Consider the following 121,896-nt stretch of genomic DNA (forward strand, 5'->3'; position numbering starts at 1 on the left):
CAGATCTAGCCACGTTTATATTCCCTTCCTCTCACCAGCAAAATATTGTGTTTGAGATTAGCCAGGGACATTTTGTTCCAAAAATGCTGAAATGCTGAAACAAAATGGGGCCTTTGTACCCAAGTGAGGTCCTTGGGCCTTGGAGGGTTGGTGCACTTTAGCTGAGAGCCCAGGGCTCAGGCTGCTGCAGACACTGGGTGTTTGGGCTGGGTTCTGTCCTGCCTGGCAGGTCTGGAGATCCCTCTGAGCCCCTCACACCTCTCTCCTGCAGAGCCAGGCAGGGCTATAAACCCCAGGATGGCAATCTCACCCTCCAGGGGCCACTAAATACTTCATTACTCTTCACAGAGCAGAGAAGAGGGGTGATTTTCCACCCCCTGGCTCTGCACACCCACGGCAGGACAAAGGCACTGCACAGCTCCACAGCTGTGGGAGTCCAGCCCCAAACATCTTATTCAGACCAAAAGGGCTTGTCCAGTTTCCTGTGACTATCACTGGCATTTCCACTCACTGAGAGAAAAGCCACTGCCTGTTAATAACGATACTTGAGTTGGTGGAAAACACTGGGAATTTCTCCCTCTTGAGATGAAATGGTATTTTGTTTTGATCTGAATCAAGATTTTATTTTCGTTTCAGTCTGAAAATTTTGGATTTGATGGCTCTGTTACATTCTCAACTTCTTGTCTGTTTTTCCTCTGAGCTGCCAACCCACAAGGTATCCTGGATAAGCTTCAGAAATTTGGCAATACAGGGCAGGGTTTGGATTGTCAGTTGCATTTAAATGCAACATTTTTACAAATAACCAGAATAAATGTGTGAGGATCTGCTCTGAAATAGGACACTGGGCCAAAGAGAAAAGCACAGTGTGCCCAAAGTGTTCATGATGAATAACAGTGCAGAAATGTCACTGCTCCTACACGCCAGCTCATCATTAAATACTTCCACTTTAGTGAAATGGCAAAAAACCAGTTTGAGGCTTTCAGCACAGAACATACCAAACTCTATCCACATCTGCCTTACAGTGTCAGATTCATGCAGGAAGCAGAAGTGTTGCTGTGAGATTATCATCTCTGTCTAGAACATGTTTGTGAAAGGTGAGAACACAATGCCAGCACAGTGCAAGGTTCCTGTGCATTTTAATAGTGATATCACTGTTAAAATGAGATCTAATGATCTTTACTTCACTTTTTTTTAAAAAAAAAAATGACTCAAAGGAGTTTCTGGGCACTTGGTCAGAAATTTATTCATCCTAGACCTTAAAATAACCCTCCCAAGTCAGTTCTTCCAGACCACAGAAGAGCATTGCTGTGTGATGGTTAATGTCCCTGTGGTAGGACTCCAGGGCTTTCATTCTGCCACCACTGTTTATCTAAATTCCCACAAAGAAATGGTGATTTCCAGCTCTGAGCAGTGCACAGTGTGAAAACTCAAAGAATTGAAAAGTCTGCTTATTTTTAGGAGGAGCTGATCCAAACTTCCCAAGTGCAGGGCAAGGAATCTAAGAAGAGCAGCAACAAGAAGTGCTTCTCTCACCCTGAGAGACCAGAGGGGCTGTTCTGCCTCTGCAGAACCCTAACCCTAACCTTCTCCTCTGGCTGAGGGCAGGGCCAGGCCCTCCTGGGGCCAGTGATGTCCTTTTTGAAGGGTTTAAATCAGGCTCTCTCACCTTTCTGCCATTGCATGAGGTCTTCTTCCAATCAGCTCCTGAAATAAAGGCAGAGGGAAAAGTGTTTCTTCTACATTCCAATGCCAATTCTTTACAAACAAAGCCAACAGCCTGGTGGTTGAGAGGCCTCAGGGGGACACACAGAATTTTGGATTTTGTAGAAACACTCCTTTCCAAAGAGCTGCTCCAGAGTTTTGGCCAGGTGGGTGTCCTGTGTCCCAGAGCTCAGCTCTCCCTCACTGTGGTGCTTGTGGCAATACCCCAGCCTTGAGCAGCTTTGGTGGGTTGAGTTCTACCTGCAGGGGCCAGGAAGGTGTGCTCAGGCTCAGAGAAGTTGCTGTCCCATGTCATTAATCAACAGGAGCACCCTGGGGACTGATTCCATGTCCTGCATTCCCAGGGGATTCCTTCCTGCCTCCAGCAGCACTGCAGGTGTCCTCTACCTGCCTGGCCTGTCTCTCAAACCCAATTTCAGCCTTTACAGACCCCAGGCATCAGGAGAAACCTTGGATTCGTGGTCATGAATGAATGTCCATCCATACATGAGTATAGATCCAGTGCAGGAAAAGCCAGGGGTGTCCTCCTGAGCATTCATCACCTCAAACCATTGTTCTCCTCCTTCCTAGGCTGCCTCATGGGAGGTAGGAGAGCCAAAACCCCTATAGAAGATTACTTTAGGAGCCATGGATATCTTATCTAGAGCAATCTAGTGGGTTAGGGAGGTATTTTGGTTTTGTAGGCACATTCATGGACTGGGCTGCCAGTTATGGTGCCCATGTTTCACAACAAACATGGACAAATTAGAACTTGCCTGGGATTGTTGGATTTCTTTGAAAATTTGCAGCGAAAGTATTTTTAAAATACCCTGCATTCTTTATCTAGAAGAAAATAAAATAGCGTGGGGTGGTAACCTCTGACGCCTGCTGAGTGGTAAATGACCTGACTCCTTCTTGTGGCTTTTCCCCAGATCTGCTGTGACTCAGTTGTCCCACACATGCCAGAAAGGATGGCCAGCTCTGAATTCCCTTCTGGGCTTGGCTGCCCTGCTGAGCCCAGGAAAAGGATTCACTTGGGAAGTTTCTGAGTGCTGTTCACCCAGCATCCTGCTGGTCCCTCTGCTCTCCATCCCTTGCCACAGCCCAAGATAAACGGGCTTGCATCAGCCCAGAGGAGCTGAGATGATGCAGCTTGTGGCCCCACCAGCCTGGCTGAGCAGAAACATCTGGCCACATGCAATGGTCACAGTCTGGCACAGAAATCTGCCATTTCCAAGAGCTTCACTTCCATCCATAGGCAGCTCTATATTTAGTAATTCTGTTGGTGGCAAAGGCCCAGCCTCCAGGATGTTGATTCAGACACCCAGACACTCAGCCACTTCCTGTTTGGATGCACTAAAATTATTTGCATCATTTAAAAAGTGATGTTGGTTAAGGGAAACAAAGTGTTATTGTCAGAGTAGGCTGAGCTGGGTTAAGTGCCCATGCACAATGGAAAATAAAAAAAAGCAGAACAAAACGCCTCCATCTCCCAACAGCAGCACACTCAGCGTGTCCTGGGAGCCACTTTCACCCCTTTTTTTGGCCCAAAAATGGTGCTATTGGCACACCAGTGCAGCAAAGCACTGGGATCCCCTGCCCAGCCTCCTCCCAGCGTGACCCAACATCACCTGTACCTAAATCTCAGGGGCAGGGACATACCCTGGCTGGAACAGAACCTGCTTTCCCTGCCAGCCAAGCACCCACAGCTACAGACAAGCTTTTCCACTGTCACACAGGGCATAAAGGTGGCCCCCGAGATCTTCACAGACTTCTGGTGCCTCGAGGAGCAGGGCATGGATCTGCACCCTGAGGTTTGGGTGGTGGCCGTGTCTGTCAGCTGGACCCTGTCCCCTCTGTGCTCCTTGTCTTGCTGCAGAGTGAAAGGGCAGCCAGCACTCACTTTGGGCCAGCTGCTGCTGGGTGAGGGGTGATGGGGGACCCCTGCCCAGCTCTGCCAGGGCCTGTGTTTGTCCCTTCCACAGAGCCACCTGCTGTGGTGTCACCCATTGCTCAGCCAGGACATCTCCCAGGAGCTGCAGGCACTTGGTGCCCTGCCCTCCCAGCCTCTCATCCCAGCCTGTGCCTGCAGCCACTGCAGCTTCTCCATTACCCCAGAAGAGAGGCAAGAAACAATTTGCAAAATACTTCCAGGGAACCCTTGCAAGTGATTTCTTCTCCAGTGCCTGCAGGACCTGTCTGATAACACCTAACTCCTCTGTGCTCAGCTCCTCACAATCTCCCAGACACACAACACCCCCAGACATCTACATGAAGGGAGTTGTCCTGGATGCTTCACATCCCATCTCCAAAATATGATCAATTTAGCCTTTCTCCTGTTTTTTTTAAAGCCTTACTAAGCTATTCCCAATGTCTAGGAAGGCTGATGACTCAATAGGTTTTTCCACAAAGAGTCTGGACAAGCAATCTCTTGGCAAGGGTTGTTTGTGACTTAGCTGCAGATGGATTTACCTATCCTGCCTTCTTTTTAGCACAGATGTAATTAGTCATGTGGTCTAGGAACTTTAGAATTGGGTGGGCATCTTAGTGCCTCGACTTTCACACCCACCTTAAAAACACACAGCTGGACACCTAAAGGAGAAGGTGACCCTGTTCCACTGTCCTTTCTAAAATTCTTTGTCAAAGTGCATCCTCCAAGCCCAAACTAGGTGAGTGCACAGTTTAAGCTGAGGAATAAAAGGCAAATTACAAATAACAAATCTCAAGCAGCGGGTTCTGAGTCACCCTCAGTCAATGACAGCAGCTCTGAAATCAGCATTTAGGTCATAACTGCGTTGCTATTGTATGTCCAGGAATATCATCTGGCACCCACAGCTGTAGCTGTGTTGAGTCAGCAAGGCAAACAAGAGTCAAATATAGTTAAAATCTTATTTTGGTTTCTGGATTTAGCAACTGCTTCTGACTATCTGTCACGGCAAAGCAAACCTGCAAAGTCACATCCCTGGATTTCTCAGAAGAACTTCGATTGTTGCAAAATGTTTTAAACATCAGGTCAAAAGTTCCCAGTTTGTGGCATCCCAGAGCTCTTCAGGTTTGAATTCACCTTTTGATTTCAGCATCTGATAGCAAAATGTCAGGACAGCACTGATCATACCAGAAACCAGCAGTGTGAGGAGTCGAGAGCTGGAGCAGGGCAGTGCTTGTGCTGTTTAGCAATCCTAAATCCTGCTACAAGCCAGGGGTGATGGCAGAAGCTTCCTGAGCAAACTTTCCCTGGATCTCAGCACTCAGGAGGGCTCAGAGAGGTGCAATGTCCAAACTCAGGTTCCCAGTTCCACCCTGAACTGCACGCCCTGAGTGCTGCCTGCACGTTTCCCTCTCTTTGTGCAAGGTGAGATTTTGTCTTTTCAGCTTCATTTGCTTCTCCTCCTCCCAGCACACACTGGACCTGAGAGCATGCAAGCTGACCACACTGCTCTCCAAAGATAAACCTCTGATTGCAGAGTTGAAAATAAAAACATGGGAAAATACAAATACAAGGGCATGAGGCAAGGGTAGGGCCAAGATCATTGCTGGTTACTGTCCAGACTGTTTTCTGGGGGATATCCCAGCCTGTGATCCAGCTGCCATGCACCTGGACACTCTCTGCAAGAGCAGGGTCCTATCACATCCCCCTGCTTTTCCCATCACATCTCTTTTATTCATTTCCTTTCTGTTTGGTTCATGTTGGCATTTGATGCAAGTGCACAAGGGATTTCTTCTTCTCCACTCAAGTCTCCCTGCCCTTGCAGAACTCCTGATTTCTCTGCTGAGTTCACTCCTTCAGGCTTTAAACACCTTCTTGTTGCCTGCAGGATGGTCACACTAAGGTCTCAAGGAGCCTGCATCGCCCTCAGCATCACTCTGGTTTCCTCCAGAGTTCTTATCTGTGCCCACACAGCTGCATCAGGGGCAGCCAAGAGCCTTTTGTCCATCAGCTTCCCCCTCCTTCTGCCACTTTGGGGGCTGCACTGTCACCCTGCTGGCACATTCCCTCCCCAGCAGGCTCAGGATGGAGGAGCTGGGTGAATTCCCCTGTGTTTTGAACAATTAATCCATGTTCTGGCTTTGCAGGACTCCTGGGCTCAAGGCAAGCCAGCAATAACAGCACAGAGAGGCTCCCCAGGCTCCCAGCAGGCTGAGAGGAGCTGGGGGAAGGAGCTGGGGTTGGACGGGGCTTGGGGAGGTCTGTGGATGCCACAGGCACCGGTGGAGCTGTTTGTTGAAAGAATTTGCAAATTACTGCAATTGATTAAGTAATTGTGCAATCTGCTGATTACAGAGAAAGGGGTGATTAATCCTCCAGACAGGCCTGGTAAATATTAGGGAATATCCCTGTCAAAATATTAGGGAAGATGCTGTGGAGAAGAAAAAGGTGTGTTAGTCACACCACACCTGACTGCCAGCTCTGCTGAACGAAGGATTAAACTGGTTCAGTGTCTGATTTGATCCAGACATCCCCTGGAGACCCCTGATTGGAGATTCCTCTCCCTCTCACCTGAGGGTCCTGTTACAAACCATGGTGGAGTTCAGGTCACCCTCTGAGCCTGTTAAAACCGGGCTTCAATCTGATATTTAGGCACTGCTGTGCCCCCATCCATCAGTGGAGTTTAGGGGAAGCTGGAGGTGAACTTCAGGGTGAACTGACCTGCTCTTACATCTCTGCTCTGAATTAATCAGCTGTCCCAGAGCTCCTGGCTGATGGGTGGCACTCCCCCTGAGCCCCAGCCAGCTGTGATCACAACTGGAGTCTGACCCCAGGTGATTTGGGAAAGAACCTTCCCAGCCCTTGTCTCTCCTGCCCTTTTGACTTTCCTAGACCCCAAGATACGCTGGCAGCAGAGCTCCTGTTCTCACCAGCAGGCACAAGCTGAGGGCTGGCTCAGCTTTGAGCCTCCTCTGGCTGCCTGACCCCTTTCCCCTGGCAGTGTGTCCATCCAGGAGCGGGGATGCTCAGCTAGAGCCCCCCACACCCCAGACTCCCTGCCTGCACTCAGGGCATCACCCCTCTGCCAGAGTCTGTACCCAAGGCTCACAGGGACCAGGTGGCACCTGAAGACCAAAAGGACAACCCAGACCCACCCTGGGGACATCCCGAGTGCCCGAGGCACCCCCAAATCTTGGCATTAACAAGCCCAGGGGCGTTATCCTCCCCTGAGCAGAGCAGGGACAGATAAAGTGCCGCAGCCTGCCCGGTTAATCTGTGCTCAGTTCCTTGATCCTGTCTGCCCAGATTTAACCTCCCTCGCATCCTCCTGCACCCACATGCCAGGGGTGAGGGGGAACTGCAGGGAGCAGCTCCAGGCTGCTTTGGGGGGCACTGCCTGCTCTGGGGGGCAGATTTGGCATTTGGGGCAGTCTCAGAGCAGGATGGAGGTGGAAGGAGAGATGCAGAGCACAGGGGAACGGGGTAAAAAATGAACTCGTGGGGAAAAAAAGAAAAAAGGGGTTAAAAAAAAGCACTTGTAGGGGTAAAAAATCCATACAAATGGGAGATTTGTCTTCCCACAGAGAAGCTGGGAGTGCCAGTTTGGATAGGGGAAAGTGATGGAATCTGTGTCGTTATTGTCTTGGTAGGACATTTGTGGTTGGGTTTTTTCTCTTTTGGATTGACATTGATGAAAGAGAGGTAGTTTTTTCTTGTTTGGACTTGGGTGTTTATTTTTTTTAATCTCTATTACATGTATACAAGATATATATAAGGAGTTACGTGTATTAAGATAAAAAGGTGTAAAATGGTTAATAAAGATCTTTTTCAAGGTTCTTCATATGTTTTTTTACTCAATTAACAAATTCCAAGTAAATTGTTTTTCTTAGTGTCTTAATGACTTAATACTTGTGTGTTGCACTGCAGCATTTTTTATCTAATCACTTATTACTACTCAAAAACTTTTAGAAGAAGATGAAGAAAGAAGGAAAAGAGACAACACCCTAATTCTTTTATTTTGCTTTTTATTTTTAAACTAGCTTAAATCTTAAAGTTTAACTTTCTCACTCGGTGACTTAAGAAAACTCTTTAATTTACACATTGTACTTTTAGTTTTTTTATTTAACTTTAACAGTTGTTTTCATGGTGTTATATGAAATTTAGTGTATCAGAGATAAGGGCACACTCTTTGTGTCTGCAGGGGAGGAATTGGGGTCCCACAGCAGGATATGAATCTTCCTCACGTTTGCAGGCACAGTGTCCAGTGCAAACCAGTTTAAATCCTCACCACCTGCCCACCTCCAGCCCCCACCAGAAATGAAAAGTGATTTTTTTTTTTTTATTTTTTGACTATTGAATGGTTTTGGTTTTTAGGACAATGGGTCATTTTTTTCAAAATTATTTTTATTATTATCGTTAATAAAATATATTATATGTATATTTAAATATAAATAGTTATAATATTTCTATTATGTAAAATATATAATATATTATAATATATAATATAATATATACATATATATTATATATACATATTATATTTCATATAATATACATATCTATATTATATATATAATATACAATATAGAACATATAATGTACAATATACAATAAACATAATGTATAATGTATAATGTATAATGTATAATGTATAATGTATATGATATATAATATATGATATATAATATATAATTTTATATATAATACATATAATATATAATATATAATATATAATATATAATATATAATATATTATATATTATATATTATATATTATATATTATATATTATATGTATTGTTTATTGTACATTGTATATTATATGTTCTATATTGTATATTATATATTATATATAAATAGCTATTATATATCATATATCATATATCATATATATCATATATCATATATATCATATATATAATATATTATCTATTTTCTATTATCTATTATCTATTTTCTATTATCTATTATCTATTGTCTATTATCTATTATCTATTATATATTATATATATCATATATCATATATATAATATATCATATATCATATATCATATATCATATAAAATAATAAATATAATTATAAAAATTATTTATTATTATTTATGTGTGTGTGCTTCATGGAGCTGGCTGAGAAGCAGCTGGAAGAAACCCTCAGCTCCCAGGGTGCTTCCTGTTGGAGGAGAAAGAAGAGAAATGCCAGTTCTCCACACTGTCATGATGGAATTTTAGAAAATTCCCTTTCATCCTCACAGACATGTTTCCTATTTAAATATTGATCCTTCTACTTTGAATGTGCTCTGTACTCGCTTAGCCTGCTCCTCTGATAGAGATGAGACAAAATGCTCAAGGCTGATCTCTTAATATGCTTAAAATACCCCAAAATCCGTGGTGTTCCTTGTCCTGGGTCTGTCAGGGGAAGGGAAACTGAGGCAGTTTCACCCCATCCTGCAGCCCCAGGGGAAAGGCACCTCACTGTGACCTGAGAGCTCCTGTCACAGCCTCGCAACAGCCCATGGTGGCAGCAGGGCAAGCCCCACCAAATCCTCTTTTCTTGCACCAGGATTCGTGCAGGGTTTGTGCTGCTGCTTTAAATGCATTTCCAAAATGCAGCGAGCACCAGGGGGGCTGGCTGGGCCCATTCTGACAGCCCTGTTTAAAGCAAAGGAGGTCTAAACTACAAACTACCCTCACATTATGAGCTAATTCCTCATTAGACAGAAAACCCCAAAACCAAAAAACAAGCAAAGCTCTCTGCAGGCATCTCCAGAGAGAGAGGCACTGCACGGGGAGGGATGCAGGGTGGATCAGGGGATGGACAGCAGGGTTTTTATCACAGCCACATTCCAGGAGATCATCCCAGGACTGCCTGGTGCCTGCCAGAGGGGACAAACCACACCAGGACAAAATGTCAGCGTGGCTGGGAACTGTGCAGTGCACACAGAGGGAGGCAAATCATTTCATACAGGTGAAATCTGAAAGTTGCTCTGCCCCATCAGGAAAAGGGACAGGACAGCTCCAGATACCTGCATGGGTCCAGCCTTCCCCAAATGCTGCATCAGGACATGTCCCTGTGGCACTCACACTATCACACCCTCCCCTCTTAAGGATGTCCTGGGAAAGGGGAATTTGGGGTTATTTCTGATAGCCCAGTCCTTTTTCTTGCCTTTCAAGAGGCAACCAGGCAGAGCTGGCTGTGGGCCTGTGCCATTTATGCTGTGTGACATAAATGGCTTTGCTGGCCTTAATGCTCCAGAGCTGACAGCTCCTGATCCATGGACAGCCGTTCTGCTCTGCTCACTGATGGTTAGACATGGTTAGACAGGTGTTATAAACAAGAATAGAATCTGGAAAAAAAATTATTTAAAAGGTTGTGAGCTTTAATGAAAGCTGAATACTCAGTTAAAGCCTGTGGGTTGTAATGGAAATGAAATACTTAGTTAAATTGTATATCTTGGTAAAAACTGAACTTCTGGTGTTTCTTTTGCAGATTCTGAGTTCAAGAAGCAGAGCATTCTCCCAGGTGTTTAGTAAATTTGACCCCAAAAAGAGAAACAGGAGAGGAAACCATCTGACACAGAGGGAAGCTCGAACCCCTGCAATGAGGTAGCTGGTAAGAACACCAATCCAGGGCAAGGAGAAAGGGAGGCAAGACCAGGTAGGGAACAAGAGACATGAGTTCTCTGAACAAGAGTAACAACAGGCACCTGGGGAGCTGAGAGACAAAAATGACTTTGTGGTCCTACCCTCCTGCCACCATCAGAAGAGGTCAGGGGTGTCCCAGCCCTCTCCTGAAAGCCCAGCTTCTGCTCCCTGCCTCAGTGCTCAGGGAGCAGGAAAGTCAGGCTGACCCATGAGCGAGTGCTGGGTTAAGCAAGAGGTGCTGATGGCATCTGTCCAGGAGCCAGCAGGTAAGTCAAGAATTTCCCCAGTACATGCCTCAACCTTGGAGCAGAGCGAGCCAAAGTGTTGTAACACCTCCTGCAAGCTCAGGAGACACATTAAAGGAGTTCACAGGATGGAAGCACTTCTAGGCCTGTTGCATAATCCAGATAAGTAGATAAGTCTGTAATATTTGCACAACAGCGTGTCCCTTCCTTGGCCTTGTTACTGGTCTCGTTTTGCAGGACTTAATTCAGGGGATCTGATGGATTGAGGACACCTTTCAGGTCATCGATTCCTTGGGAGGTGGCTGTGACTCAGCTCTAGCATTGTGACATTGTGAGCATTAAAGGGACAGGGACAGCTTGCTGACACCTGGGCTTTGTGCTTTGCAAATCTGTCCCAAAGGCATTTTGGAAATGGCATTATGAGGCATTGGGAAGCTTTTTGTGGAAAACCACCAGGGAAAAAGAAAGGTGTCCCACCAAAGATGAAATAACCTTTGCATGCACACACAAATACACACAACCTGAGCATATTCACAATTTAGCTCATCCAAAGAGTGCAGGATGTGGGAGTTGAATAGAGTCAGGACTCAGGTGCCTCAGAGAAAGAGGTGGGACACTGTTGAGTGCATTGACTGAGTACAGAAATGGTCCAGAGCCTGCTGGGATCTGTCTTGCTTCAGTTCCTCCCCTCTCTGGGATTTACCAGGCAGCCCGAGGCGAGGGCACGGCAGCATCTACCCAGCAAACGAATGGCATCACCTTGCACTTATCTCTGGACTGTGGGTGCAGGGAGGATGCAGCCAGCAGGCTCCAGGGACATGCCCTGAGCACAAAGGCACAGAACTGAGCAATCAGCGCTCTTATCTGGGCACTGGCACAGTCCTACAGCAAAACAAGGAACAGTGTTGTGCCAAATGCCAGTGCCAGCCTTCCTCCAGGAGCTTTCTGCGAGTCACTCCCACAGCTCACACTGGAAGGGACTGGGACTGGAAGGTTCAGGACTCACTGGGACCCTTCTCAAAGCTGCCCAAGCCCCAACATTGTCCATGAGGCTGAGCTGACAGGCTGAGGAGCAGACAGAGCTGTATGTGCAAACTCTGACCCAAGGACCCCAGCCTGCTTTCAGGTCACACCAAATGGATTTTCACCTGCCAAGCTAAAATCTTCCCCATTTCTCTGTTCAGAGCCTGGGATGCTTTGTTCTTGAGTGCAGATGATCTTCAGGATCTCTGAATTGCTGCAGCATCCCAGGAGAGACCACATTGCTCCTCACAATTCTCAGATTCCCTGTGCCTGTGCTTATCCAGTGCTGTTCTCCCTGCCTGTAAAACCACTGCTCCTTGCCCTTCCTTCCACATCCTAAACATGAAGCATCTCTTCTCCTTGCCCCTTGTTCCCCACCTCAGCCTGATCCACCTGCTGTGAGCACAGCCTGATCCTGGAGAGGAGCTCTGTCCTCTCCAGCTGCAGGAGATGGAGAAAGGAAGCAACAGAGCTGCCTCATGGTGTGGGTGCAGATAGCTCCCTATCTTCCCCAAAATCTCTTCCTGGGGCAGTGCCAAGCAGAGGCTAGACAGGAAGAAGACTAGAAAGGAAGGAGTTGGCATAAGTGATGGTAAAAGGCTTTCCACTCGTTGCTTTTCCTTCTTAGTAGGGATTGTGGTGCTATTACAAGATTGCAAAATCCATGCTTGGGATTTTTTTTTTTAAATGCTAATTCTGGATATCCAATCTTGAGCTGGGCAGGGGGCCACACTGAAATAATAAAAACCCATTTGTTCTCCTGAGGGGGAAACTAGAGGCTTGTTTGTTTTCCTTCCACATCAGAAAGTCAGATCTTGTAGGTCTAACTTTCTGAATTCTTGGATGAAAAAGAGCAGGTGGTTTTGTAGCACCAGATGCACCAAGAAAACATAGTCCTATTGCTGGAGTTGTGACAAAATGGTTAAACATGTCAGTCACTGCTGTTTGCTTCACTCAATAACTAAACAAACAGCTGGGAGGAAAGGTTAGTCCTCTGAAGTTTCAATGCTCGTAGTGAGGGTCAGATGAAGCTCATTTTCTGCATGTGGGGCTTCTAACAAGTCCTACAGGAAACCCAAAAAATGTCAGATGTGACCTTCCCGACAAATCAAATGTGAAAAACAAGGAAGCCATCCTGGGCAGGCTTTATAAGGAAGTAGAAAATGGGCACAGCCCATTTGTTTTTCCTCAGCAGATCTCTCTGAGGTCATTATACTCCTGTAAACTACATCTCTGTTTGGCTGATAAGAGAATTGAATACTCTGTGGCATTAGTCCTGTGTGGGTCTAAGTTCAGCCAGAGGAGAGCAGAGCCTTGGAGAGAGAGCCATGAACCTGTGTTGGCTGTGGTGGGGAGCATTAATCACAACCTCACGGTCCTAGCCTCATCCAAACCCAAAAGACAGAGTGTTTGGGACTGGACCCAGTTAAAAAAACCAATCCTGTGTGTTCACAGGAGCCAAACATCTTTTAGGGGTCCTCATTGTGAGGATCCAGCTTCCAACCAGGGGTGCAAAACTGGGTGTCCTGCCTAACTGCCCACGTTGTCTCCCCTTTTGGCCATGTTCCTTTTCAAAGCCTCCAACGTGTCAGGATGTTTTGTGCTAATTAAAGTTGTGGCAGTCCCATCCTGGATGAAAAAAAGCCCAGAGGGACAGTCTGAGTCACCCCTGAACCACAAAACAGCCAAGACAAGATGGGCAGGGAGGTCACGAAGTGCAGGAATCTCCAGGGCTGGTATCTCAGGTATCCTGGTATCCTGTGGGGCACGTGCACTGCTGAGCAGAGCAGGGGGTACCCAGAGGGGGAGATGGACTGTGTCCCACACTGCCTGTGTGGGGAGGCTCCCAAAACTCAAGGAGAGCCACGCTTTGGCAGATGGATCTCATGTCCTGTGTGATGTGCAGCTTTCACTGCCAGGACACAGCGTGGCTGTGCTCTGCCTTTGCCTCAGCCCTCCTTGACTCCTGCAGCTGTTGGTCTCATTTTCTCCTGTTGGTATTTAGCAAGAGCAGTTGTGAGGACCAAATGCAGGATTCCTGCAGCTGGAGAGGCTGTTGAGACAGAGAAGCAGTGGCAGAACTCCCTGACCACTGTGAGCTCAGCCCCAGGGGAGCAGAGAGCTGCAACAGGAACACCACAGGCACAATGGGAAGGTTTGGATCCCCACAGAAACAGTGTCCTGTGCTGGGATGAGCAGCTAGAACCAAGAAATGACCACAGAGAGGGAAAAGATGCAATACAAGGATAAGGCAGGAAGGATGGTGCTCTGATATTCAGTAGCCAACACTGAGGTCTGTTCTCAGACCCACAGGGAAAACTGCATCTCTTCCATTTGGGGTTGTGGCCACACAAAACAAGCCAAGACTGGAGTACAGGCACAGCTGCACCACAGAGGACACTGGAGACACTGGGAGCTGCCTGCAGAAGCCCAGCACCATCCTCCCTCCTGCCAAGTGAAGGGTTAAACTCTCACCCTCAGCACAGAGGCAGCTCCCAGTCTGCCCATCGTGGCACTGCTCCCCTTCCCATTTATTTATTTATTCCCATTTATTCCCTTTGACAAAAGCAGAGCTGCTGAGATCCTTTACCAAGGAGAAAAGTGGTTGGGGCATTCCCTGAGTGCCAGGGAGGCTGGGCTGGCTGCGAGCCAGGGAAAGCAGTCACAGGAGTGACAAGCTCAGGTTCTCCTGTGTGATGCACTTCACCATCAAAATCAAAAAGCAAAATGATGCCTGGAACAGGGAAGGCTGTCTTGGAGACAGAATGGACAGAATATCACAGAAATCCTGGAGCTGGCAGAGCCCTGCTTTAAGCTGGGATGGGTTTTGGTGCCTGTTTGTTGGATTTGGAAACACCTCAGGTCTCCAGTGGAAGTTGCATTATCTCATGCTCCTGGTGAAGTCTCCTAAAAGAATCCAACCCCCTTTTTGACATCCAAACAATAAAGTTTTGTCTCTTAGTGGGGTCCCTTTGTCTCTTGGAGGGTCCCCTCCCTGTGGGGCTGTGTCCTCACTCAGCTGGAAGTGCTGCTGGCATTACCCAGAGCTGTCCCCATGCCCTGGGCAAGCAGGAGCATTTACACACAAGGAGAATCCTCTGATTTTTTTTATTTCCTCTGAAATTTGTTGTTACAAATGAACAGAAATTGCAGTTGCTGGAGGGCAACAACCCAAGCCTCACTCAAAATAATATTTTTTTTTTTAATGACCCATTGTCCTAAGAAACTAAACCATTCAATAGTCAAAAAAATACCACTTTTCATTAAGACCTTTCTGGCAATTTATAACTTAAAAGGTTTCTTTAAAAGGCTGGAAGAGATAAAATATTTATAAATTATTAAAATGAAATGTTTATGTTAATTCAAAGCAAACCAAATCCTTCTTTAAATGGCCTCTTCAATGACATTTTCAACAATTTGCCCTAATTCAAGTAGAAAAGGGCTTCAGATACTCATGAACTATGGGATGAGAAGTGAGAGCTAGTGAAAATCAGCTGCTAATTTCTTGTCTAAATCACTTGGCAAGGCCTGGTGAAAAAACAAGTCAGCAAAAGGAATGAGGATGGGCGAGGTGAGGGGAAGGATTCAAAAGGCACACAGATGGATTCTGGCCTGCAGAGGCTTTGGTGACTCACGGGATTTCCTTGTCTCTTCTTTTTGGCTGATGCCAACACAGTTTGTGGTCTCTCCCCTGCTGGTTCTCTGCAAGCCCTGGCTCTGCAGGGCTGGTTCCTGCTCCTGCTCTCAGAGCTGGGCACAGCCCACAGGAGCTCTGAGCCGAGGTGGTTCCAATGGGGACAAGGAAAATTAAGAAAGCTGAGGCACAAGGAGGAAGCAATGAGGGAAGGGAACGCTCCTGCTGCCGTTTTCCTCCCGTGTCTCACAAAAGGAACGATGGATTTGTCTTCACAAACAAACTGTGGGTCTGCTGATAAGTAAAATTGGATACTGAGAGATGAAAGAAATGATGGGAAAATCCATAAATTCCGTGGGAATTCCACTGACTGGGAGAAGGAGAAGGAGGAGGAGGAGATGATGGAGATGGAGATGGAGATGGAGATGGAGATGGAGATGGAGATGGAGATGGAGATGGAGATGGAGATGGAGATGGAGATGGAGATGGAGATGGAGATGGAGATGGAGATGGAGATGCAGAGAGAAGGAGAAGGAGAAAGAAGGAGAAAGAAGAAGGAAGGAGAAGGAGAAGGAGAAGGAGAAGGAGAAGGAGAAGGAGAAGGAGAAGGAGAAGGAGAAGGAGAAGGAGAAGGAGAAGGAGAAGGAGAAGGAGAAGGAGAAGGAGAAGGAGAAGGAGAAGGAGGAGATATACATTAGGAGGGGGGCTGTATTAGGTGATTGGAGAAGTCTGTACCTCCCAAGTACCTCAGGCAATGAGGAAAGAAAGCAGGACATGCAGCTGGGAAATTGGGATAAAAAGGAAGCTGAGTCCTCTAATCATTTGAGAGCCCAGGGGAAATTCCCCATGGCCTCTCCCTTTATTCAAATAAAGTTAGAGGACTCCTCTGGCTCCTTTCTGGACATAAACCTCTGGTGTTTGTGGGTTAATTTTCCTGACACTGGCTGGGCAGTGCACGGTGCTGTGGGGCAGAAGGAGCACTGATGGTGCCAGGAGAGCCCTCACTGAAGGGCCATGTTGGTGGCATCCCCCACTGCCCTCATTTCCTGCTCCTCCTCCTGGCTCCACCTCATTCTCCTTGGATCCCCCTTTGTTCACCCCTTCCCATTGCACTTTCCACTTGCAGCCTACAATCATTGCTGCATTCACTTCACAGGTCAGGGGTAAAGGAAAAACAGGCCAAGATATCCAGATACCCCAGAAACCCACTTAACTTCCCTGTATCCACTGCAGAGATCCTGCAGAAATCCCCCTGGCAAGGTTACCCTCTAGTCTGAGACACGGTGACTGCTGCCTCGGTTTTGATGTCCCTTGCAGGGTAACTCTCCATCCTGGCTGCTGGGACCCCTCCAACCCTGTGCTGGCTGTGTTCTGCAACCCAGATATTCCAGCAGGAGAGCTGTCCCCAGGAGCAGTGTCTGTGCTGAGCCCTGCGCTGGGTGCCCTTGTCTGGCTTAATTCAAAACAAAGCAGAGAGGGAGCTGCAACAAGGGGGGTGTCAGGTCTTCAGCTACAGCCTGCCAGCTCCCACACTGAGCTTTCATCCCCCCCCTCCACACTGGGGTTCCACAGGGAGATTTTAAACAGTTCCAGGTCTTGACCCAGGGCAAAGGAGGCACTGAGCAGCTGGAGCTGGATAGACAAGTTCTGTGCCACGATGCTGAGCAGTCAGATCTGACACTGGCCAAGACCTTCATCCTTCAAATCCTGTCCTTCCAAGTAAAATAAACCCCAGCAAGAGCTTAAAAGGCATCACCTCCAGATAAAAAAAGCCAGACCATAGCTGGCATAGTGGCTGAGAACAACAAGTTTTGGTTAATGGCTGGATCCTAAAAGTCTTTTCCGGCCTAAGTGCTTCTGTATTGTGATTCTAAGATGTGCAGAGCCCACGGGAGCTTGTTCCTGTGCACCTCCTGGTTCCAGTATTTTTCAGTTAGTTCTGTCTGCAGAGGGTATGAAACTGCAGAGACATCTGAGCACTGTGTAAAAATGAAACTAATAAACCACATGTTTTTAATCTGAGGGTAATAGCAGCAGGTGAAAACAAAACAGTTTGCATCTCCTTTGAGTCTAAGGAACCAAACTGGCAACACCTGAGAGGCCCAGAGATGCTGGCTGGCACCCAGTGATCCCCATTCCAGGGGATGCAGACATGGACAAGCTCTTCAGGCCACAACACAGCATCCAGCAGCAAGTGATCCAGGATAGTTCCCAGCTGGTTGGGGCTCACAGAGTCCTCTGGTTTCACAGGGAGAGGCAGTGGGCCATGCCTTCCCCACCACCATCATCTCACATTGCCTGGTCCGGGGATCTGCCACTGCCTGGGGCCACCAGTGACCCTCTGGACCACTTCTGGCTGGAGATGTAGAACTTCAGACACTGAGAGCCCAAGGTCCAAAGTGTAAAATACCTGCATTTTGCATCATAAACTATCCCTGCTGATCACAGTGCCCCTCACTGCAGCTGCTGCTGCGATGGGTTTGATTTACTCCTTCCTTTCTCTCACTGGGGAGGGAATATTTGTCTTGCTCAGCTCTCCTAGGCAAGTAAATCTCAGAACTGCACAGTGAAAAGGAAAGGGGAAGACCAAGCCAGGAAGTGGCAAATTATTTTCCTGTGTCTCTGCAAGTCATCAACAGAAAAGGGGAACATCACTGGCCAGTGGCCAGCACAGGTGGAACTGTTCAGCCCATGGGCTGGAGAGCATCCACACCTCCCAGGGAGGCAGGAGTCCAACCAGGCTGCCCAGAGCAGAGCACAGGAGCTGTTCAGCATCTGACAGACCACACAAGGTCAAGCCCTGTGTCATCAGAAGATGGCTTTGCTCTCAGCAGCTTGTGGCTGTGAGTGGACCACCCATGGCACAAAGCAAAATCCAGCAGCACCCTTGGTGCACAAACACCCCTGGGAGCTGCTGGCCTGGGCACCTGGGGGTGAATGCAGTGTTGGGTGGGAGGCAGAGACCCTCTCATGTCTGAGGGGGGTTTGGACACTGGAACTATGTGACAGCAGCACTGGAAGAGCATCTGGGCAGTAGAGGGCTGTGAGGTGACACTGGGGTGAGAGGTGCTGCCTGTATGGCCCAGCTGAGTAGAAAAGGTACAGCTGTACTGGTAAGAGCATCCACAGCAAGGTACCCTGAGTGAGAAGGCAGGGCCCAGCACCTGGGGATGTTGTCCATGGGGTGGAGAAGATTCCAGCAGCCACAGAAGGACATTGATGCTGTTGGCCATGCCACGCTTTCAAAAAAAAAGAGCTGGGTTTCAAAAGCTCCAAGCACTTGTCAGGATTCATCTCCCCTCCACTGGCAGAGAGGGATTGCCTGCCTCAGTGCAATAGCACTGCTGCTGCTGCTATTGCCCTTTCCCCTACTTCAAGCCTTAGAACACAAAATATGAAATAAATACATAATAAAGAGATCGTTTTCATCACAGGAAGAGGACAGTGAGGGCACATCTGCTGCCAAATATTTTTCTGTGCCTGCTGTGTCACTCCAAGTTGGGGCAGGTGCATTTAGAAAAACAGAATCCATATTTGTGCACTCTTTAAACTGTCACAGAGCTGTGTTTAGGACCCAGCAGGAAACTGAAACTCCTTTTTGTGATGTGGAGGCTACCGATGCGTAAGTAAACCACGCATTATCTGGTTCATACCATCAGAGCCAGGGAGTCCAGACAAGTCTGGGTTAAACAGTCCAAACAGCAGCATCCACATAATTACTATAACATTTTATATATATAACTATAAAGAGAGCAAGGATGCAGGGAGGTTGCAGGTGGGTGAGGGCTTTCTCAGGGTAAAGAGGGCACAGAGGTGCAGCAGTTACCCCAGCAGAGACATCAAAGGGGTGCAGGAGGGAAGCTCCCTGCAAACCCCCAGCCTGCTGCACCCCACCAGTGAGAGCAGAGTGAGGCTGCAGGTGGATTGGCTCAGTGGAGCATCCCCAGAGCACAGAGGAGACCCCAGCCCCACGCTGGCAGAAGGGTCAGGCACACAGCCACATTCTGGCTTAGCCATGCAAATACATAGTTTTATTACAGGAAGCCCTGGCCAGCTGAAACTGGCCACAAACATTTCATCTACGTGCCCACAGGGTATCTGTTAATGCCTCTGACCAGAGAACCCATGGGAAAACACCTTCCCTGCAAAAGTCCCTTGCAACCTGCCACACTGCTGGAGGACCTGGCTGGGATTGTGGCTGCCCAGAGCCAGCCCAGCACTGCAGAGCTGACCCTGGGGACCTGTCCTGTGCACAGGTGTGAGCATTGCAAAGCCTTTGGGTTTTGCTGTACCACTACTAACCCCTGGTGCACCCCACCTGAGCCCAGGGTTATGATCCAAACCGTGTCTGCCTCCCCCAAGTCAGAGCCCAGCAGCATCCACAGGGCCAGAGCTGTCACCTGCCTCCTGCAGGAACACAAACACAAACAGCCACAATGAGAATCAGCCCTGGAAGTCACTGCAGAATGCCAAAATTGCAGCTGCAGCAGGAAACTCAACCCAGGATCACCTCAAGAGTGGATTTCATTTTTGACCAAGGTGATTCAGCTCACTGGGTCTCTCCCAGGGTTTCACCCAGCCTTCTTTCATGCTCACATACAAGAGTTGTGTGTCCAGGCAGCCTGGGCAGGTGGTGACATGGGAAAGGAGGGACACCAGCTCCCAGTTCCTCATCCACCATGCTGGATTCTGCTCAGGTGGGTGCCCTGGTTCTCAGGCACATGTTCTGTGGGAACAGACATGATTGTGGTCTTTCACCTCTTCACTCAGCCTATGAGTCATGAGGAGCATGATTTACTCAGCTGGTTGAGCTCCTTTGGGGTGTGATCTCTGTTTTAGGCTGTCCTTTGTTTTACTGCTCCTGTTGTCCTGAGAAGCTCAGGCCAATTGCTCTGTTCTCCTGACCTGCTGATCAGGCAGATCAGCACATGCCATTCCTTTAACCCTTCCCCTCGCTGTTTCTCCTGCTGCTTTCACACCCAGACATCTCCAGTCAGGGCAATTTTAAGTTTTTGTTACAAATCTCCACAGCCTGAGCTGGATTCCAAATTGCTGACACAAACATTACAGAGACTCCTGAAAGCACAGCAGGTTTGGGTCTCTCATTGCATTGTTTCACACATGGACAACTACAACACACTTCCCTCTTTCCAGCTCCTCAGAAAACCTTGTCATCACCATTAAAAGCTGAATTTAGCAATTAATTCTCTTTGCAGAATGATGGGGGGCACTGAGTGTACCACAGAACTGTATTGTTCACCAGGACATTTCCTTTGAAATCATTCCTTGCACCAGTTCAGTGAATTCCTGAAATAGCCCCACGTTTTCTTTGCTATATTTTGCTGGAGCCCTGCAGCTTTGAAACTCCATGTTCAGTTGGATACGTGCACAGACAGAGAAGATCTGGTTTGTTTAAAAAGGATGAGATCTGACACAACTCTTAGATCCAGGAAAGGTTCTGAAAGCTCATATACAGCCTGTAGATGAGGCTCTTTCTGTGTGACACCTCCTCTCCTGTCTGATATCACAGAATCAGAGAAAAACAGGTTAGAAGGACCTCAAGGATCATCTTTGATCCTTGGCAAAAATCAAGGTCTAGACAAGATGGCCCAACACCTTGTCCAGCTGAATCTTGAAAGTCTCCAGCACTGGGGAATTTACCATTTCCCTGTGGAGATTATTTTCCTTGTGAGAAATTCTCCTCATATGTCTCATCAGAGTAATTTGCACCTATTGCTCCTCATCTTTGCCATGTGGCTCCTGCTAAGAAGAGTCTCCACCTTCTTTGTAGCCACTCTTTAAACACTGTAAAATGGTGAAAAGGTCTCTCCTGAGCCTTTTTTTCCTCAAGGCTGAACAAACCCAGGTGGCTCAGCCTTTCCTCAACTTCCCAGCCCTTGGATCATCCTTGTGGTCCTTCTCTCAGTCCATCCACTTCTCTTTGTGTAGCAGAGGCCAAAACTGTGCACGTTATTCCAGGTGTGGCCAGACAGATGCAGAGTGGAATGGGACAATGACTTCTCCGTCTGTGGGTGATGCAGGCTGGATAATATATCCATGCTCAGGATTATTCCAGCCTCTCCCAACAAAGCTCTTAAGTGTTCCTACACACAAAGCCAAAAGCAGAAGACCCAGGTGGATCAAGGAGGATCAAAGCTCAGGTGATCACCCAGCCACATGGGAGAGCACTTCCAAAAATGACCAACGAAAGATGAAGCTGCAAAGAAAGGAGAGAACAGAACAGGCTGAGGGAGACCACAAATGTTTTCAAGGAAAGGAATGTTTTCACAAAGGCATCTGAAGAAAGTACCATGCTGGAGGAATGTTTTTCCTGCTGGAAAGGGGCTCCAGCATTCCAGGAGCAGAGTCACTCATATCTTACTCCTCAGCAGCACACTGCTGGGCCCTGTGCTCTGCAGGTCTCTCCTGGCCTGAACCCCACGAGGAGCCCCACAGGAAGGTTGTTCTTGGCTGGGAGGTGAAAGGAGGATGCACTGGGGACTGCACACACAGTCTGGAACACCCCTGAGCAGAAGGGAAAGGAATGAGGTGCCCCCTGAAGCCATGGAGGTGCCACATGAAGCCAAGCAGCTCTAGGGACTCTCCTGTGAGAAAGTGTAATGGTTTAGGTTTGCAAAACCAGCACAGAAGGAGAGGATTAGGAGGATACAGAAAAGGGGAGATGGCCTTAGGCTGAAGGAGGGTAAGGTTAGGTTTGATATTGGGGAGAAGTTCTTCCCTGTGAGGGTGGTGGGGCCCTGGCACAGGCTGCCCTGAGAAGGCCAATTCCATGGATCCCTGGAAGTGTCCAAGGACAGGTTGGACGGGGCTTGGAGCAGCCTGGGATTGTGGAAGGTGCCCCTGCCCATGGCAGGGGGTGGAATGAGATGAGCTTTAAGGTGCCTCCAATCCAAAGCAGCCCGTGATTCCATGGTTCTAACACCTGATAGGAGGGTGGGTTGGAATATCAGCAGAGGAAGGGTGTTCACTGGAGGAGAGGCCTGGGTGGGCTGTAAGAAAGGAGCTGTCCTACAGGATGCACCTGGAGATTGAGGCTCATGGAAGGACATCGTGGTCCTCCCCTCCAGCTTTTTAAGGACAGGAGAGCGACAGTGGCCCAACTCCAGCTGCCCCATGAGGAGAGCAGAGAGCAGCTCAGAGCTGCAGAGACTGCAGCCTCCATCCCCTGTGCCCTCAGGGCTGGCACAAAGGTCAGGGGGTCTCTTATCCTCCTTTCTGCTTGTCAGTGGAGACACGGGACTCACCCAGAGGAAGGTGGTGGATCTCCAGGGCTGGCGTCCCCAAACTAGCAAAGGAGCTCCTTAAGCCAAGCTCTCCTTTAAACCCGACCTGGCCCAGTGCTCCTGTAGCACATCTGGGGCATCTCTGCTGGTCTGAGCAGCACAGGCCCCGCCTGGGCCATCACAGGGACGTGTCTGTGCCACCAGCAGCTGCTGCTCATGGAGCCACCGAGTGCCTGAGCAGCTCCCACACCTCCAGACTGAGCCAGAGCTGCCAGAGCTGGTCCAGCAAGCCAGCCTGGGTTGCAAATCCACAGCTGACAGGACAAGCCCAGAGCAGACAGGACAGCATTCCTGGGCTGCAAGCAGAGCCTCTGGCACACTCCATGAGCTGTTCTCCAAGAGATTATGTTTGCAAATGAGCTCAGCAGGCTGGGCTCACACAACAGCCCCTGTGCAGCCAAGGGACCATTCCCTGCTCCAGTTCCAGCATTTGGAGATTTCAGAGGGGGCTGTCACAATCAGATCCCACCCTGGCCCCTGCTCCCCTGGCCCCAGCCATGTGAAGGGTCTCATCAGGACAGCTCTCCTTCCCTGCCAAAGAGCTTTGCTCTTTGCCTCATGTCAGGTGCTCACACAGCTCCTGGCAAGGACAATCACCTTGATTTTTTTTTTTTTTTTCATTAAAGATTTTCCTATTTCATCTAGAAGTTCTCCTGCTCCCGTAGAACTTAGAGAAATGGGTCTCCTTATCTGCAAGCATGAGCTGATAGCACATGAACTCTGGCAGCTCTTCCAGGAGGGTGTGTGCAAGGTGATTTCAGCCATAAACCCATTTGTGGGTGGGGTGGGATATTTTTTTTTTTTTACCCTTCTCATTCTCCAGTTAGAAAGTGGCGCTGATCTCCAGATTCTCTGTGCCCCCATGGGTTTCTGTGTGCTGAGGGACATTTGACTGTGGAAGCACCTGGTCTGCCACATGCTCAGGTGTCCCCTGCAGGGTGCATCCAGTGACTCCAGACAGGCAGCCCAGCATGGTGCTGCAGTTTTCCTCACAGTCCCCAGGCACTGAGCTGTGCTGTGATGGGGGGACAAGGAGCCCAGCATCCCAGGGGTGTGGAGAGCCCCGCTGGGGAGGCAGGCTGAGCTCCAGGTGCTGCCAGTGAGCAGAGCAGGATGCAAGGGGAGGGCAGGAAGCCCCCAAAGAGCCCTTTTGGGGTGTGAGGGGTGAGAGGACGGAGCAGCAGGAGGGGTCAGGGCTGCTTCCTGCAGGGTGGGAGCTCGGGCAGGGCCGTGGCCACCAGGACACCCCCTTTCCCCAGCAGGAGGATGCCTTTGTGCTCGGTTTATGCATAATGGATCTTCCGAGGAAAGAGATACTGTCTCCTTGCTCCAAATACAATTCCAATTAGATGAATAGCAGCGTAATCCCATAGAGGCACTCAGCTGGGAACTGACCATGTGAGAGGCAGCCAGCCCTCCCCCAGCCGAGTGGTGAAAGGGGATCCCCCCCTCAACCTGCTGGCAAAGAGGCCCCGAACCCTCCACCAGGGACCATCTGCTCCTGCTGCAGCCCCTCCTCCCGCAGCCCCCAGAAGAAAGAGCCAGGGCTGCCAGTGCCTTCTGAAACAAAGGCAGCGCTGAGGGACCGGTGCCTTCGGCCCTGGGATGGAGGAAGAGGAGGGAGAGCCCCAGCGGCTCCCTTTGGGCAGGCGGAATTGGAGGGGATGCTCCTGGAGAAATGGGGAGAAGCTGTTGTCCCCCTGCACCAGGTGATGCCAGCACAGGGGAAGGAGGACACATCACAGGGATGCTCCAAGCTCTCCTCCTTTTCTTCCTGCTCTGCTCCTGGCACATCCCAGGCCAAGGACTTGCTTCCCCTGCCATCCTGGCCAAAGGGCAGAGCTGCTCCACCATCTGCCAGCGATGAGACAGCAGCAGTGCAAGTATCGAGCTGAGCACTCTCTTTCCTCTGAATTATCTCTGGGCTCTCGGAGGGAATTTCCTCTTGCATCGAAATTTTCAGACTTGTCCCTTATTGCCAGAGAGGTAATTTGGGGAAAGTCTTGAGAAACCCACATTGTGCAACTGGGAGTTTAAAGAGATTTTCAGCCCACAAGGCAACTGACTCCACTTTTGGCAGCAACTCTTACCAAAGCCCTCTGTTACAGCAACCCCATCCCAGGCAGGAATGCACTTCACTGGCTACTCCACAGCAGATGTGCTCCTTGGGATCAAACCACCAGACCCTTGGCTTTGTGGTGTCAAAAAGTGGTGGTGATCCACACATCCCAACACCCTCCAGAACAAATCTCCCTCTCAGGGGCACCCTCCATCTCCCTGCCTCAGGACAGAGGGGAGAGCAGCTCTGCAGCACATGAAGGAGCATCACCCAGCCTGGCAAGCTCTGCAGGGCAGCAGCAAGTCATTTTCTTGCTAAAGTCAACAGCTCGGAGCCTGAATACACACAGCTGGGCACAAAGTGGCTGGAGATCACATCTGCTGAATAAGAAGTGGCCATTGTTATGCTTTGTCACCCGTTTCAGAGCAGATAGCACTTTAAAAGCCATTTGGTGTTGCACTCTGAATAGTTAAAAAGGTCAAGCTCTGAGCATGGGCAGTGGGGTGTTTTCCCAGCGCTGGAGCATGATGAGAATATTCCCAGGTGCGAATATTTGTCTGAACATCCGCTGCCTTCCCAGTCCCTCCGCTCGGGAGGGGAGGAGAGCTTTGATCTCTTCCCCAGCTGAGACCTGGAGCACGTTGTGCTTTCCCTGTCCCCACTCACCCTCTCCACAACCTGTTGCTGTGGAGCAGGACAAAACCCAGGACTAAACCCAGGACTAAACCCAGGACTAAACCCAGGACTAAATCCAGGACGAAACCCAGGACTAAACCCAGGACGAAACCCAGGACGAAACCCAGGACTAAACCCAGGACTAAATCCAGGACTAAATCCAGGACTAAACCCAGGACTAAATCCAGGACTAAACCCAGGACTAAATCCAGTGACACTGAACCACAGCTCTTCACGGGGGGACACAGGGGTTCAGCAGTGGGTTTCACCCAGCCTGACCCTGCAGTCAATGCCTTGGTGTGCTGTTGATGTGAGATACAGCAGAACATGCTCACAAAAGGCCGGGTTTTGGTTGCCAGTGGAAGGGGAGCTGTTTTATCCCGATTTTGTGTCCTGGGATGCTGCTGGAAGCACGGTGGGCACCCACAGCCAGCCAGGCGTGCGCCCCACCGCGCTGCTCCCACAGTGCAATCACAAAGCCAGACATAAATCGTGGTTAACCTTTGCTCTCTTCTCCTATGTTTGTCCAGAGGCTACAGAAATATTGCACAAGACACGTGATAGCCAGAGAAACAAAAATAACATTTATTAAACCGTCCCAGAGTGGGAGGGGTGGGGAAGATTTTAGTAAGCCAGTGCTTCTCACAGTAAGGGAATGCATTTGGGAAAATAATGCAGACCAGGTAGTCCTTAATCAGCAGGTAAAGGTATGTGTTGGGATCTCAAAAGGGACAGACACACCCCCTCGTGACTCACCTGCACTAGGGCTTTCTACTCTGACTCTGACTTTGACGTCTTTGCTAAAGCAAAACAACTTCTTTCCCATCAGCTCAGCTCCTTCCAGCTACCCTGACTTTAATTCTGACTAAAATTTAATTTTATTCCTGCTGATTCCTTGTTTTCCTCCCTTCTATCACCACTGCAAAGCAAAGTTGAACATGTCCTAATACCTTGTTATTTCTGAACAACGCAGGATTAACCAGAAGAGAACCTGATTTTGCAAAACCGACTGAGATTTCAATTGCCAGAAAAATAAACACTTTGCTTTGCCCGGTACGGAACTGGCTGCGAGATGTTTGTCTACCTGCAGAGAGAGATATCACCCATCTGTACGTGTATTTGTGATGCTAAAACCGGAGTCATACGGGCTGATAATCAGGGCAAAGAACATTCCTGTAGGCTGAAAGCCATGAAAAGGTGGCAGAAAAGCCCAGTGAATATCCAGGCTGAGTTTATAGAGAGGAATCATCTGTACCAGGGCATGCAAATACAGCCTCATGCAGCTTTTTGTATTCACTTGCCACAAACCTGCGGCTGAATGAGTTTCACCAGCACAAATGTTGGAGGAAAGTGAAGTTCAAAGCTGCATGCATGAGTAACCATGGAAACAGAATTTTAAATCTGCACATGTATTTGTATCCAAAGTACTTTGTGCGCTCGGCCAATGCGGGGAGAGGGACACCCCCATGTCACAACCGGCCAATGGCGACTCAGAAACACGGCTTGAATTTCAAATATCACCTACTTACAGCAAACCTCCCTGTCCCGAGTGGAGAAAAAAAGGAATGTGAAAAAACCTGCCTGGAATTGCCATCTGCTCGTGAATATTCCACAATTAGCAGGGACGGCGGGATTCATTGGATACATTATTCATTGTGGATTATTCGCCCAGATCTAACAGCAATAGTGGAACGGGCATTTAAATATTGTGATGAGGAGCTATTGCAGACATAGAAGGTGTATGTGACTGTCCCCATGAATGAATATGGATGTGCTCCTCTCCTGCAGGAATCTCTGGGAACAATAAATGTGTGGTAAATACCTTGTCTTCTGCACCAAGAGAAAATCTAGAACTCTGTGATAAACAGCATTTTTTTAAAAAATCCCTTTTCCTGCTCATTTGTCCTCTGCCTCAATCCTTCTTCCCTCAACTGGGCTACTCATGCCCCAAAATCAACTTCATTGCCATTTCAGCAATAAAGGCACTTGCTGTTTCCCTTGCTGTGGCTCAGGCTATGCAAGAGCTTTGGTGAGACATTTTCCCCATTTTCTCCCCAGCCTCCCAGTGTGACCCACGTTAGGGCCCTGAAAATCCTAAAAACAAAACACAACAAAACCCTCCAAGTGCAAGGCTGTATTCACACTTGTGGCTTTCCCAGGAAATCTCTGTGAGCTGCCTTGCAGCACAGATGGGTTTTTGGACCCTTTGCAGGTTCAGCTTTCACAGCACAGAACCAAATAATCCATCAGTGGCAGATTGACCCTTGCAGACCTGTGTGCCAAATCACAGTGAAACACCCCAAAAAACCCCTCAGCTGAAAGTGCTGGAGTCATACAGGCTGATAATCAGGGCAAAGAACATTCCTGCAGGCTGAAAGCCATGAAAAGGTGGCAGAAAAGCCCAGTGAATATCCAGGCTGAGTTTATAGAGAGGAATCATCTGTACCAGGGCATGCAAATACAGCAGGCACAGAAAGAATCAGCCTTGGGAAAGGGGCAGGTTTGGAGGGCTGTGTGTGAGGCTGGAGCAGCAGGGAGCTGATACCATTGGGCTGTGCCAGCTTTGCTTAAGTAGAAGCAACACAGAGAAAAAGAGGAAAAATGATAAGAAAAAGGAAAAAAAAAAATCCAAAAAACCCCACAAAACATACAAATCTAATGAAAGAGTCCAAAGTAGCACAGGATGGGGTTATGCAATGTCAATTTGTCCAGCGCTGCTCACAGACAAACACTCCCTGCAGCAGCAGGGACTTGTGCAAGTGAGGGTTGTGAAATCCCCGTGCTCTGCCAGCTGTTGCCCAACGCTGCTGGGTAGCAGGGCTGCACTCCAGGATAATCCAGGATCCTACAAACACCACAGCGAGGCTGAGCAGGGCTGGCAGCACTGCAGTCCTCTGCTGGGGTCTCCTGGGAATGGTGCCACCATCCTGCAGGAGGAGGTGGCCAAGAGCAGACAGGACAACCTTCCTGCTGTTACCTGCAGCCACTCCCAGGCTGCTCCTGAGGAAGGCTCTGATGGGCCAGGGTTCACACACAGGCACGAGGTGACTCCCCAGGTGATTATTTCCTTCCCCATCACCAAAAAAATTGTGAAATGGTAGAATGTGAGGAACTCCCATCCAAAAGGATTTGTTACATCCAGGACTGTTGGCTCAAAGCTGGCAAGGGAACCAACCTTCCTTGGGGGGCACAGGTACATTGAGGCTGATTTTTTGGTCCCCAAAGGTTTGAGACAGAGGGTAAATCTTGGGTCAGTGCACTGACATCCAGGTTTAAAACCTTGAACAGGAGGTACTGAACCCACACAGGCCAGATAAGGATCTGGAGATGCTCCTGCAAAGGCAAAAAGGTAAAAATCATCATAGCCCACTCCAGGAGTCTGGGAAATCTGTAAAGGTTTCCTCTCTCATCTGTGCTCTTGGGCTGACTTGGGTGCAAGGTGCACAGATGTGCTCCCTCACCATGCTCTGCAGGGATGAGGCAATTAAACAGTGATTTGGAAAAGAGTTTATTTGCTAACAAAATGTGATTTATTGAGGTCTAACTTGCCATGTAAATTTGGTTGAAGGTAATTTTTATTACCTGGACTTGCACTGCCTGAGGAAAGGGACAGTCCCCTTTCACACACACATTTGGGGAGCCAGCCAGCCAAGGTCAGGGGGTCTGAGCCCCATTTCACTGCTACTTTCCTTCATTCTTCAAAACCCACATGGCAGGGTTTATCCATTCCACATGAGCAAATTCAACTGGCATTGCCCTAGTGAGCTTCACATGCAGCTCTGCTGCCCATCTCTTACCCTAGGAGGAATTTCTGTTCTTGCTCAGAGCTGGATAAAGAGCTGCAGTTGTATTTCATACATTTGCAGATGTTTTCTTCATTTGTGCCAGGTCTGCAATGCTCCAGAGCCCCTTTGGAACGAGCCAGGGAGAAAGATATGATTTTAAAAAGAAAAGGAAGAGAAAGGATGGGTTTTGGAGAGATCTTATAGCACCTTAAAGACACTAAAAGAGCTTTGAGAGGGCTACAGAGAGCAATTTTGGACAAGGGCCTGGACAAGGGGGAATGGCTTCCCACTACCAGAAGACAGATATAGATCTGATATTTGGAAAAATTCTTTATCATGAGGGTGGTGAGACCCTGGAATCCATTTCCCAGAGCAGCTGTGGCTGCCCCATCCCTGGAAGTGCCTGAGGCCAGGTTGGACGTGGCTTGGAGCAGCCTGGGGTAGTGCAAGGTGTCCCTGCCATGGCAGTGTTTGGAACAAGAGGAGCTTTAAGGTCCTTTCCAACTCGAACTATTCTATGGTTCAGTGCCAGGGCAGCATCAGACCCACCTCAAAGAGCCCTAGAGCACCTCCAAGCCATGTCTTGTGCCACACAAGCCAGTGATTCTCCTGTCCTACAGCACTGAACCTCAGACCCCCAGCAGCCTGCAGAAGCAGCAGGCAAAGACAATTTGGCTCTGGGGCCAGATGAGGGGCACAGGTTGAGTCTGGAACCACAACAAAGAGCCTTGGAGAGGGGAGATGAGCACACAGCACATGGAGAGAGGCATCAGGTACCCAAAGGGATCAAAGCAGCAGCTCCACATCTCACCTGCTCCTGCTCCTTTTCCTCTCCAGTGCTGAGGTCTTCCCAGGTGCTGGTGGTACTCTTCTGCCTCTCTTTGCTCACCAGGCAGATAAAACTCCAGATGATCTAAACACAGCTGGAACATGCCCAGAGTCAAGGAGAACCTCTCCAACACAAGGGCAAAATCCACCAAACCCATCATCCCTCACCATCATCCTCCTCTGCATAAGCTGCAGCTGCAGAGCTGTAGTTCATTTGAAACTGGAGAGAGAATTACTCCATCTTTTTGTCCCCCTCTTGGACAAAATCTTTGACCAAACCCATGAAGGTAAAGGGCTTGGGAAAAAAAAAAACAAAACAGGAGGGATGATGAGAAAAGCAATACATCCCAGAGAATTTAATGGAAAAAGAGGAAAGGGTGTGAGGATGGAAGTGATGGGTTCACTGAGTGCCACCTGAACTGAAAGCACTTTCAAAGCTAGCTTAGGCCATGCCAGAGGGTGGTCAGCAGTGAGTTCCTGTCTGAGACCTGCTCATCTCAATAGGTTCCCACTAGAAATACAGTTGGGCCAAAATAGAAATTCAGTGTTGGAATGTGTCAATTTAGATCACATTTTCTACAGGAAAAAAAGTCGAAATGAATCAGTACATTTATCTCTTCTCGTTTCAGTGAGGTAGAAAGTTTCATGTGACCATGATTTATTTCATTTAAACCTTCAAAGCTAAATAACCTCTTGCAGAAGAACAACATACATGAATCAGTATTAGATATCCACCATGTAAATCTCACTACAATGAGCCACCAGTCCCAAATTACTGAGTTCTGCAGTCCCCTACACTTTGCAACTACTCTTTTCCTTGGTGAAACCTCCCAATTTGTGCACTGATGTGAACTCATGTGTATTTTCTTATGGCTGAAACAACCTTGTCTAATAGGATCTATCCTAAAACCCCACCAGAGTGCACTCGGGATTGGATCACTTGATGAGCCTTCAGAATGAGCAGCATTTGCAGGACTTACCTGTGATTCAATCACTCCCCAAAGGTAACTAGGCAAAGACCCAGCACATGAAAAGTTTTACTCTTATGAATCCATCCTGTTCCAGTGCAGACTGAACCAGACTGGTACACAAATCACAGTTAATATTCTCAGAATCCTCGTGGTATGCAAAAATCATCTATTTAAATCTGGAACTGAGATTTGACTTTGTGGAGAAAGACTTTCCAAGCCTTGGGAAGAAAAAGGTTATTGGTGTCTTGTAGGAGACTTGTAGGAAAGCTTTTCTTTGCTCTCTGATCCAGCATTTCTGGGCCAGCTCCTCTCAGGGCTGTTCCCTACAGGGAGTGCAGAGGAGTCTGCCCCAGGTTGGGTTCCTGTTGCTGTTCCCAGACCTCCACTGTCCCAGACACAACCTGACTTGTCCTCCCCCACCCACAGGAATTGCTGTGACTGTCCTGTTCCAAGCACAAGCCCTTTGGGACTAAAGCTGTCTTTTCACATGTGTCTGTACAATGACCTGGTAATTATAACAGAAGCTAAATTACTGCTAAAATTAGGTGCTTATTAACATCATCGCCTCTGGGCACCAGCACAACACTTAATAATGCTGCAGTGTAAGAGGAACCCAGGACCTATCATAATCTTCATGAAAAACTGTCCTTAGGGACAGTATTTCTGTACCAGGCCTCGGTTTTCCATTAGGTCACATTTTCCTCATGGAAAAAATATCTGTTTAACTGCCTGAGGATTTCAGTTCAGCTCAATGGTTTCAACTGCAAGGTGAAGGCATGCATATGTTGTCACCTCTAAACTTTACTTTTGTTTGTAAGCTTTGAGTCAGTTTTGGGAAGAGTTTTGGGGGTTAAGGGACTTGGACTTTGGGGGGTCATACACACACAGAACTGAAGCAGAATCAGCAGCACAGAGCCAGAGCCAAGCTGTGTTTTCTCCCCTTCTGGTTCCCACAGCCCTTTTCCTGTGACCAGGATTCCTGGTGGGGTCAGGAATTCCTAAATTCACCCAGGGTGAATTTAGGAATGGAGCAGGGCCAAACTTCACTTTGCTGCTCAAATCCAACCCGGTCAAGGGAGATGCTGAAGATGAAATGTGGTCCATGGCAAGTCCCTCAGGAAAGGCTGAGGCCAAAGCCAGCTTGCTCAGGTGCCAAGTGGTGAGGCAAGGGGCTGGGTGAGCTCAGCATGCCTCAGGCTTGGAGGACAAGGAGGAAGGGTTTGGGGGCACTTGTGGGGTCCCAGAGCTGTCACCTGCCAGGCAGCCTGGAGAGGACACAGACATCCTGTCACTGTCAGACACAAAATGATTCACACGGACACAGCTCCAAGTGTGGTGAAAAAAGAAGAGAAGTTTATTTGTTTTTTCAGTATTTATAGGTTTTTGACAATGACCAGGGATTGGATAGTCAGGTCACCACCTTCCCAACCACACTGGCCGTGAGAGACGTCCATCAAAAGGTTTATCTTCAATGGAATGTATAAACACCTAAGTTTATAGTTACTTTCTTGGGAAAATGTGTAGAAATTATGAAAACAATATTGAAAGGCCTGATTCTCAGGGTGACAGACATCCCAGTGGGGACTGCCTCCCGCTTGGGGGTGCAGAGACAGGACTAGAGCAGAGGACTGGGACAGACCTGAGCACCTCCTCTGAAGTACCAACCCCACCACCACCCCGGTCATCTCCCTCTGTCCCAGGAGAAGAAACGATTTGCACAGCCCCAGCCGAGATGGGAACATCCCTGCACACCTTCCCTGTGCTGATGAAGCAGGCTGGCAAGGAGGCTCCTCCCGGCTCTGTCCCTCACACAGCCCCCCTACAACCACTCATATTATCTGTATCAAGCACATTTTTATGTAAATGCCCCAAGCATCCCTTTCAGAGGTACAATGCCTCCCAGACTAAGCCCCTGAATGGCTCCAGCACATTTCCCGTGCCTCAGCTGCTCGCCCAGACAAACAGAAGTGTGGCTCTCCACAAAGGGCTATGGAAATGCCGAGCTGAGCAGAGCTGAGGGGAGGGGGCAAGCAGGGGCCAAAGCTATTTCAATGACAGAAGAAAAGCCCAGCTCCGGTATCTGGATGAGTCAAGGAAGGGACAGGCTCCACAGATGGATAAAGGGAGCCACACGAGGCAGACGGCCCAGCCTCCCAACAATGCCTCATCTCTGGGCCCCGGAGTGTTGGGGCTGCACTTACAACCTGGGATCTCTCCATGGAAACAGCCCACAGAGCAGGGAAGGAGGGAATGGAAAATCAGGAGACACTGAACACCGTCACATGATGTCCCCAGCCTCCACACATGCTGCAGGGAAGAGTGCAAGGGACAAGAGAAGGGGCAATATCCCACACTCCACCCTCATCGTAACTGGGGCCTTCCTTCACTCCTGCTGTGGTGAGACCCCACATCCCCCCATGGGCTGGTGGTCAGTGATGGGTGGCACATCCAGCAGTGCAAGAGTCCCCACTCAGGGCTCCTCTGCCAGGAACAGATCCACAAGAAACTCATGTTCTCATGATTCTCATGACTCTCGTGCTTCTCATGTTTTCATCAGAAAGCTTTGAAAGCGTCCACAGACACCTCTTATCCCGTGCCCAGGACGTGGTTCCCCAACACCCACCCAAGCAGAGGGACTTTCTAGCTTTTCTCTGCAGTGGTTTTGCAACAAACCAGGTGTTATAACAGTACAACCTCATAGGTTGTACTTTCCTGGCCATAGATTAGGAGCAACTTCATTAGAATCCTGCTCAAAGGGTGCACCAGAGATGCGGCTTGCCTTGGCCTTCCTGTGTGCTCCATCCTGTGCTCAGTAAAGCCTCTGTGGGGACAAGCCAGGGTCAGCAGGGGGGTCCTGATGTGCATGGGACACAGCCTCTCTCTTTTGGAGGGCCCAGAGGAAGCTGAAGCTGCTGCAGGAATGCTGCAATTACGAGGTGCAGCAAACAAAACTCTGTGGGGAATTGATTGTTTGTCTGTGGGTGAGGTGGGTGTGGGGAGGGCCGGTGGGGAACAGGACAGGTGAACAGAGTGACAGCAGGTTTGACATTTCACCACCTCACACACTGGCTGGGGCAGAGCCCTGAATACCAGGCTGTATGTATGTCTGTGCACACATGGGACGTTTTGGGGTAGCCCAGGTGTGTCACACCAGTGTCACCTGGCTCTCACAGGGTCATCTCCACACCACCAGCTTGATGGAGAGCAGAAACACCAGACCTCACCTGAAAAAGTCTTCCCCCTCTGCTGTCCTCTGCTGTCACACATCCCAGTCACTCACATCAAATGTCTCAAGAGGCTGCTGAGAAAAACCGGGCAGACTTTGGCAGGGATGAGGGCCAACACAGCACGGCTTTCCCAGCATCACTACAAGCCAGAGCACTGGCAAAGCTTGACAAGAAGGTCAGGACCCACGTGGAAAGCCCTGGGCAGTGTTTCCAGCTGCTTCTCATGCACAGAAACCCAGGCAGCACATGGCCTTACTTTTGCTGCCAGCCAAGCCGTGCTCTCAGTGTATCAGCCTCCCTCTGCAAAATCAGGCCAAGGGCACACAGCTATCCTTTCCATTGATTGTTCCACTCTGCTCTGATAATTCACCAATAAACTGGAAGGAAGTTTGCAGTGAGAGGCAGGGAGGGCCGTGGAGCTGGCTCTGGTGTGGCAGGAGGGGCTGGTGCAGCTGCAGACAGGGCCAAGGGATGGGCAGCCAGTGCCACACGCCCAGGGCTGCAGTGCCCGTGGGGACCTTGGGGACCGTGGGCACCACTCCTGCCACTGCCATGTGGCTTCCTCCTGTGTGCTGGGTGAGCTGGACCAGCCTCCCCCTCCTCCAGCTGCTCCTCCAGCATGATTTATTCCAGCCAACTTTGCAGCATCCACCTGCCCCAGCAGCAGGACAGAGCAGGAGGGACAGGGCAGCCCTGGGTGTGGGAAGGAGAGCCCAGGGATGAATCTGGAGTGGGGCTGGTGGAGAGGATGGTGGCATGAGGCTGTGGCAGCCTGGGACTCTGCTGGTGCCAGGGATAAAACAGGCTCTGTGATTTTAAGTTAACTTCCCCCTCACTCCCTCCACACATGGAGCTCTCTGGTGTTCCCCAAGTCCAGGGCTTCATCCCACCAGGCTGGGAGCTGCAAACCCCAGCAAAGAGCAGCTGAGGTTTGGGTCAGCTCAGCAGCTCTGCCCTGGAATGTGGGCTTTGCAACAAACAATTATGATAATTGCCAGTGACAAAAACAGGCAGAAAATGTTTGTGTCATGGCAACACAGGAAATAAACCCTGAGCAGAGCCTGTGTCCATCAGCCACTGCTGCCAGTGCAGCTCATGCTCACACTGGTTGATGCTGTCTTCTCTGTCCCCACTATGCACCCCCTTAGGAGCCAAACCAGGGTGGGTTCCTGAACCCACAGGTTCAGCACAGATCCCAGAACTGTCCTGACCTGAGCCAGCGGACACAGTGGGGCACTTTTCACCTGGACAGGGATCCCTGCACACCACAGAAGAACCCCAGGCAGAGTTAATCCTCCAAAACAGGGTGCACCAGGTGATTCCACAGGGAAAAGCTGCTTTGCAAGCTCCACTGGGGGGTTATTCACCACCTGATAAAACACAGACCCCTCCTTCCCTCCAGCTCTCAGCACATCTCCCAGCCTGGGTGCTGGAGGAGGGCTGTGTCCCATCCAGCTCAGGCTTTCCAAGGATCTTGATGTCCAGAAGAGAAGTCCACTCCCTGCCAGGTCTTTTGCCACGGGGAGGGTGGAAGGCCCAGCAGTGCAGGACACCAGGCATGCAACTCCCTGCAGGCCCAGCAGTGCAGGACACCAGGCATGCAACTCCCTGCAGGCCCAGCAGTGCAGGACACCAGGCATGCAACTCCCTGCAGGCCCAGCAGTGCAGGACACCAGGCATGCAACTCCCTGCAGGCCCAGCAGTGCAGGACACCAGGCATGCAACTCCCTGCAGGCCTGCCATTCCCAACCTGCTCCACCCCCCTTTCTCCTCACTCCTGCTCATCTTTTTGCGTAGTTCAGTCATGACTGATGAGAATTCCCTTCAATTTCCCATTATGAGAAAAGATAATATCTGGACTGAGGCCAGAGAAATAAAACTTCAGCTCTACAGGACAGTGATTCAGCAGAGTAAAACCAAGGTTATAATTGGAGCTGCACTTACTCATATGGTTTGTGTGCTGGCATCTGCTCATGAGCACCAAACCATGTGTGTCAAATTACAAATTACAAACCAGGGAGAGGGCAAACCTGGCTGCTCCTGCACCAAAGACCTTCACCCCTCCTGTCCTCAGATGCCAGCTGTGATGTGGCTCTGCAGGGCTCACCCCTCCAGGGAATGGACCTGGGAAAGCTTCTTCCTCCTCATAAATCATCCTCACCACGCTCCAGGTGCAGCTGTGTGGTTACCCAGTTGGATTCTTGTCACCAAGGGCGTGCTTGGAGGACAAGGAAAGGGAAAAAACAAATTTCCTTGTTTCAAAGGAACTGGATGGCATTGATGTGACCTGCAGCATTTTTTACTGCCACAATGATGCGAGGTGAGCAGACAGCACAGGTTGTTTCTAAGATCCCAGGCTGACAGGTAGAAAAGATGGTGACCCCTGCCTTGTTTGAGCTCCAGTCACAGAGTCCAGGTATTTTCATTTCTCTGTGGAATTTGTGAGAAGCTGGATAAGCAGCTCTGCAGCTGGCTGCTGTTCCCTGACTCCCACAGCCCTGGGGAGCTCCTGAATTGCAGGTGAAGGTAACAGGGGCCACATGTGGAGCAAGGGGAGGAATAGTGGCTCAAGGCACACTTGCTCATCGGTCTGCCTTTGATGCCAACCACTCTGTTAGCAATGAATTAAAATAGGACAATATAATTAGAACCAATTACATGGTTATACAGAAAGGGATTTTGTCAGATTAGCGTGGTGCTTCTTGAGGAGATTAAAAGATTGGGTGATCATTGAAAAGAGCTTTTAGGTGAATTTCTGGCAGAGGTGTCTGGGTTGGTGCCATGGAAATGCAGAAGCCTCTTTGTGCACCATGATGCCAGATCTGGGGGGCAACCATTTTTCTGTTTTCCAACCCAAGTCTCAGCTTTTCACTTCATTCATTACCTGTTCCCTGAGAAAAAGTCAAACCAGGAGTGTTTTCCAGGAGGGGTGTAGGGCTCTGTGTGAGTTCTTGGTGTCAGAGCTCCCCAGAGGTCAGGACAAAGCCCTGCACTGGCTCCTCACTCTCTCACAGCTGCAGAGCTGCGGGGAGAACAGCCACACTTTGGGCTAGCAGGAGGTGTGGAGCAGGAAATCTTTCATGGGGGTTCTCGTGGTAACTGAGAGATGACTGGTGAGTCATAAATGGGGAGAAAAATCCCAACTAGTCAGGATGAAATACTGCCTGGACCCTGGCATGTGTTAGCCTGGTACTCAAAGGTACTCAAACCTTTTTAGGGTGACAGTGGGACCTGGGACACTCACCTGGGAGTGAGTGGGGGCTGTGGGTGAACTGTTCAGAGACAGCCCAGTGCCTCTGGGATGGGCCCTGGGTGCTTCAGGGAGATCTCACCAAGGCTCAGAGACCGTCAGCAGGGATGGAGTGGGAGGCTCCAGCATCTCTCACTTTATTCACTTTAAATCCTGCACATGGTGGTTTTTCTCACTGCCCTGGGTCTCTCCAATGGTGAAGACATCTGTATTGGCAGATAGGGAAAATCTGTCTCGAGCCAGGCAGCAGCCCACCCCAGCTGAATACTCAGGACAAACCAACAGTGAGAGAGGATTGTGAAGCAGCAGAGATGTGGCACCCACAGCCTGGTGCCTCTCTGCACACACTCCACACACCCAGCAGCTTCCCCAGGGTCCAGGTTTGGTCTGTCCAGGCACTCCAGAGGTTCCTCACCCAACCTCCCATTTCAGCAGAAGTGTCAGGGGACCTCACCCACGGCTCTGAGTAGCAAAGTATTTGGAGGGCTCTGAAAATCTGCTGCAGCAAGAGTCCAGAGATAAAGTGGCAAATGGCAGGAGAGAAACCATCAGACAAATCTCCTCCAAAGATGATGATGATGAAGGGAAGAGTTTCTGGAGCAGCTCCCCCTTCACTCCTGGGCTGTGGCACCCTGTCACTGCACTGGTGACACACGTGAGGCTGGAGATGTCCTGGGCAGTAGGACAGAGCTGTGGCAGGAGCTGTGCAGTCACTTTGGGCACTCTGGAGAGCCCATGGACTGGCTCCTGGATGAAGCACACGTGGAAACCAGGGAACAGTGCTCAGCCTCAGGTATGTGCAAGGTTTTCCTGAGAGCAGGACAAAGCAGAGGGAAGTTTGGCAGAGGTGACAGGATTGCTGTCCTGGTGTTTACCTCACCATGGAGAACAGAATAAAGCCCAAAACATGAGAGGCAAGTGAGGGAAACCAGACAACACCACAGCTGGGAGTAGTCTCTGGTGGGCAGGTGCAAGGGACTCAGTCCATGGAAGGGCTTGAAGGGGAAGAAAAATAACTTTTACCTGTCAAAGCAGGTGTGAGAGTGTGGAGAAGAACGTGAGAGAGGGATTAGGCAGGAAAGCAGCTGACTTCACCCCAAAATTTTTTCACTCTAACGTCAGCTGAGCAGGAAACATTACGAAAACTCCAGGGAATCCCAAATACCTTTGGGGTTTTCCCTTAGCAGGAGTCAGAAGTGATGCCCAGGGCAGAGGCAGTGTTGCAAAGGCTGGCAGCCCAGATGCTGAGTGGGGTTTTCACTTCCTTGCTCTGTGCCACAGCCTTCAGTACTCCAGACCCTGCACAGCAGGCACTTCTTCCCAGCCAGCAAAGGCAGGAGGGCACGGATCAAGCACAGAGATTTTCTCCTATTACACCACCTTGCACTGACAGAGGGATGTCACTCTCTGTGGGACTTTCAGCAGGGCTCAGCAGCCACGTGTTGCTGCTCACAGAATGTGGTTTTACTCCTTGACGTTATGTCCATAGCCCTGCCCTGATGCAGAGGCTGAAACAATCAAATCTTGTCCAACTTGCTGTCACCAACCCCACAGCTTTTCCTCATCAAGCCCTGTGGAAGCCCAGAACCCAGCCTGAACCTCACCCTGCAGCCTCACTCACACCTCTGCCCCACACTGTCCCCACCCTGGGGGGCTGCACAGCCGGGAGCTGCTGCTCCAGGTGGGCCGTGGGGAAAGGGCAGGACAGGGCTCAGAGGGGTTCGTGAGGCAGGAAAGCTCAAGGGTTCATGCCCTGATGGCAGGAAGCACTGCCCAAGTTCTGCTGTGCCCCTGCTGTGTTCCCCCATCCCTTGGACATCACCCCATCCCTTGGAGATCACCCCATCCTGTAGAGATCAGCCCATCCTGTAGAGATCACCCCATCCCTTGGAGATCACCCCATCCCTTGGAGATCACCCCATCCCTCAGAGATCACCCCATCCTGTAGAGATCACCCCATCCTGTAGAGATCAGCCCATCCCTCAGAGATCACCCCATCCCTTGGAGATCACCCCATCCTGTAGAGATCACCCCATCCCTCAGAGATCACCCCATCCTGTAGAGATCACCCCATCCCTTGGAGATCACCCCATCCCTCAGAGCTCACCCCATCCCTCAGAGCTCACCCCATCCTGTAGAGATCACCCGATCCCTCAGAGATCACCCCATCCCTCAGAGCTCATCACATCCCTTGGAGCTCACCCCAACCCTTGGAGATCACCCCATCCCTTAGAGCTCACCCCATCCCTCAGAGCTCCCCCATCCCTCAGAGCTCACCCCAACCCTTGGAGCTCACCCCAACCCTTGGAGATCACCCCAACCCTTAGAGCTCACCCATCCCTCAGAGCTCCCCCAGAGAATCAGGAGCCAACCAGGCCCCAGCCAATGAGTGTGGCTTTGCTTGGGCAAGCTGGAGACCCACTCCTGCCAAGAGCCACCCCCTTGCCTCTCCCTTGCACCCTGTTCCTCTGCCCCACTCCCCACTCGTGGCTGAGCCCTGCAGGGGCTGTGGCTCTGGCCAGGCTGAGATGATCTCTGCCAGCTTCAGGTAGCAGTTCAAAAGGCAAGCAGCCTTGCTCCTCCTCACCCTCAGGCTCCCTCTCAGTTTCTTTTAAGCACAAAAACGGCATATATAAAAAAAAAAAAATAAAGAAAAAGGGAAGAAAAAAAAAAAAAAAAAAAGGGAAGGGAAGGGAAGGGAGGAAAGAAAAGAAAGGGGCGATTTCCAGCCAGGCAGTAAAATGCCATCTGTCTCCTGATGGCTCATGTGACATTGACAGACGTCCATTGCCAGCCAGAGCCAAAGGCTCGGCAGCCCGTGGTCCCCAGGCCCTTTTCCCCTGCACACAGCAAGGGCTGCTGAGGAGGGAGCAGAAAATGCAGCAGGCTGGTCCTTGGTGCCCTTCCCGCAGGATGGGGTGCCCAGGGCGCTGGTGGAGTGCTGGACTTTGGAGTGGGGCTGTCTGTGCCTTGTGACTTCTCAGCAGGCTGAGATCCCCTTGCATCCACCTGTTTTCCTCTCAAAAGCAGCTCCCAGAAAACAAAGGGGATGAACAGCAGGCACCCCACCACCCCCACAGCACACAACTGCTTAATTGCCTCTAGGAAAAGAGCCTGGCTGACCCTGGGACCCTCCTGGGCCGGGAGGGCAGAGAGCAGAAGGGCTGTACAGGACTGCCCGTGACCGCTGCAGGCTATCCCTGCCCACACTGCCACAAAGAGGGAAGCTGCAGCTCTCATTTCCCGGGAGCACAGATGTCTCTGGATGACACAGCCACGTCCCAGAAAGGGATATGCACCGATTCACTCTCGGGGGAGACGGTGGGGAAGTCTCTGTATGGAGGGTAGAAGAGGAAAAGCCCCAAATGTTCCTGATTTCCCTGTATTCCCAACAGCAATGGTGTCAGGAGAGTAGGAATTGGGTGTTGGAGGTGTAACCTCCTTGCCCTACATCCCAGGCATCTGTGGCTCTGCAGAGCAGCACAGCCCCTGGGAAGCTGAGCCCAGGGCACCAGCCACCCTCGTGCCAGCCAGGACAGCAGGGCTGGCACAGCAGCCAGTTGCTCCCCCTGCCCTTCACTGGAGCACCAAGGAGCATCAGGAGGCAGCAGTGCAGGCCAGCACACACCTCCTCCTGCAGGAACCTCCTGTTCAGCTCCACTGCCAGGACCTGCTGCTCCCCTGCTCCTGCTGGGCTGTGGGGAAAGGGCAGGACAGGGCTCTGAAGGGCTTGTCAGCCATGCCCACCACTGACAGAGGTGGGGGAGTGTTGAAGGGTGTTGTGGAACCTTGTGACACCATCCTGCTGGCCCCTGGCAGGCAGAGGAGGCCACCTCACATCATGCCCCCAGCTCTGTGAATCCTTACTGTAATTCTTTCAGCTCCCCAAACTTCTGATCTTTGCAGACCAGCAAAAAAAAATTGACCTATCCATAGGTTCCCACATAAGGCAAGTTTGGGTGAACCCAAGAACTGGATTTTCTTGGGTGTAAGTAGAATTGGGTTTATTCATGGGGTTTGCTTTGCATGGTTCTGGGAAAGCCAAGGCTTGACATGTCTCTCACACATGCCTCCCACTCAAGTTAATATTATTCTTCTTGTGAAGAGGAAACCACTTAAGGCTCTCACAAGTGCTTCTCATCAGCTTAAGTGAACAGAAAAGTGAATATGAACTGATCTTAGGTAAATGAAGTCCACTTCAATTGTCAGTTAAGGGTTCAAAGCCATTTCATTAATACACTTCAGCTCCACCTCTGCACACAGACCCAAAGAGACACCTCACACCCACTCTCAGTGCTGTTCAGCAACTAACACCCCAACTCAATCCACAGGAGCTTGGTGAACCTCACCTGGGTCCAGATCCAAAATCCCCCTCTGATCCAGCAGACCCAGGAGAATTTCCACTTTCCTTTCCTTTCCTTTCCTTTCCTTTCCTTTCCTTTCCTTTCCTTTCCTTTCCTTTCCTTTCCTTTCCTTTCCTTTCCTTTCCTTTCCTTTCCTTTCCTTTCCTTTCCTTTCCTTTCCTTTCCTTTCCTTTCCTTTCCTTTCCTTTCCTTTCCTTTCCTTTCCTTTCCTTCCCTTCCCTTCCCTTCCCTTCCCTTCCCTTCCCTTCCCTTCCCTTCCCTTCCCTTCCCTTCCCTTCCCTTCCCTTCCCTTCCCTTCCCTTCCCTTCCCTTCCCTTCCCTTCCCTTCCCTTCCCTTCCCTTCCCTTCCCTTCCCTTCCCTTCCCTTCCCTTCCCTTCCCTTCCCTTCCCTTCCCTTCCCTTCCCTTCCCTTCCCTTCCCTTTTTCTTTTTTTCTTTTTTCTTTTTTTCTTTTTCTTTTTTTCTCTTATTTCCTAATTTTCTTCTTACTTTCTTTCCTTCTTTTTCTTCTTTCTTACTTTATCTTTCTTTCTTCTTTCCTTCATTCTTCCTTTTCCTCTGTACCATTTGAATGACAAAGGTTTCTGATTACAGTCCTCCTGGGGAATCAAACACCAAGGCTGCTGCTCATTTACTGACTGGCAGATTAAGATGGATAAAGGGAGAGATTTGTATATTGACTCTGTGTTTATGTTACTCATGTGCAAGGCCTGGCCAGAAGCAAAGGGGGATCTGACCCACATAAATAATAACGAGCAGCATTTTAAAACTAAATCATCTGGAAAATTCACAGACGATTCCATCGGTTCCTTCTATTGTGTCACCAGAGGGTCATAAATAATTCAGCCTTGCTCAAATATTTATGGAAATCAATTTAGCCCTCAGTCCAATGCCACCTCCCTGAGAAAACAGTTTCCTTTCCTATCACAAGTGCAAACTGACTGCCCTCTGTCCCTGCAGCCTCCCCAGGGCCGAGGGCACCTGTAACCTCCCACAGCACATCCAGGCGCCGCGGGGACGGCGGGGAACATGAAGCTGCACGTGGTCTTCCAGGAGAGGAGCAGGTCCAGCACCAATCCCCCTGCTGCCATGACCACCCTAGGCTCCACCATGGACACCTGTCCTGGCCCAGGGTGGCTGTCAGCTCCAGAGCTGAGGAACAGCCTTGGGCAAAGCTGTGGGCACACAGAGAGCAGCTCCCGTGCAGGTGACAACTGATGCTCGAGTCAACAAATCCTGCACAGGAGAGAGACACCTTGGAGAGATCAAAGGTCACAAAAGAAGCTCCCACAGGAGCCAGCAGCCCAGGGGAGCTCCCTGTGCCCACTCCCAGGGCAAGGTCCATGGCTCTGCCGTCCCCACCGAGGAGCAGCTGCGCAACTTGAGCCGTGACCTGGCACTCGCTGCTCGCTTCCATCCTTCCTCTCTGGCTGCCACACGGCAAGGACTCTCTTGCCAAAAGCAGAGCGGCCACAGGGGCTGCTCTTCATGAGCAGTGAACCCACCATGCTCCTGAGCACCTTACTGATCCTTCTGGAAGCTCAGCATTTCATGGGCTGTTCCTGTTTCTTGACTGAAAACCCCACTTCCTGTGCACTGTGAATCTCTTCCAGCACATTTATTACACACAAACAGGACAAATTCCTGGGCTCAAATATGTGCACACTCCTTAGGGGTGTGACACATTCAGAGAGTGACCAGACCACCACACTGATTGAGATCAAAGCTCCTCCCAGCCCAACCACCAGCACAGGAACTGGGAGCAGCCACACACAGCCCATGACCACATCTCCTCCTGAAATTCCTGATCACCTCCTAGTAGGTCACTTATCTGGCCTCTCCCCAAGCTTCTCATTTCTCTCCCAAGGTGCTCTTTGCCTGGAACAACATGCAGAACTGGGCAAAGGCACAACACAGACCAGATCCAGGGTTCCCATGTGGCAGACACTGGGATATCTCCTCCTGGGCAGTCCCAGGCAGCAGAGCACTGAACTGTGCAGACACTAGCAGTGAATGCCACGGGGATCTGAGGAGATATGGACATGCTGCAGTGACCAGGAGCCCAGTGAAGGAGTGTTTTGGTGGTTTGGCAGGGATTATCCTCCTGTTTCCACCACAGGGGTATCTCTGCACCAAAAGCATCAGTCTACAAACTGTGGCTGTGAGCACCCAGGGCAGGAGACAAGCCTGGTGGTGAGCTCAGGGCAGATGTCCCAGGGTGTAACTGAGAGCCAAAGAGGTGAAACACGAGTGTTCCCTCCAGCCATTCACACTGCTTAAGGCTCCTCCAGCTCTTCAGGGTAAGGAAGACAGAGGAGCTGTGGGAGGTGGTGTCACTTTGGGTTAAACTCTGCACCATCCTGGAAGGAACAGCAGAGGCACAGTTTAGTATCTGAGGAAGGGTTTTGAGCTTCTTCAGTGCCACATGTCTCAGCACAGGAGACTTCCAGCCAACTCCCTTCTGCTTTCCAGACTCTTCTTTCACCCTGACTTGTCACCTTCCCTGGAGGGTTTTAAGAGCTGTGTGGATGTTGCATTTGGGGACATGGTTTAGTGGTGGCCTTGACAATGCCAGGGGAATGGTTGGACTTGATGGCCTTAAAGGTCTTTTCCAACCCAAACAATTCCATAATTCTATAAATCTACTTGACACAAATGCTGGGGCACCCCCAAGGCCCTTGCATATCCCACACCTGCACATCTGTAGCTGTCACTAGCTGAGAGCACAACTCTCTTTTTTCTCATAGAAAAGCACCAGTGGTCCACACAAGGGACACTTGCATGGGTTTACATGTGCAAAATCTTCACCTCAGGTGACTCTCCCAAAATCACCAATGGATATTACTCACATGGGAGAGCTTCACAAAGGGAAATAATTTGCCCTTGTTAGGAGAAAATACTGGGGAAAAGTTAGCTAGGATCCTTTTCTGCTTTGGGTTTGGCTTTTTTTTTTTTCTCCTTGCCTAGCAAACTCCCTCTCCTTGTCCAGCACTTGTGATTTAGGAGCTTGGAAAATGTACTTCTCCTTGTTAGACTGGTGATTCATCACAGACTGGAACAAAATGGATGTCCCTGGGCTGCAGAGCCCTGAACTGCACGACATTTGGGATGCCATCTAACGATTACCCTTATTTCATAGCCTATTGTACAAGTGCCTGCCTCTGCAGTCAGGGCAAGGACATCACCTGGTCTCTCTGCAGAGCTGCTTCCTGACAGCATGTGCATTACTTGTGTTTTATTCAGAAAGGGGTTAATTTGTGCCCTCTTATCCCCCAAGCACAGGAACAAAATCAATCTCAAAAGAGCTGCTTGGCTTTCTCCTCCCTTCTCCAGCCTCACTTCTTGGCTCTTAATAAATTATTCAGCTTTCCTAAATATGCATAGGGATCTCATTAACAACTAATTTTGCTTATTTAAACCAACTGCATAATCAAACCACTATAGTGTTTCCCCTTTCTTATAGCCATGAATTATTCATGTGCTGGGAATCTGCATACAAATTTATTGATTCTTAAAAGGGTGCCTTTTCCACAGCCTGGAAGAAAGAAACTCTGGTTATTCTGGTGTCCAACATTTTGGCCCAAACTCCCAAATCAAATGGTGGAACACACAGCAGACAAACCCACAGCATCACCAAAAGCACCTGGAATTCCTGAGTGCAAGGAAAGGGAGTTTTTCCAACGCTGCAATTAATCATGCACAGAATCTCGAATTGCAGGTCTTTCTCAGAGTGTGAAGGGCTTATTGTTGCAGCATCCATTTCACTCTGACTTCCTGGTGCCTTTGAGTTCTCCCACACGAGGCAGAAAAGACACCCAGATAAGAAATGGACACTTTGCAAAGGCCCCAGTATCCCCAGACACAATCTGGGCTTATCCCACTGCAGATAAAAGCATGAAGAAGGTCAAGAGGGGACATGGAGCAGTGTGTGCTTCCACACATTGGCCTGCTCAGCCCTGCCACGGAGGGGAGCAGGGCTCTAGGGACCCCCACCTGGCCCTGCTCATGCACAGGATTCCATACTGGCCTGTTGCATTTTGTCTCACCGTGAAGCTCTTCTGAAGACCTGTCCTCGGAGATCCCAGACCCCAGATCCTTCTGGCACAGATCCCTGAGGAGGTGATCCCATTCTGCTCTTAGGCTCACAGAATTACAGAGGAATTCAGGTCAGGAGGAACCTCTGGAGGTTTCTAGTCCAACCTCCAGCTCAATGCTCAGCTGTGAGATCAGACCAGGCTGTCACAGCTTTACCCAGTGTTGTCTAGAGAATTTCCAAGGCTGGAGACTGCAAAACCTCTGAGCAACCTATTCTAACACTTGACTGTTCTCATGGCAGAGATGTTTTTCCTCGTATCCATCCTGAAACTGCAGTTTCCAATTTTTGCCCATTGTCTCTTGTCCTTCTGCAATGCAGTATTGTGAAGACCCTGGGTCTCCCTCATCAACTCATCCTTCCCAAGGGCTTCTGGTTATCATCGCTCTCCAGCCTTCAAGGCCTGTCTAAATCTCAGGCTGAGACCTGAAGGAGCAGATAATGACAGCCACAGCACAAAAAAACCTTCTACAAACGTCTCCTCCTCAAGAAGAGCATTATTGGAGAAGGCTTTGACAGCCTCATCCCCTGAAAAGTGAATGTCAGGAACGGAGCTGTGAAGCAGTGACCTTCAACTGGTTGTAGACACATGGCCCCTTTTCACCCTAAGAGGAGAGAGAAAGGTGCCAGCATGCTGCTGGCCACCAAGGCTGAGGACAAGAAGTTAACATGCCTCCAAAAATCAACCTGCATCAATTTTATGAAGGACAGTTGGTCTCAATGTAACTCCAGAGAAAGAAGAAAAACTCCGAGGTTTTTTCCTCTTTAAGATCAGGCTTCTTGTTGTCTGTGTCTTCACAGTTTGTTTCTTTGCTCACCTGCACATTATAAGAGCTAAGTTCATCCTGTGATCCTGCTGGTAACCAGGATCCAGTGGAGGGTGGAGAAGGCACTGTCCTTGACTCCTTTATGAGCATGAACCAGTCACCTTCCTTTTGCAGGCCTCATTTTCCCAGCTGGAGATGGTTCTATTTACCCACACTTGTCAATACAGTTTTACAGCCTGGGTTAATATTGATTTCCAAGTGAATGCATTAAACTCACAGCTAATCCTCAGCACCCGTTCAGAGCTTCCCTCTTTCCCAGCACTCCACAGGTCAACTGCAAAGCAACACAGATGCATCGAGAAGCTTCTACCACAGCACAGCTCTTTGCTGCAGCTGCTCTTCAGAATGATCCCTGGGACAGAACCCTCACACAGCACCCAAGAAACAGAGAATTTGGCTTCTCTGGATTCATTTTACTCATCACAGCTGTACCTCCTGGAATTTATTCCAGATCTGCTCTTCAGAAACATGTGGCTGACCTGCTCTGGACACTTGTGTCCAAGCAGAGCACACATCCCTCATTCCCACCTACCCATGGTTTGGTAGGAGCAGATAAAATCCGAAATATTGTGAGAACAAATATACAAATGAGTTTTGTTTACATCCTTGCACATGTCTGAGCAGCTCTGTGGGTGTGTGCACGGTGCTGTCCCTTCCCAGCCCACCTGCTCTCTCACCCTCAGCCATCGCTGCCCTCTCTGCCTGCCCCATGGAAACAGGGAGTGGCAGAAGTGTCTGGATTCCATAAGAAGCTGAGATCCTCACATAGGCAGCATTAATTGCAACTTTTAACCTTTAATTATAGGCTCCCTTGGTTTCCACTGTGTATTTTCAGCTGATTGCCTCTGTGTTTCCATAGCTCAGACGTGAACTCACACTCTGCAATGGCAGAACCACTCCAAGCGACCCAGGCCAGTGTGTGACTTTAATGATCTGCCATCCATTTATGGGCACCTGGAGGGAGCCCAGGTGAGGATCCAAGTGTTCCCCAGTGATTTCATCCCCTGTTAAAGCAACATGTCCCAAAAATGGCCTCAAGCAGCGAAGGAGAACAAGAGTCTCCTTCACATCAGCAGAGCTGGGGAGTTGAGCCTTTGGGGCCAGAAATCCACAGGGAAGTTGGGACCTTCAGTCACACAAGATCCTGCTCCAGTGGAGCTCCTTCTAAATGGACTGCCAGAAAGATTTGATCATATGCAAAAATATGCAGATGGAGCTGATTGCTCTGAGTCACAGCCTGTGTGCTTCTCCCAGTGCCCACAGTTTCACAGGAATGTGTGCAGCAGGGACAGCACAGGGACTTACCTGTGAGAACTGACTCATATCATTACATGTCCCATCCATATCCCTTTGTTGCAGCTCCCTGCTCCCTTCCCAATCTCTGCTACATGGAGCTGCCCTTTTCTGGGGCTGATATAAGCTGCCAGGATGGGTTTGTACTCCCTTTGGAGCAGCATGGCTCCAGGCCTGGAGGGGAGCAATGGCAGGGCACAGCAAGAAGGGAGCATCCTTCTTTCTGCACTCTTCCAGGAAGCTGGACCTGCAGATCTGGGCATTAATTAGGACTTCAAACACCGCTCTGAGCACTGCATGTCCATTATCTTTGCTGTCAGGGAGGCAGCTGCTTCCTTCAAGCTGAATGATGGGTTGTGTGACCCAGGAGCGAGAGCCCGTGGCATATTTTGTAAGATCAACTATTTTCCCCTGAAGATCCTCCCTCAGAGCTTGCCAAAGGGACAGGAGGCACCTGGCCATTCCCAGAACCCTTCTCACCAAATCTCAACTAATTCAAAACCAGCACACCCAGGGACAGCCTGGCCAGGCCCCAACCTCTGCATGCCTTTTTCACCCTGACACTGGGCACCACAAAATCATCCTTCAGCCTCCTCTCTCTGGCTGTGCCTGGTAAAATGCACAGGTTCCAGGTGCCCCAGTGCTGTTTGCATCCCATCTCCACTGGCACACCATCCAGATGCCTCCCAGCTCCTGGGATGCAGCCCAGAGCTCCTGGCAGGGCCACATTCCCGGGGCAGGCTGCAAAGGGCCAGTGGCACAGATGGGAGACAGAACCACAGGATCATTTAGCTTGAAAAAGACCTCCAGGATCATCAAGTCCAACCTGTGACCGCTCCCCACCTTGTCACCCAGCACTGAATGCCACTTCCAGATGTTCCTTGGACACCTCCAGGGATGGAGACTCTGCCACTTTGCTGGGCAGCCCCTTCCAATGCCTGGCCACCCTTTTCATGAAGAAATTCTTCCTGCTGTTCAACCTGACCCTCCTCTGGTAAAAACTATGTCCTCTTTTCCTGTTGCCTGGAAGAAGAGGAAGACCCACACCTTGCTACAGCCTCCTGTCAGGTAGTTGTAAGAGTGATAAGGTAAATCAAACCTTGTGGGACCTGCTAGAGACTCCACTGGGTACAGCAGCTCTCCCTGCCTTACCAGAGGACTGTCCCTGGGATCGGGCTGCTGCCATCCCCACAGAAAGGCCAGCCTGAAAATTCCTCACCAGAGCTGATAACTGAGTGCATACATGGCTCCCTCCCAGAGAACCACCCCAGGGCAGCTCCACACACAGCGTGTTCCAGCAAAACATCTCGCAGGGCAGCAACAGGGCTGGGGAGGAACCAGAGGAACTGCACCAGCTGTGCCATGCCAGCTCCTTCCTGGCTGCCCCACCCCAGCCACTCATCCCAGCTGCTGCTGGCACATCCTGAATCACTGCAGGACACCACCCAGGGGGCACTTTGCAGTGGGTCTGTCCATGGGATGGATGTTTCTGCTACACCTGCCCAGATTCTCATCCAATTCCCAAAGGGCTTTCTCTTTCCTCCGCCCTGCCAGTAACTCTGGTGCTGTGCCCTGCATCCTGTGGTGCCTGGAATAACCAGGTCTCCCCCATCACAGCACCTCATCCCAGCCATCATCTCTTGTGCACAAGCTTTAAACTACTTCCCTGTGGCCCTGCCTGTTTACACTCACCGTGGCCACAGACTTCACTCAGCTCCTTAACTCACACCACGCTGGGTGGTGCTTTGTAGCCAAAATTGCAGGATGCTTTTAAGCAAGGTGTCGTCCAGCTCTCATTAGAGCCAGAACAAGAACTGCTCTGGCCTTGGGAGGATCCAGGTGAATCCTCTCTGGGTTCTCTGTTCTCACAAGCTCATTCTTTAGCTCAGCCAGTCCCAAGGGGTTTTATTCACATGTAGGGAAATCACCACTTTTGCCTGTGTCTGTTACAAACATCAGAATAAAACTCTTCAAATTCCATCTGAATGGAATCCTGCCCCTAAGGGACTAAAATCTTTTCTTCACAGCAGTCTCTGAGCACTTGGAGATCTTGCCAGTGTTTAACCTGAATTTGGGAATAGCTGCCATTCGGTTGGACTGCATGAAGTCAAAGCCCTTATCAGACAGTCCGTGGAGGCTGATCAGGGTGGGTTCTGCACCCCCACATCCCTGCAGCCACCCAGCCTGCCCAGAGAGCAGCTGGATTCTTGCTCTGTGGCCTGTTCTTGCTGGGCAAGCAGGATACCAGAGTCCCTGCAGAGAACAGGGGGCCAGAGCTTTGGCCCTACAGCTCTTAGACCTCTGTGCTGCTTTGGCTTGAACCAAACTCCAACCCATCACATTAGATAATTCAAACTCCACATGTGACTTTCCAGGGTGATAAAAGGGAAAACTATGGGCACTGGTATAATCCCAGTTGATCTGAATGTTGATAAAATAAATAGCACATGGATAATATACTCTCAGCCACAGGACAACATAATTATTGGTTGTACTAATGGGACCACTGAGGCCCAGGGCATCACATGTCTGGGATGGTGGAGGCCTCTGATTCACGTGCAGCAGCAGCCAAATACTCACAGCTTCAGCAGAAAAGCCACCCCCAGGGGTTAGAGACAGAGGATGGTTTGGGTTTGAGGGGACCTTAAAGCTCATCTCATTCCACCCCCTGCCATGGGCACCTTCCACTATCCCAGGGTGCTCCAAGCCCTGTCCAACCTGGCCATGGACAATTCCAGGGAATGGGGAGCCACAGCTGCTCTGGGAAACAGAATCACAGGCTCACAGAATTGTTAAGGGGACCTCTGGAGATCCTGCAGTCCAACATCCCCCAGGGCAGGGTCATCTAGAGCAGGCAGACAGGAACACATCCAGGAGCATTTGGAACCTCAGCAGACAGGAACACATCCAGGAGCATTTGGAATCTCCTGGTTTCCAGAGGGGGAGACCCATGACCTCCCTGGGCAGCTGTTCCAAACAGGGCCTGGCTTAGCAACAACCTCTGCCAGCTCTGCCAGCACCCATGGGTGCGTGCCAGGAGGGCCCGTGGATTTACGGGTGTCGAGTCTGCCTGGCTGATCTCTAAGCCAGCCATCCATGTCCAAGGGGAAATCTTCCTTTCTTCACCCTTCTCTAACTCCTGTGGGCCAACCTCAGCAGTAAAGACTGAGGCAAAGGAGGCATTCCAGATTTCCACCTTCTCTGTGTCTTCCCTGTTCCAGGGCCTCACCACTTTCACAGGGAAGAATTTCTTCCTGACATGTCACCTAACCCTGCCCTGTCTCTGTTTGGAAACATTCCCTGTTGTCCTGCAAAGGGCTTCAGGATCTCCTGACTGTTCAGGGCATTTCCTGGAAACCAAAAACAGAAGCAGGAGCTTGAAGGGTGTCAGACACCTCCCACCCAGGACAGGTCAGGGTGAGGCTGCCGATGACTGAGGGCTTGAAATCAATGGTTGAGGAGGGACCTGTCCCTGCCCTGGTCAGTGTTGTGCATTTCTGGAAATTTAAAGACAGAAAAACCCCCATTTCCCTGCACCTCACTGGTGCCTCTGCTTCCCCAGAAGCTCATGTCCTTTCCTAGCTCCACCTGATGAACAGCTGCCCCTTCCCGCTCTGTTTCTCAGCAGCAAAAGGACAGCAAATGATTTGTAATAAAGGAATTAAGGACAAGATTTTTAAGTGAGCCAGAGGGAATTCAATCCCCTGCAGTTCAAACCTTCTGCTTTCAGGCAGAAAAGTTCTTCCAGCAGCACCAGCACAGTGTCTGACTTTGCTCCCCAGTGATGAGAAGAAGCCCTTTGCAAATGGGGTTCGACCTGTGCCCGACTTCTGCCACTTCTGCATTCGAAACCCCCATGATAAAAGGTTTAGATGTCATTTTCTGTGCATTACGTCACATTAAGTCATGTGTTGTCACCCTACACCAAGCTCACAACAAGCTGTGTCCTGGTGACTCAGTCATTTAAGCTGAAATACAGTCCCCTCTCCCGAGGCATTCGTGTCAGGGTGACATCTGAAGAGCACATAATATTCTGTAATTCTCTGAGTAACTGTTTTCTAGCTGCAAAAATGAGATTTCTCAAAATTTACAAGAAAATTATTTATTAGCACATGGGATAACATTAATGCAGAAAATCCCCATTAGAAAAGTGGTGTCAGGGAGCGTGTCCACCACTGATCCCATCAGAGGAACAGCACCCACTCTCAGCCTCCCATACTGAAACTCTCTAAAATCTCAGGGAGACATCACATTTCAAGAATACTTTCTCAGAACTAACAGGCCTATCTGCCTCTAGAACTCTGAGAAATTTCCTTCTGCAACAGCTCTCACTCCTGACATTCACAGCTGTGTCACTCCTTATTCTCAATTAGCATGAAGCCACAGCACTGTTATTAGGAAAACTCATCTCTGGAAAGGGTCACTGCAATTTAAACCTGACTTTAGCCCTGACTTTCCCATTTGCTACAACTGAGTATAAATAACAGTGTAAATAAGTATAAATAAACAGTATAAATAACAGTAAAACAGCATAAATAAGTATAAATAAACATGGATAACAGTATAAATAAGAAGTATAAATGCTTCTGAAAGCATTTTATCATCAATTTTTGAATCTGGGCACCCCATCTAAGTAGACTGCTCCCCATCCAGAGGTCTTTACACCCCTGCTGTTTGCTCTGGTCTGTGCAGTGCTGCTTTCACAGGTGAGATTGCTCAGTGGGTAGGTGAGGGTTGCTCTCATTTTTCACATGCTGCAGCAGAGCTGCCTGAGCACAGCCAAGGACCACTGTCACTGCTGATGAGCTGGAAAGAAGTCATGAAGCTGATTATAGCCTGTCAGCCTCTCTAACCACTTCCAGCAATTAGATTTAAGGACTTTCTTACTAAATTTGCAGAAATTGCTTCCTTTCCTCCTGTTCCTCTGAGCAAAATCAGCAGAGCCTGATCCCAGATCTGCCCACTTGCACTGTCAGGACAAACAGTCCCAGTGCACCTCCAGACTGCTCAGGCAGAGCCAGCAGCGACTCCCCCAAGCCCCTGACCTTTACCAACAACCCCAGCAAGAGACAGCAAGGATATTTACCTTGTGCATGTCATCCAGCAGCTCGGTGGGTGCTGGGTTCTGGTCAGGGACTGCTTGGATTGATGCCAGCCAGCTCCAGGGATTTGTGGACTAATTTCTTCTCCTTTCTGCTCAACCCTAGTCAGTCCTCTTGCAATTTAAACCCTCTAATTCTGCCAAGGCAGGACCTGCCTTCCCAGCCCCTTCCCTTGCAGCAGGCACTGTCTGTGGCCATGCAAACAGCCATCACACAGGGCTGATTTGGCCCAACACAGAGCACATTTCAAGGTTATTTTTCCCTGAATTAGCTCAGCCAGCATGGCACAGGGGCAAGCAGGAAGACTCCACCAAGGGCAGGAGCCCTGGCAGAGTCGTGGAAGCCTCCACTCAGATTAACTCCAGACACAGAGTGAAATGGATGCATGAAAGAGAAGATTTTTCTTGTGTAGGGGACAGTTCATCCCCTCCCTGCCACACTCACTGTTCCTTCCTTTCACTCTGTCCTTGGCATAATACAATCTGTACCTTTCCACTGCAGAACACATTTTTTTTTTTCCTCTTGCAAAGAAGCAGGCAGCCCTGTTGACACCAGGCAGAAGCTGTACCAGAGTCCTTGTTTCCCAGAGGGTCCATCCCCAGGAGCCAGCCAGCTGCCACCCTGCAGAAGAGTGCAAGCCATGGTGTGCCCTTTGTACATCACACACAGAGAATGAAGAAACAGGGCTCCTAGAAACAATCCCAAATCACAGGGCTGGCAGAAATCTACCCAGAGCCTGAGTGGATTAACACAGACCTGCACAAGCAAGAGATTCAGGGACCTTTTGGGCTGGAGAGAGTGGGTGGAAACCTAAAAGTCTGTCCTTCTGCTCAGTTTTCTTCAAGTCTGACAAAGCAATCTCTCAGCCCATCCTGCTTCTTACAAGGCAAGTGGGAAGCCAGGAGTGATTTCTCATGCAGTGTTTTGCCATCAGCCACTCTGCAAAGAAGAGGCAATGGATGTCAGAGAAGTGTGGCTGCATGTGCAGAGCAAGTGCTGCTACCACATCCCAAAAGAGAGCTCTGGCTGCAGCAGTTCCCATATATAATATATAGTTCCCATTATTTGCTTTTTAGCTGTTTTACTCAGCACACATGTTCAGCTGGCAGGGAAGCTCCTCATCACAGACTAACTTCCCTCAGTGATGGGCTCAGGAAAACCTCCCATCCTCTGATCTTGACCAAACACAAGACTCAAATTGCCCTTCTGTCTCTTCAGCTTTCCCTCAAAGGGAACTGCTCTGTGGAAGAGTTCTGGATGGTTTCCTCACACCTCCCTGGCTCCAGTCCCCATCCTACACATTTTTCCCACTTCATGGGGGTACACAATCAGCCAAGACTGAAGCCCCAACCCAGAAACCTTCTCCCCATGAGGGCTATGCTGTGGAGCAGCTTTTCTCTCTGTCTGCCACATCCCCACATTCCCTTGTCTTAGGAAATGCAGTACTTACAACTTAGAAACATTCTGTCAACACATATCAATTTTGGCAGTTTTTCAATTTAAAAATCTGTCACTTCCCCACCCCCCCCCCCCCACCTCACCTGATCCCTGCTCCCATGTCAAGCTTGCTTTTTAGCTGTAAATACAAGGCTGCCACTCCCAGTCAAAGAAAAATATCCTCTGTATCCTCAAATTGGCTTAAAGGTCGTTTAGAGCATAATTGTAAAAAATTATGGGAAAATTAGCTTGGTGTACTTTGCCATCTATTCTTGAGCCTGAAAAGGTTCATTTCTGTCCAAGTGTCTCCACCCAAGACCCTTTTTCCTAGGTGACAGCTAAGGCTCAGCTTGGCATCTGCTCTGGATAGAGCTTCCTCGGAGACCAGAGCTTTCGTGAGTACAGATTTTGTTTTCAGCTTGAGCCCTGGGGCTTCCCAAATTCTAAACCTCAGGCGAGTTCCCCTCGCAGTGGCATGCAACATCAGCTGGGTTCCTTCTGACATGGGCTCTGCCTGGTGTAGGAGAAGCCAGAGCACACCCATGCAAATGTGGCAAACCTTAAACTGGAGAGCAGGAGCTGAGATGTGCCTGGCAGGCTGAGGAAAGGGATTATCTGCCCTGTTGGATTGTCTTCCATACACCTGGAATATGGGGTGCACTGGACCCCAGTTCAGGAGGGACATGAGGAAACTGGGGAGGGCCCCAAAAGTCCCTCTCCAGGAGTGCCACCTCCTGCATCATTCAAAGCAGCATCTCCTCACCCCTCAGTCAGACAAGGGCTGGGTCAACCCCTCTCCTCCTGCCTCGACTCCCAGAAAGCCCCCATGGCTCCCCCACATGCTGCTTTCTAGAAATGCTGAAACATGGCCAGTCCAGCCTGGAGCAACCACCTGGGCTGGATGGAAGCAGCCAGTCCTGCCTGGGGATGAGGAGTGTGCCCCCAGTCCCTGCCCCCCAACTCACACACTGCCTGCACCCTGAGGCTGCTGCTGCCTCCTCCCCAGCGGGGAAACAGCTTCCTCCTCACAGAGCCCACAGGAAGCACCGTGGTATTTATAGAGCCCTGAGAGCGTCGTGCACAAACTCGGGGAAAAACCTACGCTCAGTCACAAACAACCTCCTGCACCCAGAGCTGCTCTGGGAGTTGGTGCCTCGGGATGAATTCCCAACACACAGGTCCTGGAAGGAGGTTGTAGGACCTTCTCCAGCATAGAGATGGGATGTGGAGCCTTTCCAGGACTATTTCTGACCTTCTCCGCTGTCTCCTCCTCATGTGTCTCCTTCCATCTCCCACCATGCTCCTCCCTTTTCCATCTTTCTCCTCCTTTCTCCTCAAGATCTGTGTGATCCAGGCTGCTCCCACCTGGCAGCTGAGCAAGGACCCTCCAAAGCACAGAGGACTCTGCTGCACAGGACAGGAGAACAAACCCGCTGCCCTGCATGGGGGGAAGAAAAGCAGGAGAGTCAAAGCTGCTCATTGACAAGTGGCCACATGTGCTCATCTCTCTGGGACATCTCTCTGTAAGTGGCACAAAGATCCCTTCCACCAGGAGTTGCAGGATGTCAGAGTTTGGCTTTCACCTCGTTTTTTGGAAGCATCTTCCATCTCAATTTTTGGAAACAAAATTTTGCATTCGTTATTTTAGAGAATTCCAAGTTTCTGTTTCTGTTCTCAGTTTGAGAACAGAATTTTCTGCTATCATAAACGGCAGGAAAACATTGAGATTTCAAAATATCCACTTCAAAAGGAAACCTGGAAGTAATTCATTCTGAAAGAGCTCTGAAACAGGTTCAGTTACAACCCTGAACTTTTCTTTCCTGAATGAATTCTGATTCATCTGGCCCAGTTCCATGACTTCTTAGTAAGTTTGTATGAGCTGAGGCAATAGCAATTCCAGGAATTTTTTCCCAGCCACTTCTGGCCCTAACATGAGTCCACTTCCAAGCCCAGTAATGTTCATTTCCATCTGAGCTGGAGGTACCCTTGCCCTCAGCTGTGTCCTGCAGTCAGCCTTCAGGACACAGTGGGTGATGATCCTTCCACATCTCACTGCAAATGACCCCACCAGTGCTTTTGCTCCGCTTCTCTCAGTCCTACAGCTAGCCAAGCACGCCCTGCAAAGCTCTCCTGTGGCTGGGAGAGGCACACAGCCAGGATTATCCACCTTCCACTCCAGAGGGACACAGGGACACGCAGAGCCCAGGCTGGGTGTGCTCAGAGCAGCAGCTCCTTGCAGGAGCTAAACTGCTGGGTCCTTTCCTCACCAAGAAAGCTCCAAGCCAGAGGGGACCTGTGCTGAATCTGTGTCTGGAAGTGCTGCTGTTACCTGAAAATCATCAGGGAGCCAGGGCTGCCTCAGGCACAGGAAAGTAGAGGCTTTGCTACATCCCTCATCTGAGGAGACAAACAAAAATTCCTTGTTCCTCCACCATGGATGTGGAATTGGCTCTCCCAGCTGAGCTGGAAATGGCCAGCATGGGCTGGGTCCACTGGTGGGCCTTCCTGAGCTGTTCCACTGGAATCAGACCCATTTTTAGGGACAGGCAGGCTGTCATGCTTAACAAACCTGCAGAAAACAGTCCACCAGAAAAGTGCTCTGTGCTTACCCCTCCTGTGTCCCAGCTCCACAGCAGCACAGGGAGAGCAGGGAGCCCTGAGGCTTTTGCTGCTTCAGAGAAATGAGGTGGCACAAATCCATCTGCACTCTCTCCACTCATCCCATCCCATCCCATCCCATCTCACCCCATCTCACCCCATCTCACCCCATCTCACCCCATCTCACCCCATCCCATCCCATCCCACCCCATCTCACCCCATCCCATCCCATCCCATCCCATCCCATCCCATCCCATCCCATCCCAATCTGTAGTGTCAGGGGCACAAACAAGGAAACCAAGAAGGACAACACTAAATAGCATTTTACTTTAGGGGCACAATGCATGAAATATATATCAAATCTGTGCTACAGCTCCATATTCAGGACTTTTTTTTTTTGATTAGCAGGACCCACTGTCATAGCTTCAATGAGCTGTCAGTTCCAAAACACCAGTAAGGAACATGGAAACGATTTTTGATGTGACAGAACTCAAACTGGCATGGATTTTGCCATTTTGCTGAGCCCACAGGGACTGACAACAAACACAGTACAGCCTTCTTTCACCTGGTGCCCTTCTTTCTCTGAATATGTGCAAATGTGTTGTCTGAAAATTCCTGCTTGCAGCTGGGAGCTGCAGAAGATGAAGCACTGGAGAGCAGGAGCAGCTTTCCATGACCCCAGGTTGTGCTGAGATGATCCTCCTTTGCCTGTAACCTGTTCTCTCTCCATCCTCTCTGGGAGACCCAAGCTGTGGCAGCATCTTGGAGATAATTTCTAACCCAGGAATATTTGCACAGGTCTCTCACCTGGAGCCAGGCCAAGCTGCCTGTGGTTTGTGGCCAGCAATTACAAACCTTACAGCAGAAGACACTATTTGTTTAACTGCTTCTTCTGTCAATACTGCAGCTTGCAAAAGCCAGAGCTGGCAACATGCTGGAAATCATCTGTTCTTGCACCAAGAGTAGGGGCTGACTTCCTGCAAGGCCAAGCTGCACCAAGGGAAATTTAGGTTGGACATTAGGAAAAAGTTCTTCATGAAAAGAGTGATAAAATACAGGAATGGTCTGCCTGGGGAGGTGGTGGAGTCACCATCCCTGGATGTGTTTAATAAAAGCCTGGATGTGGCACTCAGTGCCATGGTTTAGTTGAGGTGTTAGGGCTGGGTTGGACTCGATGATCTTGAAGGTCTCTTCCAACCTCCTGATTCTGTGATTCTGTGATTCTGTGATTCTGTGATTCTGTGATTCTGTGATTCTGTGATTCTGTGATTCTGTGATTCTGTGATTCTGTGATTCTGTGATTCTGTGAATTCTGTGAAGGTGGGACTCTTCCAGGCTTCACTGCTCTGGAGACCAGGGGGTGAGAGAATGGGATGGGAGATGGGATGGGATGGGATGGGATGGGATGGGATGGGATCCATGGGATCCATGGGATCCATGGGATCCATGGGATGGGATGGGATGGGATGGGATGGGATGGGATGGGATGGGATCCATGGGATCCATGGGATGGGATGGGATGGGATGGGATGGGATGGGATGGGATGGGATGGGATGGGATGGGATCCATGGGATCCATGGGATCCATGGGATCCATGGGATCCATGGGATCCATGGGATGGGATGGGATGGGATGGGATGGGATGGGATGGGATGGGATGGGATGGGATGGGATGGGATGGGATGGGATGGGATGGGATGGGATGGGATGGGATGGGGTGGGATGGGGGGAACCGGGATGGGATGGGATGGGATGGGATGGGATCCATGGGATGGGATGGGGTGGGGTGGGATGGGATGGGATGGGATGGGATGGGATGGGATGGGATGGGATGGGATGGGATGGGATGGGATGGGATGGGATGGGATGGGATGGGATGGGATGGGATGGGATGGGGTGGGGTGGGATGGGATGGGAGATGGGATGGGAGATGGGATGGGAGATGGGATGGGAGATGGGATGGGACAGGAATGTACCTTCTTTCCAAAAGAGGTGGCTCTGCTTCCCTGTTACACTCTGAGCTTGGAAATTTCCAGCATAAAACTGTGGCCTGCCCTGCCTGGGTCTGACCAGGCCTTCAGCAGAAGCTTCTGCCCCTCGTGTCTTGCCCTGTGGAAACCCAGAGCTCTGGCTGTGGGACAGCCTGTGAGCCAGGCAGCTCCTATCAAGGCTCATCAGTGTGAAGCCCTGACAGCAACAACCCCCAAGATACACGACCTTCTCAAAATACAAATAATGGTCAGTCTTGGGTGGCACAGCTATCTGCACAGACTTTTTGTCTGCCCTCAAGGAAGCTGCTTCAGGATGCTCCACATGGCAGCAGGCAGCTTGGTCCTCTCTCAGCCAGAACTGTAAAACTACACACAGCGAGTTGCAAAGGGCAGAGACTCTGGACACTCAGCACACCCTGACAAGAGACCCTACAGACCACAGAACCTCATAGACGGGATGTGGCATCACCTTGAGACTAGAAGGGACTTTGGATGAAGACAGGCCTGCCCTCCAGTTTCAGGTAGATCAGCTATCCTTGTATTGTCCTATTTTAAAGTTCTTACAAGATGAAGAGTTGTCCCCAGGCAGGAAAATCTTCCTTGAGTCTCACCTGAATCCTCCTTCCTGCAGCTGAAACCTTTTAGTGATGATGTGCACCACGACCATGGCAGAAAGATCCATCCTCCACCCTCTCTGTGGATCTGAAGACTTCTCCTGCCTTCCTCTGCTGTCTGTTCTCCAAGGTAAACTTCAGCACCTCCAGCTCTCAGGGCTCTGCTGATGATTGCTCATCTCAAAACACTCTCCAGTCCATAAGATCCATATCTTTCCCAAAGAGCTGGGGCTTCAGGAATTCCCTTCCCCAGGGCTTCCCCATTCACAGCCATCCCATCAGATCTGCTCCTCTGTGCCAGGACAACACTGAGCCAAAAATCACCGCACAAGTTTGCTGGTTTCAGCACTGCAGCACAGTTTGGCCCAGTTCACACCCCAGAGCAGGGAAGGAGCAGCACCCAAAAGCCCCAGAGCAGGGCTGAGCCCTTGGCCAGAGGCACAGCGTGAGCTCTGAGAAAACCTTCAGCAGACATCCCTGCACTCATTTCAGCTCCTGGTTTCCTCAGCATCTGGCTGAGGTGGAGCACAGATCCAGATGGAGCATTATCCACTGCTATTAGTACAAAGCCTAGAGCCCTGGAATGGCCAGGCTGCAGAAGCAGAGGCCATCAGAAGCCGTGTGTTTAGCTGTGTCTGTGGGCTCTTGCCAGGGTGCAGGAAGGTTTTCTGGTGGAGCTTGGGAGTTCAAAAAGCGTTTGGACAACACTCTCAGGAACAGGGTGGGATTCTTAGGGCTGTCCTGTGCAGGGCAAGGAGCTGGACTTGATGATCCTTGTGGGTCCCTTCCAGCTCAGGAGAATCTGTAATTCTAGGAAGAGTTTAGCACAGTGAGAGAGGCAGGCAGCCCCTGGCAGCCAAGACCCTGACTCTGTACAGCACTTCCATGACCTGCTTTGCAGCCCAGATCCACTTTCCTCTTTGTGAAAGGCTTCAGGTTTCTTTCTGTGATGGCCCAAGTTTGTTGTGAACCAGAACTGAAGCGCTGAGCTGGACAAGCTGCTGGTTTCATTCCTCCTCAGAATAGCAGCTCTATTTCTTAAGCCTTATTTATAAACTGCTGCTGTTTGGGGTTTTTATGACAAAGATAGTGAGCTCAGGAAATCAGCAGTGGTTTCTGTTATCTGGAGCACAGCCACACGAAAGAGGGAAGAGAGTGTCATACTCCAGGAGCCTATTCATGGAAACTAGTATCTCACTGCTTTGCCCCTTGAGAGCCAGATATTTATAATCCTTCACACTTCCTCTTCCTGCTCCTTGCTGTCACTGGCTCCAAAACCTGCTCATACTTTTCACCCCACAAAAGGACTAGCAGGGGAAGGCCACCTCTCTTCAGTTCTTTCACTTCCATGTGTAATTCATTGCTCACACATTGCACAGAACAGCACACAACAGCTGCAGCACCTCAAGTTGTCTCTGGTGGACCTTCCCACCTACTTTGGTGATCTTTGTCCTGGCCTTGGGAGTCCCATATCAACCCAGGTATGCCTCACACTCCTGCTCAGGCACAGCTCAGGCCCACAAAACCCCTGGCACGCCCCACACTTCTCAGAGCCCAGAGCAGGAGGGTGCAGTGAGGAGCAGTGGGTGGATGGACAGCACAGGGGGCACCCAGGGCAGGCAGACCCCAGGGATGATGGTGGCTCCAGCTCCCTAATGCACATTGCGAGTGTAACAGGAGACAGCAGCAGCACAATCCTCCCAAAGGCATTCCCAAAGGTACTTGGAAGCCCAAGGAGATCTCAAGATCTCCAAGAAGCTGTGCCCAGAAACTGCTGCTGCCCAGACTGCAACACAGAAAAGGTGTGGAGTTACTGCAGCAGACAGGGCCAAAAAATGAAGGGGTTGGAGCATCTTCTTTATGAGGAGAGGCTGAGAGAGCAAGAGATGGCCATTCCCTGTGGCACAGAGCTGATGAGGACAGATGATCTCCTGGCCCAGGAGAGGAGTCCATGGAGGCAAAGGACAAGGCAGGGATGCCTCAGCAAGGTTTGTCAAGGTGGAGGACTTGAGAGCTCACAGCAGGCTGTGAGACCTGTGCTCCCAGTCCTGCCATCACAGCGAGCGTGGCAGCCCCAGTGAGCAGAGCAGACCTTTGCAGTGATCCAGACCTTGATCTGCAGGTTTGGAGCAGCTTTGTTCTAACACAATGCTCAGGCCAGACCACTCCAGGGTGCAGCCACGGACTTTACCACATCCCAGGTACAATATCTTGTGGCAGCTGCTCTGGGGACAACACCTGAGTGGGTGCCCTGAGAGAGCAGCAAGTGCATTCAGACACCAGAAACCCCCCTGTGCACAGAGCCCCTCACCTGCCTCATCCTCCCCTTCCCCCAACATCACCTGATCCAGCACACACCCAAAGCTCAGGGACCCAAATGCTGCACAGTCCAGAGCATGGGCAGCACCTGCCACATTCCTGAGCAGTGACACTGGGTCACCCAGCCACAAGCTCAAAAGCATTCCCCCGTGGCCATGGGGCAGAGACAATGAAACACACACCGAAATCTAGATGAACCCATGGAACATAAGCATCTCCCATGTTGTCTCCAGTGGATGGTGATCATTCCAGGAGTGCCTGCAAAGCCTGTGTGCTGTGTCACCTGCTCCCACACCTCAAGGAGGAATCAGAATTTCTCATACAACTTTGGGAAAGGAGATCTTAGCTGGGAATGCTGCAGAAACCTGTGCAGCTTGGATCAGCTACTCATGTGGGGAGAGCAGCAGCAGCAGCTCTCTGCTGCCTTGGGCTACTTTGCAGGGCCCACATCCATGCTGGACCTTGCCAGAGCTCTTGAGTCCAAGCCCAGTCCAAACCCTCCTACCTGACAACAACCAGCTAAAAACTCCCAGAGGAGGTCCCAGACACTGGTGAGGCTGCAGTGCCCTGGACATAACGTGGCTCCTGCTGTTGCTCCTGGTTGCTCCAGCCTCGTGCTCCTCTTTGCTCAGCTCTGGAGGAGCTCAGAGGCACAAAGCCCTTTGAACCTTCTCTTGGAGACTCTCTGAAGCTGGCAGGGGACTGCAGTACCACCGAACTGGAAGCTTGAAGCTGGTCCAGATTGCTCTCCAAGGCTGAGGGTACATGAGATAGAGTGGAGCAGATTAATGCCACATATCCATAGCAAGAAGGAGAACTTGCTTCCCAGCCCAGTGCCCTTCCTCCCTGCTTATCAAGAGCTCCAGCACCAGATGAGCTCCTGTGAGTGGTGTTGGAAGTCCCTAAAGCATCAGATAACTACAGCAGTGAGGAGGCAATTCAGCTACCTGCAAAAATGCAGCCATGGAGTACAATTCTATGAGTTGTTACCTCAGGACAAGAGTAAGAACAGCCACCTCACCCCAAGATAGGGCAATGATTTCACAGTGCTGCTGAAAAGTGCAGCACAACCAAGCCACAGCCAGGAACACAGGAAGACTTGTGGTGGCCCAAATCTCACCCAAAACCTCCAACTGAGTCCCAGGTAAGAGGCCTGTAACTCCAAGCAGAGCTGTCCCCCTGCCTTACGCTGCTGTCTCCCAGGGACTGTAGTTTTTTACTACATGGATTTTCCCATTTCAGACCCTCAACATTTCCCTAAACTCATTTCATGCCCTCAGCTGCAGAGCCCAACTCAGACCTTGCCAAGGCCAGAACTGGCAGCACTTGCCATCACTGGTGTCAGGAAATGAGATATTTAAAGGATGCCAACTTATGACTGGCACCATCTCATGTCTCTGCTGGGTGCATCAGGGAGCCCTCAGTGACAGGAGAACCTCAGAGTCTGGCCTTGGTCACTTCTTGGTCACTACTGTCATAAATTCATAATAATTGCAAAATAAATTCAGCAGCAGAGAAAGATGGATGGGGCAAGCGGAGGAGGGTGGGGGAGGAGGGTGGGATGCTGCTCCCACCCCTCCTGCACCCCCCATACCCACAGCACCAGCTGTCCCAACCCTAACCCTAACCCCAACCCCAACCCTAACCCTAACCCCAACCCCTGTCCCTAAGCCAGAACACCGAGCAGAGTGTGGAACTACAGCACCTTTCACAAGCCCACAGCAGGCCCGTGGCAGCAGGAGGAGGGTTTCTCTCCCCACCTGACTGTCATCCACTTTCACCAGCTTGTCCCTTACACAACAGATGCCTTCAGCAGTCAGTGTTCCCAAAAAGGGCAATTGAGTTTTAATCCTGACAAAGGCAGCAGCAACACGAGCTGTTTTCCTAACATCACATATGCCAACAGCTCCCATGGATTTCAGTGCATACTGGCCACTGAACGTGCATTTTTGGGTAGCACACATTTTCAGCTTACTTCCAAGAAGTGAATAATTCACTTAAGCATCCAGACGATTTTCCTCATGTAAAAAGAAGACCTGTCCACATGAGAGCCAGCCTTCCTTTGGCCACAAACCCCTTTGCTTTGGCTGATCTCCATGTGCACCAGGCCAGCAGTGCTGCTTGAGCCTCTGTCACACTGCCCTGGTGACATGACAAGATCACTAAAGCTCAGGCAGCAGCAGCAGCAGGGCTGCTCAGTGAGATAGGCACAGCTATGCTTCTCTCACCACAAGCACCAGCAGATGTTTTCTTCTGTATTTCTAAGATCACAAGCAGATCCTGCTCCCTGACAGCTTTTACCATGATAAAAAGGAGAATGGATGACGCGAGAAAAAAATTGTTTCTTTATTTCTTCAAAATAAAAAAAATATTTTCATGTGACTGGTTTGCTATTAAGCAAAAAAGTCACCTATCAGTGAAATCCCTGGTTTAGCTGGCAGGTTTCTCTGCTGAAGCTTGGCCTGAGAAGAAATGTCCAGCTCCAGAAAGATGTTGCAGATGAAGGAAACAGCAGTGTCCTGCCACAGGTACCTTCTTCCCAGAACTGTCTGCAGCCTCCCGAGGATGTTCAAGCTGTGTCAAGGGCCCCTGCATCTGCCTGTTGCCAGCTCTTTCTCCTCTCTATATAACCAGGGTGTCTCACCCAGCAGTGACTCTGTCCTGTGCTACCCCAACCCAGTGGTGACCCAGGGACCATCATCAGCCCTCAGCCTGAGCCAGGGGCCAGCAGAGCTCCCCTCTGCTGCAGGAGGGGGCCAGCTGGAGAGAAAAACCCAGGGATTTTGTCCCAAAGCCCAGTGAAGGGTCTAGACAAGAAGCAATATGAGGAGCAGCTGAGGTCACTTGACTTGTTCAGCTGGACCAGAGGAGGCTGAAGGCAGAGCACACTGAGAGCTACTCACGAGGGGCAGGGGAGGGGCAGCTCCCATCTCTGCTCTGGGACAGGGACAGCACCCAGGGAACGGCTGGAGCTGTGCCAGGCCAGGCTCAGGCTGGATTTAGGGCAAGGTTCTTCCCCCAGAGGTGCTGGCACTGCCCAGGCTCCCCAGGGAATGGGCACGGCCCCGAGGCTGCCAGAGCTGCAGGAGCCTTTGGCCAGCGCTCCAGGGGTGCCCAGGCTGGGGGTGCTGGGGGGTCTGGGCAGGGCTGGGGTTGAACTCAGAGATCCTTGGGGGTCCCTTCCAGCTCAGGAAGATTCTACAGTTCCATGAAGCCCCTGCTGCAGGCTCAGCCCAGAGCCCCCACACACAAAACACAGCACACGTGACAGTCTGTAGGCTCTGGTGCTTTGCCCTGGCTTTGGAGGAGCTGGTGGGGAGCAGGTCCCCAGTCAGCACCAGAGCTGTTCCAGGGGCTCCTCAGCTGTTCCTCAGCCCACGAGGAGCAGCCACAGGACTGGCACAGCAGAGGCAAAGCCCAGTCACTGCAGAGCTGAGATCCAGCCACCCAAACAGGCTCCCCACGCAGGACGCTCTCCACGCTCTGACGCCGATGATGCCAATCAGGTGACAACAACACAATTTGTTTTCAGGAATACTGAGCTAGTGAATAACAAAAATAGGAACCTGACAAACAGGTCCCAGCGACCTGGATCCCAGGCTGCTCTCCCAGGACAAAACTTTCAGTTGCCCTGAGTCACCCGCCCTGATCCTCCCCTGGCCACGCGAACCAGAGCTGCCGGCACCCAGCCCATTCACAAGCTTGCATCTTCCCAGGCCCTGCTCAACACCTCAGCTCATTAATGGAGTGGAAAAGTACTTGGGGATCCTAATGCAATCAGAGGGGGACAGATGTGACGTTGGATGTTATAGCCATGAGGGTCTGGAAATACCAGCAAGAGTTCTGTTGCTACATCAACCCTGGAAAAACAACCACCGACATCTCAAGAGGAGGTTGCATAACACGAAGGAAAGAGAAGGCAGATAAACAGCAACAGATATTCCTAATGATAATGAAAGAAACACCATTCTATAGCCTCCCCCAAGACTCACCACCACTGCCCCAACCTCCAAACACAAGGCAGTTGTATGAGGCAACAGCAGGCTAGAGAAACCGCCACAGCTAATCTGCCTCAGCAGCACTGCAGGTGCCTGGAGATAACGAGAAATAACCCCAAGCCTCTCTGGCTGCCTGCCCCAGAGAACAATGGGTCTCACAGGGGCAGCACTTGAGTGAGAAACCCCACTGCTGTCCATCTCCACTGACCCCACCACCACAGCAGGTCCTGGAGGAATGGGCAGAGGGACAGGGCTGGGCAGGGGGACCCAAGAAGAGGCAATCTTGACCCGTGGTGAGGCAGGACACAGCAGGCTTCTTGCCAGAGAAACCACAGCCCTGCTCTGTCCACCTCAGATCCAGCCTGAGGGAAATTGTGGTGACCAGGACATCCAGCAAGGCCATGCAGTGATGACCACAAGCCTGGACAGTGATGTGAGCCAGGCCTTGGGCCAAGCAGCTTCTTACCCCGAAGCAGATCTATGGGTCACTCACAGGAGAAGGGCTGACTCCCTGGCTTGTCTTTAGAAGGGAAAGAGCATGCTGGACAGGGCAGCTGTGGGACTGATGGGATTGTGCAGGAGCCCCATGGCTTGGCATCACAATCCCTGGGACACCAGAGCCAGCCAGTTCATGGTCTGTGGAGCACAGACTCCATACAGAAACCTGAAAAAGTCCCAGGTGGAAAGGAAGAATAGAAGTGGGAAACACCAAGAGAGCACAAGCAAGGCCTGTGCAGGCTGGTGGCTCAGCTGTGGCCAGCAGCAGGACAGGGTCAGTGCCTCAGTTTCCCTGGGTACAGCAAGGCACAGAACTGTGCTGGGGAGGGATGACAGCACGGGGAAGAGGTGAGTGGTGACACGTGCACCTCTCTGCTGAGGCAGGAGCTGGTGACACTCTGTAGCGTGTCAGAGGCTGTGCTGGCAGACTGGTCTGGCAGGCTGCCTGCTCCTGCCACGCTCCAAGCAGCACCTGGAGCACCTTTGGGCCAGGCTCAGGCTGCACATCCTGGCGCTTGGGCTGCCAGCCCTCTCCAAAGCAGCACAGATTTTCTGTTGTCAGACCCTACAGGGAGGTCCCTGAGGGCTTGAGTGGAATCTCTTAGGCAGGGTGGGGACAGGTGGCTGGGTGGGCTGGGCTCAGGTACACACCACCCGTACTGGGTTTGGCTCTGCCACAGGACAAGAACCCCTCTGGGCCTTTGAGGCTGAAGTGCAGCCCACCCCAGCCACGGTACAGACCTAACCCAGAGCAGCTGCCCTGTACAAAGTCAGGATGCAGAGCAGGGGCTCACCAAGTGCCAGCCCCACTCTGCAGGGCATCAGTGAGGAGAGCCCAGAGCCCAGTGCCCCTCCTGCTTCCTGCCAGCATCCCAGCCCCACAGGGACATCCAGGGAAGCACACGGTGGTGCTGAGCTTGCTCTGGTCGCTCTCCATGAGACCAGGAACCAGAAGCAGTGATCTGAGCAGGAAGCAGGCCCAGAGGAAAGCAAACAAGAGAAAGCAATTGAGGAAGCTCGTGTCTCATTCATGTGCGTCTCAGCCAAAGTCCAAAGCAGGAGGCTCTTGCAAAGGACACTGGAAAAATTCCAGTGATATTATCTGCCCCCACAGAGCAAGATTAGCCCAGAGGAAAAAAACAAAAATGTTGTTTACAAGCTGGGCAAGCCAGCTTGGTGGTTGGAGCACACGGGGAGCTGGGATCAGCTGTGCCTGCCGCTCCCGAGGGAGCACCAGCCCCTCCTGCCTGGCTCTGGCCCCAGCCACCTTTGCACCCATCAGTGGCCCTGGCAGGTGAGATGCTGCTGAGGAGCAAGTGGGCCCACATCAGTGCACACAGGAGGCTGTGCACCCAGCAGGAATGTGCAGGGAGCCTGCACACCCACCACCTGCACATTTGGCCGGCTCCCACAGAGCTGAGAGGAAGCACAGCCTTCCCATCCTTGGCATCCCAGCAGGGTTAATGGCTCCCCAGAGCTTGTCCCTGCACCCATGGGGCTCAACCCACCCTTTGCCCCCCTCACGGGCTGTTTGCACCCCTGGGCTCTGCCTAGCACCTCCTGCTTTTTGTGAAGTGTTTCCATCTAAATGCAGATGAGAATCACAGGCTAATGTAGCACCTGGATTCTGCTCTCCTGGAGGACCCTTTTATCAGGCAGGAATCAGGGAGAGGAGATTTGGGGTTGCTGTTGGGTGAATGTTCGTGTGGCTGTGCAGTTACTTGAGAGGAGCCACCTCTGAGCTCTTTGCTTTTCCTCCTTAATACCTGGGGTTTTTAAAAACCTTAATGAAAAGTCTTTCCTGCTGCACACCCATTGCTTTCAGAGAAACGAGAAAACCCACACTCATCCCATCTCTCTCATCTAAGAGGCATTTGCTCAAGGAAGCTCCGTGCTGGCACGAGCCTGTTCCTGCCCTACATGTGCCAAGGGATGGTACAACACCATGACTGAGCTGGGCAAAGTCCTTCCCTGTAAATCACCTGTGGGGTGACAACTCCACCGACCCATCACCAGGCAGGCAGCGTCTGGGGCACCCTCCCAGGAGATGTTGCTCTGCTCACAGCCCCCAGGCAGCTCAGATCCACCACACCTCCTTGCTGGGCCGTGCTGGCACCCGTGGAACCACAGATTCCCCACATCCTGCCCACTGAATGGTGGTTGTCACCTTAATTGTCCATGTCAGACCCATCTGGGAATAAGGTTTGGTAACAGGGTGTCTCAAAGAATTTGCTGTTGGCCAGTTCTCTTTGTCAGAGACACTTCTAAGTGTAACTCAGTGTAAAGAAGATTAATATTTAATTTAACTTCTAAATCTTGGCATGTTGACATACTTATTTAAAGCCAAACTGAAGAAATTCCATCAGAATCTGCTCCTGGTTCAGTATTTATAGCACCATAGTCTCTGCTGGACTTCTCAGCTTCAGAGTTGAGATTTGCAGACTGTGATGGTCCTTAAACAAACAAAAAATGATAGTGCATTGCACCCCCTTCTCATCTCCTGGTTGTCAATAAACAAATCTGCTGGGAAAGCATTACATGTGTGCCAGAGACTCCCTAGGATCCTTCCAGACCTGGTCTAGAGACCTTCAGCAGCCAATAGTGAATATTTGATTAAAGTTTGTCCCAAGACTGTCAAACATTATGCAGAAAAACTTTCAAGCCCTTGGCAGTGCAGGGAAAGGCAGCAGGTTTGTCCCCAGGCAGGATTTGAAGGAATCAGATTGTGACAACCCTGCCAGCAGAAAGGGCAAAGCAGGAGTGGGCAGTGTGGGCTCTGGGACCCTCCAGAAGTCCAACAGCTCTGTTCAGCCTCCTTCTGCCTGGCTCGTGGTGCATCTTTCTTCCCAGGAGCCTGAAGCACCAGCAGAGAGATGGTGAACCTTGCTGGATAGAGGAGCACAGGAAATGTGGCAAACATGGAAGCTGTGGATCTCTGGACACCTCTGCCCACTGCAATGCCCCCCATTCTCCCATCCCCTGTGCCCTTCCCTTCCTGCAGGCACTGGTTCTTCTCAAACACCCCAGATCATGCTGGGGAAGCATTTGGGGGCAATGGCTCAGAGCTGGCACACAGCTCTATTTCTGCTCAAACTATTTTCAGTCTGGATGAGTTGCTGATTGGTCTTACCCTTGCAGGAGAAGGATAGAGTGAGGATAGAGATAGAGAAGGGACCTTCCCATTTGTGTTCAGTGAGGGTGTTCTCATCTGCTGATTTGTCTCCAAAATAAAGGGCAATTTACCACCTTTGGGGTCTTCAGTAATGCAAATGCTGTGGAGAGCCCTCTCCCACCTGTTACTCCTGTCCAAGAATTCCTGCCTCTGCCCAGGTCTTGCAGGACACACCACACCTCTCCTCCAATGGAGAGATGTTTTCATGGCTGGATGCCTCTGAAAAGACACTGGCAGACACTCCCCTAGCATTTATTCCTCACCTGGGTGTGCATCTGCATGTGAACTTGTAGGCAGGCGGGTATATCTGTGTGAGCGTGTGTTTATTAGTACTAAAAAATGCATTTGTCAAAATCTCTAGAGTTAAAAAACAATCATTACATAATTATATTGAACAATTAACCAACTGATTCATCAGCTAGAGGCTCACCAACAACACCTGAAACCTATCCCAGCCACCTAACAAGGCAGAAGGTGGCACAAACAAAAGCAACTCCCAGAATGTCCTGGAGATTTATGGAGCTGTGCTCTGTCTAGGTAAGAGAAGACACTTTCCATTCCTGGCTGCATCTTGGAACTGAAGGCCCCCAGGTGTCACCTGCTCTGAGCTGCTGGTTTGGAGTGTTTTGATACAGAAATACTCCTTATAAGCAACCCTTTGGGTCAGTAGCATGGCTCAGAACCCCTCTAAGGTGCCCATGCTGCCTGAGACCTTCCCTCTGCTCACTGCGAGCACCATGAAAATGCAGAACATTTAAAATTCCACAAAAAAAACCTGCTCCAAGCCAGCAGAAAAGTTCTGTCTGTCACTACCAGTGCCACGGTCTGTAATGCTGTGGTTAAGAGCTGTCTGGGAGAGGACAGAGACAAAGAATAAAGTTGGGGAAGCAAGCTGAAATGTGTCATCCCCTGCCTTCCAAGCAGGTAACTATGCAACACTAATATCTTTTATAAAGAAGCCTTTATGTTCCTTCAAAACACAAAGCAGCCAAGGAAGATAATGCTGTTCTTTCATACACTACTGGAATGCACCACGTCCTGAAGAGAGCACCAGAGCTGCTGGAGTCTAGAGGCCCACGGTAAAATAATCTGGCTAGCAAAGCTCAGAGGGTGGGCATTGGGAGTCCCAGAGGTGAAAAAGACACTCCTGCACACAGTTATACCAGCAAACCCTGTGGGTACAATATCCTTACTACCATCTGTGTCTGGAAGGTTGGTGCCAGCAGGTGTAAGATCCAGCTGCCTTTCACCTTAGTGCAGAATTAGGCTTCTACCAAAAAAAAAAAACCAAAAAAACCAACATATATATAATATTTATATATTATATATATATAAATATATAAATATAAATATTTATGTAAATATAAATAAATATAAATATATAAATAAATATAAATATATAAATAAATATAAATAAAAATATATATATTATATATATTATATATATATATATATATAAAATTTACATCTCTATCAGGATACTGGCTATTCTAAGAAATTTTTTTTTTCTACCCTTTGCTTCTCTTTGGCCCAGATGTTTTTTTTCCTGCTGCAGAAAGAGGGAGGTATTTGCTACCTCCTACCTAGCTACAGCTAGGAAGATGCTGCCGACCGAGTAACCAACCTGGTGCCACCAACTATTCCCGGCCACTAACCTCGGCCCTGGGAGCACCTGGCAAAGGTGCATCCTCCAGCAGAAACAGGGAGCTCAGCAAAGCTCCGCAGCGGGACTTAAGGCCATCCATTGTGCCAGCGGCTACAAGGACAGTGGCACTGTGAGCAGGAAGGGAGGCGACTCCAGGGAGGTGACAGCAGTGTCAGAGGGATGCAGCGGCGGGACTGTCGAGCCGAGCGGGGCCGAGAGCCAGCCCAGCGAGCCTCCTTCCTTCCCTGCCTCCTTCCTTCCCTGCCTCCTTCCTTCCCTGCCTCCTTCCTTCCTTCCTTCCCTGCCTCCTTCCTTCCCTGCCTCCTTCCCTGCCTCCTTCCTTCCTTCCCTGCCTCCTTCCTTCCCTGCCTCCTTCCTTCCCTGCCTCCTTCCTTCCTTCCCTGCCTCCTTCCTTCCCTGCCTCTTTCCCTGCCTCCTTCCCCGCTCTCCAATGGGCTCCGGGGCCGCCCCCGCCCGCCCCGCCCGCAGCGCTATAAGTGCGGGAGCGCGGCCGCGGCTCCCGGCCAGCCGAGCCCAGCCGAGCTGAGCCGAGCCGAGCCGAGCCGAGCCGAGCTGAGCCGAGCCGCGCCGAGCTGAGCCGAGCCGCGCCGAGCCGAGCCGAGCCGAGCCGAGCGCTGCCGGGGAGGGGAGCCGCTGTCCGCCGGAGCCCCGTGAGCCCCGGAGCGGTGCGTACCGTGCCGTGCCGTGCCGTGCCGTGCCGTGCCGTGCCGTGCCGTGCCGTGCCGTGCCGTGCCGTGCCGGTACAGCCCGGCTCCCGGCGGGGCTCTGCCGAGGCTCCCCGCAGCTCCCGCGGAGGGAGCGCAGCGCTGCCTTTTCCCCCCGGGCGGAGGTGGGGGCTCGCCGGGATCCGCTGTCCGAGCCGGCTCGCCGTGCCCTCCCCGGGAGCCGGGGCCGAGGCGCTGTCACCGGCGGGGACCTGGAGCCATGGCCGAGCATATGATGATGCCGATGAGCCACGGCGGCGCCGGGCTGCAGAGCTACCGCATGGGGGTGAGCGGGCTGCAGGGACCCCCGCAGCACGGGCAGCATGTGCTGAGGACGCTGCCCGCCGCCGCTCAGATGATGCCCTACGGAGGGGCTGCCATGGACGGAGCCATGAGGCCGAGAGCCAGCCTCAGCGGACAGATGGGCCACCACCAGATGCAGAACGCCATGATGTTCAATGGCCCGGGGCAGCAGCAGCAGTACATGGGGCCGGTGGGCACCCAGCAGCTCATGGCCAGCATGCACCTACAAAAACTCAACACCCAGTACCAGGGACACCCGCTGGGCATGAGCAACGGGCCCATGGGAGCCGCTGCCCAGCAGTACAGAGTGGGGCCGGGCCAGCACCCGGGCATGCAGCACATGCCCTCACCGGCGCTGACTTTGAATGTTATGGACACTGATCTTATAGATGAGGAGGTCTTGACATCTCTTGTCCTGGAACTGGGGTTGGACCGGATTCAGGAGCTGCCAGAGTTATTCTTGGGACAGAACGAGTTCGACTTCATTTCAGACTTTGTTAGCAAACAGCAGCCCAGTGCCATCAGTTGCTGAGGGGCTTTGAGCTCCTCCTTGTGTCTTGGTGGTTTTGAGTTTGTTTCTAACTTTTCCCCACCTGCCATCCTCCCTTCCCCTGCCTTGCCCTGTCCTGGATTCCTGCCTTCCCCAAAGGGACAATCATCGGACACTGGCTTGCAATGGATTGCTTTTCTCTTCTGTGTGTTTTTTCTGTGTGGGAGTTTCTGGAGAGGGGGTTGGAGCTCCCCAAACAGAGAGCAGATCAAGAGCTCCTGCTGTAGAACTGCCTGTAAATGACATTAACAGGATTTCTGGCTTAAGTAGAAATAATGGACTTAGGACTTTCCTCAGCTAGGCTTGGAGCACAAGAAGCAATGGGCAGCTGGCAGCCCTGCTGGATTTGCTCGTGGATTCTGTGGTGCCAGCGGAGTTGAAGGATCCTGAGAGAGAATTGTCTCCCTGGTGCATGGTTTGAACCAGTTTTCCCTTGCAACCATGGGTGGGGTTAGTTATTTGTTGGGATGTTTTACTGGGACAGTAAATAGGTCTTCAGTCATGTCTGTTCAGCTCGGGAAGGGGCACTTCCCCATAGCAGGCTTTTTTTTCTAGCTCTCAAAAATAAAGTATGCCTTGGGGAAGGGTGTGCGTTTGTGCCTAAATGTTCATCTCCGTGGAACTTCAGATCTCGGACCTGTACTGCTAATCAGCTGTAAAATTTACTAAGTGTTTGAGGTTGATTCAGGCGTGAGGCTTAAAGCTGCAGTCTGGCTCCACTTTTTTCCCCCCTCTGAAACCAAATAAAGACCACGTAACTGTATATTTCAGTTCTAATCTTATTTATTTTTCTGCGATTATTTATTTGCAAGGGCTCCTTTTGTTATTTGGCTTTGGGACTGCTGGGAAAGATGCCTGGAGAGTACTGCAGCTTTAAGATGCTGGCTTTGGGAAAAGCAAACCTGGTTTAGTTTTCAAGCTGCTCTGCAGAATAGCCACTTCAACTCCAGATCGTTATGCTGAACGCGCAGGACTCTAAATCCAACACCTTTCTGAATGTGATAAAGATGACTCGATTTCCAATTACCTTGCTGAGAGAAGGTGAGATGTGAAAGCCGGCGGGGTTTGGTTTCCTCGGCTGGCTCCTGTTTCCAGGCTCCGGTGACTCCTGGTTGCTGCTGCCCCCTGGTGCTGCCGGCCCCTGGCAGTCGGGATGTACAGATGGATTTGCGAATAAAAGCTGAAATATCTCCCGTGTGCATTTGTTCAGTCTCCGGACTGCTGTGGAGCACTGGGAGAAGTGTTGCCTTTGCTCCTGCTCTAAGGGCCAGGTCACTCGAGTGGCCCACCTGATACTCGAGTTGGAAGGATTGGGTTTCTAGTTTAGTGCTTGGAACCAAGTCCTTGAAGTGTGGCTGGGAGCTGTGCTCCTTCTCTGTACTGAGCAGAAATTACAGATGTGGATGGTGCTGCAGGATGGCTGCTTTTGCTGGCTGAGCCAGGTGATAGAATCATAAAATGGTTTGGGTTGGAAAGGACTTAAAGATCACCTGGAGCTGCTCGGACAAGTGGGTGGTGACTCCTTCCAGGCTGAGTGTACATCTGACAGCTCTGTGCTGCAGTTTTCTGTACCACAAAGGCTCCAAAAATCAAGACTTCTGTTGCTCTCCTACTCTTACAGAGCTTTGATTTTTCTCTTTTTAGAGGCTTTCCAGCCAGTTCCTTTGCAGAGCTGAGAGATACACCTGAATGTTCCTTTCCTGCCCTGTATTAATGGGGCTGTGGGTGCTAGGATTGGAATGGCTGAACCTCTTTGAACTGGATGTTGGTCTTGTTCCTTGCACAACTCAAGACCAGTTGTTAAAGTCCAATCCTTTTGGTGGTTATGCCTGTACAGTCTGGAGACCTGGTCAAAAAATAACTGGTGGGGCTTTTGTTGAAGGTGGGAGAGTTTAACCTGTCAGCTCTGGGGCTGTTGGAGACCTGGAAGAAGTTTGCAGGTTGTAGGTAAGCAGTGAAGAATTGGCAACCTCAGAATAAAAGTAATTCAACCACAAAATAAGCATTTTCTAAGCTGTCAGTTCTTGTTGGGGGGGTGTGTGTAGGCTCTGTGGTACACACCACTGTAACCTACAGTGTCCCAGTACAAGTGGGGAGCTGTGTCCAGCCCACAGCTGAGGACTACCAGCAATTTCTGCTTTCCCAGGGACAGTTTGCTGTGTGAGAAGTGCTTGGCACTTGATGGCCAGAGGAACACGTCTGTACATCCTCTCCAAGGGCTGTGCAGTGCACTGGGAAAGGTGCTGGTGGTTTAAAGAGTACAGGAACTGAAAATTCCAGAGCTGTGGAGTGACTGGGGGTTCACACTCAGGATTTTCCTGGGAGTCTGTCCCAGCAGGCTCAGTTGAGATTATTTCAATGCTTCTTGAGTATTTCACCCCTTCATTTCCCCAAAAGACCCTGCTGAATGTGGTCAGTCTGTGGTTTTCTAGAAAACCCATGTAAAAAGCATTTATTTCTGCTGGAGGCTTACTGCTTCTGCCTGGGCTGGACTGGACAAGTGCTGTGATCACCTCCTTGTAATGCTTTCTTAGTCCAGGTGCAGTTTGTCCCCTGCACCTTCGTGCTGCAGGCTCTGGATGCCCTGAATCAGGCACAGGGACCTGTACAGCAGCACAAGCTGCAGCTCAGACAGCTCAGGTGTCCCTTCCCACTCAGCTGTGTGCTGCCCTGCCAGGGTGACTGGCCCCACACTGTGAACAGAGGTGCCAGGTGGCACAGTGGGACAGCCCAGCTACCTGTGTCTGCAGGAGAGTTCCTCAAAGGTCACCAAAAATATAACAAAAATATAAAATCCTGCTTTTCCCATCTAGCTGATGCTGAGCTTTCCATCCCACAGCAGGCAGGAGGACAGCAGGGTGATCCCAAAGCTCTGGTAGGGACTGACAGAGCACTGCACACTGCTGCTGAATGACAGTGCCTGTCGGTTTGGGAGCTTTGAGAGCATGTAAGTGAGCTCCTCACATGGAGAGCTGATGTTTACAGACAAGCACCTCTCCTCTGAGTACCAAGAGATCATTTTCTGTATTGTGGAAGCAGGATGGTTCTCAAACCTCACCATGTCCCCTCACCTGGATCCTCTGTAATGCTCCAAATAGGTTTTGTAGCCATTTGTGTGATGTCCAGGACTTGAGGCAGCCTCTGGGAATATGTGAGTGTGAAAGCACAGAAAGACAAGGCCTTTCTCCACATCCCTGTCTCTGACCATGTGCTCTTGGGGTGATGAAGTCTGTTGATAGCTCAGGGTGATGTAGAGTTGCAAAGGTGAACTGGTGAAGGATCTAACAGTGAGTGCCCAGACAATAAAATGAGCAATGCCTGGTAAATACAAAATGATGGCTAGAGGGTTAATCCTCTTTGACTTCACACTCTAAACTAGCTACAGCCACTCAGCAAAGATCTTCGTGTTACAATAAATGTTTCTATGAAAAATCTCAGCTTGCTGTTCAGGAGGAACCAGACAAGCAAAAGGAAGGCCAGAAAATCATTAGAAGATTAATAAAAAGTAAAATCAAATGGTGAATGCCCTACAGAACCAACAGACAATTCAGCTGCATCCTGTGCACTGCCCATGATGGTGAATTGCCAACAATTGTGGTCTGTTTAGAGAAAAATGATAATGTAAAACCAGAGGAATGATAGAGAAAGAAAAAACAACTGAGGCAGAGTAATGTCTCTCAGAAGAAGTCACAGAATAGCCTGGGACTTCTCAGTCAGGAAGAAGCTGGGCAACAGAAGTTTATAATGTAAGTGAGAAGAGAACAGGGAATTATTTTTCCCAAGTGTGATGGGAGGGAGATATCTGCTGATCTCTGCAAATTCAGCAGAGGCCAGGGTCAAACCTGAGTGAGCAGAGGTATTCCTGCAGGCAATGTGTAGCTCACTGAGGCTCTTTCTGGCAGGATGGGAGGTACATGGGCATTCAGGGATACCTGAACATTTCTGTATGACCCAAACCACCAATCTGTGGCTCAAAAGATCTCCTGAATCAAAAGTTCCTGACTCAAATAGGGTTTTTTGTTTGTTTGGGGGGGGTTTCTGAGGGTTTTCTGGTGGGGTTTTTTGTTTGGTTGGGGTTTTTTTTTTGTTTTTAATTCATAGATACATTTTAATTCAGTGATGTCTTGTGCCAGTGAAATCCACAGGGGAGAAATTAAGATCTTTGTAAGAAGCTTAAGCTCTCTAAGCTCCTCTCCATTTTAAACCTGCTGCCCCCTCACTTTGTTCAGTGTCCCCAAATTCCCAATCATTTCTTGTTCATCTTCTCCATATTAGTAATGATTTTGGAGCTCCTGAGATGTTCCCTCCGTGTCCAAGAATCACTGTGTGTTGTAGATTGTGATCACCTTTTTCTGTCCTGTTTCTGGCTTTATGGGATGGGGGAGGGAGCAGCGCTGGTTTAAGCTGTAGATAGATGTGTCATGGATTGCTCCAATGCTATAATTAGGTCTGGTTGTTCTATATTTCAAACATCCATCACAGAACCACAGAAATATTTAGACTGGATGGGACCTTTTGAGGTCACTCAGTTCAATCCCCTGCTCCAAGCAGGACTGCATTCAAAGGCAGGGCAGGCTGCCCAGGGCTTTGTGCAGGCAGATTTTGAAAACTTGAAGGGATGGGATTTGTTTGGAGCCTTGTTTTAGTGCTGTACTGCTCTTATTTCTTTCCTAATTTCTCCCTTTCCCTTGGCTCCTGGCTGGCACAGGCACTTACCTACTCCATCTGGAGACCTGTGCAGAGATTCCAGAGCTCTCTCCCAAGGGTTAATAGGGTACTGTAGCCATGTTTGCATGTATTGGCAGGCTTCTCTCTCACTCCTGGCCTAAATACAAGTGCCAGCATTGCCCAAATACCCAGTTCCTAAAAACTGTGCCCCAGTTCTACCCCTTGTGATCCTCACAAGCTCAGACAACTCCCAGGGTCATCCTCAGTGAAGACATTCTGCCTCCCACACTGCAGCTGCCAGTGTGCACAGATTAACCCTGCCATGAGCCATTCCTCCCTGTCTGCTGCTCGTGGGGTGGTACCACACATCTCCTCCTTGAGCCTCCCCTCCACCCTGGCTTCGGGAGGCAGCGCTCTTCCCATGAGATCCTGGACGCCTTCCATGGCATGACATGTACTCGAGGAACAAGCAGGCATACCTGTGACATTCAGGGTGACACACTCCTGAGCTCAAGGCTGGGTTTTGTTTTAGTTTTAGGGCTCTTTTTCTTCATTCTTTTAAACCCTATATTGCTGGGCTCGCATTTGCCTCAGAAGTTTGGAGTGAGGAGACCCAGTGCTCCTCTTCTTCATGCTGCCACCTTGGGACCTCATATTCTCTGCACTGCTGTCTCAAGCCCATAGAGAAAAGCCTGAGTTTCCCTGAGCAGGGGCAAGCTTTGCTCTGTTTCTCTGCAGCACACTTCTGGGGCTGGATTGTTCCTACACCAAACAGCCAGAGTGAGAATACAGTTTGTTCTTGTGACATCTTGACTTTGCCCGTGAATCCTCTGGAATACCAGAGGGCTGAGGAAGAAAAGGGAATTTACAATTTATCTCAACCTGAAACTCCAAAACACAGTTACTGAGAAATATTCAAATAGCTTTCATAATCTTGGCTACAACAGAAATGTCTCAGATGTGGTTTTCTCCTCTAGAAAACTAGAGATATGCTCCTGGTCAAATACTGACAACTTGTAAAAATAAAACTATGGCTATGCCTGATGTCATCCTGTGCAGTTCCCAAAACAAGTCACAGCACGTGCCTGGAACACAAGCTGGCTGCTGAGGATACCCATCACACAAACACTGCAGCAGGGTCTGGGGAATGCTCCACACATCAGCTCCAGTCCTGTCCCACAGGTAAGTCCCTCCCTGTGTCCCAGCACTTCTCCTGGGGTATATGGCAAGAGACAGAGGCAGGTGTCAGCTCCCAAGGAAAGCGTGACCCCACCACCTCCAGCTCCATCACACTCTGTATTTGGACAGCACTGAGCCCTTGACTATTGCCTGTTGGCATGGGCTCCCTGACAATCACATTGCCTCACTGCATTGCCAAGGAAAAGGAGCAATTTGGATTCAAGAAGCCAATGGCAAAGAGAAGACAGAGTCTCACAGCTGCCACAATGAGGCAGAATGCCTTCAGGTGAGGGGACCAGGCAGGGCATCCAGGTATCAGGTCCTTTGTGCACAACAAAAACCAGAATTAAGTCTGGCTGTGTGAATGCCAGAAACTTCTGTGTTGTTCCCTCGTTGTCCAGACCCTCAAGTCACAAGCATGTGCTGGTGAGGACATCTCTGAGATCCTACATGTGATTAGCATTGGTATGCCAGTGGAATAAGATGTCTGTGATTGCAGCAAAGCACGCTAGAGGTTTTCTTGGCTCCTTCTGTAAGAGCCAAATCCTTAGAATGGAAGGCTTGGGGCTTTCCAGAAAATAGCTTTTTTCAAATTAAAAAAAAAAAAACCCACAACTGCCTGGTGCAGTGGACTGTGAGGGCTGGTGTGACTTACACAGCCATGGCACTGGGTAGGAATGAGAAAGGCAGAGGCAGGCAAAGGTTGAACATACCCAAGAACATCCTCCTTCATCTGCCAATTCTCACATCCAGCAGCAGCCTGAGGCTGACAGTGGTTTTCTTCTCCTTTTCCTGCCATCAATGGAGGTGCCATGTGTTGGGAAACTCCCCATGCTCAGATGCACCTCATACACTTTGCTTACATAAATGCATTCAAAAGGCAGCCTGCTCCTTTCCTTTCCTCCTCCTGGCTTTACCCTGCAATGCCACTAGCAGGGCAAAGAATCAGGCAACAGGTTTGTCTGGGGAAAACAGTGTGAGAAATAGGTAACAATTCACCTCTTTGTTATTAACAATGCACCAGATGGAATCTGGAGTCACAACAGGGCAGATTTGGCCCTTTGCAAAACAGGGTCTCCCCAGGTAGGAACCAATAGGCAGTGAAGTGCAGTGTCCATGTGTGACACAGGGAAGAGCTCACACACAGCTCTGCCACATCAAAGTGCCCCATGATGCCCAAGACTGGGGATAAAGTGGGATGCTGCCCCTTCTCCACCATCTGCACAGAGAAGCAGTGCTGGAGGGGCAGGGGAGGCTCCACCATTCATTTACGTGTCCCCATCCAGCATCCAGAGGAGCCAGCTCAGGCCCCAGCGTATGGATACACAGAGAAGGCTCTGGCTCGTGCTTGCTGACTTGCTGTTCCATCTCTCAGGAGTCTGGATCATGGGGAAGGACATCAGGAAGAGCAATGCAAGGGGCTCTGTATCACTCCCCTGCCAGGCAGGCAGGCTGGAAGCCCTTGAAGATCTTACTGTGGAGTATTCCCAGGGAGTATTCCCACTTTGTTGAACCCAATTCCCTGGTACAGCAGGGATTCCCAGAAGCCTCCACATGTCTCTGCATGAATAGGGATTAGGGAAAGCAGCTCTTTGCCAAATCCAAGTGATATTCCAGAGACAAAGACTAAGCCCGTAGTAAAAGCTATGCAAGTGACTGCTTTCGCAAGCATCTGATCCCAGCCCAATTCCCAGATCAGCCCTGAAGAAGAGGGAAAAGAGGGATCTGCACCTCAAGCCTTTGACAACATGCTGTTGTTTAGAAGCCAGTGGTTCCACTGTGGTCCATCTCAGCAGTATTTGCATGCTGAGGGGCTCTTCTGGGGCATGTCGTTGTTCAGCACGTTACAACACTCCCGATTTTCAGATGCTGGTTACAGTCTGCCGTTAGGTTGCTTCATAATTGCTACACCAAGGTATGGACCAAGTCCTGCTTTTCCTGTTTCAACTGTAAATACAAAATTCAGTTGATTGCAAGGCACTGTAGTGAATTGAGGAAAGTTTTGACAAGTCAGCCAAGTCCCTTGTCAGTTGTATGTGTGCAGCTCGGAGGCAGTGGGACCTCTCCATGTGCAGGGGCTGTGCTGCATCCTGCAGCCTCCGGATGGATTATTATTTCCTTTCCAGATTTGCCAAAAATATCCCTGAGTTCACATTTCCAGGGAATTCTGCAAGTTCAGCCTGCTACAAACATTCATGACCTGCTCATGACCACTGAAATACTAGGGGGGTGAAGAGACCTCAATGCAACAGTTTTCTGATCTCCCACACTGCTGGCTCTGATCCATGGTCCATCCTTGCTGTTTCAGCTGCAAAAAGAAAGCAGATTTCCCCATGGAAGTCTGGCTCTCCCTGCATGGCTGAAGAGCTGTGTGTCTGCCCCATCCTCTCCCCATCCCTCTGCACACCTTTGCCTTTCTTTAACAGCACAAAACAAACTCCAGAAGGGTTTTATTTAATAATTTAATTGGACAGAGGATTTTATTTAATTCTTTAATTCCCATCCAAACCCCTATGCTGGGGGTTTTGCCAGGCACCCTGACCTTCTGTTCCAGAGCCACAACCAAAAGCCATCACATTCCCACAGGTGGAAGAACACAGGCACTGTGAGCAGTGCCAAGAGCAAACCTGGTCTGTCAAGAGGGCACAGCTAGGTAAGGGAAGGAACAGTAATTTTAATAACTAAACCTAGCTGTAGCTTCCTCAGAGATTCTGACAGTGTTCCAAAGAGGATCCCAGTGTCCCTGAAGGAAGAGGAGCTCAGCACTGCCCAGAGAACCACTGGCCTGCTGGGGCAAAAACAGGGAGGGAGGGAGGGAAGGTGGTGCCCAACATCCCAACACAAACTGGGTAAAACCCAAAGAAAGGCATCTCATGGAGATGAGATTTGAAGGTGCCTATTTCTCTCCTTCCACAGGTGTTGGGAGCAGTGGGTTAAAAGAAGAAGACTGGTGAGGAGGATTGTAAATGCTCAGTTGACCTTGCAGCTGTGAATAACCCTTGATAAAGCAGTGTAAGCAGCAGACCAGTGTTCCTCCAGCATGAACCACATTTGTGTACCTCTGCCTGGGTGTTGCTTTGGGGATCCCTGGGACAGCTCAGTAATGGGAATAAATTTACCCTTTGTGCTTGAGTCATGTGTTTGTGGCTGTCCTGACTGCCTATCTCACACAACAGAGAAGCAAATGAGCCAAGGCTCCAAGACTGTGTTTTAGACCTCTTTGAGCAGCCAAATCCCACCTCTAGTGTGTGGATGTAGAGAACACTGCACTGCTCAGCGTCTTGGGAAGATAGAGCTCCAAGTGCTCCTGATTTCTGCCCGTGCAGATCTGTCCCTTTAGACAAGCCCAGCCATGTCACACATTAAAGGCACGACTGCCACAAATGGCCAATTTCTCCTGCAAAGCCTTTGTAAGAATTCAACACCAACACCAAGAATTCAACATCAAGAATTCAACTTTGTAAGAACAACACCAACTGCACAGCCAAGGGATTCAGGGCTGAATTAGGTACTCACTGGAGTTTGACATTTCCAAAGAGTTACTACAAGCTGTTGGTACTGGAGCGTGCCTCCAGCAGATGGGTAGCAAGACCTGCTCTATTCACTCCTGTCTGAAGGATCTCTGGGTGAGCTCAAGGCAGCAAGAGAAAATCTGCAAGAGTCTCTGGCCCCGTGCAAGGGAAGGCTGTTTATAAATAGCCAGTTTCAGGAAAAGGCCCTTTCCGTTCTGGTACACTGTAAAGAATAAACAGCTTTCAGAGCTGAAAAAAGCCCTCCTTATCTTCCCATGCAAAACCTGTCCCCATGTGCTCAGCAAGCTCCAGCATTTAGGGCATAGCTGGGGTCCCCTCAGCCATCGGGGAGGCAGGCTTGAGTCACATCCTCCACAGAAAGGTTTGTGGCAGTTTTGACGTGGCCACCAGGCAGAAAGCAGGCTCGTTAACACAGGATGTGCAATCAAGGCCCTCATTTCTGGACTGCTGACCTGGGTTATGCTCAGGAGGGGTTGAGCACACTGGAGTAGTGCCCAGGGTGTGAGGGCACAGCCTCTCATTAAAGAACATTACCACACTTCCACAAATCACCTGAGCTAGATTATGGGCTAAAATATATGGTATTCCAGAAGAAAAACAGGTGAATACTCCACCAGTGTGAGACTGGCAACAGATCTACAAGCAGTAGGAGGGAGCCTGAAGCTTCTGCTTTGAGCACTGGGCAGCTCAGCCCATCAGAGCCCCATGGGAACCTCCTTATGGACTCAAAATAGCTCTCAGACCTCTCTAGTGAAGACACAGTTTCTGGAATATTGGCACTTTCTGGAAAGCACACCCTGACTTTTCCTTTTGTCTTCATCCCTGGGAACCCAGGACTATTCTGATGCCCAGTGCAAAGAGGTTAGAAGGGACAGGAGAGGATTGGCATTAGTAGGGGTGGAGGGGAAGAAAAGCCCTGTATATAGCTGGGTCCATTGCCACAGCAGCTTCTTGAAGTCAGCTCTTTGGAGTAGCTGAATCTTTTTACTCTTGTACGCTGATCTTGATCAGCCTGTCCTCCCCATCCCAGCGTGGCTGCCCCCAGATGAGGAGGGACTCTCAGGTGCTGCGGAGTGATTGCCTGGGGGCCATGGGTGGTACGGGCACCGCTAATCAGCCGTGGTGCTGGCAGAGCCCGCGTGGGCAGCAAGGGTCCCCGGGACCACCCGGGGCCACCCGGGGCCACCCGGGACCACCCGGGGCCACCCGGGGCCACCCGGGGCCACCCGGGGCCACCCGGGAACTCCCGCGGGGCGCTGCTGCCCTCTCGCGGCACGGGGAGAGAAACACCGGCCAGTCCGGCCCCAGAGCTGCGGGAGCGGGAGCGGGGAATGGAGAGCGGGATGAAGGGAGCGGGATGGGGGAGCGGGATGAAGGGAGCGGGATGCAGGGAGCGGGATGAAGGGAGCGGGAGCGGGAGCGGGGAATGGGGAGCGGGATGGGGGAGCGGGATGGGGGAGCGGGATGGGGAGCGGGATGGGGGAGCGGGATGCAGGGAGCGGGATGGGGGAGCGGGATGGGGGAGCGGGATGGGGGAGCGGGATGGGGAGAGAGGGATGAAGGGAGCGGGATGGGGGAGCGGGATGGGGGAGCGGGATGGGGGAGCGGGATGCAGGGAGCGGGATGGGGAGAGAGGGATGGGGGAGCGGGATGCAGGGAGCGGGATGGGGGAGCGGGATGAAGGGAGCGGGATGAAGGGAATGGGATGAAGGGAGCGGGATGCAGGGAGCGGGATGAAGGGAGCGGGATGAAGGGAGCGGGATGGGGGAGCGGGATGGGGGAGCGGAATGGGGGAGCGGGATGGGGGAGCGGGATGGGGGAGCGGGATGGGGGAGCGGGATGCAGGGAGCGGGATGGGGGAGCGGGATGAAGGGAGCGGGATGAAGGGAGCGGGATGCAGGGAGCGGGATGAAGGGAGCGGGATGGGGGAGCGGGATGGGGGAGCGGGATGCAGGGAGCGGGATGGGGGAGCGGGATGGGGGAGCGGGATGGGGGAGCGGGATGGGGGAGCGGGATGGGGGAGCGGGATGCAGGGAGCGGGGAATGGGGAGCGGGATGCAGGGAGCGGGATGCAGGGAGCGGGATGCAGGGAGCGGGATGCAGGGAGCGGGATGGGGGAGCGGGATGCAGGGAGCGGGATGGGGGAGCGGGATGGGGGAGCGGGAGCAGGGAGCGGGATGGGGGGAGCGGGATGCAGGGAATGGGATGAAGGGAGCGGGATGGGGGGAGCGGGATGCAGGGAATGGGATGAAGGGAGCGGGATGAAGGGAGCGGGATGCAGGGAATGGGATGCAGGGAGCGGGATGAAGGGAGCGGGATGCAGGGAGCGGGATGGGGGAGCGGGATGAAGGGAATGGGATGAAGGGAGCAGGATGCAGGGAGCGGGATGCAGGGAACGGGAGCAGGGTGCCATGTTCTAGGTACATTGTGCTGGGTAGGGAATTCAGCACTCCTGAGTGATGAGTACTGAGGGTCCTGGGGTTCACAACACTGGGGTCCCTTCTCAGAAGCAGGTGCTGCCCTCATCCTTCTCACAGCTACGCTGTTTGCTCCAGAGACACAGAGAAGTGTGGGCTGTGTGTAATGGTGCTGATACCTTCACACTGTGCGCCCTCAGCACACAGTGAGGAGCCAGAGCCCTGGGAATCCTCCTTGCTGAACTCACCATAAGCACAGCAGCACCATGGGGATTCCCTCAACAGCTACTGCTGTCACTTTAATTCCTGCAAAACTCCTTTCCTGACCCATGAGCTCCCTGTGTCCCATCTTCCACTTCCATTTATCTTGCAGGTTGGCATGAGTGACTCTCAGAGTCACACTGGACAGGCAGACAGGAAAGTTTCTAGGGCCTCACCACCCTCACAGAGAGAATTCCTTCCCAATATCTCGTCTAACCCTGCCCTCTGACAGTGAGAAGCTATTCCCCTTTGTCCTGTCCCTCCATCCCATGTCCAAAGTCCCTCCACAGCTCTCCTGAAGCCCCTTCAGGCACTGGAAGGCCACAATAAGGTCACCCTGGAGCCTTCTCTTACTGTATTACACAAGTTTCATCCATGGCCCTGCTCCATATTTAGCATCATTTTGACCTGTTTTGGAAAACTTCTGAAATTAGAAATTTTTTGTTGTACTAAGCATTTCTCAAAGAAACATTTACACTCTTACTTTATGCACACATATGCTGACTTCTTACAGGGCATGACCCCAGCTTTTTTATTCAAAAATTGGATGTACTTTCCTTAAAAATACCACAAACCCTGCAGCAGGGAGCAGAAAGGGATCTTCTCTTAAATTTCTTTGACCTTGATTTGCAAGGCCACACTTGCAAGTATTGCACTCAGTTCTGGGCCCCTCACTTCAAAAAGCACATTTAGGTGTCCAGAGAAGGGCAGCAAGGCTTGTGAAAAGCTCTAGAAAAACATGTCTCATGAAGAACTGGGTTTGTTTAGTCTCGAGGAGGCTCAGGGGGGATCACATCGCTCTCTACAACTCCCCAAGAAGAGGTTGTAGTGAGGTGGGTGCTGGTCTCTTCTGTGCCCACAGCAAGAGGGCAGGAGGAATCGGCCTTTAGCTGAGACAGTGGAGATTCAGATGAGATATTAGAAAAAATGTTCTGTCAAGGGTGTGAAAAACGAGTTTCACATATTTTTATAGAATTCTAAAGTTTAATAGAAAGACAATTAGGAGATAAAAATAAAGTATACAGATACAGCTATGTGTCTCTGCATTCAGCCAAGAGCACACCTTACTAACAAAGGATTGTCCCTTAAAAACAGAATCCTACTACATATCCATAAATTCTCATACATATTCATATATTCTTCTTAAATTTTTTGATGGTCCTTTGTTTAGTTTTCACCTTGCCCCCTTCCCAATAGATCAATCTTCTTGGTGCCACTGGGTTTTATATTCCCCGAAAAGGATGCAATAAATCCTTCTCTTGGAGGGGGGGTCTCTGACTATCTTTTCAGTCTCTGGGTTATATAAACAAAAAGCAGTTTGTGCTTTAATATCATATTATAGCCTAACATATATGCATTATACCACTATTTCTAAATTTCATCAATAACAGAAATAAAAGATATATTAGTACAACAAAATTTTCTAACCTTATACATCTAACATTCATTATAATATTTGCGAAAAGCCAATAATATAATATAATATGCACTTATAACGAGGGGCTGCCCAGGGAGGTGGTGGAGTCACCACCCCTGGAGGTGCTGGAAGAGGCGCCGGGATCTGGTGCTGGGCAATGTTTTAGTGATTTAAGGGTTCCAAAGGCAGAACTGGGTGATGTTTTAGTGATTTAGGGGTTCCAGAGGCAGAGCTGAGCGATGTTTTAGTGCTTTAGTGGTTCCAGAGGCAGAGCTGGGCGATGTTTTAGTGCTTTAGGGGTTCCAGAGGCAGCGCTGAGCGATGTTTTAGTGATTTAGGGGTTCCAGAGGCAGCGCTCAGTGATGTTTTAATGATTTAGGGGTTCCAGAGGCAGCGCTCAGTGATGTTTTAGTGCTTTAGGGGTTCCAGCGGCAGTGCTGAGCGATGTTTTAGTGATTTAGGGGTTCCAGAGGCAGAGCTGGGTGATGTTTTAGTGCTTATGGGGTTCCAGAGGCAGCGCTCAGTGATGTTTTAGTGCTTTAGGGGCTCCAGCGGCAGTGCTGGGCGGACAGTGGGGCTGGATGATGTTCCAGGTGTACTCCCACAGCAGATAACTCCGCGGTTCCTCTCCCCGCGGCTCCGTCCCCTCACAGCGGCCGCGCCTGCCCGCGCTCCCCGCCCGCCCCTCACGCAGGCGCGGCGGGCGCGCAGGCGCGGGGCGGGCGGGCGCTGTCAGCGGGGCCCGCGCTCGCTCCGGCCCGGCCATGTCGTACGGGCCGCTGGACCCGCGCGGCCCCGGGGCGCCGCCGCCGCCCCGGGACTTCGGCGGCATCATCCAGACATGCAGCGGCAACGTGCAGCGCATCGCGCAGTACAGTGAGTGCGCGGCCGGGGAGGGACGGGGCGGCCCGGCCCGGCAGCGCTCCGGGGCCGGGAGCGTGAGGGTGCGGCGGGAGCCGGGGTGGGCAGAGCGGCCCCGGAGCGGTGCCGGGCGGGGCTGTCCGGGCCCGGTGGTGCCCAGCCCGGCTGCAGGGCGGGGTGAACGCTGCGGGCGCTCTCGGTGTCTGTCCCTGTCACCGAGCTCCCCTTCCCCCGCGGCACGGGCTCCTCATCGGGTGCCCTCAGTGAGGGGCTCCGGGGGCAGCACAGCCCGCGGTGTCACCGCGCTCGGGAGCAGCTGCTGTCCCAGCGATCTCGAATGGGGATGAGAAGGTGCGGCTTTCCCCCTCGCTGGGCTGGCGGTGTCCTGCTTCCCGGCAGGATGTCCCTAAGGACACAGTGTTGCGCTTTCTTGCTTGTCGTTAGAGGAAGTTATCGGTGTTGTATGATAATCGTAAAAATCTCAGTACTGATCGCTGGAATGCTGCTCGTTAAAGCAGTCCAGGAGAGAGTCCCTGATACAATCCTTCCTAAGGATACGGCCTTTGCTAAAAAAGACATTAATTATTCAAGTGGCCATGTGAGTTTTTAAGGGCAAGATAAGTTGAACGTGTTGGTTCCTCAGAAAGCTGGTGATTTCTCCGATGATACAAAGCTATTTATGTTGCTGAAAATGCTTTGCTCAGTCATGTTCATTTCTCCTTGATGTTGGCATTGCTGAATTGCTTCAAAGTTTGCCAAATACCATGGCTTGTTGAGGTTTCTTCCCTTTTTCCCCCTTTTATTTTTTATCTTTACACTCCTTTCTTCCTTCCTTGGGATTGCTTTGAGCCTCGTGTTCTAAGCAGCTCATCTTCTCTCGCTCATAGGCTGGGCTTTTGCTGTCTCATGACCTGCAGCCATCCTATCTCTATGCTCTGCCTATCTCAAGTTAAACAAATAGCCTTTACAGTTTTAGCAAGGTGGGTGGAAACACACAGAACATCTGACTTAATGTTATACTAGCTAACATTATTACACAGTATATAAAAGCTTTCCATTCAAGCCTAAGAGAAAAAGATATATTGAAGCCTTCAGGCTGTCTTCATTTCTTTCCCTATAAGGAAAAGAGCAGCCAAACAGCTGAGTATTATTCACTTCTTTGGGGATTCTCTGTGGAGTGAGCATTTCACACAAAATGTACAGAAAACCAGTGGCCTGAGCTGGCAAAACTGTTGTTTGCTCAGGTAATGTAGCAGCAATGCTAGAGGAGAGATTGAAATGTTTCAAGAAATCTTAGCTGTCAGATCATGAATATGTGGGAGACTCTACAGCCTGAAATTAAAAGGGCTTGGAGATGAAAAGCTGTTGACTGAGGGGCTCTCTGTGTTGGTGCATACCCATTATCCAAATAATAAAGAGCTCCAGCCTCTTCCTTTCTTTTCCCACACACCTTATTTTCATTTTGTGTAGACTGTGTGTGTTGCTGTTGGCTGAGATGCACTAAGCAAAGCAAACTGCTGAACCTGGCTCAGGGCAGGACAGACATTGCCTGGTCTGGAAATGGGACTGTGCAAGAATCTCCCCATGCAGAGAGAAATAAGTCACGGAATGTCTGGACATTATGGCACAAATGCTGTTTGCCAAGTCCTCGGCATCCACACACAGAGTGCAGTCCTTGTCAGTTTGTCACCAGCTTGACTATGAGTTTTTCTGACCTTCCTGTGTCTGACAGAGCTGTGAAATATGTGCAGTCTTGCTTGCTGGAAGCCAAGCTCAGTACATGAGGAGCTGCCAAGCAACTCCTCACTGTATAACCTAATAGAAGTCTGGAATTCTAGGTGAGAGTACACTTGGTGGATGTAAAAGCTAATTACTGGCTAATTACTGATTAACTCATATTGCAGCTTTAGCTGAGCTGCCCTTATAATAAGCCATTGGACATCCCTTTAAAAGAAGTGGCCATTGTAGGGATCTGATGCTTCTCCAGCAGTACATTTAATCAACTGCAGAGGCTCCAGGCTGAAAGCAGAAGTTACACAGGAGGGTGTCTCTGAATTGGAAGAAGCTCTTGTTAAACCCTTGGGATAATTCAGCTCAATTCAGTTGTCTGTGGAACTGTATTAAGGTGATCCTCCTTGGTCTTGCCTCTCACTGCATGATGTGATAGCATAGATTTCACAATTGATTTGGAACAATAAATCTTTGTGCTGCTGTTGTAAGTGCTGAGCCCAGCACTTCAGTAATGATAAAAACTCTGCTGCTGCAGAATAAAGTGGATCAGCTTCTTGATCTCTCAGAAAAGAATTCTAAGGTAGAGGGAGTGGGGAGGGAAAATGTACTTGCTTTTCAGGTAGGTTAATGATTTGATGTGATTCATTGTGTGATTTTATGATCATGAGTGCCTACACAAAGAAAATAGGGGGAAAATATCAGAGATAAGAGAGAACAAGGTCTAAAATATCTCTCTACATTACAACATGATTTCAAATTGACAAAGGCAAACTGTGAAGTGCACGTTGCTATATGCTGTTCCTGAAAGATTCTGCCAATACTGTGAAAGGTTTGGACTGTCATGAGTAGAAAAATTCAGGTCTGGGGTCAGGGGGTTTTGAAACCCTTATAATAATTATATTATAATTAATAGCAATGCTTGGCATTTTCTTTTTATTTTTTTTTAGCAGAGCACTAATAACTTAAGTAACTTAAAAATAATGTAAAAGTGACAACAGAGCATAATGAAGTTTTTCTGCAGCAGTGGTAATCTAAAATACTGGTAAAAGCAGCTCTGTTAATTGATCTAAAAAGGCTGAGGAAAAGGAGTGCACAAGCTCTTAGCTCCACTGATTTCTTTTCAGGGTATCTATGCCTCACTATCACTTTCTTGTCTGAAAATTAGTTTATTGGCTGGATGAGGTCTAGGTGGGGATGTTCAAAATACACTTTGCATTTCACATAATCCCAGAACTGTTTGGTTTGGAAGGGACCTCTGGAGTTCATCTGGTCCAGCCCCTGCTAATCCTGAGCAGGCTGTGCAGGATGGCATCCAGGCAGGGTTTTAATATCTCCAGGGAAGGAGACTCCACAGCTTCTGTGGGCAGCCTGTTCCAGAGCTTTGTCACCCTTTCAGCAAATAAATTTTTCATCATATTTAGATGGAACTACCTGTGTTTCAATTGTGGTTGTTGTCCTGTGTTCTGTCTCTGGGCACCAGTGAGAAGAGTCTGGCCCCATCCTCATGGCATCCACCCATAAGATACTTGTATATATTTAAAACAAAGAATGGAAGTGTTGCCTTACTAAGTCAGATATTGAAATAAATTTAGCTTTTAGCTTTCTTTTGGGGAAAGCTAAAAGAATACATTCAAGAAGGAATAAAATAAGTTTGAATTTGTCTTACTGACTTGTCATCTCTTTATCTTCAGCTGCTCAAATAAAGAATTTGATGAGCCAGTTGGGAACCAAGCAGGATTCCAGCAAACTTCAGGAAAATTTGTGAGTATTAAATGAGCAAACATTGGTATAGATGTTCTTTGATTTGTGTCTGTGCTCTTAGGGATAGTGGGTTACTTGCTTTGGGGAGGTGCTTTATTAGATAAATTTAATTCAGTCCTACAAACCCAGAATGACTGGCTGCATTAAGTAGTTTACTGGATAAATTAAGGCGTTTCTGAAGGATTCTGGAGAAGCCATTCAAAACTGCTAGGTAGGAATAGTTCTTTCTATATTTTTCTTCTATATAGCTTTTCTCTAGTTCCTTTTAAAAGTAGTAGTACCACCTCAGCCATGCATTAGCATTAGCTGTCCTCTGAGGAGCAGTCATACTAGCTTCACTCATGATTCAGAAGAAATGAATGCCATACCAGGTATTTGGTGCTCACATGACCAGTAAAGAAAAACAGTCAGGGAGCCCCATAACTGGTGAAAAAGTAGCTTGTAGTACAGCTGGATATAGGCAGTAGAAAGATTAGTAATCATATATGGCAGACAAAATGTCATATGTAATTTCAGAAGAATAATGTGCCAGTGGGAATGTAGAAGACATTTAAACAAGTGTAGTTCAAACTGACCCCTGGAGAGACTCTCCAGGGGCTCTCTGTGTCTGTGCATCTTTTACAAACTCATGGAACATAAATAGCACGTGATGGAAATAATAATTTCTGAGGTTATCAAAGAAAACTTGAAATTACATTCTTGCACTCTCTCTTCTTGTCACAGTACCTCAAATCTCTGAATGCACAATTAACCTGGTTTTTATAATAGCGATTTTTGGGTAAGTTCATGACTTGTGGTGGAAGATACACATACCACAGTCGAAGGATGAGAACAGAGTCCACTTGGGAGAAAAAGGGATTTGTTTCCTTGAGCTGCTCAGTTGACTCAATCTCTATTTAATCAGTAGATTAAAGATTTAATCACTGGTGACCAAACAAATGCCTTCCCATTTAACGTCACTGCATAATCTCTTTGGGGTGAGAGTGGCAGCACCCCACAAATTGTCAGCTGCCATACCTACTTCCCAAAATGCTTGGATGCTTTGTTTAGTTTACATAGACAGCCTATACAATAATGGAGCCTTGATTTGTGTGTCCATTGGGCCAAGTAAATGACTTTCACTTAAGCATCTCATACCCACTGAACCCAAAAGAAATTGCTTCTGGTTTTAGTATTCTTTAGTATTTCTTCCTCCTGGGTTTTATATAATAGTATTAGATTTTTCACAATAATAGCTTCATATTGCAATGTTGTTGGAAAATAGAATGGCTCAAGGGAAAGCCTTGCAATTCATGAAGTAAAAGTTGGATTGTTCTTCTTTCTGACCACTGTTTTTCACAAAAATGAAGCATTTAATATCAGAGTCCCTGTACTTTTATCAAATGTACGTTTAACCAATGGAGTTAGTGGTGGTCAAGTGAAGAGTTAGTTACTAATTGGTACCATGAAGAATTCACCCTAAAAGAGGGTTAATAAGGTTGTTTCTCTCTTATCCCATTGGAGAAAAAGATATTTTTTAAGCCATTGAATTATACTAGTGAGCAGGGAGCAAAGAAATTAAATTATCTGAATCTTTTCTTTTCAATGTAGTCCAGGGTCAAGTTGATTTTAAAAAAACAAAGCACATCTCTGACCCTTTAGGTTGAAAAAAACCTATTGTAAAGCTGTGTGATCTCAGAACCTCCATTTAGTCATTATTCTGGATGCTAAAATGCTCAGTGGCTGCTTTTGAGGTACACCTTGTGTAGCTACTTTTGAATTTCTTTGTGTAACTGCTTTTGAACTTCTGTTTCAGACAACAGCTGCAGCACTCTGCAAACCGCCTTGCCAAAGAGACCAATGAATACCTAAAGGAGTTGGGGTCTCTGCCACTTCCCCTCTCTGCTTCTGAGCAGGTAGGCAGGCAGAACTTTCTGGATGTATTTCTAGATCACTCATTTCATGAAACTAGGGTACACCACAATGTCACAAAGCCTGAACTGGCACAGCTGAAGAGACAGCAGCCTTTTGCAATAAAGGATGATGGTGAACTAGAGAAACTCATTCAGCTGGCTGCATCCTGGCTGTTTATATGACACTGTCACCATGTTTCCCAGGAACAAATAGGTATAAAACTTGAAAAAATAAGAGGCCCTAAATGTCTGGGGAGAACTCAGTATGCAATTCTGGTTTTCTGAGTAAATTTCTGAAAAATGATGTTTACAAAGTGCCTGGCAGTGAAAGGTAGTGTTTTAGGATAAGAAATCACAGCAGACTGCCTATCAGTATGAAATGTGAACATGCCAGAGAGCTTTCCCTTGCATGTGATTTATTAGTGGTGGAGGGGGGGAAAAGCTGATTCACTTTGCTTATATTTGAATAAAGCAAAATACAATGAGGCAAAGATTATGATTTTCTCTTACCAAATAGTAGCTCCTGCTCCCTGTGGGAAAGGGAAGGGACAGTCCTCTGCTGCTAGTGTCAATTCACCACTGCCTGCTTTTGGGGAGCTGTTGTAGGATGATCTGGGGATGTGGGTCAGCAGATGTTGTCTTGGTCTAATTCTGTATTTAAGGTTTATATGCCAGTTAGAAGCATGGCCGTGCTTTGCTGGTTTGTTCAGTAAATATTTTTCAGTTAATCTTCTGTGGTGAACAAAATCCTGTCATGTGCATGTCACTGAATGCAGCCCAGGGAAAATTCAGTCATAATCTGCAGAAGCTGGAATCAGCATGCTGAGGATCTGCTCTGGCAGAAGGACTGTTGCTTCCAGAGGGTTCAGATGGAAGCTTCAGTGTGTTATGAGGCTGCTGTAGAGGCTTATTATAGAAAAAAAAATAATTGAAAATATTTATTTCCTTGTAACAATTGTTGAATTGGTACAAGATCATTGCAGGATTACAGTCCTGGAAATCTCACAGTTTGAGCCAGCTGTTGCAAATCTCTCTATCTGAAAACAGAACTGACCTGATGTTGTCCTTGGGACAAGCTTTTCCACAATTTCTTATTTCCCATAACTAGAATGTCACAACACTCAAAGGAGATGTCCTATGGAGGCTAAATAAATTGACACTGAAAAATGAGGATGAAAAGGATTATTGCAGCTGAAGTATTTGGAGAAAAGATAAACTGAAATGGTTATCAGGACTAAGGATGTTATCTGATCTAATAACAGGCTTGTAGTGTGGCATGGTTGGGAGAGACAGCTTAGGAGACTGGACAATGAGTGTTTTCATTAGTTCTGAAAGTGTGGGACTTCCTGTATTTGTCAGAAGGTTAAGTACTATGAGGTTGGCTAAAAGGAATGGAGGGAAAAGGCATTCTAGGTAACCAAAAGGTATGTAGTTAAATGTGCTGAATTATTGGAATGTGATTAGAATAAATGTAATGGTACACCTCTGACTTTAGAACTAGATGGAAACTGAAGAACCTTGTTGCACAAAACCATTCTGAAGTTGGCAAGGCATGGAGCATTGGTTTAAGGAATTAAAACATGGTGGGCTTTTTGCTGTAGCCAGTCCCCCTGACCACTGGCACCCAAAAGATCACTGAATGCCAGCATTCATTGTTGTTGTTATGGTGGTTTTTTTGAGTCTGACAGTCACTTTATAATTATGGGAATGCCTAAACTCTTGTTTGTGTTTCAATTCTTCAGCGCCAACAGAGGCTTCAGAAGGAACGATTAATGAATGACTTCTCCACGGCCTTAAATAACTTCCAGGCAGTACAGAGGCGAGTGTCAGAGAAGGAAAAAGAAACTGTAGCAAGGGCGAGAGCTGGCTCCCGTATCTCTGTAAGTATTTATGGGAATTTTGGAGTGATACAGTGAACTGTGAGGCTTCTGAGAGATCTTGTACTTGCCTTCCAACCTCGTACCTGTCTACTGACACCTTACTGAGTGAAGCCAAGGCCTTGGTGTTGTAGTTTTCCATTCCAGGTGTTGGAAGCAATCTCACTTCAGTGTAGAGAAGGGAAAGAGTCCTGGTAGTTGCAAATATTACAGAAGATGAGATAGGGAGTGAAAGCATAGTGAATAGCAAAGTATTGCAGGCTTTGCTCTTCATGACAGCTCTATGCTATAAAATTTAAGACTTTAGGTGGAAGTTAACCACACCTTAAATTACATCTCAGATCTCACACTGTGTTGCAGTTTGTTTTTATAATTTCTGTCCTGCTAATATCTCCAGTGTATGTTTACTGTTAAGTTTTGACAAACCGCTGTGGCTACTAAGAATTCATAATAAAATGACCAGTGAAAGTATTTCTCTTCTCTTGCCTCAGGGCTTTTTGATAGTTCTGAATTCTTAATTTCTTCATGGGACCACATTTATCCATTGAATTATGCTCTAAATTTTTTTGCTTCATGTTGGGAAAGGAGGTTACAAACATGGAAAGCTAATCCAAAAACATGGGCTGACTACTTTTGATCATTCAGTTGCCTCTGATTTGCAGAGACAATCTGAATCTAAAATTTAAATTTTAAATTCAAATAATAAAATAAAATTTAAATAATAAAAATAATTTAAAAAATTTAAATTTAATAAAGTTGAAGCTAAAACTAATTTTATATAACCTGAGTTAAATCTGAAAGCTGCAGTGACAGTGGCATTCTCCAAGAACTCTCTGGACAAGTATGTGCCTCGGTCTTCAAGATACTGCTGATGATTTTGTGCATGCTCCTGGTAGTCTGTGAGAGTAGTGACTCATTTCTCTCTTCCAGGCTGATGAGCGGTTCAGAGAAGAACAGCTTGTTTCATTTGATAGGTAATAACTTCTTGTACTCTTGAAGTTTTCACTACATATAACTAAAGTTTTTATGGTGTGATATTACTGTAACTTGGGCCAGGCTCTGCTGGATGAATGCAAAGCAAAGAGAGATGAAAAGCAATTACTACAGCACATGTAATATACCATGTAAAAAACTGCATATGACAGTATTTTATCCTCCTTAAGTGTAGATTGTGTGATTACTACCCTGAGGGGACTAGTAGTGCCTTTAGGATGTGGCAGCTGGAGCTCCTGGTATTCTGGCCTGTAAACTCAAGATTATCAGTCAGGATTTCACTCTCTGTGACTCTTTGCACAGCTGCATATTTATATCATGGGTTTGGATGTTCTCTAGCAGCCCAGTTGGAGCTACATCAGAACAGCAGATGAGGCTGCCTAAAATTCACAAGTCCTGGATATTGTGCACTGGCAAACTAATCCTGGAATGTGCACAAGACAGCATTACTGTCACCTGTCAGTTGTACTGCTTCTGCAGTAACACTGTGCCTGTGTGGTTTTGTAAAACGTTACATCAACTCTGCAGTGTGGTAAAGAGAGTCTGAGCCCCTCCAAAAGTATCTGTGAATAATGTATCAACTGGGCTGAATCTTTTGGCTCTGTCTGTGTAAATCCTTTCACTTGGTGAATCAAGAGATGTTGCTTACCTGTCTCATCCTCCCTCTGCAAACTGCCCTTCATCTGCTCAGCTGCTTGGTGTGTGTCCTTTTGTTAGTCCTGGGCTTTCACTCTGAGCCAGGGGTGAAACCCCAAGTGTTCAGTTATGTAGGTGCTGGGATGGGTTTGAAGGCCTTGCACACTAAGGCAGTGGGACCCAGAGATAGAAAATGATGGCACACAGCACCTATTCCACATTCAAAGCTGTTCTTGTGTGCTATGTGTCAGAAACTTTTGAGATCTGCAAACCCTGTGGTCATCTCAGAGCTGAATTACTGGAATAGCTGTGTCTGACCTATTCATGTAGTTTGCTTTCATTTCTTTAGGCATTTTTAAGACTTTAAAACTTATTATTTAGTGTTGTACCAAGCACTGGACTGGTACAATGTTTTATGGCACACTTCTCTGTTGAAAAGATGGAGATGTTGCCCTTGAAGAACATTCTAAGCTGAACATAGAGATGGCCTTGTATTACAGATGCTGGCTCCACTCTAACTGATGTAACTTCTGCAGCAGTTGTGAAGAACCAGCTCATCAGGAGAGGTAGACTGGGATGCAGAGTTACTTGAGTTTTAATATCCCTTTTTGTGTGTAATTTAATTCAAAGTTCCTTTTAGACTAATTAATTAAAATACTAAAACACTTTAGTCTTACCTCCAAATGCCAGATAGGCAAAAATCTTTGACTCCAGATGCTTTTCAGGTGTTGTTCTGTTAATGTCCTTGCAGGCTGCTCTCTATCAGAACTTTCACCCTGATTTCTCCCTTTTGGAGGGTTGGTAAGAAGCAAGGAAGGCACAAGTATTTTTTAAAAAAGCAGAACTGAAATAGGCAGGTTTCTTCTACAATGCTGTAGATAACTGTTACATTCTAGAATAGTGTGCTATGCCTGTAACTGCCTTCCAGTGTCTTCATGTTACCTGATCTGTCCCTTTTTTCAACTGTTCCAATTTGTGACTGTCCTTGAACAGAGTGACAGGGCCAAGAACCTTGGGGTTGTTCTGTAGGAACCTCTTCAACTTTAACTTACTTTGCCATAAAATGCAGCATGGAAGTACCTGCAGTCAGAGAGACACTGACTTTCCCTCTCTTTGCAGTGGTGAAGATTGGAATCAGATGCAGTCTCAGGAAGAAGATGTGGCAATAACTGAACAGGACCTTGAACTCATTAAAGAAAGAGAAACTGCAATCAGGCAATTAGAGGTGACCAGTTGATGCTGCACAGTTAACAGTACTGGGAGATAAATTAAAGGATGCAGTGTTAATTAAAGGGATGGGCTGAGGAGAGCTGATGGTGGAGGAATAGAGTTCCAAGAGGATTGATGCCAAGATAATCTCCCTGCTCCTGTTGAAGGAGGTTTATTTTCCCTCAGTGTTGATGGGTGATCCTTCAGATATGGCACATGCAACTCAAGTTACAGTGTCCATACTATGCTAATTGCTGGTGTGATGAAACAAATATTCAGTAGCTGGAGTATTGTAGGCTCCTGTGTTAATCCCAAATTGCACAGGTGGTAACATCAAGTCAGTGAATGCTGGTGTCTATTCTGACCCTTTGAGTGATGGTCAGAAGAGGTACTAAGAATGAGGATTAGAAAATATTGTACCCAGTGTTTGTTGTAACTTGTTCAACTGTTGTCTTCAGGCAGACATTTTGGATGTCAATCAGATATTTAAGGATTTAGCCATGATGATTCATGACCAAGGAGATATGATTGGTAAGTGCATTGGAAAATAAGTAGTTTTTTCTTGGCTCAGTTACATATTTTGCCTACATGGATTAATTTTTTCAGTATTTTGCATTAAAAGTATTATCTTTCTGGCTATAACTTTTAAACACTAAAGCTCTGAAATATTTTTTCAATGAATTCTCCTGTTTCTTCCATAGATAGCATAGAGGCAAATGTGGAAAGTGCAGAAGTCCATGTGGAAAGAGCCAGTGAGCAGTTACAGAGAGCTGCCTATTATCAGGTAAATTCTGTGTGCTTGCTTGATTGTCAGTGTATGGTTGAGCAATGAAACAGGCAGAGCAAGACACTGAGGACTGCAGCACACCAGACTAGTTATTAAAACCAGCTCATGCAAACTGGCATTCATTGAGAATTTGCTGCAAGGAATATATAAAGCACCTGAGTCAAAAACATGATATTGAAATTCACCTTCTACTTTAGAGTAGGTAAATGTGTGCCCCTTCACACTCTGGAAGCCTAAGTGTTAACCTGTTGTTGTTGTTGTTAGGAGTTAGCAGAAGAGACAAGAACAAATTCTGATGTTGTATCTAACTTGTAAATATATCAGCCAAGACACTGACATGCAAAAATCAGCCTTGGGTAACTTCTGGTGACCAGGATTTGCAACACTCCCGTCCAGCTGCTGAGTTTCTGTCCCATAGTCTGTGCTCCTTGTCCCATCAAATCTCTTGCAGTGGCTCACATTGCTGTATGGTGGTTTTTGTAGGTTCCTTTCATCATCCTTATCCCTGTAGGTCCAGTTTCTGTGAAGGAGTAAGGGTTCTGCTTTAGTCAACCCCATTACTGCTGGGACTTCAGGCTCCCACACAAGATAAATATGGACTCTTCCAGGAGGTACTGGAAGGCAATAAAACTCCAATGCTCTTGAGTGCAAGGGTGGGAATGTTGCTTTCACCATCTGACAGCATGCAGTAGTATTCTCTCTCTCCATGCCTTCCTTGCCAAAGTTCTGAGGCATTTATAAATCTAAGTTTGGGAGCTGTTGGACATGTTTTGCATGTGTTTTTTTTTCTGGATGGAGAAAGAAGTGGTTATATATAACTGTCCTCAAATCTTAGATGCCAAGTTAAAAATACTTGGTCTATATGGATGGACTGTAGTTTCCTGTGATGAATGAAGTGAGCAAAGCTGTAAAATCCAAGTCCAGTAACTGTACATGGAAGATTTAAATTGTAGAAATGCAACACCAAGCCCAAGTGGCCAAGGGGAGATTGTATTGGAGAACTCTTTAGGAGTTTGATTAGGATTACCTGAAAAATGTAAATAGCTAGAAAGGTTTGGCTTTCTCCAAGGCTTGTATTTTCCTTAAGAGAAGCAAAACCTGTCACATTTGACTTAACTGCATCTCTTAGACCAGTGCACTCCCACAATTAAAAACATTAATCAGTAGAATCATGGACTTTAAGGAACATGTAATAGTGTTCAGACTACACTGGTTAATTCTCTCAAATAACTGTGGGTATCAAGTCTTGTTCACCCAAGTTAGTAACATGAATGGTAGCCTTGCTTTTTCCTCAAGTGTTCCTGGTATTAGTGGCTTTTGTTTTTCCTTCTCTTATTAGAAGAAATCCCGTAAGAAGATCTGTATCCTGATTCTTGGCCTTGCTGTGGTCTGTATAATCATAGGACTCATTATCTGGAAAGCAGCATGAAATCTTCCCATGGAACCCAATCTCACTACTGAGATACAGGCTGAGCAAACAGGCTGACTAGTCTCGGAGATGAATTGACCACCCTGAGAGAGCACAAGTTGGAACTACTTCTAGTAATAGATATTAGCAACTAATGTGCAGATAACTAGTATTTGGAATTAGTGAACCATGGAGACAGTATTTATCAGTTTATATACAAATTATATTGTTTTATGTAACTAAAATCTTGTGGTTTTGCTTTCTGTAATGTGTTATTCCCTGTCCCAGCTGTATGCTGAAGTGTGATCAATAATTGGAGATGTCTTGTTTTTGACAAATCGCACAACTTCAACATTTTGTAAGTGTAGGTAACTTTGTTGGACTGGAATGAGAATAACATTCAAAGACAGCCCACCACCAAGTCACATTATGTAAATCCAGCAGTTTCTAAAGTCTCCAGTATCTGCCCCATGGTTTTATTGTCTCCAAGTGGCTGTGGTTCTAGATTCTCTTGAAGAAAAGGATGTTGTCACAGATTTGAGAGGCAAGGAGGGTATGCATGGATGATAATTTGAACCTCTACATGCTGGTCATTTTAGCCTTGAGACTCATAACGGTGTTGTTTACTTTTTTTGGGTGTGGTTGGGGTTGTTTTTTCACAAAATTCATCACTTTGAGGACAGAATGTTCTTTGACTTAGAATCTTCTCCTTAGACAAACTAGCTGGCCGCTTGCTGGTGGACAAATAAATCTTCCAATGCTGACTCAAGCACTAACTATAAAAAGTTTAGCTGCTCACTCACAATTGTTTTAGAAGCTTCCAGGGGGGAAAAAAACTTAAAAAATGAGGAAGTGGGCACCTAAGTTTACAAGCTAGCAAGATTAGTGAAGAGTGTTAGCAGAAATCTTGATTCTGAAGAAGTGCTCTTGAAGCTCACTTGTAGTGTTCTTGTAAATATTATGTGTGGCTTGTGAACATTTGCTATTTTCGATTCTTTATGAAACACAAGGTGCAGAAACTGGCTGAGTGAAGTGCTAGGATTTTCAGACTGAGGATGTGTGTGCAAATGAAGAAGATTGTTGGTTCCAGCTCACAGGGCTGGGCAGAACAAGCAGCCATTCCCCACTTCAATGTAGCTCTGAACTGACATACACTGAGCAAACAGTAATCTGTCCAAAGCCCAATGGGGGTGGTAAATGCAGCATACTGACCCATTTTGTATTTAATCCTTATTCCATGTCTCGTCTATAATAAAGTAAACGTGAAAGCTGGGAAGGGAGCGTTCTCCCAATTGCACAGTGGTTTGCACTATTGCGCCATCATTCCATCTAATAATCATCAATAAACACTTTTCAAAGCCTGTGTCAGAGCTCATTTCTCTTGCAGTTTAGACATTGGCACAGGTGTGTTTGCAGTTCCTCCTCTAAGCAGAGTAGAGGGCTTTACATCTGCATAGTAGTGTTTCCTGCAGCTTTAGTACTGTGGTCCCTGATTTTTCAGAATGAAACTACCTGAAAACACAAAATTAATTTCACAAGGACGTATACAATGCTTCTGTGCAGAGTCCTGTACAATAGCTGATCCCAGAAAAATTAATCTCATACCTCAGAGCAGCATTGGGTCAGCTCTGACTATCTTCCTTGTGCTAGAACTTGGAACCATTGGTGAGCCTGTAGGGAAAAATCTGCCTTGAAAGCAAGGGAACTCTGCGTTGTTCTGCTCCTTTTTTAAAGTTTTCCTTGGAAATGGCAGAAGCTATTGATTTGTGCATGCTTGCTGCCAGGCAGAGACCTTTGGGTGTCACACTGCCATATCTTCACCAGACCTAAAAGGGAGTATTATTTGTTGGCTCCATCCTTCTTCTAGCCTGTTTCAGTCCTCTGGAAGCTGGAATTGAGGGCATGGGTGCAGCTTGCTGAGCTCAGGGTTTCTCTAACTGCTTGACTCCTTTCTCCTCTCTGCACATCGTTGATCGTGCCAGTAGAGCTGCTGCAGACATTATTTTTAACAGTCTTGACTAATGTTCCTGGCATGAAAACTTGAAAAAAAGCCCCGTGGCGGTCGCTGCAGTGTTCGGGCACGGTGTGCCTGGCTCTCGGATGTGTGTTCTGCTCCTCCGGGAGCTCCCGGGAGCGTTCCGGGGAGCCTGGCTCGCCGTGAGAGCCGGGGCTGTGCCTGCGCTCGGGCTGCGAGCTCCGGGCACGGCCGTGGGGCAGCAGCGGGGGCCGGGGAGACACGGGAGAGAGGCGGCTGCGAGCTCCCACCGGTGTGCTCCTACCGGGCCGTGCCCCGGGCTCCCTGCTCGGGCAGAGGCGCTGTCCCCGCGTCCCGGGGCTGTCCCCGCGTCCCGGGGCTGATACCGGGGCTGTCCCCGCGTTCCAAAGGCGGTACCGGTGCTGTCCCCACGGTTCCAGGGGCGGTACCGGTGCTGTCCCCACGGTTCCAGGGGCGGTACCGGTGCTGTCCCCACGGTTCCAGGGGCGGTACCGGTGCTGTCCCCACGGTTCCAGGGGCGGTACCGGTGCTGTCCCCACGGTTCCAGGGGCGGTACCGGTGCTGTCCCCACGGTTCCAGGGGCGGTACCGGTGCTGTCCCCACGGTTCCAGGGGCGGTACCGGTGCTGTCCCCACGGTTCCAGAGGCGGTACCGGTGCTGTCCCCACGGTTCCAGAGGCGGTACCGGTGCTCTCCCCACGGTTCCAGAGGCGGTACCGGTGCTCTCCCCGCGTTCCAGAGGCGGTACCGGTGCTGTCCCCACGGTTCCAGGGGCGGTACCGGTGCTGTCCCCACGGTTCCAGAGGCGGTACCGGTGCTGCCGGCAGTTCCCGCGCCAGGGCCGGCGGGGGCGGGGCCAGCCCTCGGGGGCGTGGCACCGTTAGGCCCCGCCCAGTCCCCGCCGGCGCCGCGCGGGGCACGCCGGGATCGCCGCGCGCCGATCCCGCCTCCCATGGTGCCCCGCGCCGGCTGAATGGGGCAGAGCCAAGATGGCGGCGAGCGCGGCCCCGGCGGGCGGCGGGTCCCTGTTCGAGTGCCCGAGCTGGTGAGCGCCGGGGCGGCCGAGGGGGATGAGGGGCGCGGGACTGCGCTCCCCGGGGCCGCAGAGGGCTGGCCGGGCCCACCGGGTCCGGGCCCGGGCTCGGGCGCGGCTCTGCGGGTGCCGCCATCGCCAGCGCAGCGGGGGCCCCGGGCCCTCCCTGGGGTGTCGGGGCTTTTCCCAAGAGCTCAGACAGAATACGTGGTGTGGTAGAAATTAAATACCCTCCTCAGGGGATGTATCTGGTACGGGAAATCTGTCAGCTTGAAACTAGCCTGGGGTTTTTATTAGCTTGAGTTAAGAAGTCGGGGCTGAGTGCAGTGTTGGAGAAGAAGCATCGCGACCGTGCCTTTGGCTGGGTTAGAGTCGTGGGAAAGCCCCCGTTGGAAGGAATCCCTGGAAATGTGGAATCCTTCCTCTCCCTCCTGCCTGAGGAGAGCTTTGCACCAGGGTACCCTTGTTGGTTTGTTCTGAGTGTTTTGATGCATCACTGAAGAGATCTTGGCTCTGCTGCCTTCTCTGGGTGCCAGAGCATTGGGATGGGCACCGCTGTATTTTAAATCGCACCTGAGAACTGGAGCAGTTCTGTGTCCAGCCCTGCCTGTCCCTGCAGAGCCCAGGCTGTCCCTGCTCACTCAGCTGTGTTTTACCTCTCAGTGCTTGACTGCGGTTTAATTTACACCTTGTTTTTAACTGCCTGCTTTAATTGGTAAAGCCATTTAACCCTCTCATGAAAGATAATTCCTCATGTATTATAGGGTCTTATTTGTGCTGAACATACACAGTAATAAACATCTACATGAGACAGGATGGTGTTCCATAAGATTATGACACAATAAACGAGATAAAGCCAAAAATTTTTCTGGATATTCAACTTGAAACGTGAAATATCATCCTTTTTTTTTTTCCTAGTGTTTTTATACAACGATGATCACAATATTTGTTATATTGCATGGTAAATTGGGAAGTCTTGTACCTTTGAAGTACAAGGTACCTCCTCTACCTCCTGTAGATGGAGGATCTGGGGAAGTACAGCTTGTAAAATGCTCAGTCTCAGCGGCTTGCATGCTATTGCAGAGGAATTCCTAAAGAAATCCCATCTGGAGGAGAGAACTGTAACACCTGTAACTGTGAGGGCCTCTTCAGGTACCAGTTTGTGTCTTTAGCTGCAGCAGGGCAGGGTCTGACAGTGTTTCCCTGTGTTCCTGCTCTGCTTTGATTCTGAAGCACAATCTGTTGTGCTGGATGAGAAATGAGGTGGGATCTGGGAGATGATCCAAACCCAGGGGTAAGGGGTCACCTCTGGGTGCCAGGTCCTGTTCTGTTCTCACATTTTTAAGATTATTTTGTAATTCACTTATTGCAACCTGAAGGTCCTTTTACAATAATATTCCAAAATAGTTCTGGGGTACAGCAAAGTTCCTGTCTGGACTCCTTCCTTATGCATTGTAAGGAAAGTTTTTATTTTCTCTTGGACTCTGTTGTATATTTGCACACTGTTAATGGTGTTAGGGACCAAGTTGGGCAATTTGTGTGTTTGTACCTGTGAAGTAAAGGAGTTCCTGAGACAATTTGATCTTGTCCAATTGGCACATGCAGACATGGCAGCTAACACCAGTGAAAGCTTTGTGTATTTCCTTAATGCTTCTTTTGAAAGCCAAAAGCTGTTTCATAGGAGTAAAAATAAAAAAGTGAAGTAGCAGGAAGCCAGTCTGGAGAGCTTCCAGTCACAGTGGTTGTGTTCTGCTGAATTGTGAACCCAAAATGGGAAGTGTTGGTTGATCCTGACTGCTGATAACCATGGCCTCATCCCATGGAAGTCAGGAGCTCTCCTACCAGCTGGATTTATCTATTTCTGGTTATTTTTCTCTTCTGCAAAACAAGTAGAGTATATTTCATGCTCAAGCTCTGGATGCCTTCTGCTGCCATTTACTGAGCTGCAGATTCCAGCTCATGGTTTCAAAGTATTTGTTCCTTTCAGAGCCAGCCAGAGAGTGCACATGTGGAATCAGTGATGGGCCTTTCCCAGGTAGGGTTCTCCAGGGTGGATGTGGTTTGCAGGACCAATAGTGGTGTCAAAGCTCTGACTTAAGAGGGTTTAAAGGTACCCTGCAGGAAGCTTACACAAGCACCAAGAAGTCTCCTTCTGTGCAGGCAGCATTGTAGGGCTTCATTCCAAGTGCTTTAGGAAACCAGAAGCATGGTGTTGCAGAGGGTCTTCACAGTCAGAAGCAGATTCTTCTGTAGTGTATTTTCTTCAGTCTCCTCGACCTCTATTAAAATCAAAATCACAGTCTTTACCTATCTGTTTATTTCCCTGTTTCTAAGGAAAGCTGGCTGGAGCCTGTGAACACCAATCATGTGAGAAATACACCTTAGATATAATCTAAAGGAGTAGCTTTTTTCCTTGCCTTTAAGTTGTTGCTCATGTTTTTGAGGTTTGCCTCTACCATTGTCCCTGTTCTTCTATAACTTGGATAGCATCTGAGTGTCCCATTTCCAGAAAAGCCTTCTGCACTGAAAATCCCAGTTTTCATCCCATTTTAAATTGTGGCCACTGTTATGGGTTGCTTCTTCATAATCCATACAATACTTACTCTTTCCTTCTGTTTCCAGCAGCTAGACTTAAGACAGATGAAAAACAGTGGTTGCCACCTGAATAGTACTTGCTGATGTCAGAATGTGTTTATGCATGTACTGTAACTCCTCTGTACACATTAGCCAAGATTTGGGCTGTGCATTTACAGTTGGCATAAAGGGTAGTACATTCCTTTAGTTTAAAATTTTTAGGTATTATTATAATTATAATAATAATAATAATATATATTATTAAAATGCTATAATTACTAATTATGAGTTATAAATTATTAGGTAATACATTCCTGTAGTTTAAAATTTAGCTATTCCATGAGATCAGAAAATATCTTTAGATAACAATTACACATCTTAGTTTGATTAAGACTTTTGCAAACAGATTATCTGATGTATAGTTTTGAAGTGACCATCAGATGTTTAATGGATACTGCCTGCCTGTCCTTTTGTCCTAGTGTAATTTGTGTTTGGAATTGTGACTCTTTCTTTACTCTCTTTGACACACCAGTGGTGGGAATGTCAGGTTTGTTCTGGAATGAACATACATTAGGAATAGTTTGTTCAAAAGCAGCAATTGTTTCTCTTCAGTTTCTTTGGCCAAGACCTGGAGATTCCTGGCAATGCTTTTACACAGATTTACTCTGAGCTCCAGAGTTCTGCAAATTCCACCCTGTCCTTGAAGTTGGACATGAAGGTGTGTACACTAGTCACAGAGGCCAAGATTTTTAGGAAGTGACTAAATTTAGGTTTTGAGTCCAAGTTTAGAAACCCAAATAGTTTGACCTAATTTTAAACTAACACAATAGAAATATGGCTGTCCTGTCTATGTCCTTAATAGCAACAACTCCAAATTTCTTGTAGTGACTTACTTCAGTCAGGCTGCTGAGTTTCAGCTGGATATAGATACTGTAACTCTGTTGGCATGTCAGCATTGAATCTGCACTGTGAAAGAGATCCTGATTTGTAAAATTTCAGTTCTCTTACTTGGCACATTCCAAAGTGATAATGGCCTTGTCCTCCTTCTCTGAAATGGTTTGTTACAGAGACATGGCCTGGCCTGTGGAGCATGAGGTAAAGAAAGCAAAGAAACCAAATTTTCTGTTTCTAGTACAGAGGAAAAATTTCTTTGCTTGCAGGTATTTAAATCTTTTAAAAACCTATGCTGGAACCCAGTTTTATTCAGTGGTATCCCTTGTAAATATTTAAGTGCTGATCATTGTAAGCAGTTGATGTCTTCTCTAAGGTCAGCAAATCCATGGATGCAGCTGCTGTGGGAAATCCCAAGCATCATCATGTCCAGCTGCCTGGCCATGAAGGGAAGGGACTAATTATTCAAGGCAGCAAAAGAGGTGCTGTGTCTGCCAAAGGCTGTCAGGTGGACCATCACACACAGGAAATTATCATTTTAGGAAGCAATAGAGAATTCAGAAAAAAGCTATGCATTTATAAGGAATTGAACAGGTAATAGCAGTTGAATAGTCTGTGATCTGACCCTATTAGTGTTAGGGTTTTTTATTAATTACCTTTACAAAAGTGATAACAATACTTGTTAGTGACATAAGTGTGATCAGCATAGAGACCAGATAATGATCCAGTCCTTTTGATATAATATGAATACCATGACAGTAAAAACAAGATAAAATGCAGAGGTGTATGGCAGAAAATGGAGACTAAGAACAAGAACTTCTCCAAGCCAAAAAGTAACTATTCAGAAGTAAAAAGACACAAGTTTATCTTCAGAAATAAAATAACAGATGCACAAGCATGTAGTCTGAGCACAGGATGACCATTAGTCCCCAGTAACACCAATCTGCTCAAAAACCAATGAAAACACTGCTGCTGTACCTGCTGGCTAATAATTTGGGGCAGTCCCAAGCACTCATACAGGCTGGGTGCAGAATGGGTGGACAGAATGGAGAAGGATTTGGTGGTGCTGCTTGAGGAGGAGCTCAGCATGCCCCACCTGTGTGTGCTGGCACCCAGAGCCACCCCCTTGTGTCCTGAGCTCATCCCCCAGCCTGGGCAGCAGGGGAGGGGGGGATTCTGCCCCTCTCAGGTGAGACCCCACCTGCAGAGCCACCCCAAGCACATGGAGCTGTAGGAGCCAGTCCAGAGGAGGCCATGGAGATGCTCCAAGGGCTGAAGCAGCCAGGCTGGGAGAGCTGGGGGTGCTCACTTTGAGAAGAGAAGGCTGCAGGGAGACCTCAAAGCCCCTTCCAGGGCCTAAGGGGGGACTTTGGACAGGGGATGGAAGGACAGGACACAGGGAATGGCTTCTCACTGCCAGAGGGCAGGGCTAGATGGGATGTTGGGAAGGAATTGTTCCCTGGGAGGGTGGGGAGGCCAGAGAAGCTGTGGCTGCCCCTGGATCCCTGGAACTGCCCAAGGCCAGGTTGGATGGGGCTTGGAGCAGCCTGGGATAGTGAAATGTGCCCCTGCCCATGGCAGGGGTGGAGTGAGATGATCTTTAAAGGTCCCTTTCAACCTAAACCATTCTGGGATTCTGTGTGTGAGGTAGAGAAGTGTCAGTGCTGTTGTAACAGGTGTTCATGAAAATGCATAGTCTGTGTTACTTGTACTTGATGAAGCTTACCTTTACTTAGAAAGGGAATATTTTTTATAACTGAAGGGAAAGAATAAGAAAAAATAGAATGAAAATTAAAGGATGTGATGAAAAATGATATGGAAATGAAGCTGTCAGAATAAGAATGTTTTCCTGGTAGACATAAATGTTACAGTCCTGTCTTCCTCTGATTTCTGCAAGTAAATTACACTTTCAGTATATCTGTTCCCACTCTGAAAAGATAGGAATAATCTTATGAAACAATGGTTCCATTGTTGCTCACTACTTAATACTAATTTTCCTATTTAATTCAGTGTCATTTGAATTAATTTTTGATGGCATAAAACCTGAAGTTCTCTCTAATAGAATATTCATGACCTTGCTCTCAAGAATTAAATTTTTATACAGTTTCCTAATTTCACTGTATTCCATGGAGATTTTGTTCCTGAGTAAGTAACCAAGGGAACCAAAACAAGCCAGTAAAACCTAGTTCTGTGTGGAACTGCATTGTAACAAGAAAAGGTGCACAGTGCCAAGGTGAAGTTGGGCAAATGCTTCAATCCAAGTGGAATGCTTTGTTCAGCTGAAGCAGGTACATTTCTCATCAGAAATCTTCCAGAAAACACAGTGCATTTTTTTTAATTCAGGAAATGTCTGTAATCATCCAGTCTGAACCATTTTTTAAGCTGAAAGCTGTCTGAACAGCTTTTTAAACTGTGTTGTTTACAACTGGAAGTTTAACAAGAAGAATGCTTCCAAGAGCACCCTGAGTTTGTTGTATGTGATTTCCAGATCACTCCTGAAATACACTTTAAAGTTAGCAGCATCAGTTGGTATCTGCATTTCTGACTGACTGGTTTAAGCAATAGGTTGCTGAACTGTTAAGTGTAGAAAATTTGTATTTGAGTTCTCTCCCTGCCTGGGGTTTACAGTTTGCCACTCCTTTTATCAGTTCTTTATTTTCTGACACTTCTTTGAGTTACTTGGGCTCACTGATACAGACAAAAAGCTCTAGTGTGGTTTATCCTCTCATCTTTTCTCTGAGAAACTCCAGAGAGTTTCTTTAATGATACTGGTAATGCTCATGTTCTCTTTGCTAGTCAGCTCTGTTAATTCTCTGGAATTCTCTTCACATCCTCCCTGGGAGCTCTGGCGATTCAGGAGGCACTCAGAGCATCCTGTGTGTCAGTCAAACTCACTCAAATAGTGACCATCACAATCAGTGCTTTTGCAAGTGCTGTTTTCAGGTCACTTGCAGGATGCTGCCCTGGGGAGGCACTGGGGACTCTGATGCACCATCTGGAGGGTACAGAAGAAACTGCTCGTTTCTCATTTCAAACACAAGCACTTCTGCTGGAGCCAGGCTGTGATAGGAGAGCGTTGGCCTTGGGGCAGTGCTAAGCACTCTGAGCCAGAACAATCTGCTGACATCTTCAGAACAGTGTAGGAAAATCAGTTTAGTGGCTATTTTAGCACTTTAGTTACTGGAAAAGGACTTTTTTAACCTTGGACATAAGATGGGAATAAACTGCTCTCTTGTAACAGCATAAGGCCAGCTTTCTAACAGACTTTCTTCTAGGAGATTATTGCAAGAGATTTCCTTTCATATTTTACTCCTTGATCCATGAGGTGAGAGGTCTGATGGGGCAGAGCATGTGAAGAGTGACTGATACTTCCAAATCCAGGCATTACTTCTGATCCTCAAGATACTAGTTTTGAATATAAAACTGAAAAACCTTTCTACTTTTTTCATTAAAAAGCTTTTCAAGTATCTAATTTGGGCAGCCTGAACTATGACATTGACTGCACTGAGCAGAATGGGAACATGATCTCTGCAGAGTTCCTCAGCAGGGCAGCAGTGCAGCCAAGAATTAGGTCACTGCTGCTGCCTGGAAAGCTGGCCCTGCCTTAGAGACAAGCAGCAGAGATGTTATCTGGGAGGAAGTACTAGAGATGCAGATTCTGAGATATCTCAGCAGCCAAGGGTAGAGATGGGCTGTTTTGAGGGACACATGAGAAAACAGAGCTCTTCAGCAAACAGTCCCATCTCTAGTTGTTGGTCTCTTCCTGCCTCATACCGTGTGCTCTCAGGACTTGCTCTGTTTATTGCATAAATCAGATGGTTTTTACCTGGAGAGGTAAAGCCTGAGATGCTTCATGTCCTGTTACCTTCACTCTTGCCATAAAAATAAATCTTGGTTTATATGTTGTCAGAAAAAAAACGGCAGGGAGGAAAAGAAAATGATGGGATTTTCATATTTTCCCCAAAATACTTCTGCTTACATTCATGCAGGTTTGGTCTGTAGCTCAAGCTGCTCTAGTACAAATAAAATTTTTATTAAATGTTTTTCCTAAATTTTTCCTTTATTTTCCAGGGCAGGGAAACCACCACCTGGCTTACACCTGGACGTAGTCAAAGGAGACAAACTCATTGAGGTATGGAAGTAGGATTTGATGGATTTCGTGTATCGTGTACATAGGCACCAGCAGCAGAACATTCCCTGTCATTTTCCACACTTATTCATTAATATTTCCTTTCTCTCATGTATTCATTATCTTCAAATCAGTTTGTTTTGCTCTGAAACAATGAATGAAGTGACTTTTCCCTTGCCTGTGCAAGGCAGCCTCATACCATGCAAGGCTTCCATCAGTTAAACCTCTTTCCTTTGTACTGCTTGTTTGAGAAACCTCTCTGGTCAGTTAATTTTTTTATTTTGCATTACAGTCAGATTAACCAGGCATCCTGTATTTTGCAAGAGTGCTGCTCTGTCCTACAGCATGAAACACAGTTTGAGTTGATTTTTCCTCCCACATTCAGGATCTTTGAAGTGTTGTGATCAGCACAGATACAGCAAGTTATTTTTATTACAGCACCACCTCATTTTCAATTTCATATTTTGTCTTAGATGGCACTGAAAGTAATAAATAAAGTGTTTACCATTGTTGACAGAGATTACCCAAACAGTGTTTCGGCTGTGGAGAATGTTTCTTGGTTTAGTGGTTTGACACTGGCCAAAGGCCAGGTACCCACAAAAGTCATTCACTTATCCTCTTCTGCTACAGTTGGGCAGAGGAGAGGAGAAAAAAACTATTGAAAGGCTCATGAGTTGAGATAAGGATTGGGAGAAAATAAACACTCTAAGGGCAAAACAGGTTCAAATTTAAAGGTATAAAGTGAATTTATTATTAACAGAGTCAGAGGAGGATAACAAAAAGTAAATGAAGCCTTTAAAACACCTTTTTTTCCCTCCTAGCCACTCTCTCTTTCCCACCAACAGCACAGGGAGATAGGTCATGAGAGTTTTGGTCAGTTCATCACTCCAGATCTACTTCTGTTTGCTCAGGGAGAGGAGTCTTTTCTGTGCTGTGCCATGGGGTCCCTTCCATGGGCAGCAGTCATGCTGAAACTGCTGTGGTGTGGGTAACACGTGGGTCCATGGGGTCCAGTCTTTTAAGGCTAGGCTGCTCTAGTTTGGAAGCAAGAGTGCTCTCTCTCCATTCGGGTCTCCCACTAGATCACAGCTTTCTCTGGCATCCACCCACTCCAGCAGGGGCACTTCTCCCACGGGCTGTGCATGGATCTCTGGATCCCCATGGGCTGTGAGTGGATCTCTGTATCCCCCATGGATCCCCACAGGCTGTGCATGGATCTCTGTATCCCACATGGATCCCCACGGGCTGTGAGTGGATCTCTGTATCCCACATGGATCCCTGTGGGCTGTGAGTGGATCCCTGTATCCCACATGGATCCCCACAGGCTGTGCATGGATCTCTGTATCTCCCATGGATCCCCACGGGCTGTGAGTGGATCTCTGGATCCCCCATGGATCCCCACGGGCTGTGAGTGGATCTCTGTATCCCACATGGATCCCTGTGGGATGTGAGTGGATCTCTGTATCCCCCATGGATCCCTGTGGGCTGTGAGTGGATCTCTGTATCCCACATGGATCCCCATGGGCTGTGAGTGGATCTCTGTATCCCCCATGGATCCCCACAGGCTGTGCATGGATCTCTGTATCCCCCATGGATCCCTGTGGGATGTGAGTGGATCCCTGTATCCCACATGGATCCCTGTGGGATGTGAGTGGATCTCTGTATCCCCCATGGACTTCTGTATTGCAGGGCGAGTTTGTTTCACCACAGCCTGCAGAATAAGCTTCACCTCAGCTCTGGCACCTCCTCCCCTCCTTCTCCACTCTTGGTGCTGCCATGTTGTTTTCCCTCACATGTTCTCACCTCCTCCTCTGACTAGAACAAAAACTGCTGCTCATAGGTTCCATTGCCAACAAGTTCCACTGATTTAAAGACACTCACAAGATCCCGTAGCGCCGAGGCAAACAGCGCTTGGATGTGATCCTTGTGTTTCCCCATTCAATACAGGTTTTGCAGGTTTGTCTTTTCTGGTAGCCAGCAGTAACCATTGGTAACCAAGGAAAACCACTGTTAAATCCTGTGAGTTACTGAGCACTTGATACTAACCGAGCCATCAGTGTCCCAGCCTCGTGCAGAGGCCTGAGGGTCACCCTGTGATTGCTGGGTCTGCAAAGTGCAACAGCAAAACAAGCCATGCAGTGTTTAAGCTCAGTGTGTGAAGGAAGACACTGGGTTATAGCTCAGAGGCACAACACATTTTGGAAACATTATCTTGAATTAAAGACAATAAAATATTATCTTGAATTAAAGACTATAAAATTAACTTCTCTGTTGATGATTTGTTGCGGTACATGCATGAATTTGTGTCTTTGCAAAATCTCTTATAAGTACTGCCCAGTCAGGGCAGTATTGGTTGTGTGTAACAGGTGCAGATGAAAATTTACAGGATGCTTTTGGTTTCCATTGTGGGTGAGAATGAGAAATGGTTTGATTTGTCATCCATCAAGGAATGTGTTAAAATCTCTGGGAGCAGATGGCAGAGAAAATTTCCTTGAGGAGGTAGTCTAATGCTTTGAAGAGTGACTGTCCTTCCCAGACTGTCCAGTATTGGCTAAAGAAGGGAATAATTGGGACTCTCCCATATTCAGCTGTTCTGATTTTATAAAGAGCAGACTTGAGTTTATGTATTTAACAGTGCCAGACTAAACTGAAATATTGATGAGCTGTTGCTGCTTTGTTTTGAATTTGTTCTATTGATTCATGTTCTTGAATTTTTTTCAGGAAGATCCAAAAGATTCTAGGAGTCTAATATGCTTCTCTGTTTAATATTCTACCTCAGAAACTCATCATTGATGAGAAGAAATACTATCTCTTTGGGAGAAATCCTGATCTGTGTGATTTTACCATTGACCACCAGTCTTGCTCTCGGGTCCATGCTGCCTTGGTCTATCACAAACATCTCAAGAGGGTTTTCCTCATAGATCTGAACAGCAGTAAGTAGTGTGGCATTTAACCAGACAGAAGAGCTGTACTGCAGAGCTTAAACATTCTGAACCTCAGACACTCTTTCCTTTTCCATTGTTGTCTGCACTGTGGGCAAATGGATATAATTTGAATTTGCATCACAGGGAAAGACAAGGGTTAGGGCAAAGGAATGTTTGCTCCAGTCAGCCTACAGCTGCCTCACTGGGCGTTTCAAACATTTCTAACTTGTGAGAGGCCAAAGGAAAAGAGGAAAGTGACTTGGCCTTCCTGTCACAATTTTAGTGAAGCCTTGTCTTCTGAGGGTCATTTCCCAAGGTCTAGAACCTGTCAGCTGGTTTTTGCACTGTCCAGACATAGTACATTGGGACCTGGAGGAATACAGAAAATAGCAGGTGTTTGTAATTTATTTCCAGTGATTTTTTTGAGGACTTCTGGTGTGTGTTATCTCAGTTTGTGAGATGGTGGGTCTACATAGCTGATGCTTTCAGCAGTACCTCAGTGCCTTGTACCTTGTAACAGTTGTTACAGTTTCTGAGATTCTCAACCTTGAACTGGAATCCCATGATCCCAAGCTCAACAGACTTATTTTGCATTTTGATGTCCTCAGCACATGGCACGTTCTTGGGTCACATCCGTTTGGAAGCTCACAAACCCCAACAGATCCCCATTGACTCCACGGTTTCCTTTGGAGCCTCCACCCGTGCGTACACCCTGCGAGAGAAGCCGCAGACGCTGCCCTCAGCCGTGAAAGGGGACGAGAAGATGGGTGGTGAGGATGAGGAGCTGAAGGGTTTGCTGGGGCTGCCAGAGGAGGAGACAGAACTGGACGTGAGTACAATGGCACACTGCCTTGATGGCATTTCCAGCAAGGACAGCATTCCCCACTCATTTGTGTAGTCATGGAATCATTTAGGTTGGAAAAGATCTTTAAGATCATCAGGTCAATAAATCTAACACTGCCAAGCTGTTACAACCCACACCTGAAGATGAGGTTAACTCAGGTTCTTGTTAACAGATCCCTAGGGACAAACTGGAGTGAAACAATACTGAATAACCAAAGTTTATACATATATATATTTATATCTGTATATAGGATTTATTTTAGAATCATTAGGTTGCAGTGGAAGGAAGGTAGGTATCCATTTTGGTTATAATTATCTATAATAATACAGAAAAATAAAAGTATAAAAATAACACTTAAGAAAACATAAAACAAAAAGAAAGAAAGGATATGAGTAGAAAGATCTCACCACCTGTGGGTCCAGCAACAAGACTTGATGTCCACTGGTTGAAGTGATGGTTGGAGTCTTGATCCATGAGGGTGAAAGAAGCCCTCAAACCACAGAGTTTAATGCCTTTAGGTGGAACACCCAGGTACCTCTCCTGGGCAGGGAAGTTTTACACTGTCTGTTGCAAACGGTGGATCTCGTGCAGCCCTCTGGTGAAAGGCCCAGAAATTATTCTGGGAGCATCTCAGGGAACTTTGATGGTTTATGACCCTTCCAATACATGACCCTGGCTCTCACATCAGTGCAGCTGAGCCAGTTATGCCCCATCAGAGGGAAGAAAACCTTCAGCTCTAGGTGGGAATGTCCCAGTACCTTCCCCAGAGGGGGAGTGGTCAGAGTTGAGGGATGTAGTTTTACACCTGAGTTGTTGTGTAAGGCAGGGCATTGCCCTGATAGAAAGCACTCACAGGATCTGCTTCTCATCAGCTTCTTCCCATAATCAGGTTCAAAACCCAGCCTGATGCTAAACAAGGGTTGATTTGACAGTCATCCTCTGGTGCCCACACCCTCTGTGCCTCTCTGTTCCTTCATGCATGTCAGCAAAGCATCCACTGTGTTTGCAAATGGCCAATTGTTTAAGGCATTGACACATTTCAGTCTGTCACACAAAAGACCCACAAAACCCTAAACCACGTCCTTAAGTTCAATATCTAAATGTCTTTTAAATACCTACAGGAATGGTCACTAAACAACTTCCCTGGCTAATGCTTCCTTAGGTTCAGGTTTTTAATTTCTTGGTTTTGAAGACAGTCTGAGGTGTCTTCTGCTGTCCAAACCGTCTCATCTGCAGTGATTAACTTGCTGCTTCCCCGAATCATGGATCTAACAATCTTACTATGCCAGTGGTCATCTTACAGGGTTTGCCAGAGACTCTCCAGCTAACATAGCCTCAGTTTGGGGTGGTTTCCCACTCAGTTCCCATTGCCACATAGCTGTGAATGCTGCCCTGTTCCCTGAGTTAGCTAGTAAGGAGGGAGAGCAGTGTCTCTGGCATTCAGACTGCAGATGTGGGAAAGGACCTCTCAGAATCATCAACCAGCTCAAGCTGGAGTAGGCTGCCCAAGATTGTGCTCCATTCTAAATATCTCTGCAGAGACCCCACAGCCTCCCAGGACAGCTCATTGCAGCCCTGAACCTCTGCTTGTTCCTTGGGGTCTGAAGTGGAAACTAAACCATGTCCTGTGGTCTTCTGATGTGCACAGTCGTGTGATTAAATCAGACTTCATACACTAATTGCTTAAACTCTTTTGTTTGTAAATTTGCATTTAGAATCTGACAGAGTTTAATACAGCCCACAACAAAAGGATCTCCACACTGACCATTGAGGAAGGGAACTTGGACATCCAGAGGCCAAAGCGAAAACGGAAGAACTCCAGAGTGACGTTCAGTGATGATGATGAGATCATCAATCCAGGTAAAGAGTGAGCTTTAATCCTCAGCTGATGCCCTTCAGGACCTCCTTCCAGTATGCTCATAGGGATTCCTCATGGGTGCATGTGGATAAGGAGAAAATTAATTTGGCAAGTCAGTATTTGGGATCTGCTATTTCACAAAAGCTGTCACCATGTCTCACTGGTGTCTGTGACCTCTTTCTGTTTCTTCTGTTCTGCCTGTAAAGTACCTGCAAGCTCTGAGCAGGATGGGGGTATCAAACTCAGCTTCATTGTTCAGTACTCTGTCAGATACTGGAGAAATGTCATGGGTCCAAAAGGAGGAAGGTGGTTTATGGTTTTTGCCCTCTTTAGAATCTCAGTGGGAACAGAATTTGCTTTTCACCTGTCCTATAATGCTTTCTTTACCTATTGCCTCTGGGATGTCTTGAGCTCAGAGGGTTTTTGCTACTTCTCTGCACATCTGAACCAAGTCATCCCTAATCCTCATTCAAACTGATGCATTAGAAGATGTATCCAATTCCAAATTAGTCCTTTTTTCTCCCTTTGCTGCTCTTAGCTTATCAATCATACTTTATTTGGATAATATTCCTGTTAATAAGAGCAGCTAATTAACGAGCAGGTATTTTGAAATACACTGTGGAGGTGGTTTCTTTGGCACCCAGAGTGAGCATTTTGGTTTATAATGTGATGCAGTTCAGTGCTCAGAACATCCAAATGCAAACACCAGTCATTCTTATCACAAAAAAAAGATAATTTTTCTGGACTTTAAGAGACTGACTGCTTCTGACTCCTGCTTCAAGGCCCCCCAAGGACTTTAGGAACCAACTGCTGTGCCTTTAGCACTTGCAGTGCCTTGTCAGCAGCAGCTTTCAGCCCAAACTGATCCCAGACTCATCCAGCTGCTCCCATTCTCCATTTGAGAGAAAGCCAGGATGCCTGATGAGCCACCTGGAGACAAAGCCACTGGATATTCCTCCCTTTATCTGGTCCCACTTGTGCTTACTGGGAGCTGCTGGAGCACTGGCTATGGGAGGAGAAGGTCTCTTCCAGATTTTTCATATAGATTCCATTACCCCACCGGTTTTGTTCTTCCCGTGGTTCTGTTTTTCCCATGTGCTCACTGAAGGCATCACTGTTGTTGCTTTGCAGAGGACGTGGACCCATCTGTGGGGCGGTTCCGGAACATGGTACAGACAGCAGTGGTCCCTGTTAAGGTACGGGGTGACTCCTGGCTTTCTCATTGGCACATTACATTGATGAACTCACTTTGTGATTTATGAACTGAGCGTGCTCCCACGTGGAAAGTGTTTTCACTGTTAAGCAGAAGTCCTGTCTCTGTTTCACAGTTGTGTTTTGTAGAAAATTTGACCATTTCCCTTCAAACCCAGCTTTAACTTTTTTCTTTAATAACACGTGGGATCAATGCTGTTGGTTTATTTCCTCCCAAAAAGAAACACTTTCTAGAAATTCGGTGCGTTAGTTCCGGGTGTCAGATAAAACTGTGGGAAATGTGGATAACAGAAGGGAAAAATGAGAGTTTGTTTATTTAAATACTGTGTTTGACATTTTATAACTTTGTGTACTAGAAAAAGCTAGAGAAAAGAAAGAAAAAAAAAAAGGTTTAGGCTTTGCTCCAAGATGAGTGTGTTGCCAGTATTCTATTTAATTGAAATATGCAAGGAAGGAGATCTGTAGAAGCTCAAAGCAGCTAAGCCACTGTTTAACAGCAATTTCACTTGTTGCTGGTATAGACTAAATAACATCATGTGGAGAAGGATAATATTGCATAAACCCAGACTGCAGGAGAAGATTCCAATGATCAGGAGAAAAAAAACTCAAGTGACATAGAAGTTGCAGTTTCTTTCTGTGGTGGGGGGAAGGTTTGTGTTTTAATGCTCTCAGGCACAGGGTGGGATTTGGGGTGTTGTGTGCAGGGCCAGGAGTTGGACTCAGTGGGCCCTGTGGGTCTGTTCCAAGCCAGGACATTCTACTCAGTCTTTGTCCAGGACAAGCTCGAGACTGGCAGGAGTGTACAGGAGGTGAAGAGGTGCTCAGGCTTCATCTGAGTTACACCTGAGTGTCAGCTTTCACACAGTCACACTCACAGACACACCACAGAGAGCTGAGCGACAGCAGAGAGCCAGGAAGGGTCTGTGGATGGAGTTCCAGTGGGGTTTATTGCAGCCACACACTGAAGGGCTCCAGGAACAAAGACAGGGAGCCATGGAGGGGTCAGGGATATAAATGGGCTGGAGGGGGTGGAGCCGAGGGTCAGGGTCCAATAGGAACAGGGGAAAGTGGTGCATGGGTGGGGCCAGGGACAGCCAATGGGATCACAGGGGTGGAGCTCTGCAGCAAAGTGGGGCCAATGGGGAAGCAGAGAAGGGAGAACTTTCTAGAGAAAGGACATAAAAGGTAAAAAGGGGCGGGACAGCCCACAGGCCAGCTGGGTACACAGAACTGGGGTACAGGAACATGGTGGGGCAAAGAACCAGGGGAAAAACCTTTTCCTTCAATCTTTATGGAAGGGAAAACCTTCCTTTAATGCTTTAAGGTCACACCTTAGAGGCCTCTTTCTACACCATCACTGCCTCTGGCTCCAGAGCCACCACATCCCTTCCTGCACTGTGCACCTCTAAGAGTTTATTGTGGCTTTCAAGGGAACCCAGAGGAAACCTTGTAGGACAAAGAATGGGACATGGTCTGTTAGCACTTTGCATGTGGCAGATTTAGGTGCCTCTTGGGGGGAAATGGTCTTGGCACACAGTTTAAACATGGCGATGGTTTCACGCACTGTGAGTAATTCTTTAACTACTTCTGTCTCCAGAAGAAGCGCCTGGAGAACGCGGGCTCGCTGACCACGGACGAGTCTGCGTCGCGGCGCATGCAGAGCTTCCCCTACAGTGGAGGATTGTACGGGGGGCTGCCCCCCACCCACAACGAGGCGGGGTCGCAGTCCCACAGCGTCCACGGCACCGCGCTCATCGGGGGGCTGCCCATGCCCTACCCCAACCTCGCCCCCGACGTGGACTTGACTCCAGTTGTGCCCTCCACAGTGAACATGAACCCGGCTCCAAACCCTGCTGTCTTCAACCCTGAAGCTGTGAATGAACCCAAGAAGAAGAAATATGCCAAGGAGGCCTGGCCGGGCAAGAAGCCGACCCCGTCCCTGCTGATCTGAGCCGGGCTGAGGGAGGGTAGGAGTTACCAACTCCAGAAACTTTTCATGTGCGGTATCGTCTTTTTAAAATTTCGGTGTCCTAACAGATGTAATACCAAGAATGGAGGAGTGAAATATCCTTTAAAGATCTGTCTTCAAATGTTTTTATATGTCTGTTAAAAAAAAAATACAGTTCCCATCTCCTTTTGAACCAAAACCCCTACAGCCTTTTCTTAGCCACCACTGTCCCAGAGGTCTTTATGCTGAGTTTGGATCCGTAAGTCAAGGGGCAGTGACACAATTTAATTATCACTTATGGCATGACCCTGCAGGTCCGTGTATTTCAGTGTTGAGCTCTTTGTGGTGACACTGTTCCTGTTGGACATGCTCACAGCAGGCAGCTCTGTCAAGAGGAAATGTTTGTGGGGCCAAGTCTTGCAGAATCCCATTGGAAGGAGTTGTAAAACTTGCAGAATATAGGTCAGCTTTTATTTTTTATATTTTCAAAACTCCACTAATGTGGGACATTCTCTTTTTTTATTATTATTACTATTTTTAGTTTGGCTACAGCTTCTTTTAATTTCCTCAAAAAACACTAGATCATCCCACGAGTCATGGGTTGAGATGGATGAGCAACAGGTGGGTTCCTTAGCTTTGTTCCAGCACTGTAGAATGGGGTCTGTGGGATGGATACAGGCTGCAAACCGTTGGAGCATCCGAGGATCAGGCACTGACTGTGTGGTGACTCCCCTGGATAACTCAGGGTGTAACACAGTGGAGTTTCTTTTAGACTTGGTGGCCCATGTAACTTAAATAGTTTCATTTTTATTTGCAAATGGAACTTTAAAGTTTAGATTGTATGAGATTGAACAAGACAGAGAGCTGGAAGGACTGGCACGTTCCACACACACAAATATTTTGGCTGCTGGGAACTGCAGGTGAGAATTGAGTGCTGCAGAGAACCAGAATAGGAATTCTCAGTGGACTTGGGTTGTTGCTCAAGCCCTTTAATTGCTTAGGTTTAAATTTGAAAGTGATTCACATACTCAGACGTATTGTGGCTGTACTTTACACAAGGTAAGGCCAGAGCTCTATCATTGTATTTACTCTGGATTTTTGTACCACTCTAAAGCAGTTCAGCCACAAGTCACATTCCTTTAGTGTTTGGGGGATCCAGGAAATGTGCACCAAAATGAGAGCATGTACCTGGCTGTTCACTGTGTGCAGGACTGCAGCTACTTGGGGAACTAGTGCCAGGTTGCTGGATCAGGGCTGTGTTCCAGTGAGCTGGGATGGTGCGGGATCAGGGCTGTGTTCCAGTGAGCTGGGATGGTGCAGGATCAGGGCTGTGTTCCAGTGAGCTGGGATGGTGCAGGAACAGGGCTGTGTTCCAGTGAGCTGGGATGCTGGATGGTGCAGGATCAGGGCTGTGTTCCAGTGAGCTGGGATGCTGGATGGTGCAGGATCAGGGCTGTGTTCCAGTGAGCTGGGATGCTGGATGGTGCAGGATCAGGGCTGTGTTCCAGTGAGCTGGGATGCTGGATGATGCAGGATCAGGGCTGTGTTCCAGTGAGCTGGGATGCTGGATGGTGCAGGATAAGGGCTGTGTTCCAGTGAGCTGGGATGGTGCAGGATCAGGGCTGTGTTCCAGTGAGCTGGGATGCTGGATGGTGCAGGATAAGGGCTGTGTTCCAGTGAGCTGGGATGGTGCAGGATCAGGGCTGTGTTCCAGTGAGCTGGGATGCTGGATGGTGCAGGATCAGGGCTGTGTTCCAGTGAGCTGGGATGCTGGATCAGGGCTGTGTTCCAGTGAGCTGGGATGGTGCAGGAACAGGGCTGTGTTCCAGTGAGCTGGGATGCTGGATCAGGGCTATGTTCCAGTGAGCTGGGATGCTGGATGGTGCAGGATCAGGGCTGTGTTCCAGTGAGCTGGGATGCTGGATGCACCTGACCCATTTTCAGACAGATGCCCCAAAATCTCTGTGAGTTCTGTTCTGCAGTGATTGCTTCTATCATGTCCCTGAGGTGCCAGCTGGCAGCCTGTTCTCTTCCCTCCCCACACCATCACATCCAGTTCAGACTATTCCCTGTGTGGATTTAGCACCTGCTCCATGATCCAGCTGCGCTGCTCTGTGTTTAAGTTGCCATTGATGATTCAGCCATTGGGCATTTGTTCTGCTTCCCAGTGCTCCCACAATGACTCAAAATCTTCCTCTCTTTAGTCTGGCCTATAGGATTTTCATTTCCCAGCCAGTTGCTTTCTGAAGGCAACTCTTTAGGGTAAGACTAGTCAGGACAAACAAAAGTTGAGCAGGTTTCCTTATTTTCCTTTCTGTTTTGGGGGGTTTTTTTGTTTTGTTTTATTTTGGGGGGAAGAGGGTTGGGTTTGGGGTTTTTTGGGAATTTTTTTTTTTTGCAAGTGGCTCTTTGCAAGATTTTTCTTGACAAGGGAAACTTCACTGCTCGTTGTTTTTTAAAGCTCTTCTCCTCCCAGACTCTGAACCAGCTCTTATTATTTCAGAGCTTAGGGGCCACAGCTGGCCAGGAGGGGACAGGAACATCAAGGGGCTTTGTACAGACATTTGTACACTTGTGTAATATGTAACAGGCCTTTTCACACTTCTGTTGAGCTTTTTACCTGTAACCTTTACTATGTTGTAAATTAAATGCAGTTTTTGCCAGGTTGGAGAGTGTAGTGTGTTTGTTCCAGTCTGCAGTGCTACAGCTGCCCATTGTGCTGTGGCTCAGGGGAGGATCCTGCTGTGGCAAAGTGCCCTGCTCCCTGCAGGCCTTGTCCTTGGGCTGCAGCTCCTAAAGCTGCCCCAGCTGCTTTGCTTGTCACCTGCTCTGCTTCACTTTGGTACACAAGCAACACTTAACAGTGGATTTTGAACAGTGCTTGCTTTTGTTTTCCAAGTTGAGTTTTATCTGGTTCTGGCCTAATCCTCTTCGTAAGTTGTGCCCCAGAGCCCAGTTCTGCTGCTCTCATTGCTCAGCCTGCTCCTCCTTGTGCAGGCTGAGGGCACCATGCCCTGGCACTGGATCTGAGAGCCCTGGGCAAACAGCACCCCTGAGAG

General features: G+C 48.8%; 3 protein-coding genes and 1 non-coding gene across 8 annotated transcripts; all 4 read left to right on the forward strand.

Moving 5' to 3' along the window:
• The first annotated feature begins 71,749 nt into the window (after positions 1 to 71,749).
• Positions 71,750 to 74,798, forward strand: CITED4 (Cbp/p300 interacting transactivator with ED-rich tail 4). The gene has a single exon (XM_023941020.2). It carries the CDS (start codon positions 72,167 to 72,169, stop codon positions 72,779 to 72,781), a length of 615 nt encoding a protein of 204 aa, XP_023796788.1. The 5' UTR covers positions 71,750 to 72,166; the 3' UTR covers positions 72,782 to 74,798.
• Positions 74,799 to 86,981: 12,183 nt separating this feature from the next.
• STX12 (syntaxin 12) lies at positions 86,982 to 100,792 on the forward strand. The gene is made up of 9 exons (XM_086863417.1): positions 86,982 to 87,150; positions 90,558 to 90,627; positions 92,423 to 92,522; positions 94,262 to 94,399; positions 95,327 to 95,370; positions 97,145 to 97,250; positions 97,693 to 97,765; positions 97,936 to 98,018; positions 99,361 to 100,792. The coding sequence occupies exons 1-9, from the start codon at positions 87,039 to 87,041 to the stop codon at positions 99,448 to 99,450; spliced, it is 816 nt and encodes a 271-aa protein (XP_086719543.1). The 5' UTR covers positions 86,982 to 87,038; the 3' UTR covers positions 99,451 to 100,792.
• Positions 100,793 to 102,297: 1,505 nt separating this feature from the next.
• PPP1R8 (protein phosphatase 1 regulatory subunit 8) lies at positions 102,298 to 121,500 on the forward strand. 5 transcript variants are annotated; one of them, XM_086863413.1, is made up of 8 exons: positions 102,298 to 102,469; positions 109,994 to 110,054; positions 112,831 to 112,984; positions 113,584 to 113,804; positions 115,535 to 115,679; positions 116,809 to 116,873; positions 118,487 to 120,276; positions 120,496 to 121,500. In XM_086863413.1, exons 1-7 carry the CDS (start codon positions 102,414 to 102,416, stop codon positions 118,838 to 118,840), a joined length of 1,056 nt encoding a protein of 351 aa, XP_086719539.1. In that variant the 5' UTR covers positions 102,298 to 102,413; the 3' UTR covers positions 118,841 to 120,276; positions 120,496 to 121,500. The 5 variants fall into 5 exon arrangements, with proteins under 5 accessions (XP_086719539.1, XP_086719538.1, XP_086719540.1 ...); XM_086863412.1 differs by having other exon boundaries at positions 102,313 to 102,469; positions 118,487 to 120,628; positions 120,745 to 121,500; XM_086863414.1 differs by having other exon boundaries at positions 102,313 to 102,469; positions 118,487 to 120,188; positions 120,438 to 121,500.
• LOC111939194 (small Cajal body-specific RNA 1) lies at positions 112,081 to 112,245 on the forward strand. The gene has a single exon (XR_002869195.1).
• Positions 121,501 to 121,896: the final 396 nt, after the last annotated feature.

This window comes from Cyanistes caeruleus, chromosome 26 (genome assembly GCF_971803275.1).
Source record: "Cyanistes caeruleus chromosome 26, bCyaCae1.hap1.1, whole genome shotgun sequence".
In the NCBI taxonomy this organism is placed as follows: Eukaryota; Metazoa; Chordata; class Aves; order Passeriformes; family Paridae; genus Cyanistes; species Cyanistes caeruleus.

What these genes read in the sequence shown, in the direction of transcription:
- CITED4 (XM_023941020.2), top strand. Translation starts at nt 72,167, where the DNA reads ATGGCCGAGCATATGATGATGCCGATGAGCCACGGCGGCGCCGGGCTG.
- STX12 (XM_086863417.1), top strand. Translation starts at nt 87,039, where the DNA reads ATGTCGTACGGGCCGCTGGACCCGCGCGGCCCCGGGGCGCCGCCGCCG. An exon ending in CAGCTTGTTTCATTTGATAG is followed by an intron (nt 95,371 to 97,144) that starts GTAATAACTTCT and finishes CTCTCTTTGCAG; the next exon opens with TGGTGAAGATTGGAATCAGA. An exon ending in TGACCAAGGAGATATGATTG is followed by an intron (nt 97,766 to 97,935) that starts GTAAGTGCATTG and finishes TTTCTTCCATAG; the next exon opens with ATAGCATAGAGGCAAATGTG.
- PPP1R8 (XM_086863413.1), top strand. Translation starts at nt 102,414, where the DNA reads ATGGCGGCGAGCGCGGCCCCGGCGGGCGGCGGGTCCCTGTTCGAGTGC. An exon ending in CTGTTCGAGTGCCCGAGCTG is followed by an intron (nt 102,470 to 109,993) that starts GTGAGCGCCGGG and finishes TTTATTTTCCAG; the next exon opens with GGCAGGGAAACCACCACCTG. An exon ending in CCTCATAGATCTGAACAGCA is followed by an intron (nt 112,985 to 113,583) that starts GTAAGTAGTGTG and finishes TGATGTCCTCAG; the next exon opens with CACATGGCACGTTCTTGGGT.